Source organism: Notolabrus celidotus, chromosome 2 (genome assembly GCF_009762535.1).
Source record: "Notolabrus celidotus isolate fNotCel1 chromosome 2, fNotCel1.pri, whole genome shotgun sequence".
Classification (NCBI taxonomy): Eukaryota; Metazoa; Chordata; class Actinopteri; order Labriformes; family Labridae; genus Notolabrus; species Notolabrus celidotus.
Window position 1 is genome coordinate 5,500,066 of NC_048273.1, and position 112,751 is coordinate 5,612,816.

The following is a 112,751-nucleotide window of genomic DNA, read 5'->3' on the forward strand; positions in this document are numbered from 1 at the left end:
TTTCACTTTAGATGCCTGAGGTTGAATCCTTCATTAATAGTTGAGCCTGTTTTCGTCCATAATTTGCAGTTTTCTGAATCTGAATCAGCAGAAGTATGGTCAGTGAAAAACTAACTTTATATATTTATTGTCAAAGTACCAACAGGCTGAGGTTAACTTTGCTGTAGTCACACATTTGATTGTTTTACTGGAACTTTTGTGTGTTTTTTGCTTTGGGCCTCTAAAATCATGATTTCCTTTCATCGCTGCAACATTGCACGAGCCAACTGACTCACAGGCCCCAAAACCGTTAAGGGTGTGTGCTCATGCCAACATTTGCTGACTCACATTATCTCCCTAACCCTTTTGTCTACGTGTAAATAATCACACTGTGCCATCAAAACAACAGACACACACTCTGCTCTGTATTCAAACCCTGACAAAGCTGGACGAGCCTCTATCTGATTGGCTGCAGCCTGGAACTCTTCCCCTTGTTCTTGGCCTCTCTCCAGTACTTTCCTTCATGTCTTGTAAGCCTTCAGGGCCGCTTGGTACATTCCACAAGAGAAAAACACAGCAGAGGGAGGGAGGGAGGGAGGGAGAGAGGGAGGGAGGAACGGGAGGCAGACGCAGCCCGTCTCACACGTAACAGCAGCAGCACATGGTGCCAGAGTACAGTGGAGGGTTTGCAGGAAGTGACTCTGCTGGGAGGAGGTGCAGAGGAGGGACAATCCTGTAAGAGGATCAGGTTGCAGCAGGCAATGAGGTCATTTCACTGGTTGATGTTTTTGGGGCAGAAAGTTACATCATGCTGGTTTTTTCCCTTTGGTATCAGCATACCAAAATATCATGCTGAATAAAGGACAGACACGTATACTTTAGCTGTTAATAGACTGATCACAGATGCAGTTCAGAGGACTGACGGAAGAGTTTATTTGAATGATTCATCGTTCCATTACCTCCTTATAGGGGCGAATAAAACCGATTAGATATCAGCACATTCTTAATAAGTGGACATTGAGCTCTAGGTCGTTCTGTACATTTGTGTTTCTTTATCTATGTTTATTTGGCTCAGTAATTTCAAGCCCACTAATGTGTGTTATTTTCATGTACTTGTATTTCTGTGAGACAAATTACCTTAAATAATATTAACTGGTGTGATTCTACTTCTCAACACGTTGGTGAGGAAATATCTGTCTGTGTCTGTTTTCTACATTTATCTGCATCTCTTAAAAATAAGAAGTCCCCATAAGGGATCTTCATGGTTCTTAATCCATAGGTTTATTGAGCATTCATAAGATGCTAGCACACAGTAAATAAAGAGGGTGACAGATTTGATGTGTGCCAAACAGTGAGCTCACATTAATGCATTACTGTGTTATCTCTGACAGACAGAGTTTACGTTTGTCGGCTTCATCAGATATTCCTTTGTTTGTATGAAGACCATTGAAATAAAAGAAACCCAAAGTCATGGCTCCTTGGAGTCTAGCATTAACAGAGCAGGATGTTATTCTTTGTAGATACTCCTCCAAGATAAGCATCCATTTCGATTTGTCGAGCATCTTCCCAGGCCGCTTTATGTTGGATGAGGAGTTGACAAGTTTACTCAAAAAGATGTTGACAAAAACAGAAACAAACTCTTAGCTTCCTTTTTAACTTAATTGTAAATATATTTTGTAGTAAATACTTGAAAATGTGAGATTTAGGCAGAACTTTGAATGTAAAGAGTCAAATGAGACAAAATGTTTGTTTACATAGGAATTCTTTTGAAATTCTCCACTTTCTAAATGTCGCTTTTATAAAGGATGAAGAAAAGGTTGTGGAGCGAATCTATCGTATTTCATTTATCAGATTTTATTTTTCTGATTTGATTTTATTGATTTTATTGTAAAGATTTATTTTAACTTTTCTGGTTTCATCTGATTTTATCTTATTTTTCTGATATTTATCTGATTGTATTCTAATTATTTTATTGCTAATTTTCTGATATTATTCTGATTTGATTTTATTGATTTGATTTTATGATGATATTGTGTTTTTCTGAATTTTTTTATTTGTAATGATTTTATTTTATTTTTGATATACATCTGCTTTTATTTTATTTATTTTATTGTAATGATTTAATTTTACTTTTCTGTTTTTATCTGATTTTATTTAATTCATTTAATTTGATTTTTCGGATATTTATCTGATTATATTGTAATTATTTTATCTTAATTATCTGTTAATTTTCTGATTTTATTTTATAGATTTTATTTTGTGATGATATTGTATTTTTCTGGAACCTTTCTGATTGTATTTATTTTATTAATTTGTAATGATTTGATTTTATTTCTGATATACATCTGATTTTATTTTATTGATTGTATTTGATTTTTTTATAACTCATATCACTTGCCTTTATCTTGTTTTAGCCTTGTATCATTTTACTTATTGCAGATATTTTCTCTCTGATCTTTTGTGAAGCACTTTGGGCTGCATGCTTGAATGTATAAAAGGTGCTTTATAAATAGAGATGAGTTGAACTGAGAATTGAAGTGCTTGGCGGCTCACAAAATGTTCTGATTTGAGTCCAGATTTTCTGTTCATTGGACAGAATATATACTCCTCTTTAGGGTCTGTGGAAGAACTGTGTGTTGAAAATAGAAATACAGGAAGAGAGGTTGGTTTGTTTCTGATCAGTCATACACTTCCATCTGGGACAACACATGTTGATAACTTCTTACATCGAATTCACCTCATGCATCTTTTACCCTGTAGGAAATGTTCCTGATTCATTAGTGAGACGGATGAGTAGTAGGCCGTGATTGTTTAAGTTTTAGGAGTGCAGGATTTGAGATTTGAGATTTGACTTCATCCATCCATCCTTTCTCTTTCACTTATCCAGGGTCAGGTCCAGGAGGCAGCAGTCCAAGCAGGTCGACTCAGACATCCCTCTCCTCAGCAACATTTTCCAGCTCCTTCTCGGGGAATCCCAAGGTGTTCCCAGACCAGCATCCAAAATTAGATGCAAAATATGTATGAAAAAGATAAGCTGCAACTTTTAAATGATATTCAAAGTGTCAGGTCAGCTCAGGGGTAATACTCAGCATCATAAAGCTTCTCTTATTTTCTTAATAGACTTACTGACTGACTTATTTCATTGATAGTTCTTTTATTCTTTCATTAAAGCTCCAATGAGGAACTTTCTTTGTGTTGATTTTGGTGCCCTTCAGCATGCTTTCCTTTAACAGTAGAGAGTATAATTTAAATCTAAAACAGTGAACAGAGGATGTTTCTTCAGCGTGCTCGTCTGAAGCCTCCTCCTCTCAGCGGTCACAAGCATTAAAAATGTGAATAGTCTTGTTGCCGGTGGTCTTGTTTGCTTTTGTAGGCCATAAAGAGGCATCACTGTTAATTCAAGTCTGTTTCATTGCTGGCTAAAAGCTCTTCACAGGGGCTTTAGGTTCAATGCAACCCTTTTACTTTTACACAACATATCTCATTATTGACTTCAGAACACGTCTTACAACACAGTCGATAATAACCTCCTGCTACAAAAAGAAAATGTCCTGTTCTGTCTGATCTCCTGAATAAGTCTAGAGAAGTGTTTGTTGTGTGAGATTGCCGCTCATTGGTCACGTAATCGAACTGTTACGACCGATAACTGCCTCCAAATCTGACCAACAATGTTTTTTCTCAAGCCCATTCATGACCACTGCTGACCCAATCAAACAAAGCCGGTCAGATTGCATACAAACCCTCCCTCTGTATTCATCACAGAACAGTCTGGCCTGTTTCTTATATAACCGGCTTATTCGAATCATTAACCCGAATCAAGTCTAGAAAGGCTGGGCTCCCTCCCTGCATCACTTCTATAACTGGGACAGTGTACAGACTGCAGCAGAGCCACAACATCAACTCAACCGGTTCAGTGTCCAGCAGCACTGATGGGTTTTGGTGTGTGTCGCCACCTAGTGGACGGGTTTGTACCTGCTCTTTTGAACAGGTGCCGCCACCTCAGACCTGTCATGTGAGGTGTGAGTCTCGTGTGACCTTCATTTGCTAACAGTATCTGCAACAAACACCTGCGGGGGTTTGACATCTGAGAACCTGCCCGGTGGCTCGAGGCCCAACGTGTGCAACGACACAAACCTGATAACGTCTGACCCCACAACTAACGCCAAATGGATTAAGTACATTTCCAAATGTGTTTTAAAAGATATGAATGAATGTCACAGTGACCCAGTTCCATCTGAAACACCATATGCAGTCATTAAAACACAAAGACAACACTACAGTGCAAAAAAAAAACATGTTTTCTGAGTGTGACGGACGATTTTGTGTGTTGTGCTTTCTTGTTGCAGCAAAGAAATGTTAATATTAACAACAATAGCTTTAAAGAGAACAATGAGCCAAACACCAGAGTCAGATTATCACAGAGTAAAGAATCTTTTAATGTAACAACATAGTGATTTTATAGACGTACAGTAAGAAATCGTACTAATTTAAGATCTTTTTTTAGATTGACAGAAAGTCAGACGCCTCCTGGAATGATTGAGATTCAAATAAAATAGAAAAACATCAACACAAACATACACCTCTTAATACTGTGCTCTGATAAAAGGTCTGAAAACTTTTTTTTTTAAAAAGGAACAGAAAGCCTCACGTAACAAAGTTCTTGCATTAAAACCTACAGTATGTGGCTAAAATAGATTACAGTACTTAAATATAAAAATAGACTCTTTCTGGAATTTGTTCTTATAGTCCTCCGCTGCAGTCGTCTAGGTGGACGGATGTGTTGGTCCGGTGTGTGTCAACAGGTTCAGCGCTCCCTCAGTGACACATCCGAGAGGTCATCTCTTTCTGCACACACACACACACACACACACACAGAGAGAGGGTACAGTGAGTTAGAGCAGGGAAGGAAACACTAGAACTCCTGTAAGTGTTCACCTATTTAGGAGGTTGGAAACTGTTTCTTTACACAAAGTTGATATTTGAGAAAAGAGTTACAGCGATGCAAATAAATCCTGAAGCATTTAGTGGAGTATGAGAAATCTCTGAAAACATGGTTCACAGGATGAGGAGCTTCTCTGGAGCTTCTCTGTAACACAGATCTAAACATTTGCACTCTATTGCAACACATTTAGTTTACGGTGCAGACCCATGGTCACAGAGAGAAGAGGGATCAATGATTAATAACTATCTGCACACAATCAGTCGTTACGTAACTCAGTTTGGAGATGTAGTAATTCAGAGTGATGAATTGTGAACAATCATTTCTAGAGTTCCTGAAAACATGTGTGTTGTAATGTTCACAGAGACAGGGGAGAACTTGTTACAGTTCGCATTATGTAGGCAACAAATGATTATTATTATCATTATTTTTAAATTATCATGACTTTCAAATTTTTAAGTTTGAAGTCCTGTAGTACTTGTGCATCCTCATGTATGTGCACATGTTGCTTTTTATGATTAAGATAAGATAATACTCCATTATCTTGCTTTGTGTGTGTGTGTGTGTGTGTGTGTGTGTGTGTGTGTGTGTGTGTGTGTGTGTGTGTGTGTGTGTTATTTTACAGGTTTAATGTATGTATTTTTACTTGTGTGATATTCTAATATGTTGGTCCAGGTTTATTTGGTCCATCTCCGGACATATCGCTGGATTATGCTGAACAGCACTTTAATGCGCTAACTTGTACTTCTGTATAACTTACTGTATGTGCTCTTGTGATGTATTGTTGTTTTCTTTGTCATGCTATCATGATGTTTCCATGAACTCTGTTTTGACCTGCCGGGGACTACGGACAAAAAGTAGTCTTATGGCTAACTCTGGCATATTTACTTTGATGCTGAAATTAATATGCACTGTCCCTTTAAATAAATAAATAAATAAATAAATAAATAAATAAATAAATACCCAGTAGGGAGATTTAGCAACACAGACAAGGTAGCATGAGAAGTAAAAGAACAATGGAGCACAAATAGAGAAAAAAATTTATATATTAAAAATAAAAATACATTTAAATTTAAAGGTTTGTACAAAGATTAGTTAAATGTCTTTAAATTATCACTAGTGCTACTGACATATTAAAAGAACTGTTTTATTTATTCTATTTTAAATATTTATGTTATTATTATTTATTTTAATTTCTTATTGTATTTCTTATTGTTAGATTAAGGAGTGGATGCAAGCTGGTTTAGTTCTTTATGTCTTGTCTTATTGTACCTGAGATTGATTGTGTGTGTGTGTGTGTGTGTGTGTGTGTGTGTGTGTGTGTGTGTGTGTGTGTGTGTGTGTGTGTGTGTGTGTGTGTGTGTGTGTGTGTGTTCTGTATTGCATTTATGCACAGAGACGTGAAGATATATGTGTATGGATGTATACAGGTCTACTGGTCAGCGGCCTCTTGAGGTCCCTAAGACCAGGCTGAAAACCAGGGATGGCCGTGCCTTCTCGGCAGTGGCCCCCAAACTGTGGAACAAGCTGCCCCCCCATGTGAGATTGTCCCCAACATTAACGACTTTTAAATCCTGTCTTAAAACGTATTTTGACTCCTTGGCTTTTAACCCAGCGTGAGAGTTGTGTGCTCTCTGTCTCTGTCTGTTCTTTTATTGGATTTTTATTTGCTCTTACAGTGTTTTCATTTTTTATTATTTATTTTACTTTTTTGTGTGTTCTTTAAACTATTTTTTAAAGTGTTTTATTGTGATTCTTTTATTTCATTCTATTTTTTAAATTCTATTTTAACTTATTTTACCTCACTGATCATCACTTTGCTAAACTTGATTGTTCTTTTAAATGTGCTATATAAATAAAATGGATTGATACAAATGTAAAAGTCTAAAGTTGTTGTGAAAATCAATAAAAACAATGTGAGGAAAAATAAAAAAAGATCACATGTAAAATTACTCTCACTGAATTTCATGCCCGTTCTCAGCCCTGTGTCTGCATGTTTTTATCTCCCCTGGCAGAGTCAAACAAACTCACATCTGGCCTAGTTAAGGGCAGGCCATGCAGGAATGTTTGTTTACTTTGGGGCACGCTGAAGCTCAGTCGACAGAAACTAAGACGCCCTCTGCTGATGATAAACATTTGCACAAAGATTTGGATTTTGGAACTCGCTGTGTGGTCTGTAATAACAGGTTTTAGTGAGTGTCTGATGGTAAATCTGATACACTGACAACTTTCAGACTTTAACTTCTCTATTTCTGCTTTTGGTATGTTATATAAACTATTATTAACAATCACTAATGACAATTTGACTATCTGTATTGGGTTACAGCATTTTACATGGTGTGTCAACAAGGGGGTGCTAAAGCTTCTCAACTGGGACACAACTATGAATGAAAATTCAACATTAAGTGACAAGTTATACACTTAGTGGCTTTTTAATCACTCAAATATCAAAATCACACAACTAAATATTTTATTTCACAATCCTAAATGTTACATTTATTTAATTTAACCCTCCTAAATATTGTATTTCTTTTATTTTACAATCCTAAATACATTTTTTAAACCATGTTTTTATTAATTAAATATTTATTTTGATTTTATTTCACACTCCTAAATATCTTATTTATTTCATTTCACACTTCAATATATTTTAGGTATTTTATTTCACTCTAAATATTCTATCTAATTTATTTCTCATTCCTAAATATGTTATTTATTTTATTACACACTCCTGAATATTTTACCTATTTTATTGAAGAAGTAAAAATTCTCTCATTTACCTTTAGCAGACTAGACTACTGTAACGGGGTCTTCACAGGACTCCCTAAAAAGTCCATCAGACGGCTGCAGCTCATACAGAATGCTGCTGCTCGAGTCCTAACAAGGACCAAAAAAGTAGACCACATCACTCCAGTTCTTAGATCTCTACACTGGCTTCCTGTCAGAGAATAGACTTTAAAATCCTGCTGATGGTTTATAAAGCACTGAATGGTTTAGGCCCAAAATACATTGCTGATCTGCTACTACTTTATGAACCACCTCGACCTCTGAGGTCATCAGGTACTGGTCTGCTTTCAGTCCCAAGAGTCAGAAGGAAACATGGTGAAGCAGCGTTTAGTTATTATGCACCACATATCTGGAACACACTCCCTGAAAGCTGCAGGTCTGCTCCAACTCTCACTTCTTTTAAATCAAAGACTAAGACTTTCTTATTTGCCTCTGCCTTCCTATCTTAGATTATTTTAACCCATTTTAAATTAAAATTTTAATGTAATTTTTAATATATTTCTAATTTTCCTTTTCTTTTCTGTTTTATCACATTTGTCATTTTAATTGTGTTCTTTTATGCCTGTCTGAATGTTTCCAATGCTTTTAATGTTTTAATGTAAAGCACATTGAGTTGCCCTTGTGTATGAAATGCGCTATACAAATAAAGCTGCCTTGCCTTGCCTGGCCTTCATGTCTGATTTTGCTTCAGCCATGCTTTAACACTTTTCTTAAAACTCTTTATATCTTGTGTTGATTTATTTATCCACTGTAGAGCCTTTTATAAAAAACACTATTTTATAATTGCCACTAGTCGTGCTCTTGTTGTTCTGAACACTATTTTGCCTGATGACAGACTTTCCTTAAATCTCTGTTCCTTTTTAAATGTTTTGCAAACATTTAAAAACTAGTTTCAGGAGAAAGAATTTAATAAAATAATCAAAAGTGAGCAAATGATGCTGCTTCAGTTTGTGTCAGTGATGTCATTAGTAGTGCATTAGTAATGCAGTACCACAGTCTGGGGGATTTATGTGACTTAAATACACACGTCAGTTTGAGACAGCTGTTAATGTCTGGTGAGCTAGTTTCTTCAGAAAAAGATGATATAAACCCTTAATGTGTTAGGAGTGAGTGTTTGGAATTAAAGTGAAGTGATTTTATTTTTATGTTTGTCTGGAGCTCCCTCCCTCCCTCCCTCCCTCCCTCCCTCCCTCCCTCCCTCCCTCCCTCCGTCTCTTTGACTCACCAGAGGCTCCAGCTCTTTGCTGTCCGTCAGGTTGAACTCAGTAACAAAGTAATAGAAATGCTTGTAGCAGGTATTCACGTGAGCCTCGGCCCCCATCTGGCTCACGCGGTCAAAGTGGTGAATGTAGACGTGGACAAACACCCGGAACAGACGCGACAAAATCTTCTTAGCCACCTGCATGAAGGTCTTAGGGAAGGGAGTACCTGGGAGTCAAACAGATGGACACAGAAGAGCAACACAGTCAATCCAGCGTGACCTTTCACCGAGAGCTGCAGAGAATGCTTTAAAACACGTCTGTGTTTAAATGAAGTTGTCACAGACTATTTTAATCAACCTTTAATATCTTAACCCTTTCTGTCCTCAGGCTGGGTGCAAGCATAATTAGGGAATCCGCCTCACTTATTCTGTGATGGAAAATCAACACAGCTCTGTCTGAGGGATAAGCCCGGGTTCTGACTGAGTGATTTATTCACTGTGTCGTTTTGCTTTGACTAATTCAATGATATTTCAGGAATCTGTTCCAGGGGACAGACGCGTCAGAGGTCGTTTCTATTCTTGGCCAGCTGTGCATTGTGTGACCCATTTTTAAATCCACCGCTCGGATGCTTCTGTAGTAAGTCAGATGGCGATCTGCGGCATGGGGCCCACACGCACGCACAGATAAAAGAAAACCCAGAATGCCGCCGCAGCAGACGATAAGCTGATAGTGTTTGAAATGTGCACCACTGCTGATAATGTAATACATGTAGCCTTGCAGATTGCATCATGAAATCCTCTTTTAGATTATCTCTTTTTTTTTTAAACAATGGCCTCTGATGTGAAATGCCTTCACTCTGCAGGAAATTATCTAGAACTAATCTTCATTTGCTTTTGTGTTCATTTCATGTTAATCATTAAAGAGGCTTTGTCAAATCTGTAATGGGACCAGAGCTCCGTCGGTTACTCCAGTGAGAGAACAATTCATCATTTAGAACATTTATTGCATCAAAATACTAAATATTTCCCATTACAGCAGCTTTTCTCAGGCTCTGTGGCTTGTGAACTCTTAGCCAACAACTTACCTTTTAGTGTTACATTGGTTTCTTTTTGTATTGATTTTAAAGGGGACATATCACGCTTTTTTCATCAATATATATTGGTCTAAGAGGTCCCCAAAACATGTCTTTAAAGTTTATGCTCAAAAAAACACTTAGAAATCAGATTTTGGCATGCCTGAAAAGTCCTCTTCTTCATTCCTCATCAGAACACTCTGTTTTCTCTCTGACCACGCCCCCTCCGGAAGTGGATGTGCCTCGGCTCTCCAGCACGTTGATCTAATGTTTACATGTTGGCTGAATATACACGGCTGCTCAGAGATCGCGTTACTTTAACCCTCTGAATCTGATCCTGACAGAGAGGCGCCTGTAGCAGGACCTTTCTGAACGATTGGTCACAGATTTAGTGTTTCTTGTTGTTTTATTTATCAGTATGTCGACGTGTGTCTTGGTACACAGCTACGAACATATAGCTATGTGGCTATGCTAACTAGCGCTAGCACTTATCCATGATAAATAAAAATCATCCACTAGATCTTCAAATCTGCAGACGTGGGGAGTAAAACCGACCTTTGTGTTTATTAAGACAGCCTGCAACTAGCATGCCTCCCTCCTAAGCTCCTTGTTCGCACACATTTGTGCAGGGAATGAAAAACGGAGGAGGGATTCAGTATTATTTTATACAGTCTATGGGCTGAACAAGCTCCGAGCTCTGACTCCGTGACAGACCGGATATTGTTGTTACGTAACAAAAACACGGAAGTCTGAAACGGCTCGTTTCACACACATTTACAGAAAGGTGGAGAAATCAAAACAGGGGCAGAATGGATTTTTTTCATTCTCGGGGGGTTTGTAGACATGCCAGGGAAACATATTTCAGGTAAAGAACCATTAAAAAGTCAATTTTGCATGATATGTCACCTTTAAAATTATTTTACTAGTTTTTAAGGCTCTGCATGGCCTCGCACCAGACTACATCTCAGAGATGCTTTTAGTGTATAAACCAGGACGATCTCTCAGATCCTCCGGCTCCTCTCTTTTAGCTGTTCCTCAGAGGAGAACAGAAACTTTTGGTGACGCTGCTTTCAGCCACGACGCTCCTAAACTATGGAACAATGTCATACCTGTCAGATCAATACTCTCTGTAAATAAACATGTAAATATACAATGCAACAATTCTCCAAGCAGAATTCACATATTTATATTTATCTTATTATTTAACTATCACCTACATATACTTTTTTTTAATGTAAAACTACCTCTGCTACTCACCACTGCACTAGTATCATATTATTTTAGCCTGTACATATCAGTAATGCCTATTTGTTGTTCTTTTGTATTTATGGTTGATGTTCTTATTATTATATTTATATTTTTATTTTTATTCTTATTTGCATGTCTTATTCTTATGCCTTGTACAAAGAGAGCACAGTTTACCAATGTCATATTCCTTGTGTGTTCAAGCATACCTGGTCAATAAAGCTGATTCTGATTCTGATTCTGAACAGCCTGCTGGAGGATCTGAGAGGAGCTGATAGAGATATTGAGACTTTTAAACGTAAACTAAAAACAGATTTATTCAGTCTGCCTTTTATGTAGAGTTTAACAATTTTATTACTTACTTTTCACTATTAAATTGATTTAAATGTTGCTTTATTATTTTACTATTTTAAACTGTTTATCTTATTTTTATTTATTTGTTCATTCATTTATTTATCTACTCAGTTTTATTGACATTTTTAGCCTTAGTTTTATTTTCAACTCTTATCCTTACCCTTTTAAAATTTATTTATTTTAACTATTTGTACTCTCATTATTAATTTGATGCTTTAACTTATTTTAATTACACATATTTGATTGTTGTTGGTGTGCATTAGTCTCTATTTTAAAATCCATTTTTATTTTTTTTAATATGTCTTACCATCATTTAATTTCTGCTTCTTTCTTGTTTTCAGTCGCTGTAAAGCACGCTGGGTTGCATTTGATTCGTATGAAAGGTGCTATATAAATAAAGCTTGATTGATTGATTGATGATTACCAACCATAGACTGTATGAAATATGGACGTAGTATCCGTGACGTCACCCATCTGTTTCTGAAGAGCTGTTTTGAGACCAATCGGCTGCGGCAGCCATATTGCTTCTGTCGAGCCAGTGTGACGTAAAGAGGCGGGCTTTGAGCCTCCTAGCCAACAGCTGCGGTGTTCCCACAGGCAGCTGAGCCTCTCATTGGAAGACTGGTAATCTCAATATCTTCGAAATTGCCGAATTAGAAAAAAATTCACCGCCCTCACAGTGAGAGAACATCGAGAAATTAGCTATTCAGACTACACTCATCTTTTGTACCAGGCTGTAAACATGTTTATTAATGCTGCAAAGATCGTCTTTTTCCCATTCATGTGTATGTGACTTCCGGTACTTCCGGAGCCAGCCTCAAGCGGATCCTCGATGAACTGCAGCTTTTAACACTTCCGCATTGACTCATATTTTTAGACCGGAGGTTGCCGCTTGTTACCAACACATTTAACAAAGATAGATTAAAAAATAATAGAAACAACACTAAAAAACTCCTATCAAAACATTTAAAATCATTTAATAAATGTCATCTGAGGGAAAAAAAACGTCCCTGTGTTGTATAAAAAAGAATAAGTGTAAGCACTGTGAGGAACTCTGAGTCCACTGCAGCTGCATGTCCTTTCCCTATCAGTCACAGATGGCCCACTCCCCCTTGTGTTAATATTACTTGTTCATTCTCTGTGATCTGACCCCTTTTAAGATTAATTCATGGCCTCTTTATATTTCTCCTTCTGTTAGATTTGACGGCTTTAGAGAAACAGGATGTATGAGGAGAAGAGGGTCGGGTAGACATGCATCAAAGGGTCGTGGTTACGAGTTAAACCAGCAACCGATGCATCAATAAAGCTTCTATAGACGAGGGCGCCGACTCTACCAAGTGAGCTGAACTGAAACTTTGAATAAAGGACCAAAGAATACAACGAACCCAGAACTTTAAAATGTAGTGTTTTCATAAGTCTGTTATATCCAAAGAAGAATGTACTCGTCATGAGGGGATTATATCTTTTGATGAATTGATGAAGATTGTTGTGTTGGAACAAAATGAACTTCAAATCAAAAATATTACTGGATTCATAAAGATTAAAGTACTTTGACATTTTTTAAGAGCTTAAAGGTGCAGTCTGTAGAAATGGGAATAATTAGCTTTAAGTTAGATTTCAGATTAAAATGCTCCCCTGCTCACCCTCCCGTCAGTGAAGCCACGGTGTCCTTTGAGGACAAGAAGCTCCTCTGTTAATCCTCTGTTTAGTTTTAACTTTCAAAAACTCTTACTAATAAAAAATATTTTGCAGACTACCACCACTCTTTTCTTTATCATCTTGCTTTTTTAGCGGCCACTCACTAAATACAAAAAAGGAGTATTATCTGTACAAGTTTGTCCGTTCTCTGCTCCTGTAGAAACATGGCCGCCTTCGTGGACGGGGATTTGCTCGTGTAGATATTAAAGGTTCATTCTGAGTGAACAAAAACAAGATGACTTCTATATTCAGAGGATTTTACACTCGTTTTCAAATACTTATGATTATGATATTCCTTTTCTACAAAGTCTGATCTTCTAATCTGTGTCCTCATGCAATATACCGATTATCTCAACTGTTTTTCATTTTTCATAGATATGTAGGGGAGAACGGGGTTGGTTGTCACACAGGTTGGTTGGCACACTCGTTATATCTCGCCACCAGAGGGCGCTGTCTCTCAAATTGGGGTATGGACATTTCCAGAATTAGGATCAGAGCTCACCTACATAGTCTTCTCTGGAGTAAGACAGCTGAACTTGAGGTGAGAGGACTTTTTGTGTTTTTCATGTCGAATTGTAAATATTCAGCTTCTCAGTATTTTTCTTCTAGGCTTTTAAACGATGGGTTTATAACAAAACAAGTATAACCCTTACAAAGTGTGAGGGGAAAGCTATAGTTTAGATTTTTATTAGCTAGCTAACTAGTTGTTAGATGGTTGTTAGCCTTGATGCTAGCAAAAGAATCCAGTTGGGGTTGGTCGTCACATTCTCTTTGGGCTTGGTTGTTACATGTGACAACCAACCCCTATGTTGGCCAAATCATGCATGGTGAAATGAGTTGGAGTGTGCAGACCCTACATTTGCCATCACTGTAACTCAGACAGTGACTGCATGTAGCCTAGTTGAGTCGGCCATTATTGTTAGGCCTATTTGTTTTGTTCTTTATGTTGTTATATAGGCTGGCCTAAAGATGTGTTTCCTCTTCATGTTCCTCATTTTATGTTAAAATGCATTAAGTTATGTAGGCCTATCACTTCTCAGTGCAATTAAACTTTCAAATTTAGTTCTGCCTTCTTGCCTTTTTAAAAAAAAAATGTCCCATTAAAATACCATTGTAACAACCAACCCCATAGTGTGTGACAACCAACCCCATAGTGTGTGATAACCAACCCCATAGTGTGTGACAACCAACCCCATAGTGTGTAACAACCAACCCCATAGTGTGTAACCCCATAGTGTGTAACAACCAACCCCATAGTTTGTGACAACCAACCCCATAGTGTGTGACAACCAACCCCATAGTGTGTGACAACCAACCCCATAGTGTGTGACAACCATCCCCATGATGGGGTTGGTTGTCACAATGTGTCAGAGTGTCTTTGATAGTTAATTGCCTCTTTGTTACAATGAGTTGGAAAATGACAGGGATACACATTTCAAACCAACACCTTAAGCTTCAATTTAATGTAGGAATGACTGAAAGATGTTTTGATGATGAGCAATCATCAAAACAGTAAACAGTGTGACAACCAACCCCGTTCTCCCCTTTGTGTACACATTTGTGTACTCGTATATATGCTTAATAATTCATTTGTTTGCCTTTTGTATTATTGTTGTTATTATGGTTAATTCAGTTATAATAATAATAATAATTATTGATCATTATTGTTATTATTATAAAAAATTAATTGTTTTTTGTTTTGTTTCATTATTTATTTATTTTTGAAATGTATTTATTAATGTATTTTATTTTTTTATCATTTAAGGGTTTTATTGTCTTATTGTTATACAACACTGTTAATTACAAGTGTTGAACACAACTCTCAAATTATGTCAATAAAGTTCTAATAAAGAAAGTGAATTCAAAAATAAAAGTCTGATCTTCTTAATGTGCCAATTACGACACACTGTACCTTTAACAGGGGGCCAGTTTAGCGATTAGGGTGAATGCTGAGGATACATTTGCAGCACACCGCCCCCTCCGCTCTGCAGCTCTACTGTCTAATAAAAGACGGAAAAGGCTCCAAATAAGAGCTTCACTTCCTGTAACGTATGTGTGTTCCTCTGTGCTCTTTTTCATCTTGGACTTCCTCACACTTTAATCTTCCTGACACTGTTTTAAACTGATCTGAGCATCTCATGAGAATCTTCTTTACCTGTGTGGTTGTGTATTATTAGAATTAATCAGACATGAGTGCAGGTTTGAATGTTGTTCAGAAAAGAACAATACATTTATGGTTTGGGATTGGCGCTGATCATTACGTAATGCTGCTTATTGAGCAGGTACTGAATGTACTGACAAAGAGAGTGGTGACGTTAAAGGTGATTACTGTCTGTGAATGGGTGGAGGCTTGAGATGTCTCAGCATGACTCAGGGAAGATGAGATTTTGTACAAAGGGAAAGTCTCTGATACTGAAGACACTCTTCTAAAAGTCTGTATCTAAATCTGGGCATGAGCAGAGACTCTAAGGAACCAAAGTCTTCACACACCATCTGTGTCTAATCCAACACTTACCAACATTGGTGGGGAAGATGTTCTCGTTGTTGATTTGTACCTCGATCCAGTCCATGAGCAGACTCATGTATTTGGGGGCCGACAACGCCGTCGGTCTCTTGTACTTGTGATCGTCCTGCCAGCGATATTCGTACTTGGGCCCCCCGGACATGACGGGGCAGGTCTCATCGGTGCAGGAGTCACTGACGGTGCCGTAGATGAGGTTGATGCGGTTGAAGAAGTCGACCACGTGGACGGCCACCCAGTCGTTGAGGTCCTCGCCGTGGGGCAGCTGAACGGCCTGCTTCAGGTCCAGCCCCGCGTTCAGAGACGCCTGGGCCTTCTTGTGCAGATCGAAGCGCTGTGTCCCGGGCTCAAACTTGCGCTTTGGCCGGAATGTCTTGTCTTTGTTGAAGACTTGTTTCAGGACCAAGGCCATGGTTGCATGTGGTGGTAGCAGGCGATTGGTTTGAATGCTTCAGGTGAATTATTTACTGTTGAAATGAAGGCAGTCAAAAGGTTGTTGAGTCAACAACCAGCACAGAGTGGATGTTGTGATTCAGTCTTCTGTCTGCTCTGCTGGTGATCCTGCGTGTGATAGAAGGAGGGAGGAGAAAAAGCAAAGAGGAGTTTGATTAACAGATTAGAGTTTTCACTTTTCTATTGAGCCTGAGGACGGAGTCCTGAGGAAATGCTACATTCAAATTCATGCTAGTTTTCTGTGACTACCAACCCTAGCATTAATAAAAAACATATGCTCCTTTTAAAGCTGATGCCAACAACATGTTTCAAAAAAGTTGGGAAATGGACAACGAAAAGTGGTCGACAGATATCGGCTTTTCGATGGCTGTCGATAATTAGAGAGCAGTTCGGCCGATCACTAACATATCAGGCTGATATTATGTTGTTATATATTATTATCTCATGCACATAACAATCTAAAACACGTGGTTATCCTAGTCAGTAACATGTAGAAGTAGAAAAATGTATTCGATTATGCTACAGATGTCAGATTATGACAGATATTTATATCAGAAGGAACATTAGACTGCATCAAAACAGAATTTATATGAAGCACCAGCCAATCACTGTTTTATTTTTGATTTAGGAAGGGGAATATGTGTTATAATTTAGGGGGATGTTACCATTGCAGCCACACTGACATCATTACTTGTTTATTTTTAAGAGGCATCAGCCCATGACGATTATCTCAAAACGCCATTAATCTGCCCGATTCATTATCTCTACAACAAAACACTGAAAAAGTTTCAGAAAGCAAAACAAAAACACCCCGAGGAACATCTCCCGACTAATTAGGATCATTTATATATAGGTTAGTAACATGACGGTGTATAAAGAGGGCACTCCAGAGAGGCTCAGAGTTAAGATAATAAATATATTAGAATAATGTTCCTCAAATTAAAATTGCAAAAAACTCTGGGATTTATTCATCTTAAGTACATTACATCACTCAGAGTATCAGGAGAAATCTCTGGCTGTTATTAGCCCTCAGGCTGCACTGCATTGAAAACAGACCTGACTCTGTAGTGGAAAGCACTGCATGGGCTTGTTGACATGTTTACAGCCTGGTACAAAAGACGAGTGTAGTCTGGATAGCTCATTTATCGATCGGCACACACTGTATGGGGGGTGAATTTTTTTATAATGCGGCAATTTCATAGATATTAAGACTATGACTTTTCCATTATGAGAGGCACAGCTGACTTGACTGACAGGCGGGAACACTGTAGCTGTTGGCAAGGAGGCTCAAAGCCCGCCTCTTTACCTCACACCACCCCGACAGCAGTTAGTTTGAGTTCAGTATTTCCAATATGGCTGCTGCAGACGATTGGCCTCAAAACAGAGCTTCAGAAACAGATGGGTGACATCACGGATACTACGTGCATTATTTATACAGTCTATGTCCAGGACCACGGTTGAACTAGGAACACTATCCTATTGTCTCTCAGATCAAAACTTGACATTCCTTTTGGAAATCATGGACACTGTGTCCTCCGTTCGAAAGAGAGGGACCATCGGCGCACAGCTCAAAAGCCAGCATCTGTGGTGGTAAGGAAATGCATTAAGGCCCATAGGAAGCTTAGCCTACACATCTTAAGAGGAACCATTAATGCTAAACAATACAAAAAAAATGATGCTGCCGTTCAGACGATGCCTCTTTCATGGAAGACCTTGCATATTTTAGCAAGATGTTGTCAAACCACATTCTGCACGCATGAAGGCACGTCTCTCTGGCTGTGGCTGAGATCAAGAACTGTTTTCATTGTTGATTCATTTTCAAACTAATTCACTGATTTTAAATGAAACTATCTGACATGTAAAACAGAAGAAATACACAAAATCATCAACGCATTATCAATTAATCTGTCAATCATTATTTGGAAACAATGAAATGACAGAAAAATGAGGAAACGCCAAAACATGATGAGTTTACTGTCGTTTGAAAGAACCAGAAAATATGCACATGTCATATTAACTTCTCCCTTCATGGAGTCATCTGTTCAGCTCTCTTTCAGGCCCTTATTAAACATGTAATACGTGAGAGCGTGGCTGGGAAATTACACAACAATAGCACTTGTGTCCCACTTTCTGTTTTATCTTGGGCCTCGTGTTGCATTCAAAGACGTAGGAAAGTCCCACACTTACCGCCTTCTCAAAGTGAGGTCTCAAAATGATTTGTACACTTTTGTTGGCACTAAAAATCAGAGGTGGAGAGTGACAAAGTACATTTACTTGAGTGTTATTTTTTGGGGGAACTTGTGACTTTTACTCCACTACATTTGAAAGACAATTATCACACTTTAGACTCCTCTGCATTTCTATCAGTGCTCTAGTTACTCACTACTTTTGCTTTGAAGTCAGCTGATGAGTTTGTGTGCTTGTGTTTGGTTTGTCTCAGTGGTGTAGCCGTACCTCGGTTGAGCGTAGATCAAACGTTATTCAGATCAGTGCGTTCATTTAGTCGTGGTGATGATGGCTCTGGTCGAGAAGGATGATGATTCTCTACCTGAGCACCATGGCCATATTTTAAATCCACATTTGAGGTTTTGAAATAAAGAATGATTGTTTGTATTGTTGTAAATCTCTGATCTGTTTACCACACAAACAAACCATCAGCATCTAACCTGAGAAAGCATGTGGAGGTCTGGAGCTAACACACTGCTTTGATTCCAGATGAAGATTTGAAACTTGTCTGTGCTTGTAGTAACTTAGTTTATATTTCATGGTAGACTTTTCAGATTTGAAATCATGTTTTCTAGATAAACAGAACATAGCAGAATGTACACCCATGCATTCCCACAGGGATGGGCATTTCAAGCCCTAAATACTATTCGATAATCATTGGCATCTATTCGACAATTATTCAAATGTTTTGGTTAGTGTTGACGTTACAGTCTACTAGTTAAGATCATAGACTGTATAAAATATGAACGAAGTATCCGTGACGTCACCCATCAGTTTCTGAAGCGCTGTTTTGAGGCCAATCGTCAGGGGCAGCCATATTGCTGCTGTCGAGCGATTGTGACGTAAATAGGCGGGCTTTGAGCCTCCTAGCCAACAGCTACAGTGTTCCCGCCTGTCAATCAAGTCAGCTGTGTCTCTCATTGGAAGACTCGTAATCTCAATATCTACGAAATTGCCGCATTAGAAAATAATTCACCCCCCGTACAGTGTGTGCCGATTAAGAAATGAGCTATCCAGACTACACTCGTCTTTTGTACCAGGCTGTAAACATGTTTATTTCTGCTGTAAAGATCGGCTTTTTTGAATTGGTGTGTATGTGGTTTCCGGTACTTCCGGACCCAACCTCAAGGGGACACTCAAGGAACTGCAGTTTTTAGCACTTCAGCATTGGACTCCTATGTTTAGACCAAGCAGCAACCTCCGGTCTGAAACTATGAAGCCCATGTGGAAGTGTTATAAACTGCAATACATCGAGAATCCGCTTGAGGCTGGCTGCAGAAATCACAGAGACAATTCAAAAAAGACGATCTTTGCAGCATTAATAAACATGTTTACAGCCTGGTTCAAAAAACGGCTTGGCCCTACAAAGCTAATCTCTCTATCGGCACACACTGAACGGTGGGTGATTTTTTTTCTAACGTGACGGTTCAGAAGATATTAAGATTACGAGTTTTTGCTCAAATAAGGACATGACTGACTGGACTCCTGGTCGGGAACACATAGCTGTTGGCTCGGAGGCTCAAACTCTGCCTCTTTACGTCACACTATGTCTGGTTGAGTTCAGCACTTCCAATATGGCTGCCGCCACCGATTGGCTTCAAAACGGCTCTCAGGAACAGATGGGTGACGTCCCGGATACTACGTCCATATTTTATACAGTCTATGGTTAGACCGGAGGTTGCCCTTTGGTTAAGATGAACCTTACATCTCCATGGTGAAACCAAACAATGACACAAATTGAGTAACAAACTTATATTTTCAATGTATGGTTTAGTGTGGACTTTACACCCTCACTTAGGACACAACTTACACACAGCTTGTGCAACAGGCTGCAGGACTTTAACTCAAGTGATGATTTGACTGAACAACTTGTATTGGAGTAATGTTTGACCAGGAGGATCTATACCTGGGGTGTCCAAACTTTTTTCAAAGAGGGCCACATTTCATGTTGTCAGAATACCTCAGGGCCAGTGGCTCCTACTGTGACTTAGGAATCATAAAAGTTATATATGAAATCTCTATAACAGTTATTTTAATTTTTTTCTCAATAAAACAGTAACAAGGAGGTCCTCAGTTCTCCACAAGCCATGTAAACATTAGCAAACTTTATCTTCTTCTGGAGGAAAATGTTTTCATTCGTGTCGGGCAATGTGGGAGAAATATTGTATCATTATTCTCCAATGGCAGGATCACGATCTGGATTTCATCACACTTCTTTTTCATGTTGTTTTTAAGACTTTTCTGACCAGCAGACATTTTACACCAAAGAATTATTTTCCTGCGTTCTGAACAATTTTTATGCACCAAGTTTTGCCTTTTCTGTAAGCTTTCGTAACTTTGATCTTGTCTTGTGTCCTCTTTTGTGTCTTCTGAACTTTTAGTGTTCATCAAGAACATTTTCACATCATGATGAAAAGCTTTAAGAGTTCTTGTGTTTCTTCTTTATTGTCGTCTTGCAGAATTTCCAGTGTTTTGGCTTTAGACAGGTAGTCCATATGAAGCTTTTTGAGATGTTTCTGGATTGACTTTAGTTTTGTTTGTGCGCTTGAATGAAACTGCAAATGTACAGATGATTCAGAAGGTGATTAATTTCTGTGCTGTTAATAACACAATTTAAGATGGAAGCTTGGGGCCATAAATAAATGGATTTTGGGCCGCGATTGGCCCCCGGACCATACTTTGGACATGCCTGATCTATTCTTTGACTTTAGTAATGAAAAGGTGTACTTTGTCCACCACTGCTAAAAATGGAGGTAATGTAAATGTACATAATAAACTTTAGTTCTAAGGTTTGCTTGTATGTTGAAGTGAAGTGATGAGGCCTGAACCCCTCGGGTCAGAGAGTCTGCACGGTGACAGCTGAAGTTACATCAAAGATGAAACTTCAACATGACTCACTTCCGGTGTCAGACACTAATTGAAGAATGTGCGGAATGACAATAAAACCCCGTGAAACCGGTTAACAGAGATAACGGGACCCTGCCGGGTTAATGTCCCCCTCTCCTTTAAACACCAGAACCCCCTCTGTATCACGGCTCCGTGGACTTTGTCTCGTTTTAAGCCCACTCTTCGAGATAAAAGCTGGAGATTAAACAGCAGGGCACATGACGAGAAGTTTATTCGTGACGTGACCAGTTAAGTCGCTCGGACTTGTTGCTTTGTGAAACAGCTAAAGAAGAACAGAAGTGATCCTAAAAAAAAACACATTAATGATATTTAAACACACACAGGCTTCTTTAACTCGAGTGGAATCATCATTCTCTCAGACAGACGATCAAACGGGCCGTTCAAAGACTCTTCCCCGACCCTAACTTACTTGTTCCGCCTTCCTGTTCCGTCAGTTTCCTTCGATCTTTAGTGGATAACTTTCAGCTCAGGGATCGATCCACGTTCACGTCCACGACACGCACAGACTACATGATGTATACATGGTTCAAAAGGAGAGAGATTTACTGATAATTCAATAAACATGTCACGTTAAAGACCAAACTGTCGTCTGACTCCTCCCTGCGAAACGAAAAGTACAGCAGCGTCAGGCTAGAGACCATGGGGGCCACTTCCGGTACGGATTTTCAAAATAAGATACTTCCTGGATGATTTAATATAAGTGACTGATATTCTGAGTTTTCGATTGTACGCACTGCCTAAAAAGAAAAGAAACAGCCTGTGACCGGAGGTGCCAAAAGTATTCACATTCATTACTCAAGTAGAAGTATAAATGTACGTCGCTTTGGATAAAAGCATCTGCTAAATGACATTGTAACATTGTAAATGCTTTGTTTTAGAGTTTTAAAAATACTTCTGTAGAACATAACAGTGTCATACCTGTTGGATCTATACTCTCTGTAAATATACATGTAAGTATACAATGCAACAATTCTCCAAGCAGAATTCCATATTTCTATTTATTTCATTATTTAACTACTATTTTTTTTTATGTAAAAACTACCTCTGCTACTCACCACTGCACTATTATCATATTATTTTAGCCTGTGCATATTAGTCATGCCTACTTGTTGTTCTTTTTGTATTTATATCTGATGTTATTGTTATTATATTTTTATTTGTATGTCTTATTCTTATGCCTTGTACAAAGAGAGCACAGTTTACCAAAGTCAAATTCCTTGTGTGTTCAAGCATACCTGGCCAATAAAGCTGATTCTGATTCTATGAAGTGGAAGTATCAGCTCAAGCTTTTTACTCAAGTAAAAGTATAAAAGTACTGGTTTCAAAACTACTTAAAGTATAAAGTAAAAGTAATGTAAGGGGGAAAAAATGCCATTAAGGACAAAAGCTTAAGCTGCGCCACAGGGGCCTATAGTGCACTACCCCACCTCCCCCAAAAAAAAACATTTTTCTAAAGGCCATAATGACTATAATGTTATATTAATATGTTAATGTATCATGTTTATACTTCTCATCCAACCACAATCAAATTCACTCTATCTGGATGGTGCGATTTATCGGGATAGGTTTTTGTTTTTTTAAACGATGACAAGCCGGAATGAAAACAAGCTGAAATGAAATATGAGAAACGACGCTATTTTTAAAATGTAAGGAGTAGAAAGTACAGATACTTGCATGAAAATGTAAGGAGTAATATAATAACATAAAAACGAATTACTCCAGTAAAGTATAGATACCCAAAATTTCTACTTAAGTAAGGTAACAAAGTATTTGTACTTCGTTACTTGACACCTCTGTCTATGACCTCTTCCAATCATATCCTAAAAAATAGAAAAAGGAAGCCACAAAAACCGTATGCACCTTAATCGACTATGTCTTGTATTTATTTTGAATCAATTTCCTCACCCTTGCTATTAAAAACAAATAGGGTACATATTAGGTTTAGAGAAAAGGACATAATACCCATCGGTACTCATCGGTAAGTGGAGAAATTTGAGACTATTGACAAATCTCTGCATTTTCCAATGCCTTTGTATCAAGCAATGTTATTATTCCCCTTGTCCCCGTTATGACGGACCAATCACAGCTAATCTCCAATCCTCTGTCCTGATTGGTTAAGGGGCGGCCCCTACTACGTCCTCCAAGTGGTTATGAGTCCAGCACTATCATGACTGCACACGCCGATCTGTGTTGGGGGGCTAAGAGGATACCTGGTTTGGAGGGATAGTGTTGACATTCGAAGTCCCTCTCTCTGAACAGATGTTTACTCTGTGACTACCAACAGCAGCTTTAACCCCATCCCAAATATACTGTAGGTACAAGCTGTTTTTTTGTTTATGAATGTAAAGTTAAAATGTTAGAACTTGCTAGTGGGAGGGACAAACATGACCTCAACAACCAGACGTTGATTGTATATAAAATGGACAGCACAAAAATAAAAATAGTAATAATAATACAAATAAATACAAATACAAATAATAAAAAATAGTTTAAAAAAAATAAAAAAATAAAAAATTGAATTGTTCAAAATGATTACAAAAAATATAGGTCTCAAAATTCAACTCCTGCATGTTAAAAGATGAAACATGGGTCAAACTTGAAAATAAAAATACTGATTCAGAAGCATTTTTCTAAAGCATGCTTTCTGCCACAGCAGTTATCATGCTAGTTTAAGAAAACATAATGAAAGACGTCAGAGAAAAAGTAACAAGCTCTGACCCAAGAGTCATTGAAATTCACAGAACAGTGAGTATAAACTGACACAGGCATGTGTTTTGGTTAGTGGAAGGGGTGTGACGACCTCTCTGCCAGCCAGATGTCTCTACCAGTGACTGTCAAAGGGGAAATTTGGCCTCACATCTCAGAGAGGGCAGAAATGAAGGCCCTTTGCCCTTTCTTTATACTGTCAGTGGACTGTACAAGTGGACATGCCATCATTTGATTTCAGACTTCTAAATTATTTCAGTTGTCTGGAAATAAATCTGTTTTTGTACCTTTGAGGGACTTAAAAACACTTATTCTAATTGTCAATGTCAATTCATCCGTATGTATCTGCATGTTTCCACTATTCTAACTGAGTACTATTTTCTAAAAGTTTTTAAAACATTCTGATCCTAAACTCAAAATATATTGTAAAATAATTTTGGTATACTCACATGATTTAAGACCTCTTCCATCACAGCAACAAAAAGTGTGACCACACTACTTCATGCTGTTAAAACCTGTCCGCCTTTATTTTGAAGAGTAATTCAGCTGTTTCCGGTCAGTGTTGCCTGGGAGCTCAGAAATGTTTCCTGTGATTCAGTCTGTTGTGAGTGACCAGACTGGCTGACCACATTTATTTTATAACACTGGATGTCATAATAAACCAAATTACATCATGATTGGATTTCTGACAGGAAAAACTGCATTAAAACATTAAAATAATTCAACTTTTAAGACCTTAAATATTTTCATAGTCTCAACAAACTGTATTTCAACGCCCCCTTTAAGCTGCTTGGATGTAGGTTGCTGATAATTTATTTACTACTGACTAGAAAAGAAACAAAAACATAAAAAAACTTCTTGAATAAGTGGAAATCTGCTAATATTTCACTTTATGCTTCTTTGGGGTGTACAACTTTAATATTTGTTCAAGTTTTGCATTTCATTTTCACACCTTTTAAATGCAGCAGTGAGGATTTAAATGGTATGGTCTACAGACATGTACATAGCATGTATATAGGGTGCAATAAATCAACAGTAGGAGTAATTAATGACTCTATAATCTGCATTAAATATAGTTTATACTTTAAGAAAGCATGTTTCAGTACATGGACACATATAATGATTTTAATTAAAATTCATAACACAAAGTGTGTGATCAGTTAATAAACGGATGAACATTTATTTGAAAATAAAAAGAAATACTGACTTTGAATGATTCTTCTTATATATATATAGTTTGGCAAAAAGACAAAGAATGAACTACTCTTGTGTGTTGGTATGTATGCTGAAATATATAAACATGCACATGCTCTTCATACTCTCATTGTGCTCCTAAATACCAGAATACTAAATAAGATGTTCATCAATGAAAAGACGTCACCAACGTCGACATTCAGACCTCGACAGACGGACGGACACAGACTCTCCTCACATGGCTGACCCACTGAAGTCCAATTTACAAATGCACATTTATTGTCTCTGAGGCCTGTTCAGCCGTTTTGGTTCTGTAGTTTGAAGCTGGTCAGTTTGCAGCGTTCATAAAAAGCTCTTTGTTTTGCTTGTTTAATGGCCGCTTGAAAGGATGCTTTGTGCAGCACTGGGACAGAAAGTGCCTTGTTTTCTGTCTATTACACGGGCCCAGCAGCGGCTGCAGCTTCCTCAGGCTTGGCCTTGCTCGATATGGAGTAATGGTAAGACCTCATGGACTCTTCAACCTTCTTGAAGTCAGGACGATCCTCGTGTCTGAGGAGAGAGGAGGGAGGGGAGTGGAGGGTCAGATCAGATTTATGGAAGCTAATTGATCATATTTACACATCAGCACTGATCTCTGACGTCGGATAGCTCAAACACTTGTAATGTTGTAAAGCTACAGGTGCAGAGGTCCCCCCCTCTTATTGCTTGTGCCTCAGTATATTTAAATGCACTCTGCACTGTGGGTATCAGGGGTTTGAAAAGCTACTCTGCATCTGTAACCTCAAGGCGACATACTGCCTCACATTTTACCAGCCCACTCTTATTTTTGACAGACTAGATCTGGGTTAACCTTCTGATTACAGAATGCCCAAGAGAGACACAAAACCAAGGAACATAAAAAATGGTCTCCAAAATTAGAGGCAGAACTTTCTTTTCATTTTAATGGCACCAGCCCCTCAAACAGCCCGAGCATGCCACTGTCCAGGTGGGTAATAACATTTAACAAACATGTACGGGACATAAACAGTTTCTTACTTGTAAGTCCAGCATTCTTTCATCACTGTATACATCCTCTCTGGACATGCCGATGGACAATCCAAGCGGTTCCCTTCTTTGATAAAGCTCATAACTTCATTCCCTTTCATTTTCTAAATCAAAGAAAGAAGGACAGAAACAGAGCTGTAGTAACTTTTCATACTGAGGGTCAAATCATGAAGTTGATCTGCAGAAACGCTCAGCACCTTGTAAGGTTTCCCGCCAAAGGAAAAGGCCTCCCACATGGTGACACCGAAACTCCACACGTCACTTTTACTGGAGAATTTGTGGAAGTCGATGCATTCTGGAGCGTACCACTTCAGCGGCCATTTACCTGAAGAACGAGCCTGCACGAAACAGAAGCGATGATAACATCATGTTTATGATTCATTCAACAAAGGCAGCCATCAGTTTAAACTGGAGCCAGAACACTAGTACACATTCATTGTTTCCATTTGAACCCTTTCAGTACTTACAAGAATAAAACCTCTGTGTTCACATTACTTTTATTTATTACCCGGCTTTCTCACTCATCTTCCGGTTGTGTAAGAAGCTTGATTCTGATTGGTCAAAACCCCTAGACAACCCTCTGACAGCGGTTATTAACATTCACTAACATGAACTAACAGCCTGTCACAGCCTGAGGGACACACTGTCCCATAATATTTGATTTTAATTGAAGGTTTTATGAGCATACCGCATCAAGTGAGGACATTGAGATGCAATGCTGCATGGGTGACACCACTGTTTATTAATGCATATAAAATATGTAATGTATATAATATGCAATTTATATAATATGTAATGTATATGTGTATGAATCTTATGTGCTTTGGCAACAACATATCTGTGTTCATGCCAATAAAGCAAATTGAATTGAATTGAAAAAATTGAGCATGAGCAACACCAGAGTCAAACTGATTGAATGCATTCATGTCAAAACAATCCACTGAAAAGAGTTTCGTCACGTTTAACAGGCAGAGAAGAATCCATCACCATGGAATGCTAACTGACGTGGAATCACTGGGATTCACGTTGGTGTCTTGTCTCACCCTGTCGGGATTCTTTTTCCCATAACAACCTGCTAACCATACACTATCCCTTACTTATATGTATAGAGGGTGTTCTGTGCAAAAATGTTCATCCACAAATAAAAGTCTGGGTGAGTTAAACAGGTTGTTTCATCTGTAGGGGTCCAGGTTTAAAGATCTATTCTAAGTCAGGGATTCCTGGGGCTTTCTTGCACCACATGTAGGTCACTAAACCAGTATAAAGGAAATCAATGGAGTGTTTACTTAAGGTTCAGAGCAAGCGACACCTTGGATTACAATTTGTGCAGGAGATCAATAATTCTTAGAAAAGAGATCAGTTTACTGTCTAACCCCCTTTATTCTGCATTGTGGTAACTTCAGAAAACACTTGTAGTATATCTGCCTGCCTGTGTGTGTGTGAGTGTGTGTGTGTGTGTGTGTGTGTGTGTGTGTGTGTGTGTGTGTGTGTGTGTGTGTGTGTGTGTGTGTGTGTGTGTGTGTGTGTGTGTTTGTGTGTGTGTGTACTTTGTAATAGTTGTCATCTGCTCCCAGCGCCTTGGACAGCCCGAAGTCACTGATCTTGGCGAACTGTTGGCTGACCAGCAGGACGTTACGAGCCGCCAAGTCTCTGTGCACAAAGTTCTTCTCCTCCAGATACTTCATCCCCAGTGACACCTGGTGCATCAGGTTGACAATGTTCTCCACAGTTAAGGTACTCCTGAGGAGACAGAATGCTGTAAGTCACTGATTCAAACTGCACTTAGTAAGGAGCTTTGCTGCAATGAAGAAGTAAAAGTCCTTACTACTTCCTGTTGAATATCTTGTGAACCAGTTGAACTCACTTGTTGGCGAAGAGGTATTTGTTGAGAGGTCCAGCAGAGGCCATCTCCATGACCAGCATCAGGCTCTCTGCGTTACACAGACCCAGCATGCGGACGATATAAGGGTTACTGAGCTGGTACATGATCTCTGCCTCCCTCATCATCTCCTCCTTCACTGCCGTATCATTCTCACTCTTCAGCACTTTGACAGCAACATCTATCTGGCCCCTGAGAGGAAACAAACCAAAACCTTTAGGATTCTTAAACACAGTCGGGTACAGGGCGGTGGGGAAAGATAGATGGTTTTATAAAGTTCCAGTCCTCACTTTTCAGTCTTGAGCACGCCTTTCTTCACAAGGCCAAAGTTCCCCGAGCCGAGCTCCACCTCATCGATCAGCAGCTGGTTCCTCTTTATGTTAAACTTCCTCACTTCATTGGGATTGTGATACGGGTTGAATCCACTGCAGTCCATTGGCAGAACCTCTCGGTCTGTTGGTATACTGACTTGAGTGGTGAGAGCTGCAATGAGTGAGAAACAAAGGTGACAAAAACATAAAGTAAAAATCTATTTCTGAATGTGTCTGTAATGGTTTATTGATTGATATTTAAAGCCTAACTACTTATCAATAAATCAAGTTTTAATTATTTCATTAATGCATCCTCGAATAGGAACAACTCAAGACTTGGTGATTTTTCTGTTTGTATGCCTCTAAACTCTGAACTCTGTGGACATCTACATGGCGATCTCTCTGTGTGTTTTTAAAAGTAAACTTAAGACTTACCTTTTAAATAAAAAAAGTAAATGAATGAAGAATGTGTTTGTTGGAAAGTGGAGCCATGCCTTGACTTTGTTGGTGAAGTAAAGTGCCCTTTTTTCTTTCATTTATATATTTACTTTTTTTATTTTTCTCTTATTTCCTTTTTCTATTATTTCTATATGTATGTATAACTTAATATTATTTGTTATTTTTATGTTTTGTTTATTGTTATAATATATCTTATGAAACTATATATCAACAGATACAGTAAAGATGTATAAATGACTGTTATTACTGTTTAAGTTGCCTAAACTGAAATAAAAACTAAGTAAAAGATAAAGGTAAAACAATAATAAAGTACAGTAAAATCCCTAAAATAAGTAAGGATAGAAAGCAAAATTAAAAATCAGTAAAAGTTAAAAAGATGAGATAAGTACAATAAATAAATGTTAAAACAATGATAATAATAATGTAGTCCAGAGCTAAAAAATAAATGACAGTCAGATTAGGCTTTTTATTTTTTTTTCATTTTTAGATTTATTTATTTATGTAGTACTCTAATTATTTATTGTATTTATCTCACATTTTTTACTTTAACTGAGTTTTAAAGGTACTTTCTACCCTTACTTATTTTATTTACTTTAGTGCTTTTATTTTATTTAATTTTTAGATATTTTCTATGATTGTCTTTTATGATTTTACCCATTTCTGTTGTTTCCTGTCTCTGTTCTTTTTTCACTTTGGGCTGCATGCTTGTATGTCTGAAAGGTGCTTTATAAATAGAGTTGAGTTTTAATTAGTAGTTGCTTGTCAAGTACAGTGACCCAGATTCATTTAAACTGTAATTATCAATAACCCTTAACATGCTGTGCATACAAGAATATCAGCAAACACCCCAAAATATGTAATAATAATAATAATAATAATAATAATAAAAATATATAAATAAATAAAATAATAATAATAATAATTATTATTATTATTATTATTATTATTATTATTATTATTATTATTATTATTATTATTATTATTATTATTATTATTTTAAATAAAGGACTGTTACTTCTCATGGGGTATTTTTTAACTCTTATATTGCTGTTACATTTCTTTAATGTATCCATGTGTGAGTTGTCTGTATGTCTTTTTTTCAAAGGCTAATCAGGCATTATAAAGTAGCTTTCTGTGTTTTGTATTGATTCAGATGTTCCCTATCACAGTGAGTCATTTTGCTGCAGGTACAGATAATATAGGAGCCATAACTGTAGAGCTGCTTGAGTGTATTGCACTTCAGGAGACTGACCTTGGGGTGGCGGTGTGTATCCATTTTGCCGCCTCTGTAATAGACACACAAAAATGAATCTCTTAGAAACAAAATCAGACGAAGTTAACCTTCAGGATGAGAGTAATACTCACTGTGGCAGGAGGAGCAGGTTTCTCTGAAAGATTAAAACACAAGAAAAGGAGATTTATCAAAAATTTGAGTGCTAACAAGATTAACATTTAGAAATAACCTCTAAAATATATTCAGCAGCAGATTCATAATGTTTATAAAATTTATAAAAGAAAACAAAGTGTTCAGTACTTTCTTCAGCAGCCTTTCCGTTAACACAAGGCTCCCCGAGAGCAGTCACCAGGCCATCAGATTTCATCTTCAGGTACTCCACCAGCTACAGAGGACAGGAGACACATTAGAGCAGGAATAACAATCAGATGAAGGGAACTGAACTTCAACTTTGTCTTTAGTTGCTTTTGGTTGATGTTGAATTTTCCTGGTTTGGTACTCCTCTGTCATTTCCTGTGTAATCTGTACTTTTTTTGTAAGTCATGTCTTTTGTGTTTCTCTTAGTTAATCTAGTTTTAATATCCCAGTGTTCTCATCTCAGTTGTCATTTCTCTTGTTGAATTATAGTTCTTGTACTTCTTGCGTGTAGCATTTCCTGTTTTATTGTGAAGTTCTTGCTCCTCGTATTTCATGAGTCATGAAAGTTGATGTTCAGTTTAGTATTTCCTTGTGTTTCTTGCCTTGGTTCCTCCCTGTGTGTTCTGTATTAGTGATCCTTTGTCTCCCTCTTGTGTGTTCAGTGATCCATGTCTCTTAATGTATTTTCTTGTGTTTCTTAGTCTTGTCTTGTGTTTCCTGTTTTATGTTGTAGTTCCTGATCACCTGTGGTTTTAAATTTACTTCCTGAACCTTGTGTGTTTCCCTCCCTTTTTGATAAACCTGATTAGTTTCACCTGTGTCCCGTGTTCACACCCGTGTTAATTACTCTGTGTGTTTAGTTCCTCTGTTTCCCTGTCCTGTGTTGGATCATTGTTCATCTCTCCTGTGTTCTGTGTTCCTGTGTTTTCCCAGCGTTTCCTTTTGGATTAAGTTTTTGGACATTTAAGTAAGGTTTTTATTTTTATTTTTTACCTTTTATTCTTTTGTTGATTAAAACCTTTTTATTTTAAATCTGCACTTGGATCCTCCTTAATCTTTCCCACAACGTGACAATGCCTTGTTTCTCTATCTTTTCTGATTTTAGTTAATCTTGTTTTAGTTTTCCCAGTGTTGTTATTCAGTTGTCATTCATTGAGTTGTATTGTCATTCATTACTTGTGTGTTCTTGTACTTCTTGCATGTGCAGCATTTCCAGTTTTACTTTGAAATTCTTGCTCCTTGAATTTCAAGTCTTGTTTCTCTCTTTTCTGATTTTAGTTAATCTTGTTTTGGTATCCCCAGTGTTGTTGTTCAGTTGTCATTTCTTGTATTCATTCGTTACTTTTGTGTTCTTGTACTTCTTGCATGTGCAGCATTTCCAGTTTTATTTTGAAATTCTTGCTCCTTGAATTTCAAGTCTTGTTTCTCTCTTTTCTGATTTTAGTTAATCTTGTTTCAGTTTTCCAAGTGTTGTTGTTCAGTTGTAATTTCTCGTATTCATTCGTTACTTTTTTGGTTCTTGTACTTCTTGCATGTGCAGCATTTACGGTTTTATTTTGAAATTCTTGCTTCTTGAATTTCATGCCTTTTTTCACTTCCTGCACCCAATTAGTTTCACCTGTGTTCACACCTGTTGCTCATTAGGTCTTACGTATACCCTGCCTCTTTTGTCTCAAGTGTCTTGTGCTCCCCATGGTTCCCTTATGTTTTCTGTTGGACCTTTTTTTTTAATTTAGTCCTCTTTCTTTGACATTTTTAAGTAAGTTGAATCTTTTGTTAGTAAATCTAATGTGTGCGCGTGGGTCCTCCACCCTTTGTTTCTCACCCAACATGACACTTTTTAAAAACATTTTTAAACCCATCAATAACACATTATTGAAATGTATGAAGTTGCTCTGGGAGTAAAGTTTAGAAACAGTCTCAGTTTTATAATGTAGATGTGTTTCACATGTTCATCTGAGGCTTGTAGTCTCAGCCCATTGAAGTACCAAATAACTCTCTGCTGGTCCACAGCCATAAAACATTGTGTTATCAATCTGAAAATAGGATTTATATTTTAAAATATCTTTTTTGAAAAAGAAGACAGTCACTACAGCAAGGTAGGCTGCGTTAGCTAAAGGTTGCTACTTGTGCCAGGTGCTGTGGGCCTCAGGGTAATGCTAGTTACAGCTGCTAGCTAGCTGGAGTTGTGTTACTTTTTCCATTAAAGGTTTAGATGCTGCAGTCTTCTGATATAATTTTCAATACCTCGGGTACCTTTTAGTTGATTTGGATCTTGTTATGTACATTTGAGTTAAACGCCTGAAATATTTGAGTCTCCATACGCTGCAGTCATATTATTCATTAACGGGTGTTTTGACCCAAAATCCAAACACCTTCCAACAATCCAGCTCCACCAAAGCTCCACACATCCTCAATTCCCTTCCTGATGAATATTTCTAATGATCGAGGGTCCCACCTGCCAGATTGTGTCAAACTTGGTTCCTTCTGGCATGGAGTACTTCCCTGATTTGTCTTGAAGGATCTGATAGTGGTACACAGTTTTTCCATACATCATGGAGAGAGCATAAGTACCAGACTCATCTCTGTCTCTCACTCTGAAAAACACACAAATAAAAACAGTGCTGATCAAGACTTAAGACCAAACGAAGAAGAAATGACAAACAAATAAAGGAAACATCAGAATGAGTAACTCACAGAAACTTGCCGTCTGGTTGTGCTCCACAGTAAAGTCTCCTCTCACCTTCCTGGCGGGTGATTTTTCGGTGATACCAGGACATCTTCTCGTGGGCTGTTGTGGCGATGAGTTTCTCCAGCTGAGGAGCCTGGCTGATGATGGCCTGCTCCATGGCCTCTCCCTGAGCAAAGAAAAATACAGAGACACTGATGATGACAGGACACAATACTTCCCTCCGTTAAATGTTTTGTTCGTCATGAAAAGAGGTGTTTTTTGGTGGGTCAGATGCCAAAAATGTATGAAAACATTGGTTTAATCTAGGGATGCTCCAAAGAGACAGATTTCCTAATGATTTAAATGAGGTGACATTTTGACTGGCTAGTTTAGGGGTAGGAAAACACTGAAAACAGTCCAAACTGAGCTCAGACTTTGCTGCTAATGATGTCAAAGTGGTCTGCTGAGTGTGGCTAACAGGTTAGGGTTATGATTAGGGTTAGGGTTAGGATTAGGATTAGGGTTAGGGTTAGGGTTAGGATTAGGGTTAGGGTTAGGATTAGCGTTAGGGTTAGGATTAGGGTTAGGATTAGGGTTAGGGTTAGGATTAGGGTTAGGATTAGGGTTAGGGTTAGGATTAGGGTTAGGGTTAGGATTAGGGTTAGGGTTAGGGTTAGGGTTAGGGTTGTGATTAGGGTTAGGGTTAGGATTAGGGTTAGGGTTAGGATCAGGATTAGGGTTATGATTAGTGTTAGGGTTAGGGTTATGATTAGGGTTAGGATTAGGGTTAAGATTAGGGTTAGGGTTAAGATTAGGGTTAGGGTTAGGATTAGGGTTATGATTAGGGTAAGGGTTAAGATTAGGGTTAGGGTTAGGATTAGGGTTAGGGTTAGGGTTAGGGTTAGGATTAGGGTTAGGATTAGGGTTAGGGTTAGGGTTAGGGTTAGGATTAGGGTTAAGATTAGGGTTAGGGTTAGGGTTAGGATTAGGGTTAGGGTTATGGTTAGGGTTAGGATTAGGGTTAGGGTTAGGGTTAGGGTTAGGATTGGGGTTAGGGTTAAGATTAGGGTTAGGGTTAGGATTAGGGTTAGGGTTAGGGTTAGGATTAGGGTTAGGGTTAGGATTAGGGTTAGGGTTAGGATTAGGGTTAGGATTAGGGTTAGGATTAGGGTTAGGGTTAGGGTTGTGATTAGGGTTAGGGTTAGGATTAGGGTTAGGGTTAGGATTAGGGTTATGATTAGGGTTATGATTAGGGTTAGGGTTAGGGTTAGGATTAGGGTTAGGGTTAGGATCAGGATTGGGGTTATGATTAGGGTTAGGGTTAGGGTTATGATTAGGGTTAGGGTTAAGATTAGGGTTATGATTAGGATTAGGGTTAAGATTAGGGTTAGGGTTAGGATTAGGGTTATGATTAGGGTAAGGGTTAAGATTAGGGTTAGGATTAGGGTTAGGATTAGGGTTAGGGTTAGGGTTAGGATTAGGGTTAGGGTTAGGGTTAGGGTTAGGGTTAAGATTAGGGTTAGGGTTAGGGTTAGGGTTAGGGTTAGGATTAGGGTTAAGATTAGGGTTAGGGTTAGGATTAGGGTTAGGGTTAGGGTTAGGGTTAGGGTTAGGGTTAAGATTAGGGTTAGGGTTAGGATTAGGGTTAGGATTAGGGTTAGGGTTAGGATTAGGGTTATGATTAGGGTTAGGATTAGGGTTAGGGTTAGGGTTAGGGTTAGGATTAGGGTTAGGGTTAGGGTTAGGGTTAGGATTAGGGTTAGGGTTAGGGTTAGGGTTAGGGTTAAGATTAGGGTTAGGATTAGGGTTAGGATTAGGGTTAGGGTTAGGATTAGGGTTATGATTAGGGTTAGGGTTAGGGTTAGGGTTAGGATTAGGGTTAGGGTTAAGATTAGGGTTAGGGTTAAGATTAGGGTTAGGATTACGGTTAGGGTTAGGGTTTGGATTAGGGTTAGGGTTAAGATTAGGGTTAGGGTTAGAAGTAGGGTTAGAATTAGGGTTAGGTTTAGGGTTAGGATTAGGGTTAGGGTTAGGATTGGGTTTAGGGTTAGGATTATGATTAGGGTTAGGGACCGGGTTAGGGTTAGGGTTAGGGTTAGGGTTAGGATTGGGGTTAGGGTTACGATTGGGTTTAGGGTTAGGATTAGGGTTAGGATTATGATTAGGGTTAGGGTTAGGGTTTGGATTAGGGTTAGGGTTAAGATTAGGGTTAGGGTTAGGGTTTGGATTAGGGTTAGGATTAGGGTTAGGGTTTGGATTAGGGTTAGGGTTAGGGTTTGGATTAGGGTTAGGATTAGGGTTTGGATTAGGGTTAGGATTAGGGTTAGGGTTAGGGTTAAGATTAGGGTTAGGGTTAGGATTAGGGTTAGGGACCGGGTTAGGGTTAGGTACCGGGTTAGGGTTATGATTAAGGTAAGGGTTAGGGTTAGAACCAGAACTAAACTTTAGAAAACAGAACCAGAACCAAATTCAAAAACAGAACCAGTACCGAACCAGAACCGAACCGAACCAAACAGGAACTGAACCAGAACCAGAACCAGAACCAGTACCAGAACCAGAACCAGAACCGAACCATAACCAAACTCAAAGCAAACAGAACTTGAACCGAACCAGAACCGAACCAGAACTGAAGTAGAACCGAACCAGTACCGAACCAGAACCGAACCGAACCGGAACTTAACCAGAACCAAACCAGAACCAAACTCAAAGCAAACAGAACCAGAACCGAACAAGAACCGAACAAGAACCGAACCGAACCAGAACCGCAACCAGAACCGAACCGAACCGAACCAGGACCGAACCAGAACCGAACCAGAACCGAACCAGCACCGAACCAGAACCGAACCGAACCAGAACCGAACCGAACCAGAACCGAACCAGAACCGAACCAGAACCGAACCAGAACCGAACCAGAACCAAAACCGAACCGAACCGAACCAGGACCGAACTCAAGCAATCAGAATCAGAACCAACTCAAGCAAACAGAACCAGAACCAAACTCTAGCAAACAGAACCAGAACCAGAACCAACTCAAGCAAACTGAACCAGAACCTGAACCAACTCAAGCAAACATTATTAATGTCCTCAGGTTGGCATTGATAAAAATCCGATTCCTCAGCTTGGATGGGCTGATCTGATTTCTCCTCTCAGTGAGTATTTGCCCGGTCTTTGAGAAGAACCCTAACCCTAACCCTCTCAGAAGGAACAGATATAGCCACGATACACAGCCTCCCCTCCATCACCTGTATCCTATATCCTCACATGTGATTGGCCACATGGCCGCCATGCTGACCAATCAAAACAAAGTTCTGCTTTGAGCAGAGCTGGGGCTGAACACTGAGAGAGCTAAGCAGTGAAAGGAAAAAACTGGGAGCCGGCTCTCTCTTGATGCGAGCCGGCTCTTCTGATCCACTATAAAGCATCGGCTCTCAGAGCCACAGCTTTTGATCATGACAAATCACTACTTTAGTTGTCTCAACAAGAAGAATCCTCCATACTTTACTATATTTAGAAGTAAAACTGAATTCTTGAACTCATCTTTCTTCTTATTTTTTGAGCAGTGTTCTCTACTGTACTTCCAGAGAACAGCAGCCTAAGACTTGAACAGGACGAGTTAGTTCCTGATTTAAATGTAACAAACAGCTCGGATCTTTCTTAACTTTTTCTTTCATTGACTTTCACAGATTGCAGCCTGAAAGTTGAAGGTACTGATCTTCAGAAGCAGCAGACCTCACCTCCAGATTCCAGGTCTGTCTCACGTACTCCCTCAGCATGTTGTCTCTGAGGTTGTCAAACACACCGGGCCGTATCGGGGTGTCCGGGGAGCGTAGACATGGTTTCTTCAGGGTGCACACCAGCCCGTCTGGGTCTTTGCTGTAAAACTCACAGAGCTCTGCCGGCCCGCAGTGAGGCTTCCCTCCTGTGATGCAGTACGTCCCGTTGAGCTGCTTCTCTATGGGGTAATGGTGGAACTCCAGGTTCCACACCACAGACAGAACGTAGCCTCCGAGACTGCGCAGACACTGTCGCAGTAAGAAGAGGCCGTCAGACATCCCGGCCAGCTTCAGATGCTGCTCGGCGTCTGAGCGGCTGATGCTGCCGTAGAAGAAAGGCAGCTCGATAGCCGGGTCGGTGGACATGGTGGGACCAGGGAGTGGGAAGCTGGATTTATGTTTGGAGACCTGTTATTAAAGTGGAAGAGACAGAAAACATGAATCACAAATCAGGAGAACATTTCAGAACCTTCGCTGATTCAAACCCAGTCTGTGACCTCTGACCTTCCAGCATTATCACCCTCCAATCTCTGCTCAATTCAAATGATTCATCTACAAAACAGTTTCATTAAGGACAATAAAACTCTAAGTTTGCTTCTTTTTAAACGTAAAGAACTGATCACCCTGAGAACCTTACCTTACAGAGAGTTTGTAGTTTTAAAGAGCAAGTTTTCCCTGCTCTACACGGGCAAGCTATACGCTGCTGTATGTCTAGATGAGAGATTTAGCAAGAAGCACCCACACTTTGTGTCTACATGTGTGCAGATTAACAACTGGAGACAACAAAGCCACAACAGGAAGTCACAATCCGCCCTCACAGCCTCCTTTCTTCCAGAGTCTTGCTCTTCCGTTGAACAGGTGCTGCTGTTCAGTTCTAGATCATTCCTAGCTGCGTGTGAAATTTAAGTTTTTACATTTCCCTTTTACTTGAGAGGAATTTTTTTTTAAGGGGAATTTACTGGACAGTTTGGTTAAAACAATTTCTGTGCCCAAAATGTAGATTAAGTGGGGAGTTTTAGTTTAGAGAAAAGTGTTTGAACTGAAGTGAGGATGCTGGATGAGATTAAAGTAATCAGATTTAGGCTTTAGCTTGAAACGGTTATGTGATGACAGGTGGAAAATGCCTGTAGGAGTTCAGAACAGACATTGAGGGTGAATCATAACAACAGAACAAGCAGAGGGGAGATCAAAGTACAAAGAAATAAAAATAAGATTCCATAAATGTCAGTCTTGACCCGGTCTTCTTGTTAGATTGTATGTTGAAGGTCAAACATTTTACATTATGGTTAACAAACTTAAATCAAAGAAAAAAGAATGGAAACCTCAGCTTCCTGGCTACATACCTGTGTCTCTGCCCACATCCACAGTGGACAACTGAGCAAAAACACACAGTGGCCACAACAAAACAAAGACTTCCCCGTGGTCTGACCCCCATCGAACCAAAACACAGACAGTACTATGTGGACAAACCAACACAACACCTATAGGGACAAGCTATGATACAGCTGTCTGTTCAGGATGTTTACATGAAAGTTAAAGACTGGATGTTCTCTGTTACTTCCGTATAAAACTTCAAGCACTCAAGTTACCCCAGACAGAAATAATGAACATCTTTATTTGAAGTTTAAAGCTACTTTATAAAACAAGTTTAGGTCTACAGGATTTTTAATGTGCTCATGAAAGACAACATAATATATCAGTTTTTAATAAAATTGGAAAAAAGCACTGAAATGCTTTATTTTGCGTGACAAGGTGATTTAATGCTTTCCATATTTTAAAAACAAATAGATGTTAAAATGTTGGATGTTAAATCTTTAAGTGGGCAAATTTTCATACAGTGTAATGTGTTGGAGTAATCCCAGAAAGATATTACAGGCTGCTCCAAATGTCAGGTTCAAAAAGTCACACGAGAACCAATCTATAGGGACACAAGACGTGCTCAACTTGTGACATCACAGATTGGGGATTTTCTTGTTGCTCCTTTCTCAAACTTTCGGGGTCAGAGTCAGGGACTAAAGCATACGGTCACATTTAATTATTTAATACATTTTTTAGATATAGATACACCAGGTTACTTGCGACTTTGTAACATGGTAACAGTGGAGGAGACTTCTGGAAAACTGGCCAATCAGAAGGAAGGCGGCAAGTAGGAAATGGGGGGCCTTAAAGGGGCAGTAGGTAAAATGAAGCAGTTTTCGAAACCACCTACTATACTAGCAGTGTAACTGATTTGGCCAATATTCAGTATGTAGTATGTGAACAAGAGCAAAATCTGCAGTACGCCAAAACTCCCTCTACTGATTCAGGAAAATTTCTCAGTATGCAGCGGTCCTGTACATTAGTGTTTTCAGACAAAAAATCCTCTTGCTGTCTTTTGGCAGTGTGAATAAAACTGCTGTGGAAAGTGTAAAAAAAGGCTTTCTTAAACATGCTGTCAGTCATCTTGTCTGACACCTACTCCCTCACAGTGGTTACAGGCATCAAATCGCAAAATGTAAATATGGTTGATCTAGTCTTGTTTGCCTTTTCAGGTCATAACGAGGCATCACTGCTAATTTCAGTCTGCTTGGTAACCCGTTAGATATATATATCAGAGGAGCTTTTATTGGCTGAAACTACTTTTTTAGAGGACTTCTTCATGTAACTGAGTGTTTGTGTATTCCAGTGTTACTATTTCAACTGGAGTCACCACTTGAACATGGCCTGACTCATAACTGACTGATAATGTGAATATATTTAAATCAGTTCTGACGCAGCAGAATCTGTCAGGTTTCTTTTTTTATTCAAAATTTCTAACAAATCTGATTTTTGATTTTGGGTTTGGCCAAACAAGCAAAAAGCAAAGTTCTTGGAAAACATTTCACCTCACAGTGAATCAATGAATCATTCCAGGTTTAAGAGACCATCTGCTTCAGTTAAGAGACTTTAAAGAGTTGCAATTAATTACCCGTTTAACATATTTTGTCTTCAGTTCAAATTCCCTGAGGGCAACATTGATTGTTTTCCAACAAGACATAAAATGTTAAATACAGACAGCAGCCAAGTCTTTGCTCAGCTTGTGCTCTTATTAAAATATGTCTTTTATTGCTTTCTCTTTTAAGTTGAAAGTTTAGGGCTGAAAAAAGATGCTTTGGAAAAAACGAAACAGCTGAATGGGGTGTATAATTACGCTGTGCATCTCCACACTTCAGCAAACGAGGTGTTGCAGTGTAAGCAGATAGTGAAACAGTCCTCTGAGTCACTCTGAAAGCCCATCACTGACAGAGGCCCAAAACAACCATCCTGACAGACTGTTCCCCTCACAGAGGAACATGATGTAGGTCATTAGGTACAAAGCACGTGCAGATTATTACTAAACTAAAATTCTGACTGTGTTTGTTGTCTCTTTAAAATACTGGAGAGACGTTGACTTGATGTCAGTGATGTGGAGGTTTTGTCGATTACGAAGAGAGGAACTAAAAACAAGTGCTGAAAAAAATATTTCAAATGTTCAAAAAAATATGTTCTCAAATTTCAACAAAAGCTCAACCACCTCTCTTCTTTTAGCTGATGGTAACTGTGAGGGTGTATGGAGGACAAAGCATTATTAATATCTAATCATGTCAGAAGAAAACCAGCAAACTGTAACTGGCCGACTGGAAACTCTCTGTCCTTGCAACAAATCTATCAACCACAATTGACTGTGTGCATGCTAACATGTCCACCACAATCACCATCTTTTTTAAATGTGTAGCATTCTTAATACCACTAATCAGCATTAAAAATAGATTTCACCCTAATGAGGACATTATGAGCGTAGGGAGGTTTGATGATCGCATGTGTTAATATTTAACGCCTGAGCACCAGAGGGAAGTTTGGGGAAAGTTTTGACATTTCCATCTACGGGTTCTGTGAATATATTTTCCCCCAAACTTGCACTAATCTGTCCCGTTAAGTATCTTATCTGATGTAATCGTAAGAGCCCTGTGACCTGCTGGGTGGAACAGGCCTTTAAAGTCTGCAGGGTTCATCCTCGAGCGAGATGATGCACGACATTTCATGGAAGGAAAAAGGCCAAGTTATGATTTTCGATTTATTTCAATACTAAAATCTCTTTGTTGTTAAGAATGAGTGTAGCATAAATTCATCGTGTGATAAACCACTCTTTGAACTACTTCTCTTGTCTTGAAAGAAATGTCAAATAAACAACAACACCGCCCTTTTGCGAATTTAATCTTGTTCTTAAAGCGAGAGACTCTTTCAATTCTGTGAGAGTGAGCGAAAGCCATACAAGATCTATAAGCTTTTGTGGGTGTTAAACTTCTGCTGGTTATGTTGCACTTGGGTTTTGTATTTGTGATTGTTGTGTATTGTGCTTCAAGTTTAATGTCAAACACTTCTTAAAAGGTGTTTTAGTCTTTAGTGGTGTTAGAAAAACATCATCGGCCTTTAAATAAATATATTGTGTCTGTGCCTATTCACCGTAATCCAAACATCTAACCTTTTTCTACCCGAGACTTCATTAATATGCTACGTTAATGTCAGGTTGTGGCGATGTGTTGAGTGATCAATCATTGTCTGATTGATAAGGTTAAAGACTTATAACTCATCCAACAGCTTCTTGTTCTCTTCTGAAGCATACATGTAAAAAGCAACACAGGGTCAATGACTCCACTCACTTCTTGAGCTATTAAAAGTTTTGTTTTCTGTAGATTAAGTGTCTCAAATTAAATCAGGAACATTCCAGTGATAGCTGCTCAGTTATTACAGTTATTTCAGGTCATGATTATTTATATTGTTCTATCAGGAAGTCTGCTCGGGGTGATGTAAGTTGAAGAACTCTCAACATTTGAGATCATGTCTGCATCCAACAATAGATATTGTGTCTCTTAACACTAGAACATAAATAACTTTTTGCCTCTGCACTTCTTCGTCTTTGTTTTTGATTAGAGGCTGATCTACATATCAGATCAGGAGCAGAAATGCCCCTCAGCAGAGAATCATTTCCAGCATCAATGGAAACAATTGACATTTGCATAAACGGCCGGGCTGTGTTTCTTCACCATGATTTACATTGTGTGTGTTTCCAAAACAAAATGTGGCGATCAAGATCTCCCAGAATGAAGTTCACGCCACTTTTTGTAAGCACTAATGTTCTTTATAAAACCAAGGTAACACAAGCAGAATTAACTGTTTCTAATGATAAGAAAATCACCTGCACTGAGCAGTTTGTGAGACTAATCTGAAACTAAATATAAAGTTCAAATTGCCTGTAAACATTTAAGAAACCACATGCTGCAGATAAAATCCTATTTCTGCTGCGCTGGCTGATATCGTCTGACAATGGCAGGAACATTTTACAGATACGCTTCAGTCCTGGAACAAAAATACATCCAGTAATTTCAGGGAAATCGATAAAAACACACACACACGCTCAGAACAACCCATTTTTGGTTTTCTATTCCAAGGCACAATAAAAACAGCTATTTATATTTCTGCACATGTAATCTCTACTTTTGTGAACCAGACCAGAGCAACAATGCCTCAGCCAAACTTTGGGTCACACACACACACACACACACACACAGACACACACACACACACACACACACACACACACACACACACACACACACACACACACACACACACACACGCACACGCACACGCACACACACTCATTTCCTTTCTAAGGCAGCAGCTCTGGAAATAAGAAACCTAATTTATACCAAGAGTTTCTGCGTAAAATGTAGATAATACATTTGCACCTATACATGGAATCACGTCATCAATATGGATTAAATTAAATAACCAAAGTTTTAGTTGAGGCAGGATTCCAGTTTGACTTTATAGGCTGTGAATAAGTGAAGCAAAATGTCAAACACACTTAGTTTATACACACTCATAGTTTCGAGACCATTGTTCTTCTAAGATAAAATTAGATTTCACTCCACACTCTACTTTTTCATCCTCACAGCCTGTTGTATTACTTCAGTTCAGATGCTCCTCAAGCATAAATATGTGTCTGCTGTTGAATCAGATAAAGCAACTGAATGTACTTACGCTTCCCCGCAGAGCAGAGCTATGTTGTTACCTCAAACTCAAAGATGTATCTGCTGATGTGACAGCAGCGTGAGGTGCTTTGAACAAGTGGGAGTAGGAGAGGATGACACACACCCTCAGACACAACGGCTAATGCACACACACACACACACACACACACACACACACACACAGACACAGACACACAGACACACAGACACGACTTTGAAGCTTGTTGCTCATCAAGTTCTTCTTTTAACTTCTTAAAATCAAAATTGTCTTCAGCTGCTAAAAACAGTAGTACACTTTGTCAAAGAAACATCAAAGAAAAGAGTCCAAAAATGAGCAAGACGGTTAGCATAGCAGAAACAATGGATTACAGCTAGCTTAAAGATGCACACAAACTCACTATGCATCATTTAGTTCATTGAAACATCCATGTTTGAAGAAATATGATGAATTACAGTGTTAGTAGGCTTTAAAGACAAGCTATCACTGGCCAAGTCAAAGCTGTTTCCTCCTGTATTTATGTCAAGCTATGTTTATCAACCCTCTCATGAAAAGGCTGGAGAGGACATGCATCCATACATTTTTATTTACTCTGTTTTAGGTTTGTAGGTTCCTCTGAGTCTCTGTGGTAGACGGCCTACGGCTGTGGACGTTTCCAGACTCCAGCTGCTACTGCTACTACTACTACTATCTATCATCCCTCTCTCTTAATCTCCCTGTATCCCTCTCTCCAACTCAGTCTAAGCAGATGTGTGTCTAACATGAGTCTGGTCCTGCTGGAGGTTTCTGCCTGTTAAAGGAAGTTTGTCCTTGCCACTGTAACTTGCTAAATGCTGCAAAGTGCTCTGCTCATGGTGGATTAAGATGAGATCAGACTGAGTCCTGTCTGTAAGATGGGACTGGATCTTATCCTGTCTTGATGTTGGGTCTTTGTTGATAATAGAACATAGAGTACGGTCTAGACCTGCTCTGTTTGGAAAGAGTCTTCAGGTAATGTTTGTTGTGATTTGGTTCTATATAAATAAAGATTGATTGATTGTTTTCCTAAGATAACAAATTAATTTGTTAAATCTGTTATTATGGGAAAACCAGCGTTGAGACCTCATCATAACATTCTGTAATTACTTGTTATCATAGGAATATTTGAGTTTATAAAATATATGTGTGTCCAATCAGGGCTTCCACAGTTATTCTAAAAATGTTGAAGTACTTTGTTGTTAAATGTGATATAAGGGCTTAATTAGCAAACTTCAGAGGCGTCAGTAGGCAAGTAATATAACATTTCAATGCAGCTAGGCTAGTTGTAGTCCTGTTTCCAGTCCTAAAGCTAAGCTAAGCTAATTATTTTGCTAATTAAATCATGGTTCGCTTTTAAAACAGTGACCTTAAAAAGTATTTTCATTCTTTCTACATTAACTAAGTTATACTTTTCATCACAAAATAATAATTTTATCACACACAGATATGCTCAAACACCTGTCTGATTAACACAGGCAGCATAGGAAGAGTAAACCCTCAACAAACCCCACAACCCCCACGAACCCCCACCTAACCAGCTGCAGCTGCTACTTTAGAGTCCAGAGAATCAGACAGGATCTTGCTAAATCAAGACGGGCAAAACACAGACACAACAAACCGGAAAGGAGGCTGTGTGCCTTCAAAATACTAAAATAAACTTTGTCATTATATTCCAATTACTGAAGATGTTGACATTGCAGATGCAGGAGAACCACGCCTGAACAAGTGAGGCCTGCAAAGCCTCACAGTGAGCCGGTTTCAGGTTCCGATCCCAGGCAGGGTTTGCAAAGCTATAATGGTCTGGCAACCTATCATTGCAGCTTTGACTGTCAGTTTGAATCATCCTAGTTTACTTGAAAACAGATTAACCGCAGTGGTACAATCATCATCCCTGCTGAACCTCAAGTCAAGAAGGCTCCAGGTTCAAATCCCAGGAAAGGGCCCAGTTGTGTGTGATGTAATGTTCTTGCCTTTCTTCACCTTTTGTGGACCAAGAGTGTTCTGGCTCTAGGTTTTGATATACCAGCATGCACATGAGACTCAGTAAACCTGAATGAGTGTCTTTGCTAAGTTATGCATTGGTGTGATGGTTAGCACTGCTGCCTCCTAGCAAACTGGTACAGGGTGTGATTCCAGGCTCAGGCTGGAGCTGGAGAGTAGATTATGTGTTTAAACTCTATTGATGAAGTGAGCGATAGCAGTGACAGGCATCATTAAGACTTCTGCTTCATAGTAATAATAAGGATGTTGGTTTAAAGCTGGTGCTGGCCAACTGGTGCATGCGGTGGTTGCAGAGACCAGGAAGGGAGAGGAGGGAAGTGAAAAGTATGCAATAGGAAGCTCTCCGGGTTCTTCCATTCATCCTTCAATAACGCTCAAAATAATAATTCTGTCAGGAGTTTGAGACAAGTTTAGAAGAGGCTATTTTCCTACAAATGAAACTGAGTATTCTTCTCCATACCTCATTGCACATACTGTATGTTCATGTGTGAATTGCTTTGCTTGTGTACAAATAAGAATGACTGGGGTAGTGGGGCCCAATGTATTACCTTTTCATTAGGCCCAGAATTCCTTGTGACGTACCTCCATGTCCCCCCAAAGAAAGCCAATGCCCCAGTTTGGCCACCCCGGTGAAAAAAGTCTGGACATGTTCCTGGTTGGATCTTTGAAAACTAGCATTGAAGCTTAGAAAAATAATCCAAAGTAATCCAAATCCAATTGTGTGGTGAATAGTATTAGTGCAGCTTTAAAAAAACTGAATGTGAGAACTGCCGTATGTTTGGCCTGTACTTACACAGTCCTTTTACACTTCATGTCACATTCACTCATTCATACACTGATGGCAGAGGCTGCTGTTGAAGGGAACTATCAGTGTTTCCTAATCCCAGTCATACACATTCACACTGACTGATAATGGGCTGGGATCAAACCACTAATCTTATGTTTGAGACAACCAACTCTACCACTTGGCCGCAGATGCACAGCATTTATTGGTATTCTTGTAAAAGACGATGGGCAGAAATGCTTTTGAGTTTTGGTCTCCACATCTGTGAAGGAGTTTTTTAAAGTTGCATGAGGAAACTTACATAAATGTATTTTTAGCCCTTTATGAAAGAGCAAAGAATGATGTAATGAAAATAGCAATAAATAACAATTAAAGCTGCAGTTTGTAGGATTGGGGTAAAACAACGGTATTTATTTTGTGCTGTGTTTGGGAAAAAAGTCATAACACTCATCAACAGCCATCATTAAATGAGGTATTCTGAGATTATGGCGAGACCTCTGTGTTTTCCTATGCCTCTGTATTCAGCAATCTATAAATTCCAAATTGCTCCCGTCAACTCTGACCAATCAGAGCCACTCTCCTGATTAGTCCTCCTACATCGTCCTGATTGAGCGTGCACCACATTGTGTTTGTGGGCGGGGCTTACAGGAGCAGAGAGGGGTGTAGTGAGAGGGAAATCTGGTATGGAGGGGTAGTTGTGTTATTCCAGGACTACCAACAGCATCTTTAATTGGCCAGTAATAGTTAATAATGGAGAAGGGGTGAGATTTAATACGTTTTGCTTCTTCAGACTCTTTTTTGGATATGTACACTACCAGTCAAAAGTTTGGACACACCTTCTCATTCAATGGTTTTTATTTATTTTAATTATTTTCAACATTGTAGATTAATACTGAATCTGGTTTTGCCATAATCTGGATTACAACAATAGTTAATAGGGCTATCCATTGTGTACTAACCCTACCTCTGAACAACACAACTGATGGTCTCAAACACATTAAGAAGGCAAGTCATTCTACAAATGAACTCTTGACAAGGCTCATGTTAATTAGAAACCATTCCAGGAGACCACTTCATGAAGCGGACTGAGAGAATACCAAGAGTGTGCAAAGCTGTCATGAAGGAAAAAGGGGGCTACTTTACAGAATCTAAAATATAAAACATATTCTGCTTTGTTTAACACTTTTTAAAAAATGTAATAATTCCATATATGTTCTTTCATAGTTTTGATGTCTTTGGTATTAATCTACAGTGTTTACAATAATTAAAATAAATATAAACCCTTGAATGAGAAGGTGTTTCCAAACATTTGACTGGTAGTGTAAATATAATTCATATTAATGTTGATACAATTTATTATTGTCATTATTATGTACATTGAATGTAAAGTTTTTTGTTTCTGTTTTTTGGTTTATTGTCACATGAGATTATTATAAGTAATTTTACATTTTTTATACAAACTCTATCAATCAAATCAAATCAAAATATTAATGACTTTGAAGGATAAAGGTGAATTTTAAGATGAAACCTCCATGATTGTATTTATTTATTTTTCATTTGAAAGGAAGATGCATATTAATTAACACTTCAGTAAATATTCCAGAATTAGCCAAAAGGCTAGTTTACATCCGTAGTCCCTTGACAGATGTTAAAAAAACAACCTTAAAATGATCAAGATTAAACAAAAACAAAAAATAAAATAAAGTAAAGTAAAATCAAATCAAAATAAGAAGGGAGAGGAGAAACCAAAATACAAAGAAAAATAAACAAATAAAGAAAATAAAAGAAGAAAAAAAAAAAAAAGTAAAACCTCCATGATCACATCACTTAACCCACAATAACCCAATTTTTTTTAAGCTGTTATACAAAACTTTACAATTAAGCCTTTTATTCTGAAAGTTGCAACCGGAAGTAGACTCTCTTCAGTGCTGTGAGCATGACGTCAGTGTGAGGTGCTCCGGCTCTGGAGGTGGAAGCAGTTGAGTCTCCTCAGTCAGCCGCCGGCGCCGCCTCCTCTCCGCTGCGGAGGACAGAGGACAGACCCTCAGCTGCACCGGGACTCAAGGTAGGTCCAGGATCCTGGTCTCAGACTCTATCTTACTTTGTGTGCACATTACTGCAGGAAATCTACTTTGACACATGATGCTGGCAGGAGGCTGTCCCCTGTTTCAATGCGCTCACTTGTTTGGGACTAAGTCTGCAAGTTTAGATAGTCTCTCCTGCTCAGTCTTTCACCTTCTTCTCTGCACTGTCACAGTTTCATGCACCTTCATGGAGTCAGTGCTGTCTTTGGTTTGTGTTCCTCCTGAATCCACCTTTGGATTGGTGAACCCTGAAGGGATCTTAGTCATGGCTGGGATCTCCATTGGCCGATGACAGGGCAGTCAGAGTGTGTGTGTGTATATGTGTGTGTTGAGTGTGTGTGTGTGTGTGTTGGACGGGAGATGATGTGGCCGACAGCAGACATCAGGTTCAGAAGTGAAGGGTGGCATTGTGTCGCTCACCGGCTGGGGGAGCAACCTGCAGCTTCTCACTGTGTCACATCTCAGAGGCACTGATAACACTTCTATGATATCAACTCTTCCTTTATTAACATACACAGCTGTAACACATTATGTCATTAGCAGCAGGTCTTGTTTGCACATGCAGGAACATATTGGGTTCTTCATTGAACATCACTGATGATGAGTGAGTCATTTCAGCAGCTGATGTGGAGAAATGTAGAGCAGCCCATGGACCTCAGCAGGATTTTGCTGTGGTTGTTTTTAGCAGACGTGTTATATTTGAAGTAGAGTTGCATCATTTGATCATTTTATTGCTGAACTGAATTATTATATTATGAAATGAGAGCTGCTGACATCCTTTCTTGAATACCTGTATTTAAAGGATGAGGCGGCATGTTACTTCACAAACTGTACTAATAGACATCACTGATTTACCTTCATGTCATCAAACATTTCTAATGATATTTAAAGTTATGTTTTATCTGACTTACCGTCTTCTTCTGCGTGTGATTCTATTTGTGTGAAATCCAAATAACTCCCCAAGAGGTGCAGGTAGAGTACCTTGCTTTCTTCTTTAATCTCCCCCAACATGCAGTAGTTGCCACACACAAGTATGCAGTACATACTTCATACTACACACTGTGTTTGAAGGTAGTCTGTAGTATGACTGTTGGATCTGGTCTGCAGGATGCTGGGTCAGGTGTAGCTGGATTTCCGGTTTCAGAAAGCTGAAGTAAACAACGGCCAAGCTGAGAGAGAAACTGCTTCTTTAGCATCACTTGTGATTTAAAAAGTTACAAAGTGGTTTCTATGGAATTTTATAAATTTCACAGCCCCTAAAAACTGAGTACCCCCCATTAAATACGTGAAAAAAAGTGCATTGTTAGCGCTGTGCATTGTGGGAAACAGTACGTGAGGGAGGCTGGTCCGCTGCATACTGAGACATTTTCCTGAATCAGCATGACATCCAGGTAGTTTTGGCATACTGCAGATTTTGCTCTTGTTCACATACTACATACTGAATTTTGGCCAAACCAGTATGAATTATAGTATGTTAGGCAGTTTCAAAAACAGCCTGCGTTAAATGCTAGCTAGCTAGTTACTGAGTCGTCTTCTTCTGCTGCTTCTTCATTTTACTTCCATTTGATGGCGGGTAGGAACAAGATAAAGAATCACTATCGCCCCCTACTGTAAACTAATAACTTTAAAGGCGTTTTTCGTCTTTACCCTGGAACTAGTGCGTTTTGACCGGTGGACCCAGGGTCTAAATTTAGTTCAGGGGTAGATAATCTCCCCCCTAAAAAGCCCCTTCTAGGGGGGTAGTACTTTTCAAAAGTCCCAGGACTTTCGGGGGGCGGCACCTACAATGCTGAACGTGTCTGATTGGTAGATTAACCGCAGTGTTTTTATTCCGCCCGCCGTCCACAATAACATCACACACATCTGTGATTCACTTGATTTCTCTTTGAGTTAAAAATGATTTTAAAGCCGTGTTGAAACGTCTTTGATACTTGCGCTTATCTCCTCTCACGTGTTGATTCAGTGAATCCATCTGTGATGAAATATAGCACCATCTAAAACAGCGCCAGCTGAGTCTCTTCATGCTAACAGGCTAACTGTTGTGTTGCTCATAATGATACCTGCCTGTCCGTCTGCTTCTATGGTGTCATCTGTGATGAATGGCATTTGTCTTTGTTTTACTGCCCTCTACTGGTCTGGTGGTGTAGTGCATCTACTTTTTTTCCCCTCCATACGTCACTGGACTGATTTGCACAATCTGTACCCGGGACTTCAGCCCGTGGTCGAAACGCAGACAACAATGGGGGCACAGGAACCTTTTAGTTCCAGGTAAAGTAGTTCTGGTGGATAAAAGACCCTGGAACTCTTGGTTGAAATGCACCTTTACTCAGTATTACTGTGTTCTTATTTTTAGCACAATACAATTGTAATTTTTTTTTTAAAGACAGTTATTGTTGATATCAGAATATTGTGACACCAACAAATAAAAACTATGTACTGTGTAATGTGATGACCACTTCCATAAAATAACTTCAGTAGAACTTGAAATCCTGATCAGGTCAGATCATAACAGGTTGATGTACTGTATCGTCCTTTTTAATGCAGTGAATGCTCTTTTTGCATCCAAAGCTGGGTTAAAAAATGTTATACTTGATGAGAAACTTAAACATAAGAGCAGCCCATAGTACTTATTTAATCAATCTTTATATTAACTTATTTGCAGCTTTTTTTTTTCATCATGTAAGACGTTTTAAAGCACTAAAATACCAGGCATGCATGGTTTCATCATCCACACCAGGAGTTGCTGCTTTACTCAGTTTTTTGTGACACTCAGCTGATCAAAACTGCAGAAAATGACATAAAGAAGAAGAAGAAGAAAGAGAAAACCTTCCTCTACCATCTGTGCTGTTTCCAGTGTTGCTGCTGCTGCTGGCTGACTCACTTCATGTCGAGTCAGCTCTCTCGCTCTCCCTCTCTCTCTCTCCCTCTCTCCGGCTCTCTCTCACTAAATATTGTTTCAGACTCAAGAGGCACATTTTCAGAGCGAGGGGAGCACATCCGAGGTTCTCCGGCCTGTTTATGTTCCCACTTTTCATCTGCACTCTGTTTATTTGGGGGAAATTGAGAAAGGAATGCCTGCCTCTTTCTCTTTCTGTCTTTGTAGCAGACGGGGAGTATTAGAGTTTAGTCTGAGAAGTATCCCCCTAGTTCTTTGGATTATTATGATCACCTGTTCAGGGTTTCATGTGGAGTCTTTTGTGAATCTGGACTTTGATTTTTTTTTTTTTCCACTGAAGGAGTAATTGCCACTGAAGCAGTCTGAAAATGCAGCGTCTGACTTGTGACATTAGTCTTATGGGCTATTTGATCCCAGAGCCTCATGCTCTTATTAGAAAAGAGAAGCAGCAGCAGCAGCAGTGCCGCTTTAATGAAATAATAAACTGAACCTAAAGCTGATTCATGAGCTACACGCTGATCAAAGTGGAAACAGTGTGTTTGTGTGTACTGTATGTGTACGAGTGTGTGTGTGAGAGAGAGAGGGAGTGGGGGAGTGCTAGACTCGAAGCTAAGCTGAGGGACACTTAGCATCTGTTCGCTCTGCACAGACCCTGAGCCGGTCATATGGCTTTGATTAGTGTGCTAGTTTTCGGATAGCTCCACTCTCCCTGGCAATACTTAAAGACAAGGACAGCATAGTTAGCTGCAGACACAAAAACTTACTGTACATCCCTCATACCGCGTTAAAAAGCTCAGTCAGTGCTCACATGTTGATGACAAGATCAAAAATAACATGTAAAGAGGATCCTCGGTGTGCCGGCTTGATTATTCTACAGATCTGGCCCAAATTTAAATTCCCACCTAATTATTCTGAGTGGTTCTGTCTCTTGTTAACAACGACTCCTTTCTTCTCCCTCATTCTTTCCTCTTTTTGTAAATTGTGATTGCGTTTCCAATAGGTTGGCCTGTCTGCCTGCTGCAGCTCAGACCACTTTCTCTCTTGGCCGTGATCGTGCCTGTATATGCTCGATACCCGTAGAGTAATCCAAGCAAAACACTGAGTCAAGAGTCGGCGTATGTGCTCACTTGGCCAGCTGACAAACATACGCTTTTTATTTCGCCAAAAGTGATACAGCCCAGAGGGAAGGTTTTTGCACAACAGACCGCAGAAGATGTACGACACCGTCACCTCAGAGAGACAGCTCGCTCTTAATTTAGCTGTGTTTCTGCACTTTATAACGAAGTGATAATTTACTAAGAAGGCAGTGCATGCATGTTGACGAGAGGACCCCGAAGGCTGACTACAAATCTTTTTTTAAGCAGCTCTGCTTAAAAAGCACCCAGGGATAGCTCTGGTGGGGGTCCAGTTTCTCCCTCCTTCTCTTGTTAAAATAAACAAGGGGAGAGTTAGTGGTAATGAAAAGCACTTGATATCAAGCTGCAAGTTTAATAACCCTACAATAAATCGAGAGCGAGACTAGAAGAAGTAATGAAAATGGAGGGCAGTTTGGCCTGTGCAGGAAATGACTGGGAGAAAGCCTGAGGGAGGGGAAGAGAGAAGGACTTTCAGTTGTTCCACGTATGAGGGAAGCTGCAACAGTACAAAGACCCCTCAGTGTTTTTTAAGCAAGCTCTCCTTTTACTGTACCTTCCCCGTGCTCTTCAAACTGAACTGAGAGGCACATTAGGGCTCTTTTCACCCCATTCCTTCACACTCAGTTTCAGGGTATTAACACTCAAGAATGGCTCTCCCAGCTGGCTCAAACAGCTTACACTCTGCTGTCCCTCTTTCATTGCCTTTGGGCTTTGCTCTCATTTTTTTTTACTCTTTTTTTTTTTTTTCAGGAGGCAACTTGTTCCCCCTTGCTCTCGTCACCAAAAGGTTTCCCATCTGCTTCCGATTACCTTTGGCTGCAGTTGGTTAGCCGCCAGCCATCTGGGCCAGTGTGGCGTCTCTCCTCGCTCTTCTCTTTCCCCAGACGGCACTGAGGGAGGGATGGATGGGAGGGGACTGGGGGGGAAGGAGGGAGAGAGGGAGGGCGGCTGGGGCTAGAGTGGATTGGGTGGGCAGACTTTTACAGGAGAATAGCAAAGGTTTGGTTTTTAGCTGACGCTGCAATCCACAGCTCAAGTCAAAGAGGAGGGCACGCATGAGAATTTGATCTGGCCCTTTTTTAAGTAATGGGCACTCTGGGTCTGAGGAAGTCATTTTCCAGTTTTCTATAAACCAGACTTGCTCTATGTTGGTCTATGAGCAAAAACAACACATTTAAAAGGACTGGTGCTCAAGTAAAAAGGGAGCCTGGGGTTTATGTTTTGAAAAGGACGGCTAAATTACCCGAGTAGAAAACGACCGTGTAGCACAAAGTTTTAATCTTTGTCTGGCTGAGCTGTTACCTCCACTGATCATCAGGTGAGCCAAACAAGCTGCAGTTTCTATTCAGCTGTTAAAAAATGAAATAACATCCATTCTGTGTTAGTCCTGGCACTAAGAGACATGAATTAAAGTCTGAAGATGAAGAAAAGCATTGAATTCCTCTGGCAAGGTGAAGTGATATGCAGATGACATGCAGCTGTATGTTTGGATAAGGCCAGGTCCTCTAAGTGTCCTGCATTATGTCTTGCTTTTCTGATGCAGACAACTGGAGCAGTCTGTTTACTAAACCAAAGAGAAGCTTCTGGTTTATTTAAAGATTATTTTTAGGGCTTTTTATGCCTTTACTGAGAGATAGGACTGTAGAGTAAGAAGCACAGGGCTGCAGGTTGGATTTGAACCAGGACTACCAACTCTGAAGAACATAGCCTCTAAACATGGAGCGAATGGTTTAACTACTACATTAAAAAAGCGTCTTTGAAGCTTCTAGTCATGGCATAAATGTTCTCTTTGAACTGTCAGGACTCGGATGATAAAAAATAAGACATTGTATGGATCGCTTCTTTGTTTACATAGAGGTTTGAATGCTTCTACTACTATCCGTCTCGCCACTATCATCCTCTCTCCCTCTATCCCTCTTTCCAACCCCAACACGGTCTCAGCAGATGTGTGTCTAACATGAGTCTGGTCCTGCTGGAGGTTTCTGCCTGTTAAAGGAAGTTTGTCCTTGCCACTGTAACTTGCTAAATGCTGCAAAGTGCTCTGCTCATGGTGGATTAAGATGAGATCAGACTGAGTCCTGTGTGTAAAATGGGTCTGGATCTTATCCGGTCTTGATGTTGGGTCTTTGTTAATAATACAACATAGAGTACGGTCTAGACCTGCTCTGTTTGGAAAGAGTCTTCAGATAACGTGTGTTGTGATTTGGCGCTTTATAAATAAAGATTGATTGCAAAGCATTTAGTTAGGGCTGGCTCAGGTTTGGACCAGCTCTTAGTTATGCTGCTATAGGCTTAGACTGCCGGGGGAACTGACACACTGGGATCCTATCCCACCCCCCTATCACTTACTTTAACCTTCCCTGTCCCATCCATCCATCCATCCATCTTCCTCCACTTATCCGGGCCCTCCCTGTCACATTAAAGTTACTAACCATAGACATTTCTGGAGTCCCTGAGCTCCCTTGTCTCGTAGGTTCCTCTGGATCTCTGCCAGACGGCCTGCTGCTGTGGACGTTCCAGACTCCAGTTAATACAGCTACTACTATCTGTCTCACCACTATCATCTCCCTCTATCCTTCTCTCCAACACGGTCTCAGCAGATGTGTGTCTAACATGAGTCTGGTCCTGCTGGAGGTTTCTGCCTGTTAAATGGAGTTTGGATGTAAACAAGCTTCATATAGGCAGTTATACCAACCGTCTCCCAGCCAGGACGACAGCCAATTAGTAAGCTGTACAGTCAGGAAGCCTGCCAGCAAATCACTCAGCCATACAACCAGCCACCTCAGTCAGCCAGCGTAGCAGTGATGGCATCCTGCTGCTCCTCTCAAATTGGCTCATTTTACCCCCAGAGCCTCTGACATAATACCCACTTCAAGCCCTGTTTGGGCATTAAGTGAAGCTTTTTACAACATCAATGGCTTCCTTTGTGTTTGAACTCTTTCCGGTGGGCAGGCAGCTTGAAGCCCAGGGGCCTCAGGGGCCCTGGGTTGGGACCTGCTGTTGTCTTTGGTCATCAGAGTGAAAGACAGGGTGTTTGCCCTTCCCCAAAGCCAAGATTGATTAGCTGAAGGAACAAAGCTGGACTGGGAAGACCTTCACTGGATGCTGAAAGTAGACTTGGTACATTTTTCTTGTTAGACGGGGGACTGCATGGGTCAGTGGGATCTCAAGCTCTCTCTCTCTCTCTCTCTCTCTCTCTCTCTCTCTCTCTCTCTCTCTCTCTCTCTCTCTCTCTCTCTGGACTGTGTTTTACTTGTTCCACCCTCCTTTTTGAGCCTAAATCAGTCTCTACCCTCCCTTTTCACTCCCTTTCCTGGCCTTCCTCTTCCTCACTGAATGATTTCTCTTTAACAGGGCCAAAGAGAGCGGAGTCTCCACCCGCCACTGCTGCTGCTGCTGCTGAGCCCATTTGGGAGATCCGTCCAGGCCTTTTTTCTTCTTCTGTGTGGACCGTCCAGGACTTATCACCACTTGCTGATCTACACACAGCCGAGGTCGCTATGTCTGTCTGAAGTCCTGTATCTTCCTGCAGCCATGATGGTCCAACAAAGCGCGGAGCTGTCCCACTGCTAGGCGACGGGGCATCCGAGAGGACAGAAGACATGTTGGGACAGACGCCCGGGGACCACTGCACTGAGTTCTGTTACTATAGCAAATACTGTAGTAACCATGGAAATGCTATGGAGGACTGGTCTGGTCTGCAGTGTCGTCATCGTCATGGTTGCTACAGAGGTCACAGGAGGTCATAGAGATGAGTTCGCTGAGTCACAAGGTGAGAGCAGAGATTATGATGGAGCTGCATGATGAATTTAAGTGTCTGGAAAGATAAGTTCAAGTTCCTGTGAGCGGGGATGTGTCGACAGGGGTGGCACTGAAATCTGTTTAACCCCTGCTACCCCAAAATCCTTAACTACATCTGCATTCACACATGTACTAAACTGCTGAAAACTTCACATTGTTTTTATGGTATGGGCTGCATGTGTAAACAAACAGGTGAAAATTTTCACCCCAACTTTACCCAGAATTATAATTTCTGCCTGTAAAAAGTTGAGTTGAGATAATGTAATGACATAACATCGTGCAACAGTTGCGAAGAGTGATGGGTAATGAGATGCATACACATATCTGAGGTTTAAAAGGGAGAACCATCAAGACAAGGACAGCAAGTATTTCTGCACATCTCTCCGTTCTGCATGAAACATTCATACTGTAAATGTAAAAATAGGTCTCTCTAGCGTTGTCCGTCATAATGTTGTTGCAGCCTGCTTTTGATGTCATGTCCTGGCACCTGAGACGCCTACCCACCAGCCCCCTGGTCTAACAGGGAAGACTTCAGGCTGTCAGTACATTTTCATGCACAGTAGAGCTACGGTTATAGATCAATTACACAATTACTGTCCTTGTCCTGGTATAAAAGCACCAAGTCAAGTCAAGTCAACTTTATTTATATAGCACATTTAAAAACAGCCAATGTTGGCCAAAGTGCTTTACAAGGTAAAAAGTAAAAATACATGAAGACAACAATAAACAACAACATATCAGGGTATTAATGTCCTCCTCATGAGGGGAAGGCCAAAGAGAAGAGATGTGTCTTCAACAAAGATTTAAAACATTCAACAGTGGGGGCCGATCGTTATTGGAGTGGCAAGCCATTCCAGAGCTTGGGGGCCGCTGCTGCAAAGGCTCGATCGCCCCAGGTTTTAAGCCGAGTTTTAGGCACAACCAGGAGCAGCTGGTTTGTTGACCTCAGTGCTCGAACTGGACTGTGAACATGAAGAAGATCACATCAAGTAGGATGGTGCCAATCCATTTAGGGCCTTGTACATTAAAAGTGCAATTTTAAAATCAATCCTGTGACGGGACGTATCACAAGACAGGATTGGATCTATCGAAGAAAAGTATGTCCACTTTGGTAGGTTTTGATACGCCACCCTTTCAGCTAGTAACTATTGAACCGTCTCACAAAATAATCAGCAGACTGGTTGCATATCTTACTGTGAAAACACGGATAGCTTTAAAGCTCTTTGCCCCTCAGTACACACAATATGATAGCTTTGCCTTGTTTACTTCCATTCTTCTTCCTCAGTTGAGGTTTTGTTTACTACTCAGCTTCCTTCTACTCATTCAAGCTGTTTGACTTCAGGGTTAAAAGTCAGCCTGCAAACGGTGGAGCATGTGCAGAACGCCTAGGCCAGTTTGGGTCCAATTGAGGTGAATGCATGCAAAAGAAAATGTATCCCCAACCACAGACATCGAGAAATTTAGCTTAGTGAGATTTCAAAGGGACAAACATTTATACACATATTTTTAAAGTCCAGTTTTAGTCAGTCTAATTAAAATCTTTTTTACTTTCAGAGCCAGAGCTTCTGGAAATGTATAGAAACTTTCAGGAGTGCAGATGTGAAAGAGGCTTGTGATTGCCTTAATCAGAGGTGCAACTTATGGTTGAATCAACTATCATGACATTAAATAATGCAGCATATTTCCTTTTGTTCATACTTAAAATTGTTGCTCTGAAACACCTTTTTCTTAATTCTTGAAGATTTAAATGTTGTCACTTTGTTTAAAGTTGAATTATATACAGACATAATGTGTCTAATACTATATACTAACATCTGTGTGATACTCTAAAGATTGTAGTGTAAGTCCATGTTATAATACCAACAGAGGACAGTATTCGTGTAGGTCTTATTAAATAGTGGGAAACATCATTGTTTATTGCCTGTGATCCCAGCTTTACAATGCGGATTGCTCTAATGATTTTCAGTCTTTGAGAACAAGAGGACTTTGATATTTTTTACAATCCAGGCTCCCAGAGTGCAATCTGTTTTTCATTTCACTAAAAAGAAAGGACCACATCAGGGGTACATATGTTTAGAAATCCTAATAATTACACTTTTTTCTTTGTATTTAATTCCTGTCTGATTTTAACGAGTGATTGGAGTTTGAATATTGCTTAACGTGTTTTATCACATCTTATTTGTATGGTCACACCTCAAGCTTGCAGGTCTGAAGAGATGAACTTGAACTCAGCTTCTACAAATCATGTTGCTGTGCCATCGCCACGTGCCCAACTTCACCTTTCACCACAGTCTCTCTGCCTTCAAGGGATTTAAGTCCCTTCAGGTTCAGTGTGTGTGAGAGAGAGCGAGGCAAAGACATAAAACATGTCTTGTCACCCAGAACGAGGCTGCGATTGTCTGTTTCCTAAACTTCACCTCTGACCCCTCACAGCCATTTGTCTCCGATAGTCTGCCCCTCTACCAATACCCTTAGGGACTTCATTTTGCACAGGTACACACAGTTTAGTCTGCAATAACTACTATTTTTAGGATTGATTGACTTTTTGTAGTGAAAAGGTGAACACAAATCATCACCCCGTCTGACGTTCTCCCAGGCTTCCTTCATCAATCTTATTAGCACCCTCAGCAAACAGATGTTTTATTCTACTGCTAAACACGGCATGCACAACAACAAACAGCAGATGGAAAAAGTTTGTGAGTAGCTGTTAAACAAAGTGGATCATTCAGCTGCTTAGGAGGCAGATAGGCTGTGGATAGAGGAAGACAGACTCAGGGAGAGAGACTGAACCAGTGTGGGAGAGGTTGTTTTGATGTAGATAGCCTCATTTGATTTGTAAGTAGACTTTCACGACTAGGCAGATCAACCTTTGACCTGAGGTACAATGAAGGTGGGTCAGAGATGGAGGGAGGGACGGTTTTCCATCCAGAGTACTTCCTTCCACTATTTTCATTGGTGATAACAGAAACCAGGGTGATGCCCCGCTTATGGGTGGACGCCTGTAATTATCAGCAACTCTTTTAGCCAAGGAGTGTCTGCTGTTATAATTAGCATACTGCCTTTCCACAGTTAGCGTCCTCATTACATTTTGATGTTATTTGCCCATGACAGATACATTTTCAAATATGCAGATTATGCTCTCAGGCAGTAAAAACTGGTCCTCATCTTTGTTAAAGTTATGTTTTTTGGGCATTTCACCCTTAATGGATAGGACAGCTGAAGAGAGACAGGAAGTGTGGAGGCAGAGAGTGGGGGGAGGACATGCAGCAAATGGTCGAGGCTGGAATCAAACCTGCAACCTCTGCGATGAGGGCCATAGCCTCTGTATATGGGGTGCGTGCTTAGACCGCTAGGCCAACGGCACCCGACTCATCTTTGTTATTGAACTGGATGTCAGCAAAGTAAAAGAAACATGATTGCTGTGGTGAGGTGAGATTATTTTTAATATTCAAGAGGCTATTATAAATTAACTTGGAGCGCTGTTGGGTTAGCGGTCTAAGCGTGCGCCCTATATACAGAGGCTAAAGTCCTCGTCGCAGCAGTGGCAGGTTCAGGTTACTGCATGTCTTCCCCCATTCTCTGCTCCCCACATTTCCTGTCTCTCTCCAGCTTTCCTACACAATAAAGGCAAAAACGCCCCAAAACACAACTTTAAATTAACTTAACCATAATTGTTAGTATTGTCCTCCATGGTTCTCAACCTTAAAGACTTAAATACAGTTTGTTTTATGTTAAAGAACAACAATAATTATGTTCTTGTATCTGATGAGTGTCCAGAAACAGTTGCACAAAAGCAATTTATAGTCTTCTTTTACCTTGTTTGTCAGATGAAAGAGGCACATTGATGGAATTGTCTGCATTTTTTGAAGCTGGATTGTGTAAGACACATGGTTTGTGATTTCCTAGTAGCATCAGCACAGCTCTTGTTTGGGCACACACTGAAACTAGGTTCTGCTGTAGACCGGGTTTAGAGACAAATGTAAGTTCTAAAGTTATATTTGTGGAGCTTTTTTGCCTTTATTTGATAGGATAGCTGAAGAGAGACATGTGAGGAGCAGAGAGCTGGGGGAAGACATGCAGCATGCAGACATGTTTATGGTCGTGGCCGGGAGTCGAACCGGCGACCTCTACGAGGACTGTAACCTCTGTGGGGGCGCTTAGACTTCTAGGCCACCAGCGCCCCAAATGTAAGTTTTGAGCCAAAAATAATTAAAGGTTTGACTTTTGTTTGAATACTTTGAAATAAACAAATGATTCACTTTGATAAACTTGGAGTTAAAGGGGGCAGTTTGAAAGCAAGGTCAGCTGATGCAAATATTCAATAGTAAAGAGTATAGAGTCTGTAAAACTATGAAGGTTGGACTTTTTGTGTTTGCTTCACCAAACAGGGGCCGTGCTGCCAACAATCTTCTGTATGAGAAGCTCTGTATGTTACAGGTACCTCACACAACCCCACTTCCAAAAAGAAGAATTATCAAGGCCTTTATGTGTTTTTTTCTCTCGTGGGATTTTCTCTAGCCATTGTTGGACAACCCCCCGGAGAGGCAGCTTCAGAAGGTTTTGAAAGAACACTTCCTCCTAAGCCTTTACTTCAAACTACATTTTTATTTGTTTTCATGGTTTTCATTAGTGCACGGTTTATTCTGTGTGGGGTCTCATTTATTTCTTCCTTGCAGGCGACTTTTATATCAACCTCCCTTCTTTTTTTCTCTCCAGGAGCTTTTCCTGTGTTTCAAAGGTAATTGTGATACCACCTACCTGATTACTCTCTGTGGTTTGACAAGGATGGATTCACCGTGGGGAACAGCACAGATCCCTCAGGAGGATTAACTCTACTTTCGAAACATAGTTTAAGAATAAGACGTATTTGATGAACATTTGAAGCAGCCATTGTTGTGATATCTGTATAACTGAATATGTTTGGATAGCTGCAGAGGTGTGAAATGTGTAGTTTGCTCATCAGTAGCTCTGTTAAAGCATAAACAAATCCCTAGCTTGACCTTTTACAAACAATTTCCCATGATTCTATTTTCATTAAAAATACAGATAACTTATTAGATGATAATAATAACTATGCTAATGTTACCTATCTAGTCCTGAAAGACCATTAATTGATGCGACAGACGCTAATATGCGTGCATCAGTTTGCTAAACTATTGTATGTATGTTGAGCGTGGTGCATCAAAAAGGGGAAACTAAATACACCACTGAAATAGCTTTGAAGAGTGTTACAGGATATTAAGCGACTATCGGGCTGCTGTTACTGTTACTATCCCACAAACTGTAGCAGTTATAGTCGATATTCAGTGTAGTTTTTTAATTACAAAGGCAAGCTGATGATTTTTTGGCATTTAATAAGCTATTTAAATATGAGAATGAATTTGTGAACCTGTTTAAAAGCTCCGTGAAGGCGAGGACTCAAACGCACCACTAACACATCGATCGGATAACCAAAAAAGTCAGCGCCTTAAATTTGTCTTGTATTCTGTTTTTACAACAGGCAACCAAATCTGTAAGACATTGATTACTTTGAAGAAATAAAGGCTAGCACACTAGAACTGATATTGCACTATGGATTTAAAAGTTGTATGTAGGGCAGTGATTTGGGGAATAGGAAGGAGGTGTTCAGGTGGGTAGAGAGGTCAGGTATTTTGGATATGCAGGGAAACGCTGCTGGACAGTGAGGGAATTGCATTTTCTGAAGTTGCATGGGAGTTATAGATACACTTGGGGCAAAAAAGTGTGAACTACACCAGGGGTTCCCAAACTTTTCTGGGGACGACCCCCAAAATATAGGTGCCAAAAACTCACAACTCCAACTGTCCCTCCAAGGGATTTAATGTGGCTTAATTTAGCTGGTCTACAGAAAGTTAGCCTACCTATATGAGCATGTGGCTGTGTTTCCTTTGTTGTTATGAATGAACCTGCTGCTACTGATGCTTTTGATAATTAACTGTTCACTAACCCTAAACTCAGGAGTCATCTGGCAAAAAGAAATGTACTATTTTTGGATCACTTAAAAAGAAAACATTCTGGAAGACATCTCACGACCCCCGCCATTTGTGTCTCACGACCCCCCTGGAGGTCCCGACCCACACTTTGGGAACCCCTGAACTATATGTCTCTATTTGCGTCTTTATTTGTAACCATTGCCATAGTATCGTCAGTGTTTTTCCTCTACTCTATTTTCATAGTTTCACCAATATTTATTCCAACTAAAGCTTCACAGACTCTTCAGTCCTCTGGAACCTGTATGTGTAGTGTGTTTTGCTACAAAGTGACAGAGCATTATTAAACATGTAATTATAATCCCAAAAAAAATGCTGACTCATCCATCATTGTGGAAAGGAGAACAAAGACAGTCAATTTTGGTTCTCATGAGCGAAACCACTTGAATGGCGGGCATATTTTGCACTTAACTTCTCATGTCAGAAATACAGTACAACCTCACGAGTTCCATGTGAAGGCTGCATTTATAATTGTGCCTGCTGTTTATTCAAGCCAGACCTATCTACTGCTTACATAGTGGTTCTTTTTTTTTTCCCCGGTACAGAGCTCTCCAAGTCTGTACCAGGGACCTCTGATCTCTGGGTATTTACTCTGTGTGGGAAGGGGGCTGCTTCTCCACCAGCTGGGGCCAAAGGTTTGATGAAAACTTGGATCATTTGCTGGTGACCTTTCCCCGTTAGTTAGCTGACGTTAGCTGTTTGGAGCTGTGTGTGTTTGGACAATAAATCTCCACCAGTCCCCAGCACAGACTGGGACAGACAGGAAGTATACAGTTTCAGTGTAACCATGGCAAAATCCCTTTGGCTACAAGTGGAAAGGGGGGTCCGTGGAGTGGAGGGATCTTGTCAGTAAGTGGCCAAAGAAGGTTTTCAAAGTTTCCCTTCGCCAACTGGGTTACTCTCTCCATAAAAAGCCAAAAGCTTTATTCTAAGTAAGCAACATCCAAAGCCTCAAGTGTTTTTAATTTGAGTAAATTCGATAAGTTAAACTCTGGTCTTGGTTTATGCCTTCTCTGTTTCTCTCCAGCTGCCTTTCTCACCAGCCTTGGCCAGTATGAGATTGCCATCCCAGTACGTGTTGGACCGAATGGAGAAACTCTGGATACAGAAACGTCCCAACACCGTAGAAGAGGGCGACGCAGCACTGAAGACAGGCTGCCTGACTCTGTACAACTCTTTATTATCTTACATTAAAACATGTCTTTAAAGAATCCTCTACAAATCATTTCATACCAAACTTTCTTTTTCCATCTCTTAGCTCTTCTACCAGCTCTCCACATCACGAAACAACTTCCTGCTGAACCTGACGCTGCAGGGAGGCCTCCTGTCTCAGCAGTTCAGGGTGGAGTACTGGAAGAGAGGAAGATTAGCCTGGAGTCATCCCTACTCTCCTCACTGCCATTATGTGGGACACCTCCAAGACCAGCCTACCTCCAGCAAAGTGGCCTTGAGCAACTGTAATGGCCTGGTAAGACTAAAACCCTGCACGCCTAATCCACATCTAATTCACTGAGCGAGGTCAGCAGAAGCAGCGCTGGCTCAGCAAATAAGGGATCAGCGATGCTTGATTCAGACTTCAAAGCATGAAATTTTAACAAACCTGGAGCGCCGAAGCCAGCTTTAATCTTCGTCCAAACCTTGCAGTGTGGTCCTCAGAGACTGAAATGACCTGTAATGAAACTTCAGCCCAGCCTGACCTTTCTTTCTAAGAAGAGTGAACTTTGCCTTCTTTTTACTCTTACAGATAGTGGACCAAAAACATGCAAACAGAACGATTAAATCCAGCGCTACAGCGTCAGACTACAAAGTGGCTCCAAAATGAAACAGTGGCAATTCCCCAACATTACTGAAACAGTTGCGAAATAACTACGCCTTTGTACTTCAAAACAGCGTAATATTAGGGTCCCAGTGTGTGATTACTCATTACGTTGTGCAAGAGGTACACTCAGCAGCAGCAGCGCCACAAACACACACTCAGACATGCACAAATACACAATGCTGTTCAGCTCCTAAGCTACAACTTCTTCCCCCAAATTCCACCTCTACTACTACCTCTAAGGATCAGAGGCGGAGCAACTTTTCCCCACCATTGCACCCTCTATGCGTTACATCCCAAACTCAGTCTCAGCAGATGTGTGTTTAACATGAGTCTGGTCCTGCTGGAGGTTTCTGCCTGTTAAAGGAAGTTTGTCCTTGCCACTGTAACTTGCTAAATGCTGCAAAGTGCTCTGCTCATGGTGGATTAAGATGAGATCAGACTGAGTCCTGTCTGTAAGATGGGACTGGATCTGATCCGGTCTTGATGTTGGGTCTTTGTTAGTAATAGAACATAGAGTACGGTCTAGACCTGCTAAATTGACTGATTGAGTGATGTCGCAGAAGAGGCGTAACAGGGGCTTAATATCCCACCGCTTCAGGAGTTTGCACCACATTAATGCAGCTTTTAATAGGATGGACGGTAGAGCTGACCATGTGACTGAATTATTGTCAAAGCAGAGTATACAATCATTCTTAAACTACATTTTTAAACTTTATTAAAGTTATTACTTTTGGCAGTTCAGTTATTTCCCTGTTTTTTTTAACATCCCAGATTTTTGGACAAGTTCATGACCAATTAAAAATCACTCCAACAACATGAACAACTTCAAATGCAGGACTCGATGCATGTTCAAAATTTAGTTTCCCACATGGCATGTGCAAAGTAGTGCAAGTGCAAATAAACGACAGATAAACAATACACTGACAACAACAGAACAACAGAATATAAAACAAGACAAAACAACAACATGAGGACAGACTAGACAGGGCTGACTATATGAGTTAAACTAAACTAGACTAATTATGGATAATGGAGTGAACAGATAAATAGATACAACAGTAAGTGAGGTAGTGCAGGGTGCAAATGTTGCAATAGATATATATATATCTATATATATAATACATAGAACAGCTAAACTATTGAATTGAAATAAATAGGCAGTAATAAATAGTTATTAAAACACAGAAGGCACAGTGGTGGTCATTTTCAGTATAAAGTGGCATACTGATGAGATATGAGATATAGGAGCATATGAATGATTGCATTGATGGGCATTTATGATGTTTCAATCAGATGTGCATGAAAAATATTTGTAGAAAGAATAAAGAGTGGTTTAGAGAGAAATGCAAACACAGCTTGGGCAAACCCAACTCGAAGTAGGTGTGATTTTCGGTTTCAGAAAGGCACAAAACATGTCTAAAGGAAGAGTGTAGAGATCTGACAGTTCAACTTTCAATCCCTTTAAAGCTAAATGTGAAAGGTTTCTGAAATGCTCTCTAGGGGCTGATTATTAGATAAACTACAGGAAGTGGAGAGACATTATCAGAGCGAGACACCTTTTGGATCATCTTTGACACATTTTCTTGTTTACTCAGAAAAGCATCACTTCCTGTTACGTATTCTTCGTTCATCAATGCCCCAGCCTCAGAGATTGAGAGTTTACTCCTTCTTCTGAATCACCTGACCGAATCACTGAAGTGTTGTGCAGCATTTTGTTTCCTGAAATAACTTCTGCGTCGTGTATCCGTGTATCCTCTTACCACAAACAGCAGGCTCCACAGTCACAGTTGTATACACAGCTGAGGATTAGATGTGTCCACAAAGCGTTAATAAAGCGCACACGTAATTACTGTTGGTCAGACCCGCGTGAGCACATTCAGCAGCGAGCGGGGCCGTGTGTCCAGAGGAGCATCACTAACTTTATTATGGGATTAAAGGCACTTTGAAAGCAGCCGCGGTGAGACACTCCCTCTGACTGACACATCTGAGCAGAATCAAAGGAAGTGTTAGTGTATCGCTCTCTGTCTCACTCGCTCATTTTTCTCGCTCTCATTCACCCTTTCATGCTCTCACGTGTGTTTGTCTGTGTGTGTGTATGTGTGTGTGTGTTGTTCTGTGTGGTCCTGATCCTCAGTCCACCAACAGAGGACCCTGTGAGAGGAGACTGTTCACTCTGATCACAAAACAATACGATGATCTGTTCTGCATGAAATTACAAAGCTATGAGTTTAAAGTTGTTGTTGATGATGATGTGACACCTTCTGCTCTCTCCTCTCTTCTCAAATAATCTAATGGAGACTCTTTTCATCCCCATACATGGTGTCTTTAATCCCTGGAACTGTTATCTCTTTCTGTTTTTGAGTTTCTATCTTCCTCAAGCAGGTCGAGGATATCCCAGATTTTACTTTTGACGTCAGCCACTACAGTGTCTTTGTGTCTTTCTGTGAAACTTCCTGTTTTATTCATTTGTCTGTTTAGTTATCACCCAAAATAAATCACCAACTTTTGCTTCTGTGGAATAAAAGCTTTTTAAAAAGAGCCTCTGTTCCATGTCAGATGTGCACTTTCGTCTTAACCCCTCTCTAATCATGATGCACTTTGATGAAGACAGCACATAGTTTTCTAAGATTATGATCCTTTGTGTGAGCATTTAAAGACTAGAGGTTATTCCCTTGGTCCATCAGAGAGCCTCTAACTCACCCCAGCTTTACCTTAACTCACCCGTCTTATTTTGTGACCCACTCTTCTGCTAATATCAAGAGAACATGTGAATGACTTCAGTTTAATTTTTGATGAATTGATGAGTTTTATTGTGTTCATGTTCTGGTAAAGATCCAGAGCACCTGTGTGATGTGAAACTTGTGATTTGTGCATCAAGCAAACAATGATCCTTGTGGTTTTACCTTTTTCTGCTCTATTCTATGTATGTGTCTCTGCAGCAGGGGGTGATAGTTACAGGGGGAGAGGAGTACCTGATTGAACCCCTTGTCTCACCAGATAATCAGACCAGGACGGAGAAGGGGGAGAGAGCAGAGGGGCGCCCCCATGTGGTTTACAAGCGGTCATCGCTCCGCCATCAGTACAAGGGCCAATCCTGTGGAGTCATTGGTGAGAGGAGACATATTCTGGTGTTTTTTGGGAGCAGCTGGTCAGTCTAGACTGGAGGAGTAAACGGTCTCAGGCTGATTTGCATTGCAGCCAGTGGCAGAGGATTGTGGTTGTGTCTGTGTTCCAGAAGAGATTGGGTGTGACGGTCTGTTGTTGAGGGTGTTGCTGAAAAAGTATGCTTACAAAATCAGCTTTTGGCAAATGAAAGCTTATAAAACCATTTACTGGTGTCCTGCTGCTCTGAATTCCCTGAAAGTATGTCAGGGAATCAAACTATTTGGAAAACCTTTCAGATGATCATCGATCTATAGGCTGTTTAGTCATATATATGAGGCTGAGCAGTGTGTGTGACTTCTTTAAAACCTGCGTGTGTGTGTGTGTGTGTGTGTGTGATCTTCCCCAGACGAGAAGCCGATGAAAACGGCGTCATGGTGGCAGCGGACTCTAAAAACACCTCCCCATCACGTCGGACGCGGCCAGCTGCCTCTGAAGCGCTCGGTCAGCCGGGAGCGCTACGTGGAGACGCTGGTGGTAGCTGACAAGATGATGGTGGGCTACCATGGCCGCAGAGACATCGAGCAGTACATCCTGGCTGTCATGAATATTGTAAGTTTCACAACACAAAAGATGTTGAATGCATTCGAATGCTCCAATCAACAGGGTCACAGGAGTGAGAGGAGAACAAGGGTGTAGATCAGGATGAGAGTTCATGTCAAAGATCATGTTTTTAGGAAGCATCAGTAACAACTCAAGAGCCAATCAAACCTTTGATAGTTTGGTATCTCATGATACACTATTAAAATGAAAAAGCTGTGGAAACTCAAAATGTCAAGGCAGCTGTCTGCACTAGATTTTTGAGTTTTGAGGTGAACTAGAAATCTTACATTTGAGCCCACTGATTAATTTTTGTTGAGATAACTTATCACTCATATGTAGTGTAACTTAAAGTTTTGAGTTCTACATACTAAGAAATGAAAGTTGTGCCAACTTATTATTGTTTGTTCAGAAAATGTCCCTTTGTTACTGCACGTTACTGCACCGTTTTCCCACTCGCAACGTAGCTAGCTAATGTTCAAGGCGGCTAACTATTGGTAATGACCATGCCTTATTAAACTAATTTACTAAACAAATTAAAGTTACATTAGGCGGCTGTGGCTCAGTGGGTAGAGTCGGTCGTCTATCAATTGGAAGGTTGGCGGTTCGATCCCAGCTCCTGCAGTCACACGCCGAAGTGTCCTTGAGAAGACACTGAACCCTGAATTGCTCCCTCTGTTGTTCAGAGGTGTGTGAATGTGAACTAATGAGATAAGCTAATACTGATGGTCCCTCACTACATAGCAGCCTCTACCATCAGTGAGTGAATGGGTATGAATGGGTGAACGTGACGAGTAGTGTAAAAGTGCTTGAATAAGTACAAGTCCATTTACCATTTACCGGTAATCAACTCACCATCAATTGACCAACTGTGAAGTTAGAGTTTCAATGCAATACTCAAACAAACACCTTTAGGGCGATAAAATCCACACAGGACAGGAGAGATGGCGCCACATGTTGGAGATTGAAAGTGCAGAAGACCCCTGTAGATTTGAGTTGGAGACCCTGTTCTTTGCCTGAAGCATACTCAAATAATATAGTCTAGCCTCAAACCCATAATCTCAAGTTCTGCCAACCTAACTTATGAAATGAGACCAACTTTACACAACACACTTAATACAGGTAGTTGAGATAACTACTTTGATGTAGTTTGCAACAAAATGGAACATGTTTTGATTGACTTAAAGCTGGGGTTGGTAGTCGTGATATAAACATCCGTTCAGAGAGAGATTTCGAATGTCAACGCTACACCTCCTCACCAGATTTCCTCTCTACTTTTCGTGCGTGTTCTATGAGGAAGTAGTGCCGGCTTCCCAGCAAATCAGGACGACCTAGTAGGGGCCACCACTCGACCAATCAGGACAGAGGGTCGGAGAGTAGCTCTGATTGGTCCGTGATAACGGGAACGAGGGGAATAATAACATTGCTTGATACGAAGGCATTGGAAAACACAGAGATTTCGCCATAATCTCAAATTACTTCAATGACTGATGAGCATAGACATATAAAGAGTAGACGCCGCATTGGCTGCTGGGGCGCAAGAAATACAGCCGCCATCTTGGTCCGGTCATCCTACCCATGATCCTACCTGTAAACGTAAACTGAAGCAGCAGAGACTTCAAGATGCCAGATCATACATCACATATCAGAATATTCTATTACTGTTAAGCCCACTATGAATATTAAAATATGCTGAACCATGTGTCCTGTATCATACCTACATGTATGACGTTTGCAGAAAAAAAACCCTGCATGAAAATCAGTTTAGTATTCAGCGAGTTATGATTGATTAAATGCGCTGACACTGAATTGCGCCTGCCAAACAGATTTCACTGAGTGGAGCGGGTGACCGGACCAAGATGGCGGCCCCACGGCTCGTCAGCGCCAATAGGTAGTAGCGGTCGATGCGGCGTCTACTCTTTATTATATCTATGCTGATGAGTACCGATGGGCTTTAAGACTTTTTTTCCAAACCCAGCACAAAAAAAGTTTAGTTTTTACCCCATTCCTACCAACTGCACCTTTAAACAAAAAATAATTTTCAGGCCAACAATTTTAAGTTTTCATTTTTACAGTGTAGAGTCAACTGAGACATACTGTAGTCTTTAACAGAGATGACAATAATAAAAAACATGAGAGAATTAAAAGTGCATTCACTTTCTTGTCCAAAATGTGTCCAAAAAACAAAGTTCTTGTGAAATCGATGACGTTTCAGGTTATTTTGGGTTGCATGAATAATGCTTAGTGACGGAGAAGAACAAATCTATTGACCTACTTTGATTTCTCCGGGGGGAGGACACATGTTTCAGTCACCTGGGCTTAGCTTGTGTGTCATCATCTGCACTATTTCTGTCACTGGGGATCTCTCTGCACACTGTTTTAATCACTTCAAAAGCCATGCACGCACGTGTTAGGAATGTATTTAATGACGGGTTGGTCAGCTGCCATTGTTACAAAAGCAGGTTGAATGTGTGAGTGTTATAGAATTGCAGAAACCAGCAGCATCTGTTCGGCGGTGCAGAGCAAAGTAGGCCCTAATTACGCCAGACAGCAGTAATGACAAGTGTCTGAGAGCGAGTGGTGGCTTTTAGTCTCGTCTGTTGTACTTCAGTTGGTGCTTTAACTCTTTAATAATGATTTCTACCTCTGGTGACTGTACAAGGCGATCAGAGCAGTCTGTGTCATATGTTAAGAGTTTGGGTAAAGCTGCAGATTGATTGGTAGAGGCATGACATGAATGCTTTCTCCAGGAGTGTTTTGAAGTGGATGAGTTGCTCTTTTGTCTGTTTACAGTGTCGTCTCAGCTCAAGTGTCTACGTGCTTCTGCTGTTTTTTTAAGACTGGTCTTTTCTTGTTTCCCTGGAGGTCAGGTTGCCAAACTGTTCCAGGATTCTAGCCTGGGGAACGCAGTCAACATCGTGGTGACACGGCTCATCCTGCTCATGGAGGACCAGGTAAATCAAGCACCGATAGAAGTTGTACAAACCATCTCCTCTGTGTAGGTCCATCTGTTCTTGTTCTCATTACCTGCACACAACTCTTCTCTGACCAGCATCTATGAGCTCCTTGTGTGTGTTAAATTATTGGCTTTCGGGTCTTTTCCTCTGCCGTTCCCAGTACAGTCTGGGAGTTTAAGTGGGTCTTGGCTATAATGAAAGGGATACGAACGATGTAAGGCGGAGAGGAAGAGAGAGATTGGTGAGGAAAGACGGAAAAGTCAGGAAATGAGGGGGGGTTTGTACCTGTCAGACAGAGCTGCTTTGTGGCTGTCCTGCTCCTGAACAGGGACTGACTGTCGCTGTGACGCACGTCCAGGGTGGAGAAAGGTACAAAGTTAGATTTAGATGCTGATGTTGAAAACTTAAGTGTGTTAATCTGTTTCATGATTCACTAATCGACATGTGTCGGGTTTAAGCCACAATCAAAAACAGGGATGGTAAACACTCACCAGATTCAAAGAGGTCATATGTCTGGACTAAATTTAGATAAACAGATTTATGGATAGCAAAATGAGTTAGTCATGAAATATGGCAGACACATTCATGTGAAGAATATATTTTTATTAGGTCATGCTTTTTGAATTATAAGCAAATACATGTAAAGGATAATGTATGGTTAGCAGGTGGTTAATTAAGGGAAACAGAATCCCAACAGGGTGAGACAAGACCCCGACATGTATTACACGGCTACTTATTTATTTATTTATTTATTTATTATTTAAAAGGACCATACATATTAATTAACACTTCTGTAAATATGCCAGAGTTAGCCAAAAGGCTAGTTCACATCCGTAGTCCCTTGCCAGATGTTAAAAAGGCTCCATAAAAAGATCAAGATTAAACAAAGATCAAATAGAGTAAAATAAAATCAAAATAAGAAAGTAGAGGAGAAACCAAAACACAAACAAACAAACAAACAAATAAACAAACAAAAAAGAGAAGAAAAGAAAAGTACAAATAGCACCATATGATTCAAAATGACTAAAAGCTATATAAGGACATGATATGACTTTGAGAAAGTGTCCATGGAGCAAGACAATCAGGAAGCAGCAATGAGGAAATGTTAAAGAAGACACATGCAGACACAACAGGACAACAGTTAACAGTGCTGTACATATTTGCATCAGGCAGTGACTACCAATCATTAAACTAGCTGCATGCAATTCAAATGAGGCAACGTATAGACTGAGCAACAGATGAACACAACGAATACACAACACAAGCAAGCAACAGTAAGTTAAAAAACACATACTGACTCAAGATACAAATACGTTGGCAAAAACCTGAATTAAAAGTTTATTTTATTGATCTATGTGTACAGTTTTTAAAAAATAGTCCCATTGAATCCACGTCAGTTATCATTCCATGGTGATGGATTCTTCTCTGCCTGTTTCGGTGGATTGAACATGAACCTGTCCTCATTCAGCTCTCCTTCTTCTCTAAGCTCTGCGTTTCACACACCTTTAAAAATAAACTAATGTCTCAACTTTGAACCCTGCTGCTATCATCACCACCGCTCATGGTTTAAGTTTCTTTGTAGAGATCGCTAACCTAAAGTTTCTCTCACCTGCTCCTCTCCTTGATCATATTGCTGAACGGGATCCAATATGAAAATGTCCGTAGCGTTCTAGCCACATTGTTTTGATGCAAATGGAAGCTAACGGTTTTACCTCACCTTACCGTAGGGCTGTACGATAAATTGATTAAATAGATTAATTCACATTTTTGGTTTCAGGCAATTTAAAAAAAAAAGGAAATCTAGATTTTCTCCATTTGTCAAGTTTTTACCATCAAAAAAAGACTATCAGTGCAATGAATATTGTTTCCCATTCCTACCAAGCCTGTTCTGTCAATATGTACTGCATGCTGTACCTTTAAGGGGAAATTCAGTTTGCCTTTGTCAAATTTGATTGATATAATTAAATCAAAACTTGTTGTTAGTCATTTGTAGTTTTCTTTTTTCAGGAGAAAAAACACAAAATCGATTAAAATTGTAAATTTAGTTTTTTGTTAAAAAATTGGGGATTTTATTCCTAGGCCATATCGCCCAGCCCTACCTTACGGTCTATGGTGTCAACAAGCAGAAGCAAAATGTGCCAGAACTCTTTTCCCCGGATTGATTTGACATGACGTGTGATCAGTTTGACTCTGGCGCTGCTCATGTTAGTGAAAGTTAATAACCATTGTCAAGGGGTTTTGACCAATCAGAATCAGCCGGAGGATCAGTAAGAAAGCCAGGTAGTAAACTGGGTTAGAATCTCTTCTTCGTTTGATTTAAGTGAGGAGGGTAGGGGTGGCTGGGTAGTGCAGGGAGAAGGAGGAGTTGTAGTGATATTAACACAGAAGCAGGAAAGAGATTATTTTATTGATTTATGTATGAAGTTTCTAAAAAAACCAGTCCCAGTGACGTTGAACGGTTTTACCTCACCTTACGGTCTATGGTGTCAACAAGCAGAAGCTAAATGTGCTGGAACTCTTTTCTGCGGATTAATTTGACATGACGTGTGATCAGTTTACCTCTGGTGTTGCTCATGTTAGTGAAAGTTAATAACCATTGTCAAGGGGTTTTGACCAATCAGAGTCAAGCATCTCACACAGCCGGACGATCACTAAGAAAGCCGGGTAATAAACTGGGTTAGACTCTCTTCTTCGTTTGATTTAATTGAGGAGGGTTAGGGTGGCTGGGTAGTGCAAGGAGGAGGAAGAGTTGTAGTGATATTACTCACTTAATATACTGATAACTGAGGCGAGCAGTGGGATGCCGTCATCACCCGACCAATCACAATGTCATGAACATTCATGTGCATTCCATGCCTGAAAGGGGCGTGGGAAGGCTGACATGGGAAACAGTGAACCTACTAAACATCAGCATTCAAGCATTGTCCCTGTAGGAATGTTTGCATTCGTCTCAAAGCGTCGCTGTGTTCAGCCTCACAGAGCGGCTAGCTTGGCTGCAGACTCTCCTTTTACATTTTGAGTAACTAAGCAGAGGGTAGAAGGGGCACAGATTTAAAATCCACAGCCGACCACAGAGCAGGCGTTCAGTTCATAAAAAGTGCTTGACCTCCGTATAGCCCAGGAGATGACTGGGCCATCTGTAACTGACCTTATTAGCAGCCTGTGGTGAGACACTGCGGTCGACCTCATAGTAATCGTGACCCTCTGACAGTCTGACGGATGAATCATTCTGCATTTAAAGACAGGACGGCTTTGAGGTTTCCTCCGTCGCTGTCTTATTAGGGAACATTTATGATTCATACTTTTAATACTGCACCAAAATAAGCTCTGAATTTACTGCTCGGATGTGTTCTCCGCCTGACAGCGTAAAGAGGTAAATGTTAGGATCATTAGCGGTGGGCAGCATTAGTGTTGTTATTCTTTCTCCACGGTCCGTCGAGGCTGAGGTTGGGACAGGATTGAGAGTAGTCTTGGCCAGCGGTTCTGCTGCTGGTTTCCAGGTCTGAAAACAGCAAAACTGTCCCTGGAAAATAAGGAATAAAAAAAAAAATCAGGCCAGCAGTGGACCCAGAAATGAGGGACTGCGGGATGAGACAATTACTAGTTATGTCACCACATGCATTCCAGGGTTACGAGTTCTCGCCAGCTGTGGCCAGCAGAGCACTCCCTCCTCCCCGTCTCCTCTCTGCGCTCTCATAATACGAGAAAGCACCTTCGCTCTGATCCGGCCTCAAACAAAGCCGCTCTCCGCTGAAGCATGTGCCTGCATATTTGCTGATATTGAGTTTTTTAAGATAGTGTCACAAAACTAACATACCAGAGTGGAAAAATAGCCTCGAACACACAATACAGGAAGACTGGAAGTAGGTTATCATAGCATTGTTGAGCCTATCACATGATAGCTGAAATCTCTCATTTGTTTACCCTAGAATAACCTTTTATTGTAACGTATCGTTGTGAAGCTTTATTCAGGAGTTTTAATGTTGACAGATCACTTTTATTCATCTTTTATGGAGTCTATTTTAACTTTTACAATGATCTCTTGGTTTGGTACTAATCTTAATAATCTTGGCCATCTCTATCAAGTGAGAGCCACTCAGAAGGCAAAGGCCATCCTTGAAGACCCTCACCACCCCATTTTTTCAGAGTTTAGACTTTTGCCAACAGGGAGGAGGTTCACTTAAACTAGGAGGGCAAGATCGAACTGATACCTTAGATCATCTGTGCCCTCAGCTGTTGGGCTTTTAAACAAGCTGTAGGACCTTACCTTGGTCTCATGCACAGGAAGAATGATGTCATCCACGGGGGTTAAGTTAAATGAAGATGCACTTTAATTGATTTGTGAACTTGTGTTTGTTGTTGTGTGTATTGCTTGTATGTATAGGATGTGTGGACTGCTGTTGCAACACAAATTGCCCCTTGGGGACAATAAAGATTTTCTAATCTAATCTAATCTAATAACTCTCATCATCGTTGGGTTTTAAGACTTTTATTTACTTCAGTTTCTTTCTCAATTTGACTTTATGCTTCCTTTCCTGTTCGTCCTCCAGCCAACACTAGAGATCAACCACCACGCTGGGAAGTCTTTAGACAGCTTCTGCAAGTGGCAGAAAACCATCCAGCACCGGAGCAGCTACGGCAACGCCATACCAGACAACGGGATCGCTCACCATGACACAGCTGTGCTTATCACCAGGTGAGAAACACAAACCTGTCTCACACACACACTACCGGTCAAAAGTTTTAGAACACCCCAATTCTTCCACTTTTTTTTATTAAAATCCAAGCAGTTCACGTCCATTGAATAGCTTGAAGTGATACAAAAGTAAGTGGGGAACTGCCAGAGGTAAACACAAAAAAAGGGTAAGATCACCCAAAAGTGAAAAAATAATGTACATTTCAGATTTATATGAAAAGGCCTTTTTCAGTGAACAAGAACTGGGTCAAGCCTTGAAAGTTGGTGATTCCAATTCTTACAGGTGTCCCAGCTTTCCATGATTACTTACAACCTCCTTTGTCTGCATAAAAGTAGTGTTGGAACACACTGTGGTACCATACCGTCGTGAGCAATATTTGAACAGTCTTGTAATGCAGAAAGTAATGTGCTGCTTAATGAGTGGCCAGAATAAAGGTGCCAAAGGTGGCTACTTTGATGAGTCAAAAGTTTTGAATACATTTTGGTTTATGAATTGATTCCATGATTTATTTTTGAAATTCAAATGTTTATTTGTGCACATTTTCATTTCAGAGCACAATAAGACATTGAACTTCATTATTTTCAATAAAAAACTTGAAAAATGGGGGTGTTCTAAAACTTTTGACCTGTAGTGTATATCTAGTACAGACTGTCTCTGGAGTTGTGGAGTATGTACAACAACAAACCTCTCCTCCTGTCACTTTTTTCAAAACGCATGAATATGTGAAGTTTGTTTTTCGGTATTCTGTCCATAAGGGTTAAATCTGTGCTTCCTCAGTGCAGGATTCTCACATTCCCAGCCCCTGTCTTCATACGTTTTCATCAAGCCAAGTCAGAGAGAGTTAGACTGTATCTTGTCCTGTCTGGTGACGATAGCTGGGGCCGCTCTGCCCGGCTCAGCATCTGGAGAGAAAATGTAAAAGAGAGATATGAGGAGGGAGTGGACAGATTTAGTTTATTGAAGAAAGCAGCCCAGAAGAGACACGCTAAGAGGACGAGAAAGAGAAGAGAAATCAAAGCAAGTCTCAGTTTTGAGTAATATTCGTATTGCTCCCTCGGTTGCTGAAACCGCTGGGTGAAAAAAAAAAAGCAGACAACAGAGGAAGATGCATGTTAAGCACACAAAACACTGATGCTATTGACTGAGGAATGTGCGCCTGCAAACAACACAAGCATGGTTTGGTCAGAGTCGTCTGAATACCTCGAATGCTTTCCCGTTCTGTCTCACAGAATTCGCTATGAGCTTATATAAGAGAAGGAGTGAAAACATGCACAGATGGATGAGTGTCTGCTCAGTGAGACGTGGTCATGGTCGTGGTCGTGGTCGTGGTTGTGGGAACACTTTGGTTTAGGGACAGGTTTTATCAAGCAGAGGATGGAAACGGTCCAGACAGATGACACTAAAGTGACTGAACATGACTTCCTGCTATTGTCTTAATCTGTCTGCTATCACTGTGTGAGCACGTCTGTCATCAGCTGTGAATGTACAGCAGATCCATGTCAAGAGCATCATATCTGTCTGTTTGAATGTGGGAGAGTGATTAGTATATGATGGGTTTATTGGAAGATGCTGCTTCTGATTTATTCATTTTATTTATTGTATTTATTACAAACATAGGAGGTCTAGACCACTCTGTGTCAAATTATGAACAGACCCAACTTCAAGACGGTAATACTGTCTGACCCCATCTTAATCCACCATGAGCATTGCACATTGCAGTATTTAGCTAGTTACAGCGGCGAGGAAAAACTTCCTTTAACAGGCAGAAACCTCCAGCAGGACCAGACTCATGTTAGACAGCCATCTGCTGAGACCAAGTTGGGTCTGGAAAGACGGATAGAGGAGAATAAGAGAGAGAGGGAGCGGTGATAGTGATGAGACGAGTAGTAGTAGCTGTTGCCTCTGGAGTCCAGCACGTCCATATCAACGTCCACTGTCTTACGGCAGCTCAGAGGAACCTACGAGACAAGGGAGCTCAGGGACTCCAGAAAGGTCTATGGTTAGTAACTTTCAATGGGATAGGAAGAGTTAAAGTAAGTGATGAAGGGGTTGGGGGGAAGGGGGTAAGATAGGATCCCAGTGTGTCAGTGCGCCAGTTCCCCCGGCAGTCTAAGCCTATAGCAGCATATCTAAGAGCTGGTCCAAGCCTGAGCCAGCTCTAACTATAAGCTTCATCAAAAAGGAAAGTTTGAAGCCTACTCTTAAAAGTATTCACCTGATTGTTTCCTTCCTATATCCAGATATGACATCTGCATCCAGAAGAACAAGCCCTGTGAAACCTTAGGTAATACACACACACACACACAAACATAAAACCTAAAACACAAGCACTAAACCGAACTGACACATAACCATACGACCTGTTAAACCAAGTCTTAACCCGTGTGTGTGCGACAGGTCTGGCTCCTGTGGGAGGGATGTGTGAGCCAGAGAGGAGCTGCAGCATCAACGAGGATATCGGCCTTGGAACAGCTTTCACAATCGCCCATGAGATAGGCCACACGTGAGTGACACACACACACACAAACACACACACACATACACACACACACATACACACACACTCTAAAAGTTTTTGGACCTGTTTGTCTTTTTATAAATCCAGCACAAATCTTTTTAAATCTTAGATAATGGGATTCCAATCCAGCGACTTTCCGGGTTGCTATTTTACAAATAAATATGGATGTAACTCCTGGTTGGGTTAGCAGTGTTTTACTGCCAATGGCCGTCGTTCAAAAGTGATTCACCTGCTTATTAAAGAATACTCCTTTTGTTTTACAACCACTACCCTGTTCTGGTTTCTGGTGTGCAGACTGCAGCTGCACATGACATCTCTGTCTGTCCACGTCTGACTGCATTCTTACCCATGAGAAAACTGTCCATTTTACCAGTTAAGTTGTAATAGCTGTTTGTCTGCATGTTAGGGTTATTAACTCAGAGAAAGAGGATTTTGGTCCCATTACCATGAAAAATTACAGCTTTGGTTCGGTGACAGCAACACCAGAAGTCATGGCTGTGAGGTATCATGGGGAGGGAATTCATGTTCCTTCATGTAAGATGTATTTATGTATTTACTTTATTTTATTTTATTTTTGGGCTTTTACACCTTTATTTAGACAGGAGAGGAAACTGGATGAGAGAGTGGGGGGAAAGGGTCTGCAGGCTGGAATTGAGCACGAGCTACATGGGCGCACGACTTCATAGGCCAAGCCCGTGCCCCATATTTTAGATTTAAAAAGTGTAGTGGTACCAAGCCATAACCTCCGGCCACGAGAAATGAATCCATGTCGGAAGTGCTTAAATCTGCAGTTCCTCGTGTGTCCACTTGGGGCCGACTCAAGAAGTACCGGAAACCACATACACACCCATTCAAAAAAGCTGATCTTTACAGCAGAAATAAACATGTTTACAGCCAAGTTAAAAAATGATTTAAGTCTGGATAGCTAATTTCTCTATCAGCACACACTGTTCAGGAGATAAATTTTTTCATAACGTGAATGCTTAGAACAGGGGTTCCCAAAGTATGGGTCGGGACCAAGCGGCAACCTCCGGTCTAAAAATATGAGTCAATGCGGAAGTGTTAAAAGCTGCAGTTCATCGAGGATCCGCTAGAGGCTGGCTCTGGAAGTACCGGAAGTCACATACACATGAATGGGAAAAAGACGATCTTTGCAGCATTAATAAACATGTTTACAGCCTGGTACAAAAGATGAGTGTAGTCTGGATAGCTCATTTCTCGATGTCCTCTCACTGTGAGGGGGGTGAATTTTTTTCTAATTCGGCAATTTCGAAGATATTGAGATTACTAGTCCTCCAATCAGAGGCACAGCTGCCCGCAGGAACACTGCAGCTGTTGGCTAGGAGGCTCAAAGCCTGCCTCTTTACGTCACACTGGCTCGACAGAAGCAATATGGCTGCCGCAGCCGATTGGCTTCAAAACAGCTCTTCAGAAACAGATGGGTGACGTCACGGATACTAAGTCCATAATTTTTACAGTCTATGGTCGGGACACCCTGGGGAGTCGTGAGAACAAATAGGGTGTCGTGAGATGTCTTCCAGAATGTTTTTTCTTAATTTAAATAATCTAAAAATAGTACATCTTATCCATTTATAGTAAAAAAATATCAACAAAAATAGTAGCTAAACTTGTCATAAAACCTTAGAAATGTAAAATGTAATGAGTTTTCTGCTTTTCTTTTTGCCAGATGACTCCTAAGTTGAGGGTTAGTGAACAGTTAATTATCAAAAGCATCAGTAGCAGTAGGTTCATTCATAACGGCACAGGAAACAGCTACATGCTTATAGAGGTAGGCTAATTTTTTGCAGACCAGCTAAATGAAGCCATATTAAATCATCTTGGGGGACACTGGGGGTTGCGTGTCTTTGGCACCATTATTTTGGGGGTCGCAGGCTGAGAAGTTTGGGAACCCCTAGTTTAGAAGATATTAAGATTACAAGTTTTCAATAATTAGAGGAACAGGTGTTTCGACTGACAGGCGGGAACACTGTAGCTGTTAGCGAAGACGCTCAAAGCCCGCCTCTTTACCTCACACTAGCTCGACAGAAGTTAGGTTGAGTTCAGCATTTCCAATATGGCACCCGCCAACGATTGGCTTCAAAACAGGGCTTCAGAAACAGATGTCTATTTGGCGTTTTGGAGACACACTGTAGCAGTTCGAGTCTCTTCCACTGAGTCACTTCTCTCATAGTTTGTCACCACAAACACGGCTGTGTTTAATCTGCACCATGATGTCAAACATTTCACAAAGCCATTAAAAGGAATTGTCGACCGTGTTGAGGCAAAGAAAGAATTATACACTTATCAATACAAAGACCTACGACACTGATCAGCACACTGTGTCCAGTCACTAAGAAACCTTGTGGTCCAGGTGCTTAAAGTCTTCCTGTGCTCGTCATCAGGACACTGAAGGATCAACCATCTGTATAAATACCTCTCAGGTCTGTGTCGGACACAATGCAATGGGACACTCAATTACTTTGAGCAAGTCCTGTGCTCCCTGAGTGCTCATTACAGGGATAAAATCAGTGACCTCTCTTGATTTACTGGATTCATGACAGATATACGGCCTTCAGGAAGACAAACTGCTTGTTGCTAAGTGAGTAAAACAGTTTCTGGAGCTTCCAGGAGGTCCAGATAGATATAAAAAGCAGGAGCATCACCAGGTGCTGCACCAGCCCCTCAATAAACTAATTCAACACATAACTAGAGCAATGGAAAGAAAATATACAACTATTAACACGTTCTCAACAGATGGAAATGACTCATGGAGATCGAGATTACATAAAATCTCTCCGGAGATCTGGAGATGTAATCTGAGGAGGGAGGGATCATCTCAAAACAAAACACATGAAAAGACATATGAGACACCTCAGGGAGTCCTTCAGGGACATTTTGTGTTTCAGCCTCAGTTAAAGAGCAAATCAGCCACGATCGATCTGGATCTGGGATTCAGACCAGGGTTATTAAATTCTCCTCTACAGTCTCAGAGTCACCGCTTCATATGCATGACCGCTGTTGATCCCTGACACGTGTGTGAGGACATGAAAGAGGGAGAATAGCCAGTGCAAATATAATACCTGCTGTTATCTATCTGGCATGAAACGTATGCATGTACATTTTATTGAGATTTATTAAATTGACAGTCGTTGCTTCTCTTAAAAGCCCTCAAACCTCAAGTTTCTGTTTAAGGTGTCATGTGCCTCATCTTACAAAAGCCTAACCAGGGACAAGGACTGCGAATTCCTCCTACATACCTGCATCAGCTGCACTTTAATTAACTTCAGCAATGCCTACTGGTGTTGTCAAATATACGGTTGAATAAATAAATAGTCAGCAGGTTTATGATTCGCTGTTAAGCTCATTTATCCTCATCTAATGAATTCTGTCAGACAAACTTCTGAACCATCATCCCGCTCCTGCCAACCAAACCACAGCATGTCTGCTTTTTCAGAGTGAGGTTATCCACAGTGATCTCTTTTCCTGCGGTCTCTCTGCAGGAAGAATTAACAGTCCACACAGCCTCTAAATGTTGTCACTGTTTCATCACGGGCCTTAGGTTTGGGATGAACCATGACGGGATGGGGAATGCCTGTGGTCCTCGCAGCCAGGAGACCGCCAAGCTGATGGCTGACCACATCACCATGAAGACAAACCCCTTCATCTGGTCGCCCTGCAGCCGGGATTACATCACCAGCTTCCTGGAGTGAGTCAGCTGATCAGATAACTGCTACACCACAAATAAGTTGGTAATTAGAGGTTAGAGATAGAGCCATTCACGCGGAAGTCATAGTAACATTTTTGATGGTCAGAGGAACACTCGATGAACAGATGGATCTCAGATTAAATGTGAGCCTGTTGACAGTTTGAAGGAAAAATTCTTTTCATTTCATTTCAAACTTTACTTTTCTGGGATGTTGAGGTTTCTCTTATTTTGTCGAGATTACAAGAACATTAAAAAAAACAATCTAATCAATCACAAAAACAATAAATCAGTTTAAACAATCACAATTTGAAACACTAACCCGTACTGTCAGAACAAACAAAGTAAGTAGAACATGAGTTCATGTGGTGTACATTAGTCTCAGAGGATTTATAAGTTATGCAACAACCCATGATGTTTTTACTTGTTTCACTATAAGTTTGTTGTGTTTGATTTAGAACATGTGTGAGATGTTGATTGGTTTCATTGGAAATGTGCTTTGTTTACATGTTGTTTGTTTCTATTGTTCTCATTTATTTGAGCTTGCAGCTTAATTAATGCAGCACTTGAGTCTCATAAAATTTCCCCAGGGGTAAAATAAAATGTATGTTATTGTATGGTATGGTATGGTATGGTATCGTACTTATCGTACTGATCGTATCATATCATATTGTAGCGTATCGTACTGATTGCACTAATCATATCGTAACGTAGTGTATCGTACAATATCTTACTGATCGTGTCATATCGTACTGATCATATATTACTGATGGTATCGTATCACATTGATCATATCAAACTGATCGTATCGCACTGATCGTATCGTACAGATCATATCAAACTGAACGTATCGTACTGATCGCATCGCCCTGATTATATCGTACTGACCATATCGTATCGTATCCTACTGATTGTACTGATCGTATCTTATCGTTCTGATCGTATCTTATCGTACTGATCGTATCTTATCGTACTGATCATATCATACTGATTGTATCGTATCGTACTGATCGTGTCTTTCGTCCTGATTATATCGTATTGTACTGATCGTATCGTATCGTACTGATTGTATCGTACTGATCGTATCGTATTGATCGTATCGTATTGTACTGATCGTATCTTATCATACTTATTATATCCTACTGATCGTATCGTAATGATCGTATCGTATCGTATTGTACTGATCGTATCGTACTGATCGTATCGTATTGTACTGATCGTATTGTATTGTACTGATCGTATCTTATCATACTTATTATATCCTACTGATCATATCGTACTGATCGTATCGTATTGTACTGATCGTATCGTATCGTACTGATCGTATCGTATTGTACTGATCGTATCGTACTGATCGTATCTTATTGTACTGATCATATCGTACTGATCGTATCGTACTGTACTGATCATATCGTATTGTACTGATCATATCGTATCGTACTGATCGTATCGTATTGTACTGATCGTATCGTATCGACCTGATCGTATTGTACTGATCATATCGTACTGATCATATCGTATCGTACTGATCGTATCGTATTGTACTGATCGTATCGTACTGATCGTATCGTATTGTACTGATCATATTGTACTGATCATATCGTATCGTACTGATCGTATCGTATTGTACTGATCGTATCGTACTGATCTTATCGTATCGACCTGATCGTATCGTACTGATCATATCGTATCGTACTGATCGTATCGTATTGTACTGATCATATCGTATTGTACTGATCGTATCGTATTGTACTGATCATATCGTATTGTACTGATCGTATCGTATTGTACTGATCATATCGTATCGTACTGATCGTATCGTATTGTACTGATCGTATCGTACTGATCGTATCGTATTGTACTGATCATATTGTACTGATCATATCGTATCGTACTGATCGTATCGTATTGTACTGATCGTATCGTACTGATCTTATCGTATCGACCTGATCGTATCGTACTGATCGTATCGTATCGACCTGATCGTATCGTACTGATCGTATCGTATCGTACTGATCATATCGTCTCATATCGTACTTATTGTACTGATCATATCGTACTGATCATATCGTACTTATTGTACTGATCGTATCGTACTGATCATATCGTCTCGTATCATACTTTTTGTACTGATCATATTGTACTGATCGTATCGTACTGATTGTATCGTACTGATCATATCGTCTCATATCATACTTATTGTACTGATCATATCATGTATAAATACCTCTCTTCTTCTTGTGTCCTACAGCTCAGGTATGGGTTCCTGCCTGAACAACATCCCCCCTAAGCAGGAGTTTGTGTACCCGACCACAGCCCCGGGTCAGGCCTACGATGCAGACGAACAGTGCCGCTTTCAGTACGGCGTCAGATCTCGACAGTGTAAATATGCGGTGAGTTCTCTTGTCTACACTTTTTATCCCACTGTGTTCTAAGGTGTGACCTAAAAGCCTCAGTGCTTGTAATTTGATTTAACAATATTATGAATTCACATATTAGAACTTTGATAGAAGGTCAAATGAAAGCATTACCTTTTAGACGTGTCTGTTTTTGGATCATAAAGGCCTTTTTCTAGCAGTTCTGCTAACTTCCTTGAGCTAATATGCTTTGAAGACCCTGCTAACACTCAGGTAGACTATCATCACCGAACACTGTCCAGGATTGTGATTTTTTATAGGGGTTTCAAATTGCCTGCTATGTCCAAATACACCAAGGAAAAGCTTACACTGAATTATTCCCACATTATTCTGTTTTATGTGATGTCATATAATCATGCTGTCTATCCGAGACTCTGGTCTTCCTGTAAATTGCATTCTGCAGAAGTATAATCCCAGTTTAAAGTTTCAGAGTCACAGTGTTTGAGGTTTCTCAAGTTCTCCCTAAATATTTGTCATGTTTTTGAGGTAGTATACCTTTAATGTTTTAAATTTATACAGGTATCCAAACCTCTAGATTTGAATCAGTACAGATTCCCAGCCGTCTTTGTAAGGCGTTCTCAACTGTGCACCATTTCATTACTCCTCTGTCTGTTTAGACTGACTTAATCTCCGTCATTTATCTCACTCTTTCTTTATTCCCCCTCTGGCTCTCTCCTTCATATCAGCTTCTCCCACAGTGAGGAACATCTTGCAATACCTTTGCCAAAGAGCATCCACTTTACTGCATGGTCAACTTTTATTGTACCGGGTTCAGAGGGAATGTACATCTGGAACAGCACACTGCTTTATAGACTCATTACGATCCCTACTATATGGTCACAACATATGTACACAATAAAACATAACCACCATGTGTTGGAGGCATCGCTGTAGAGGGAACAGAGGGGAGGGGAACAAGTGTGTCTGCTCTCATATCGTAACACTGATCTTATATCTTCTGATATACGGCTGTCGTTCTCAATGCTTTGTTCTCCTCTTTCTTTTCTCTCTCCCTCTCTGCTGTTTTTATTCATGTAGTTTAAAAGTGTCTTTATCCTTATTAGTTCAGCTTTTTCTGTGCGGGGAGAAACGAGTAAAACTCAAACTGGATCCAAAGTTGAGACATTTGCCTCGTTTATTTTTAAAGGTGTGAGAACCGCAGAGCTCAGAGAAGAAGGAGAGATGTATGAGGACAGTTTCATGTTAAATCGACTGCAACAGGCAGATAAGAATCCATCACCATGATACGATAACTGACATGGAATCACTGGGACTATTAAAATAAAAAAAACTGTTTACATAAATAATTTTAGATTGATAAAATAATCTTTAATCAATGTTTTTTGCCAACGTATCTGGAGTTAGTAGCCAGGTAGTCACCCTATCGGGGTGAGATACATAACATGCATTTCTTATTTATTCTTGTTAAGTTCTTATATTTAGTTCTTAATATTTTAAATGAAGCCTAATTCTGTTTTGTTTTTCCGCCTCTTCAGTATTTGTTGTTGACTTTTATGTAGCTGGAATGCCATCTAAGGACAAGCTTTGCAAATTAGGTTAGGCCGTGAATGCTGTGTTGTGTGGCATCAGTTTACATGCTACATACTTGTCTCATTACAAACTCACAGAAAGTAACCAAGTCAGTATTCCTCTTTACACGCTCACACAGGAAGTCTGCAGCGAACTTTGGTGCATGAGCAAGAGCAACCGTTGCATCACCAGCAGCATTCCTGCTGCAGAGGGAACCATCTGTCAGACCAACACCATAGAGAAAGGGGTAACTCATCATTTCACTGTCTGCTGTTTGACTTCTCACAGGTTGTTCTGCTGGTTTAGCATGTTTTATAATAAATATCAATATGGATAGACCTTTCCAGAGAAGTAAAGTCACCCTTAAGCCTTGTTTCATTGTTTTGACATTTCATTACATTGTGATAAACAAACCTAAGAATTCTCAGGGCGTCTTTTCATAAATTGTTTACATGCATGTGTGTTTGTGCTGCAGTGGTGCTACAAGAGGATGTGTGTGGTGTACGGGACTCGTCCGGAGGGCATAGATGGGGGCTGGGGTCACTGGTCTCCCTGGGAGGAGTGCAGCAGGACCTGCGGAGGAGGAGTCTCTTCTTCTATCCGACATTGTGACAGTCCCAGGTACAGCATGGTTCTCTACTGTCAGGGTCTCAAATGCATCAGAAACTCTACCTTATAGACAAGACTGTAATAAATACTTTGGATGTTTTAATTAATAAGCTTTAATGATAGTTTCAGTTTGTTTGGCTTATTTCATCCCACACAATAGCACAATCACATCAGGGGAGCTCATACTTTCACATCTGGTCTGAGCACATCCTACAAGATGGGCAACAAAATCCACACTTCATGTTTCTCTGAATAAAACGTCTGTAGTGTTATGTAGCTTTGTCTTTGCAGTAACCTGGTGTGCACACATCTTCAGGTACTCAGGAAAGAGAACGTCCTCAATATAAATAAATGTGTAATTTTTTTCTGAGTGTATTTTTAAGATATCAAGTTAAAGATGTTAAATCAGACAAAATAGGCTTCATATTAGCTTAAGCTGAGCTATAAGATGTGTGTATGCACAGATAGAGGTCGTAGGTTTGATCCCACTCCCTATGTTGCTCTTATGTAGCTGCTAAAGGAATGAATAAAGTATCCTTAGACAATTAAATGACCCTCAACTTGGTTTCCTTATCAGAATATTTACTTTTAGCATCAAAACTTCAACACAAAGATCCTGTACACTTATAGAAAACTGTCTTTTTACATATAAAGTTATGCTAACAGGATTTATTCTCTATATTTTTTTTGAAATCTTTTTATTTAACTTTTTTCTCCACATTTAATTCACACATCACAACATGTATCAACCACAAGATCGACAAACGCCTGCACCACGTGGAAGCGTACATTTCATGTTTGTTGTGGAACTCCCTGCCCATGCAGCCACCTCAGGACCCCACCGACCGTGGATGCTTTTCAGAAACACTTAAAGACCTTCTTCTTTAAAGAGGCTTTTAACTTACTTTAATTTAAGTACTGCTTTTTTTTTTTTTATTCAAGTTTGTTCCCTTCCTTTTTACTGTGTGCCTGTAGCACTTTGAGATTTCCTGAAATTAAAAGTGTGTTATAAATAAAATGTATTATTATTATTATTATTATTATTATTATTATTATTATTATTATTATTATTAAACACAATTTAACAAGACAATCCAAGCCCAATATTCTAACAGATGTACAACTAAAATATACAAATACAACAACATATGTATTTAAAGCAAAGCAAAGCAAGACAGGACAATCTTTTAGAATAGATTTTATTTTTTATTGGTTTTTAAAGCTCTTAATGGTCTTGGGCCTTCTTATTTATCAGATTTGCTTTTATCATATGAGCCAGTGAGAGCCCTCAGATCTTCAGGTAGTGGACTTTTAATTGTACCAAACGTAAAAACTAAGACCCAGCTTTTTATTATCACGGCCCACGCCTGTGGAACACCCTGCCTGAGGATCTGAGGGCTGCACAGAGCATAAACATTTTTAAAAGCAAACTCAAGACCTACCTTTTTAGTCTTGCTTTTAATTAAGTTTTATTTTTATTCTTAACAGTTTTATTTATTATCTATTTCAAATGTAGTCACTTTTATTCTACTTTATTTATTTATTTACTTATTTATTTATTTTAAGTCTAGCATCTTATTTTCTTTTAATGGTTTAATATTTTAGTCTTTTATTATCTTAGAAATGTATTTTACTTTGGTGATTTTAATTTCCTGTTTTGAGTTTTAACATCTTATTTTACCTCAAGTGTTTCCTCATTAAGATAACATGAGAGCGTTTCCTCAGTTCGTTCAGCAAATTATTTAGATTTTTTTATTTATTTATTTTTATTTATTTTATTGTTTTTATTACTTTTGTTGCATATTGTGTTGTTAACCTTAGGATTGTGGGGTGGGTTTGGGGTCCGGGCTGGGGCTGGGATCTTTTTCTTAATTTATTCTATTTTAAGTTGTTTTTCTTGTACAGCACTTTGTGTTACAATGTCATTGTATGAAAAGCGCTTTATAAATAAAGTCTGATTGATTGATTGACTGAAAACAAGACCGCAAAATTAATAAATAAATACAAGAAAAAGAGGGGGGCGGGTTTTGCAGACACCCTGAGGTTGGGAGTAGAGGTCCAGGGAACCCAGATAGAATGTTCACTGTTTAGAAGCTAAAAGTAAAAGAGGAAAGAGATTAAGAGAGGAAGGGTTTCCAGACTTTAAAAATTGTGTGTACTGAGCCCTTAATAGAGTCTTTCAAGCTTGAGATGGGCAATTACGCTCGCTGCCCACTAAAAGTCGAGCTAATAGTGACAGAAAGGTGAAAGGCATCACACTGTGTTCCTGGAGCTGGGGGCAACTCCAAATAATGCAATAATTAGGTCAGGCTGTATCTCCTAACTACAAATAGTGGAGAATGTTTCAAAGATGGCCGACCAGTAATTGAACTCTATATATGTTCAGATTCTGACTCTGTTAAATGAGAAGAAGTGACTGATCTGGATAAAAATAAATCTATAGGTATGCTGTTATTTTAAAACAAAGGGAAGTTAGTTTGATGCAACACAACACACAGATAGAAGTCAGTTCACAGCAGTGTAGTGTATTACATGGGAAAGTTTGTATCAGCAAACAAGATGTCCATTGGTTAACTTATGAGAGTCTTCCCTTTCTGCAGGCAGCAGCAGCACTAAGGTTTATACCGTGTTTAAGATATTTCAAATAAGAGTCTGAATCATCACCAAACAACTCGCAGACTGAGGTTTGAATCTCAGGGCACCAGATCCCTCATCTTGAAATGATTAAACTTAGAATGAATTGACCCAAATCTGAGGCCAACTGTTTTCCTGTGTTTCATTTCTGAGCATTGTTTCTCTCTTTTCCTCCTTTGGCCGTTCTGTTAAATGTTTGGCAGAAGCAGCCGTTTGTCTGTGGCCGACCGGCTTTATTCTCCACAAATGTCGAGGTGTTGTTGTGACAATAAAGCAATGAAGGGAGACACAGAGGTAGAAACACACTGATGGAGGCAGACAGAGCAGAGATCAGGAGCTGGTGTTGTGTTATGAGATGTGATTAAATCTGGTTAAAGTGTATTCAGATGTGACTGAGTGGACTGACTGTCGCTGTGTTCTCTTGTAGGCCAACCATCGGTGGAAAGTACTGTCTGGGGGAGAGGAAGCGCTTCAGGTCCTGTAATATTGATGTGAGTAAATCACCTGTTATCATAATTCATATTATTTCACACTGACTGGTCATTATCTGATTAAAGTGGATGGCAAAAATCAATAACAACTCTGAAATGTTAGAGATAAAAATAGAACACAATAAAACTGTGATTCAGAAATCATTGATTTTGGGTTGCTGCTTGAACTCAGTAGTTACAGAGACTATAGTCCTCAAAGCAGGCGGCCCTAGTTTCAGATTTAAATTCGGATCACTTCCAGATTACCATTAAAAACTGATGTATTCCAGGTGAGGTGGGCACCTGTTGCTTCATTTCTTGATTTGTGATATACATCATTTTTTTATTTTGTTTAAACTATTTATTTATTTATTTTATTTAAGTTTATTGTACTTTTTTATTAATTTCATTTTTTAGAATTATATTTATTTTTAATATGTATTTTTTTATTTTGTAGTATTTCATTTTTATATATTTTTTAATTTATTTTTCTTTAAAGTTTATTGTATCTATTTCCATTAATTTATTTTATTATTCTAATTATTATTATTTTTGATTATATTTATGTATTTATTTATTTTGTATTATTATTTTTTTTTATATATTTGTTTATTTATTTTGTCTGTATTTATTAATTTTAAATTTTATCCTTACTTTTCTGCACTTGTTTATTTAATTTATTTTAATTTAATATTTGTGCATAAGATCTGCCTCTGAGTCTAACGGATGCGTTGTTGTTTTTTTGTTGCGATGGCTGAGTCTAATAAAAAGAAGTGAAAAAAAAAATATATTTTTTTTTTAATTCAACCTTCAATCTGACACCCTTTGCAGAAAGTCATTCCCCATCCTCTTCCCAGTTTCCTACTCAATCCATCGTCTTATCATGTGAATAAAAGCACAAAATGCCCCAAAATAATCTTTAAAATAGAAATCATCAATTTCGGTGTTTCAGTTTTGGAGCCCAGTAGACTCCAGCATGGTTCGATTGTATCACATAAGATCTCTTCAGATCTTAAACAACGTGGAAAAAGTATTTGACAGAGATCACCTAAATATGCAGCCATTGTATGTGACTTGTTTGTGTAGTGTGTGTGTGTACTGCATATTAATGCGCTTGTATTTTCTGTATGTATATGTGTGTGTTTCAGGAGTGTGCTCCAGGCTCCCGGGATTTCCGAGAGATTCAGTGCTCTAATTTTGACAGCGTTTCTTTCCGTGGAAAGTTTTACACCTGGAGGCCGTACAGAGGGGGTGAGTGAGTCACTGATCTCTGCGTAACTTCATTTGTTTTAAATCTTCTTTCAGTAGGGATCTCATCTGAAGGTTGTGTCCTTGCCCTGAACACCACTGTCAGCTCGTGTTTGATGGGGAGTTGGTTGACTCTACTCAGGGGCTACTCTGTAGTGGCCTACGTCATCGTGAGCCCTACATACTCTCGTCCGTTACAGCGCTGCAATACTCCGCCTAAATGTGATTCCTGTGCTAGTCAAATCAGCAGAGTCCAGTCCTGCTGTGTTCTCTGCTGCTTATGCAAAGGAAACAATGATGACTGAATCTGAGTGTATCATGTTGGAGTTAGAGCGAATACATTTATTAGCTGCCCTGCAATTATTGCAAAGAAGAAAAGAGAGAAGACAGAAAGTACTGCTGCTGATTCAGTTTTTGCAGAAGACCGTAAATGTTGAAAATGCAGGAGATATAATGCTACCCAGTGGACCAATCACAGGGCTTGCAGTCTGCGTTTCAACATGTAGAAGCATTTTTTGAGGAGATGCACATCAGGATACGTACGTCAGCTTCTATGTAGGTACAGGGTGGCGTGTGCCACGGTGTAGATTCAACATAGAAGTATTCATCAGGCTTCAGGGATGAGAAATTAACAGGACGAGGATGTTAAGCTGCTGTTTGCATTCAAAGAACAGAGGTTTAAGTACAGCAAATATGGACATACGTTGACTTTTAAAATAAAAGTAGATCAGTAAAATAGGGGAGGAGGAGAATGATAATAAAGGTGAACAGATGAAAGTAGACAGGAAGATGTCGGCCAACAATTGAAGACAGGAGACGAACAGAAGTCAGGAGTATGAGCGGTGTGTGTGCATGTTTGTGTGCAGAGAGAGAGAGACACAGGAGAAAGTGAATTGAAGCTGCAGACTCTCCCTTGTCTGGCCCACAGATGCTGGCTGCAGAGAGCCATGCATCCCAGAATGCCTTGCGAGAATTCCTCGCTCCTGATGAGCACTACACTAGACGCAAAAGATAAATACTTTCAACGACATAACTGCCTTTAATCTAGCCCTCCAAAAACATAATGGCTAACAGAGATGGCTGGCCAGCTGAGTCCAACTTCAGGCAACAAGTGCTCCTTTCATCAAGTCAGCTGATTTTACAATGGAAATCCCTTGCAGCTGTTAAAATAGGAACAGTGCCATAGACTCTGCCCCGTGTTGGGGCCAGATCACACCGCCAAGCCCCTTCCCTGTCCTCTGCAGGCCTCTCTCTCTCCCTCTCTCTCTCCCTCTCTCTCTCTCCCTCTCTCTCTCTCTCTCTCTCTCTCTCTCTCTCTCTCTCTCCTCAAACTCTCATTTCAGCTTTCCTGCTTTCTCTTTCAGTCCTCCTGCTCAGCTTTCTCTTTCGTTGTCCTCTCTGCACTCTTCTTCGTGTTATTCTCCACTTCTTACACTTCATTTAGTTTAAAATTATGCAATCTGTGTCTCGTATCTGTCCTGACAGAAAGAAAGGAATGAAAGGAACCAGAACTTTCCTCTCAGCTCAGGCAGCCAAAGACAGTTTGTTAAGAGAGGTGATATTTGTAGCTTTTAAACAAGCTGCTCCAACACCCTTCACATTTGTATAGCTGCAAGCCATGACTACCTTGCCAATGCTCGGCACCATGGGAATTGTAGTTTTCCATAGTCTATGTATTTTCTTTTAATCTGTTAGCCATGCCAGCACGTACCCTCTCTCTCTCTCTCTCTCTCTCTCTCTCTCTCTCTCTCTCTCTCTCTCTCTCTCTCTCTCTCCCTCCTCTCTCTCTCTCTCTCTCTCTCTCTCTCTCTCTCTCTCTCTCTCTCTCTCTCTCTCTCTCTCTCTCTCTCTCTCTCTCTCTCTCTCTCTCTCTCTCTCTCTCTCTCTCTCTCTCTCTCTCTCTCTCTCTCAGCACATACTGTACCTGCTTCAGCTCTGCCAGCACAAACAAACACAGAACCAGACTGATGTCAACAGCCACTCAAAAAGTGGAGCTGCTGGCGAGCAGCACAGATGAATGAAGGATATATACCACTTGGCTGGCTTGGGGAAGACCTCTGGCAACTGTGTGTGTACGTGTGTGTGTACGTGTGTGTGTACGTGTGTGTGTACGTGTGTGTGTGTTCCGGTAGTGAAAGGCAAAGATGGAAAATAGAGTGAAAGGAGTTGGGTTTATTCATGCAACTGCACAACGTATTGTACTTTGTGTGTGTTTACAGGTGTCTAGTGACATTAAGGCTGCTCTCCTCCTTTATAACTGAAGGAACATGGGTCAAACTACCAAATTAGAATACATGCATGATCATTTTCTTTCTAACATGGTGTGTCATGCTGGTAATATATGTGTAAAGTTTGAAGTTTGCTTTTAATTAGCAGAGATGAGATGATTAGCCGAGTTGAGAAGGAACTTCAGAGTCACTGAACTTTCCAAAACTGAGTGTTCTCTTAAGCCAGTATAATAAACTGTTACTCTGTAGACTCTGCTGCTTAGATAGCAAGCAAATACAGTTCCTCGAGGGTCCACATAAGGCTGACTCCAGAAACACCAGAAACCACATACACACCCATTCAAAGAAGATGATCTTTACAGCAGAAATCAACATGTTTACAGCCTGGTTCAAAAGGTGGTTTGGGTCTGAGTAGCTCATTTCTCTTTCGGCACACACTGTACAGGGGGTGAATTTTTTCATAATTCAGCATTTTAGAACAGGGATTCCCAAACTTTTCAGCCCGCAACCCCCAAAATAAAGGTGCAAAAAACTCACAACCCCCTCTGTTCCTCAGTGATTTAATGTGGCTTCATTTAGCTGGTCTGCAGAAAATGACCCTACCTATATGAGCATGTGTCTGTGTTTCCTGTGCCGTTATGAATGAACCTGCTGCTACTGATGCTTTTGATAATTAACTGCTCACTAACCCTAAACTTAGGAGTCATCTGGCAACAAAGAAAGGCAGAAAACTCATTACCTTTTCTATTTTCAAGGTTTAATTTCAAGTTTAGCTACTATTTTTGTCAGTATTTTTTACTATAATGGGTAAAATGTACTAATTTTAGATAAAAAAAACATTCTGGAAGACAACTCACGACCCCCCATTTGTGTCACGGGACTCACCAGGGGGTCCCGACCCACACTTTGGGAACCCCTGGTTTAAAAGATACCAAGATTATGAGTTTGCATTTTTAGAGGCACAGCTAACTTGACTGACAGGCAGGAACACTGTAGCTGTAAGTGAGAAGGCCTAAGAGCTCGCCTCAACTCCACCGAAGTTAGGGTTGAGTCAGCATTTCCAATATGGCAACAGCCGACGATTGGCATCAAATCTCAGCTTCAGGAACAAATGGGTGACGTCACAGAGACTACGTCCTCTCACCAGCACAATATGAAGGTCCCCATTGAGGTAGTATTTTGCCTTTTACAGTGAGAGAAGATGGAGGCATGTCATACATATTTATATACATTAAATGATAGAGACTCAAAATTTATTTTGAATCCGAAACTCGTGGATTTTGACTGGAAGTAAACTTTTGTTGCTTGTTTGGATTCAGTGTAATGTCCATATTTCATATATCTTAACGTGTCGTAAGAACCTGTCCACAAACCCTGTTGGTATCAGCTTCTCGATAGGCCCATCCTCAGTGCAGTGCATCTGTGAATGCACGTATTGCAGTAGCATTCAGCGATAGCTTCCCCTGTATGTGTACGAGTGAAGCCTAATCACAGTCAGCTGCTTGTTCTCTGGTTGTCAACACTTACAAAATGAATCCCACTCCCCTGCAGATGCTTTTTCTCTCTCATCCTCCTCTGTCTCTCTGCACTCTGTGAAAGCATGTGAACATGTGCTAAGGACGTGCAACAAGTCACGCATGTAAAAATGACACATCATACTATAAACTACTCGAGTGTTACAGCTTGTGTTGCAGAGCTCAGTTTAATACAGACGAAAAACAGAAACAGATCTGACGCCGTGTTGTTTTCTGTCAACATAGTAATGTTTTTAAGGATCTTCATGTCAGGGGTCAAAGGTCAGGCAGCTTGATGCTGAAGTTAGGTTCTATAATTCAGCTGTTCTGCAGGAACCCAGACTCAAACAATTATATAATTTAGGATGTTTGCTTTAGCTATGACTGCAGAATAAGGATGGGACTAGATTTTTGAATCCTTGAATATTCCCTCACTTATTAAAAATCAGTTATCTCATTTTAAAAGTAACATTTTTCACCGTTTTCACCGGTGCCTGTTTGTAATACGGTATTCCTGCCAGACAGTGGCTAAAGAGCGTCTTAAAGCTGTTTGCTAACCGCATTACGTAACAGAAGAAGAAGAAAGCTAACTGCATTAAATAGCAGTACGTATGATTGCTGAATAGATGCCAGTGATTATCAAATACTATTTGGGCTTGAAATGATACCAATAATCTGGACAATGATATGTTTGTTATTATCTGATGAGAACTATTGGGTTATGATTTTCTCTTAAATCAAATCAGGTAAAGAAGTCATCAAAACAGTCTGACACAAAGTCTAATGTAAATCTGTGTGTGCCTGTGTGTTACATCCCTCACTGTTGTGTCTATAAAGCCATTTCTATACTCATCTGACCACTCAAAGCACTTTTAAATTACAAGTAACATTCACACCAGCTCCAATAACAAACTGTAGCACCCCACCCATATGGATGTATTTGTATGTATGCAATATTGTATTGTTTGTTCGTCTGTGTGAAGCCAGAGTACATTTTTGAGTCCATTGAGAGACAAATGCTCTACCCCTGAGCCTCATTTGACCATTTGATGTGTGTGATGTGTGAATGCAGGTCTGCTGCAATGAGACGAAAGAGTTTTTGTCACTGTGGGTTATTGTTTTGATCTGTTAAACTGAAGATGTGTCTGTCATTGTGTGTGTGTGTGTGTAGGTGGTGTAAAGCCCTGCTCTCTGAACTGCCTGGCTGAAGGATACAACTTCTACACCGAGCGTGCTCCAGCTGTGGTGGACGGCACACCTTGCCGTGACGACTCTCTGGATGTGTGTGTCAACGGAGAGTGCAAGGTGAGATAGACCTCTCTGTTTACATGCGTGTGTTAGTGTGTGTGTGTGTGTGTGTTTGATTGGAGTACTTCCTGTGAGCTGCTGCATGTGAGCGGACAGCTGAAGCCGAAAACATCAGAAGAGACGGAGATTAAATCTGAGATGTGTTGTTTGACCTCGCTCTCTGGACTCTGGATGACCGCCACTGTTTACACTCTGACTGCTGACGGTCAGAACAATCAGCTCCTCAAACAAACACACACCTTAACTCGTTTTTTTCCTCTTGATCTGAAAACCTGTAACTGCTCCTCATACTGATGCAGCAGAGACCACATGAAGCAGCAGCAGCAGGTCCTCAGAATCTATGTTGACACCCATATTTTTAAAAAAAGCTCTGAAAAAAACTTCAAGCCAAGAGCGTGCAGCGTACTCGGTTTCTGTAGCTCTGCAGTTATTTCCACTTCTTGTTTGTTTTGGATGAAGCTCCTCTCCAAAAAGAAAGTCGAGGTTTTGGATGTTGGGAAAAATGTGTGAGGGCAGAGGGAAGAAGACCTCAAACTCTCCATCTTCAGGATATCCAGCTTGTAGTTCTGTGGTTTGCTTGTTGGTGTCGTGCCAACATATTTCATTTTTTTAGCTCTTGCCCCCGATGATCCAGCTTTATTTTGAGTGTCTCAGAGATTAAAGGGATGGCCAGAGTCCCTGACTTATTTAAAAAAAGGATTTTGTTTATCAACATCATCGGTCTCTCTGTTCTCTCCTCCTCCTCTCTCTTTTCTCCTCCTCTGCTTGACTCAGTTTTGCTCTGGAGGAACTCAGTGACCCCCCAACTCAGCTGTTAGTCTGACTGTCTGCACTGCAGGCAGGCTTTCATTCACTCCAGTCTTATTATCTCGCTCTCTCTCTTCCTTTTCTGACATTCATTCTGCTCATTTCTCTCACTCATGTTTTTTTCCTCCCTTAATGCTTTCCAGTCTGCAATCCAGCGTCTCTCTCTCTCTCTCTCCTTCAGCCCTATCATCTTACCTCTCTCAGATTTTATGTACACCTTAAACTTCAAACACACTGTGGAGACATCTATGTCTGCAGTCTGTAGCCTCACGCTGGCTCCAGAACCAAAGTCGGGGTCTGACCGTGAGTGGAGGGCTGACGGAGAGGGAGAGGAGTCAGGGAATTAGAAGAAGGACCTGGGAACAGATGGTGTAGTTGGACACAACATGCCGCTGCAGACACAAAGCACGACTGCCAGAGCTCCCTTTTCCCGGATCTGTTGGACAAATAATAGAGGACCAGATTTACTTAAAAAATGGTGTTGAGTTTTGGTATTCAGCGCCTGATTTACTGAGTCAGCAGTTCATTACGCAGCCAGCTCCTGGACTGGGCCTCATATTAAACCTGAAAAACAGACACCCATCTGAGTATTAATACAGCAGGAGACAGTAAACATGTGTATGTTAAAAAAACAAGATCAAGTGGAGAACAAAACAACAAGTGGAGCAGTTTAAAATATTGATGATATGGATGTTAATGCTGTCAAATTCAAAAAAATGTCTTCATGAAACAAAGACGTGTAGAAGGATGGTTCAGGATCCACTCCTTATTAGTCTTTGTATTTAATACACATCACTTTTCTCACTACTGTCACCCTGGAGACTCTGTAAGATCCACTCTGTGCTAAGTTTGAACCTCCTGCAGACAGTTTTCTCACTAAATTGACCGTAGAATACCCTGTTACTTCTTCAAATTCAGCAGAATACATAATGAACCAATTTGAAAACATTCCCTATTATTTGCATGATCATCCCCAATATGCATCAATGGAGACGAGTGTTCCCTGCAGTCACAGCACAAATAAAATGAGTGCATCTGCAAGGTAATCCAGCAAACGTATGGAGGGACAGAGGGTTGCATCTTTGCTTAAACAACATGCAGTAAACTGATTGATATCGTACGTCACTTAAACAACGTTTGGCTTTATGTGACATGAAACTTACCAGGTAGATCCAGGTGAAGCTGAGCTAGCTACACGTTTGGAGGATGGATGGTTCAACTGTTGAGGCCTAGTCTTAGTTTACACGAGAGCAGCCCCAGTCAAAATGGAAGTCTTGGGGCTCCGTGGCGATAGTCCTAATCGCAGAGGTTGCAGGTTCAGCTCCTGGCTTCAACCATTTGTTGCATGTCTTTTCCCCCGCTCTCTACTCCCCACATTCCCTGTCTCTCTTCAGATGTACTATCAATAAAGGTAAAATGCCAAAAAAAACATAACTTTAAAAAATGGAAGTCTTTCCTTTCATAACATGACAACACAAAAATGACTGAAAGCTCTGGAGAATGCGTGCTGTTATAGTAGTTGTTGGTGGATGTGCTTCTGTTTTTGTGCTTTTAACTTTGTAATGAAACATCAGCAAGCACAACACACCTGCACATAAAGCCTTCCTTTAACTGAGGTGAGCGTGCTTGAAAAGCATTAACTTTGTCTGGAGAAGCATTAATACACTAATAGTCGACTCATAGCTGAGATTGGGATCGGGATATTACTGCTGTTATCAGTTACATTCTTTCTGCTTAGTTGTTCTATCGGTGATACTGTCTGTATGAAGAAACAAGACGCCTCCATCCTTCTTAAATTCACAACTTAAACAAATCCAACAGACAAGCATTGAGCAAATCCAACTGAAGCAAATGCAGAAGTGTTAAAAACTGCAGTTCCTCGAGTGTCCACTTGAGGCCAGCTCCCGAAGTACTGGAAACCACATACACACCTATTCAAAAAAGTCGATCTTTACAGCAAAATATTTGAGATACAGCTGATTTAATAGACAGGTGGGAACACTGTAGCTGTCATTGAGGAGGCTCAAAGCCAGCCTCTTTACCTCACTCCACAGAAGTTAGGTTCAGTATTTCTAATATGGCACCCGCCGACGACAGGCTTCATAACAGGACTTCAAAAACAGATGGGGGACATCACGGATACTACGTCCCTTATTATACAGTCTATGGGTGAATCACAGATTTAGCTCTGATCTGTGATATAATCCATGTGATACTAAAAATAAACCAAAGCTTCATTATCCCACTTCACAGTAAACAACTGTCATATGAACACATGAGAATGAGAGCAGTCGCTGTTTATTCTCTAAACTTTTGTTTAGGTTTGTTTCACTGTTAAAGAGTTTGAGTCAAACCACCTGCTCTGCTCATCATGAGAGTTATTCATGTCGACAGCTCTGAGTTTAGCAACCTAAGAGCATTATGTCTGCTCAGGATCACAAATCACATCTGGACTTACCATCTGATCTTTCTGTGTTTTGTGAAAGACGTCTGGAAGACATTAGAGGTAATCCCTCAGCCCGGCCTCTGACACCTCTCCACTTACTGACTGTGCCCCTTCACCCATGACCCCGAGTGACCCTGCTGCTCACTCCTTTCTCCCTTCTCGCAGCACGTAGGCTGTGACCGTATCCTCGCCTCAGACGTTCGCGAGGACCGCTGTCGGATCTGCGGGGGTGACGGGAGCAGCTGTGTGTCTGTGGAGGGACTCTTCAACGACTCGCTGCCAGAAGGAGGTACAGAACAAAAACACACAACCCGTCTCATTCCTTTTGGTGCAGCAGAGGTTTCTGCTCACATAGATGAATATTCTGTCTTTAGTTTATTGGCCCGGGGTTGAGGTGATTTAAAGTGGATTTGGAGCTGACTCTACTCTCATGAGAGTCAGATTACTTTAACATGAGGCATTTACCATGAGAGGTTATGTAACATAATTGTTCTGTAGTTTGAAAAATGTGCACATGCAACATTTGGATTCTGAAACTCTGGATTGGAAAGCTGCCTCGCTATGTGAGTTAAGATACCCCAGACATTTAAAATATATCCATAATCGTCTGTTGACATGCAAACACTGTTCACAGCAGCATACTTTTACAGTTTTGTTTTACTGGAGCCAACAAAGCTTCCTAAATCGGCGAGAAGTAATTTATTCCAGCACCTGCTGTACTTTGGGTATTTCTGAATGTGTTAAGATGAATAATGATTATTATTATATACAGCAGTTAAAGGTCCCATGCAATGAAAAACAAGATATTTCTTGATTATACATGTATAGAAATAAAATGAAGTCACCCAGCTTTGCAACCCTGGAAACAAAGCTTCTAAGATAAGATAAGATACTCCTTTATTCGTCCCACAACGGGGAAATTCCTAGAGTTACAGCAGCAAACAAGAAAGTGTACAGTACAAGAATTTCAACAAGAATATATATAGAATAGAAATGTTCATCAGAGACGACAGCTTGGCCATAATTCTCGTGTCAGCCACCACCTCCACAGGGTCCAGGACTGAGCTGGCCTTCTTCACCAGTTAGTTCAGTCTTGCTCTCCTGTATCCTGTCCGCTCACAGCAGGTGAAATCCTTCCAATGTGGCGTTCACGTTCGGTGTTAGCTCTGTTAGCATGATGCTACTCTGCCAGTATTCCCTCTGGTGCTGGGTTAGCTCGTCCACCTAATCGTAGATAGATCTCACATTCCTCACAACGGTGGGTGGAAGGACAGGTCGATGTCGTCTATTTTTAGCTTGCAGTACAAGCACGTCATCCTTGCCTACTTCTCCTCAGCTCACAGGGAACATTGGACCTAGCATCGTTTAGCATCGACATGCTACGGGCTGCTAACAGCTGATCTCCCACACAGGAACAAAAATAGCAAAAACCCCACTGCAAACGTAGCCAGTTTGGTGTCTATGGCCAACAAATGAGTCATTAAAAGTCCTGACAGGCTCCAAATACAAAGAGAACTAAACAGATATGAAAATAAGTCGAAAAAAGAACAACAAAGAGAGAGCTGCTGCAACAAGCAGCCACTCGAGCGGCGCTAAGCAACGGAAAAGGTTATTCTACAAGGTGATTCAAGTTTCCTCCTGTGGTGATGTAACAACAGGAGTGATTTGCATTGGCCGGCATACGAAACCACTCCCACTCCATAAGCTTCCAGTTTCATCCTACGCTGTTGTGGTTTTGCTTCAGTGTTCCAGACTCAAGATGTCTAAGGTCGGAGTAAGACACGCCAACTGCTCTATTGTTGTGTCTACATTCAGTCCCAGCACTGGAGACCAAAAGGAAACTGTGGATGTGTTTTATTTTAACAACAATGTGCCGGCCCACAGATGGTGCTAATTTGTCTGTTTGTGCCAACCGCTTCATCTCAGACTGTTGCAACAACAAAGGGTCGACCACATAAATTTACTAACAAAAGAAAAATAGGAATAACACTCATATTTCAGTATACCGCACAGAGACATGCTGTTTGAAGTGTTGCAGCTGCTGTTGTAAAAGAAGGGCACATGAACGGACCAGTGTGAGCAATTTGACTCACAACAAACATGAACAAGTCTGCCGCCAGTGCATCTTCATATTTTACTAACTGTGATATTAGAGAAATATGAAGTTAAACACAGAATCCCTGCGTCTGCAAAATGAAAGAAAAGCTGGCAGATGAGAATAAAATGCAGAATAAATGCCCGTCATCATAACTGCCGATAGATCTGACTAAAATAACTCCTGTTTATTCCTTGACCTTGGTTTTCTTCTCTGATTTATTCCTGTTGCTTGTTTGACAGTTTTAGATGAGATATTTCATCTGCAGCCCAGACAGCATCAAACGGAGTAGTTTGGCATTAATAAAAACAAGTATGAAAACATGTTTAAAGGCAATGACCGGCACCATTTTACAACTAATCAATCAAAGACCCAACATCAAGACAGGATCAGATCCAGTCCCATTTTACAGACAGGACTCAGTCTGATCTCATCTTAATCCACCATGAGCAGAGCACTTTGCAGCATTTAGCAAGTTACAGTGGCAAGGACAAACTTCCTTTAACAGGCAGAAACCTCCAGCAGGACCAGACTCATGTTAGACACACATCTGCTGAGACCGTGTTGGAGAGAGATGATAGAGGGAGATGAAGAGAGAGAGAGATGATAGTGGTGAGATGGATAGAAGTAGTTGTAGCAGCTGGAGTCTGACACGTCCACAGCAGCAGAGATCCAGAGGAACCTACGAGACAAGGGAGCTCAGAGACTCCAGAAAGGTCTATGGTTATAACTTTAATGGGAAAGGAAGAGTTAAAGTAAGTGACAGGCAGACAGAGGAGAGACAGGATCCCAGTGTGTTAGTTCCCCCGGCAGTCTAAGCATATAGCAGCATAACTAAGAGCTGGTCCAAGCCCGAGCTAGCTCTAACTATAAGCTTTATCAAAAAGGAAAGTTTGAAGCCTACTCTTATAAGTAGAGAGGGTTTCTGCCTCCCGGACCCTGACTGGTAGATGATTCCAAAGGAGAGGTATGCCTGATAGCTACAACAGCTTAAAGGCTCTGTTGTAGTATGATGTCAAGAAAGCAAGTGCAAGTCAGCAGTGTCCTACCAGTCTCTTCCTCCTCCCCTGGCCTTCAGTTCACAGAGCTCCACAATCAAGCTAATTGATTTGTAAAGTGTTGAGGCAAATAAGAAAAGAGGAAGAATCAAACATGTCATGGAAGCTGCAGAAGTTTTAAAGACTCAATGCTTCCTTCGTCACAAGCAGCTTGGCCAACGCACTTTTCTATAAGGGTGGTCTAGCATCTAGAGGTTACACATACTCATACTCATGCTCACAAACCCAATATGGTGCACACAATATAAAATGGAAGATGTATGTCAAGGAATTATAGAGTAAACGACAACATTGATTTCTTTTGGGACAAATTAACACAGACAAAAGAAGAGGGCCTGTAACAGAGCCTTGAGGAACACCTCAAGACAGAAATAATAATGTTGGACAGAGGTCTGAAACCACTGAAGACGAGTTCACTTTATCTAATTTGATATATAAATCATGAAGTGCATGAAGCATCAAGTAAGTATATAAATGAATAGATATTTCTAAATATTATATACAGATTCACAACATCAGCTTTTCTTGAGCCAACCCGAGATTTTAAAGAGAGCAAAAGAAGCCTCTCAGCTCTCTGCAGTCAAATATAAGTATACACATATACATACCATACACTGTACACACATGCATATATTTATCCTCCAGCCACCCACGGACACGTGGCAGATAGATTTAGTTGAGGTCCAACCAGTGTGGCTTGAGGTCCGCCTGCTTTTGAAACTATTCTGGGTCACATTTCTCCCCACAACACCAACTTAAGAGTTTCTCACCCAACTGTCAACACCGCTCACCCCCCTCTAGGATTCCTCAGAGGGGACGCACCCTGAGCAGGCAGCTGTGCCGGGACCACAATGACCAGGCCGGTCTGTCAACCAAGCTGAGCTCTCAACTACCCTTGAAATATCGGACATTAGCGCTGGCTTAAGAAAACTCATTAGTGGGGCTAAAGTTGTAGCGCTGGTCGTTAGGTTGTGTGTGTTTGGTGATTTGGCGATGGTATCCATGGTCACTGCTATTATAAGACAATGTCCCTTCAGTGTTCTGCTTATACAGATCTTGCAGGGATGAAATCCAGAACCACAGAAGCCTTTTTGCATCAGTCCTTGAAGGCGACAAGGTTATCCAGAACTGGTCTTCATGCATAAAAACTTTGAAATGCTCCTTTAAAGAGTTATTGCTTTTTATCTCACACAAACACTGAATTATAGGAGCTGCATCTCTTTGATTTAGGCAGCAGAATGAGCACAGTGTGGTCAGCCGCTGGTGGACACCAAACTTCACACCCTGATGTGATTGTTAAACACCTCATTCTAAAACCAAGAGTATATAACTGCTGCTATAACGACTTCATTGTTTGACGGGACGTGCTCCTTTTCAACCCTGAGAGCACGGGGTAAGGCCGGTCACTGATGTTTGCTGGTTACTTTTGGACATATTTAGTTTTTTGGCATTTATTTCCTAAATGCCAAAAAAAATCCCTAAAAGTCCAAACTCAGTTGACGTCAGCTGTTGTAAAGTTTGGTCTAATCTGTAGCCAACTGAAACCCAGGGGTTAGATTAGAGGCTTACTCAGAACATTTTATGACTCTTAGAATAACTCCGTCATGTCTACAAAAAGATTCGTCAATCAATCAATCTTTATTTATAAAGCGCCAAATCACAACAAACAATATTTAAAGACTGTTTCCAAACAGAGCAGGTCTAGACCGTACTCTATGTTCTATTATTAATAAAGACCCAACATCAAGACATCATCTGCAGTCAGGCTAAGCAGGTTGGCTTGGATGTCGCTCTCCTAAGCAACATCTTCCAGCTTCTCCTGGAGACCCCAAAGTGTTCCCAGGGCAGATGAGATACCAATGTGTAGTCCCGCTGTGTGCTCTGGGTCTGCCCTCGGGTCTCCTCCCAGTTGGACGTGCCTGGAAATCCTCCAAAAGCAGACCCCCTGGGAGGCATCTTCTTTATTTACATAGTGCCAAATCACAACAAATGTTATCCTCAGACTCTTTCCAAACAGAGCAGGTCTAGACCGTACTCTATGTTCTATTATTAACAAAGACCCAACATCAAGACAGGATCAGATCCAGTCCCATCTTACAGACAGGACTCAGTCTGATCTCATCTTAATCCACCATGAGCAGAGCACTTTGCAGCATTTAGCAAGTTACAGTGGCAAGGACAAACTTCCTTTAACAGGCAGAAACCTCCAGCAGGACCAGACTCATGTTAGACACACATCTGCTGAGACCGTGTTGGAGAGAGGGATAGAGGGAGATGAAGAGAGAGAGAGAGATGATAGTGAAGAGATGGATAGTAGTAGTTGTAGCAGCTGGAGTCTGGCACGTCCACAGCAGCAGAGATCCAGAGGAACCTACGAGACAAGGGAGCTCAGGGACTCCAGAAAGGTCTATGGTTAGTAACTTTAATGGGACAGGGAGAGTTAAAGTAAGTGACAGGCAGACAGAGGGGAGAGACAGGATCCCAGTGTGTCAGTCTAAGCCTATAGCAGCATAACTAAGAGCTAGTCCAAGCCTGATCCAGCTCTAACTATGAGCTTTATCAAAAAGGAAAGCTTGAAGCCAACTCTTAAAAGTAGAGAGGGTGTCTGCCTCCTGGACCCTGACCATTAGATGATTCCAAAGGAGAGGTATGCCTGATAACTGAAGGCTCGACCTCCCATACTACTAGATGTACAGTAACAGTTGATAGTGGTGAGAGTTGTAGAAGCTGGGGTTGGGCACTTCCACAGCAGCAGGTCAGAGCAAACCTACGAGACAAGGGAGCTCAGGGACTCCAGAAAGGTCAATGGTTAGTAACTTTAAAGGGACAGGGAGAGTTAAAGTAAGTGATAGGCAGAGAGAGGAGAGAGATAGGATTCAGTTCCCCCAGCAGTCTAAGTCTATAGCAGCATAACTAAGAGCTGGTCCAAGCCTGAGCCAGCTCTAACTATAAGCTTTATCAAAAAGGAAAGTTGTCAGTCTGCTCTATTTGTGATCTCTCTGAACCCTTCAACCCTTTAGCCGGAGCTTCACCTCTCTGATTTAAATAAGCTATTAAATGATCAAATCTACATTGTAAAAACAGACGTGCATGACTAATGGAGTTCCTTGCTGGGTGACTTCATTCTTACTCTGTGCCCTCTGCTTGGACCCAGTAATGTCCCTTTAAGTGTCTTTCCATCTGTGTCTCTGGTGAGCAGTGAAGGGTTACTGAAGAGTCAGAGGTTTGCAGCTCTCCTTCTCTCTCTGTTCACCCCACACGTCCTTTATTGTCAACAAAAGAACACAATTTTCTCGCTCTCTTTATTTCCCTCTCTATCTGCTATGGTGGCCAAAACCCTCAAACTCTGTCCCTCTAATCTTCCACGCCTCCATCTAGAAGCCCCGAGCCAGGTCAGTCACTCCTCTAAGAGCTGCACGCAGAGGTCAGGAGCCAAGCCTCTCCTTTCCTCTTGCGGTGAGAGCGCTGGAAGGAATTGTTTCATTCCTTCATATTTTTTCAATTCCTTCTTCCTCTAGTGGGGCTGAAGTTATTTCCAGGGCTGCAGTGGCTGGTCCGCTGGCAGGACAGCCGACCAGAGCTGAGTAAAAACAGAGCGAGGAAGAGGTGAGATGAGCGTAAAAAGAAAAAGGGAGAAACGGCCAAAACAGATGGAGGGAGAGGAGAGGAGGAGAAGAGGAGAGGAGTATAGCCGGGCGGCTCTTGGCCTATTTCTCGCTCTCTAGCAAAGAGCAGAGCGGGGCAGCTGAGCGGGGCTGCCCAGGAATGCAGCTGGAATCTGAAGCCTCTGCTTAGTCCATTGACGTCCCACAGAGATTAACACTACTTATGCATCAGCCCCTCTGACCCCCTGACCCCGGACGAATAAACCTCCTTCACTCTTCCTTCACTTTTGTTGACTTTGTGTTGATCTGTTTGTGTCGCAGGTTATGAAGAAGTGGTCAGGATCCCTAAAGGCTCCGTTTTCATCCACATACAAGAACTCAACATCTCCTTAAACTATCTGGGTAAGGTTTGTGATGACATGTGTTTGGTTTAATTGCTTGTCAAAGTACATAATTAAGAAAGATGAGCTCTATGACAGGAACCACAAAACACTACCGCACACTGACGGCTTGATTATTTATTTTAATGAGTTTTGAAGCTTTAAGGTGTGCCCCATTTTTAAGACAGTATGTGTCAGCTGTTTTCACTCCAAACTTTAGATTTTAATTAATGAGAGCTGGATGCCACTTAGGTGCTTAGTTCCAGTGTAATACATTTTTTTCTTAAGTTATATTTTTGGCCCTTTTGCCTTTATTTGATAGGACAGCTGAAGGGAGACAGAAAATGTGGGGAGTAGAGAGCGGGGGAAGACATGCAGGAAATGGTCGACCGGCTGGGAATCAAACCGTTGACCCCTGCAACGAGGACTGTAGCCTCTGTATTTCATTTTTTATGTATTAGTTTATTTGACAGGGGCCATGCAAAACAAAAACTGTTAAGCCAGAGTTAGCTATAAGCCAATTTTCATCTGTGGTCCCTGGGCAGGAAGATGTTAACAAATGTACAATACAAACGATAAAAAAAACATACTAGCATTTAAAACAATACATAGACTACTCAACACAGTCCATCACTAATAACAACACATTTAAAATTAAATTTCATTGTCTCTAATTTGATGCATTCAGATGAGCACATGATTGTTTTTCCTTGAGCCATAATTTTAGTTTACTTTTATATGTATCTATGTATGTGGGGCGCTTAGACCGCGAGGCCACCAGCGCCCCGTAATACTATTTTTAATTCAGGCAAAATGGTACAAAGGAATCCATCGTTGAGTCAGATTACACTTAGACCTTTCTACCTGTTAGAGCTGACCTGACCTTTTTAGATTTTTGGGAATGAATAAGATGAAAAAAGATGAAAAAATAGTTGGGGTAGTGTTTTCTGATCTTTTTACTTCACTAGATTAAGTGATAAGTTATTAAGTTCCTACTTTACACTTTTAATTTACTGTTAACCTTCTGTTTTTGTTTATTCCAATTGTTTAATTTACTTTGTTTTTGCTTGATTGCTTGTCTTTTATAGTTGTGATTCTTAGAATTAGTTAGCCACACCATTTCTAAGTTGTTCTGCCTGATTGAGGTCCAGTATCGAAACGTTTCCATTCAAATTTTCATTTGCAAGTTGGACAGTGTGCAGGATTCTTGCAATTACAAATGGCTATCATAAAATGTCACAAAGTATAAGGTCCAGGCTCTATAAATTATCACCAGACCAGATGCTGATAGTTTATTTATTAAGGTAATCAAGACCTGCCATCTCATTTTCAGGAGGGTCCTGAAAAATCTTGTTGTGGCCTGTTCTAATATTGCAATACTTCCAAATGTAATTAAGTCTGGGGTTAATCTTCTTGCTTCATGCACGAGACAAGCAATACAAGTCAAGTCAAGTCAACTTTATTTATATAGCACATTTAAAAACAACCAGTGTTGGCCAAAGTGCTTTACAAGGTAAAAAAGTAAAAAGCACTTGAAGACAACAATAAACAACAACATATCAGGATATTAATGTCCTCTTCACGAGGAGAAGGCCGAAGAGAAGAGATGTGTCTTCAACAAAGATTTAAAACATTTAACAGTGGGGGGGCGATCTTAATTGGAGTGGCAAGCCATCCCAGAGCTTGGAGGCCGCTGCTGCAAAGGCTCAGTCCCCCTGGGTTTTAAGGCGACTTTTAGGCACATCCAGGAGCAGCTGGTTAATACATTATGAAGGCAGTAGTTCTAGCTCTTATAAAATGCAATAACCAAACGTTATAGCTGTCTGGTGTTGCAAAACCTGTCATTAAAATGTTTAGGAATCAACAATAGGACGTATTTTAAGGAGCAGGCATCATCAGCTGGGTTGGATGTAGGCCTTTTGCTTGAGCTGCTACTTTGCAGAACTTCCTGAGACAAGACTAATGTTGCTCATCTTAATGCGACCAATCACAAACTGATATTTCCTGAAGGAGCAGACCTCAGGAAGAATCAAACTACTTCTCCTTATTTCACTCTTTGATTACTGCTTGTGTTTCTTCCCCTCACCTCACCTTCCTCTCCTCTGTGATCCAGTGCTGAAGAGTAAAGGAGACCAATACTTCATCAATGGGAAGCTGACCATTGACACACCACGCAGGTTCGACGTCGCAGGGACCGTCTTCCATTACAGGCGGCCCACTGATGGACCAGAAACTCTGGAGGCTCTGGGGCCAACAAACATGACCCTGATTGTCATGGTGAGACTGAGACGACCTCTCAAAACAACAGAAATGTCCAAGATGTTCCATCACTGTGTGTTTAATGTGTGTGTGTTTGTGTGTGTGTGAAGGTGCTGGTGAGGGAGGAGAACCCAGGGATCCATTATCGCTTCAACCCCCCACTGAGCAGGGACCCTCAAAACGGCTTTGCCTGGCACTACACATCCTGGTCCCGCTGCTCAGCTCTCTGTGCTGGAGGTACACACACATCACACACAACACACACATCACACACATCACACACAACACATCACTGAGGTGGATGTTACTTTTATTACCTTCAAGAAAAAGCTGAACCCTTAATCTAACGGTTAACCTCATTTTGTCCCCAGACTACGTGGTTAGTCTTCATGATGCGATTGCCTGAGAAGGTTTATGTCCCTGTAATAAGATTCAGTCCACAAAGTGAAGTCTTTCCTCCAGGCCAGTAAACTGCCTGGCATAAAACTTGTGTGTAATACTAACAAGTTGTGGTCCAACCACATCTGTCACTCCGTATAAATCCCTGCTTCAAATTTAGTTTGGTCCATGGAGGTCCTCAAAGTGGAGTATTTGTGGAGTCCATGTTCAGGCCACAGCCTCTGACGTACAAACAGTTACAGGGTTTGTTCTGCTGGTTAACATAAAGACAAACTCTTACACTTCCTGCTCAGTTTTTGTGGACACTTATTCTTGAATATACAATCTTATTACCCGGCTGTCTTACTTTTCTTCTGGCTGTGTAAGATGCTTGATTCTGATTGGTCAAAACCCCTTTGACAACGGTTATTAACTTTCACTAACATGAGCAACGCCAGAGGCAAACTGATCACACGTCATGTCAAATCAATCAGCGCAAAAGAGTTCCAGCACATTTTGCTTCTGCTTGTGGACACCACAGACCGTAAGGTGAGGTACAACCATTAGCTAGCTAGTTAGTATCCAGGTAACAAGTGTTGTGGTAGTTAACCATACATTGTCCCTTGCATAACTTACTCATTTTGATCTCAGTGATACGGGAGGATCCAAACCTGAAAAGGGACAAAGCATCCAAACAATGAAGACTAAATGCAGCTGTCTTATTTGTGTGTTCGTTTCTCCTCTCTGCTCAGGTGTGCAGATTCAGCAGGTGGTGTGCAGGAAGCAAGGAGATCACTCGATCGTCTACAACCACTTCTGTGATAAGAAGAACAAACCCAAAGAGAAGAGACGAACCTGTAACACTGAGCCATGCTCCCCTACGTGAGTAATGGAGAGCATCTGTGAAGTAACTCACTTTCCTCGTCAGCTTTGCTTTAAATGTTGTCTAGATATCCTGTTTTCCCTCACTGAATTATGTGATACTGATTAACAACAAACAAACTGTCTTCAGCTGGTGGACAGGAGAGTGGTCGGAGTGCAGCCGCAGCTGTAACGGCGGCCTGCGGACTCGGGAGGTTTTATGTAAAAGGAGGATCTCCACGGCCGAGGAGAAGGTCCTGGATGACTCCGCCTGCTCCTCCCTGCGCCCGTCTCTCACTGAGCCCTGCAGCAACCACAGCTGCCCCCCTGAGTGGCTGGCCCTGGACTGGTCAGAGGTAGTTAGCTGTGTTTCCATTATTCATGAACTCCTGCAGTGCTTAGTTGTAAACTCATGGCTGAATTTGAACCGTTACACAAGTTTTCTGCAGGATTCCTCTCAGATGAAGAAATAGTTTATTTTCCACTTGAACCTGAGAAACCTGCCGACCGGCCAAGAGTTGTGATCGTACCTCAATCGTGAAATACACAACAGAGGCACAGAGCAGACAGATACACAATGAACACAGTGTTACAGCTGAGAGTACTTCAGGGAATCCCCAAACTACTTGTATTTACCTGATGACCTTTAGCTGATTTATTTCCTTTTTCTTTTTAATGCATCAACAACAGTACGCCTGAAAAGTCCCCCTTCTCTGATTCCTCTTTGTCCTGAAGCCAGACTGTTTTTTAAAGTTCAGGATGAGTTGAAAAAGATCAAATGTGGTTATTAAAAAGTGCTTCATGCTACATTTTTCAGGAATAAAGTCCAAGTGCTTTTCAGGAACAAACCATGCTGCTGACTGTGTTTCTCTCGCAGACACTGCCCTCTGCTGAACAGAGAGAGAACATCTCTCTCTGCTTTCTTATGACCGCAGTGACCCCCTGCTGCACCCTCCCTCCTGATTTTTTTCCCTTTTTTCTCCCTCTTTTTTTTTTCCATCTCCCGCTCTGCCCTCAGTGCACGCCCAGCTGTGGTCCTGGCTACAGGCACCGTGTGGTCTTGTGTAAGAGCGGAGAGAGTGGGGAGACGCTGCCAGAGTCCAAGTGCCCCAAACACGGCCGGCCCACCTCCAGGGTGCGCTGCAACCTCCAGCGCTGCCCTCCCCCTCAGTGGGTGACTGGTCACTGGGGAGAGGTGAGCCATGCTTTTGGTTTATGGTCACAGCAGAGCATCTTAATCCATTTAAGTGTACATTTGAATGTGACTAAAACACCCAGTTCAAATGTTTGTGTCACTTTGTGTGTTTTAGTGTTCGGCCAAGTGTGGTCTGGGTCAGCAGATGCGCTCGGTGCAGTGTCTAACCCACGTCGGCCAGCCGTCCAATGAGTGTCTGGAACATCAGCGGCCAGCAGCCATGCAGCAGTGCAAGAGCAAATGTGACCTCAGTCTGCCCGTCAATACTGACAACCCTGAAGGTCAGAGGTCAAAGTTCACACACGAAAGTCTTTCTAGCTAAGGTGTTTCATTTGGAGTCTGTCACACATTTGGTGAGCTGGATACAGTGAAGACAAATTTCAAAGTTACAATGTTACAATGTCATTTAGCAGACGCTTTTATCCAAAGCAACGTACATACAAGCAGAAGAACACAAGCAAAGATCTAGACATGAGGAAACAAGATCAGTAAGACTAACAAAGTGCTTCAAGTCCATTTGGGTGCAGGTACTGCCAAGCAGTGTAAAGGCAATCTACAATGAAGCAACCAAACAATTTAAGACCTTCCATTATCATCATCAACAATTAACATCACCACAATAATGACCAAAGTACCAAGTGCTGGGTCACTCCAGACCTGAACACAGACTTCCAGAGTAGATCAGGACAGTGTGAGTCAACTGTAGCTGGAAGACATGATCTGCCACTGGGGACAACAGTGGAGAACAGTCTAGCTAAGTGCATAGTGCTTCCTAAAGAGCTGGGTCTTTAGCTGTCTTTTGAAAGTAGAGAGGGACTCTGCAGATCGAATGGAGTTGGCCAATTCATTCCACCATTTAGGGGCAACAGAAGAAAAGAGTCCAGCTAGTCTGCTAAAGTCTGTACATGAAGTTTCTGAGTTACCTCTCTGATCAGATTTCAAGATTCGATCAATAATTTCCATTGCTTACAGAAATAAAGATAAAAAAAGTTTATTTTTATGCAAAAATTAATGTTTTCCAACACTTTAAACAAGACTCTAAAGGATTGCAGCACATTTGCACCATTTTTTGTTAGTAACAGACATTAAAAAGAGATATAGAATAATAACATGTGCATCTACTTTCATCTCCAGTTATAGTCTGCGTATCTAGAACTACTTATTTCTAGTTATTCTTGCATGCATTAAATCAGAATCTGTCTTTAAACAATTAAAAAATGACGATGTTTTAATATTCTGAATGAAATCCTGCACATTTTGAAACACTGAGCTGTAATAATCAGTCAGTATGAGTGCAGTATTTCAGCTGTTCTTCGTCTCTCATCCCACAGAGTGTAAAGATGTGAACACTGTGGCCTACTGCCCCATGGTGCTCAGGTTCAAGTTCTGCAGCCGTCCGTATTTCAGGCAAATGTGCTGCAAGACGTGCCAGGGACACTGACCACACGGACACACAGCCTGCCTCTCTGGGGTCACGCACACACACTCACTCACAGTAAACCTGAAAACCCTCCCACTGAGCCTTTTACAGCAGCCCTCACACTGCCTCCGTCAGAGGAGGGTTAACCGGGACGCTGTCAGACTGACACCCGGTCCCGTTACTGGACCTTTTTCTAGCCCGAGCCAGTCTCCTCTCTGGTGCCGGGCTGAGTTTTACATTCCACTGGAGGGGAGGGCTGCTGAAACCTGGAGAGACATCGTTTCTCTAAGGATGAACTCTCTGTCTCTCAAAACGATCCCTCTGTTGTAATATTTTGGTGCTACTATATTTCAGTTTGGCCGCAGGGTTGGTCTCCGTACTCTCTCACACCTGGATGTCAACAGGTGATACTTGTTTAGTCATGAATTTAAGAAATCCACTTTGTAAAGAAAATGATTTTCCAGATATCTTCGTCCATAAAAAGGAACATCATACGTTATAAATGAAAGGTTTGTTTTTGTTATCTAATAGTTCTTACTTGACCACGATGTTTTTATGCCTTTGTTTCGTATCAGACGTATTCATTGAGTCCTCCTCGCTGTTACTCGGCTGAAGTATGAGCAGAGTTTGAATTGCACAAAGTGTCAGCAGTTGGAGGACTTGTGTGTGTTTTATGTTTGTGTTGATGTGATTTGACTTGATTTCTCTGTGGAAGCTATAAATGAGTCGCTGCAGTGAAGCCGCCATCGTCTTGCCATTTTGGTTCGTTCGCTAAAATGCTATCAGCTCTACAGAAACACGGGACACACAGTGACACGGTCAGCGTGTGTAAAACCAGTGCTAACTCACAGGGACATTTTCACATAGGAGCCGTGTCCACTAAGGCGTTTTGTTTTTGTGCTGGGAGCGCCCACGACCTCAATTTCAGAGCCCTTCTCACCAGTGTACAGTCACAAAAGTAGTCCCACGGCACTTCAGTTTTTTAAGCAGTGTTTCTAATGCTATGTGTGCTTCATACTTGCTTTCATTCAAGGGCATTTCATCAAGAAACTGTAAAAACTGTTGATAGAAATCATGTCAGAGCATTAGCAGCATCTCTAAACTTTGAAATTGTACCTTCATATAACAAACTTTTCTCAGGCTGTTTTTGAAACGGCCTGCTGCATACTACCTACTAATGTAGTATTCAGTAGGTACTGCCTACTACATACTGCGTTTGAATTTAGTATGTCGTATGACTGTTCTGTTGGATCTTTGTTGCAGCATGCTGGGTCAGACGTCACTGGATTTCCAGTTTATGAAAGCGGAAGTAAACAACGGCCAAGCTGACAGAGGAACTGCTT

At 40.6% G+C, this 112,751-nt stretch overlaps 3 protein-coding genes and 1 long non-coding RNA gene across 5 annotated transcripts; 2 read left to right on the forward strand and 2 right to left on the reverse strand.

Annotated features, from left to right (window-relative positions):
* Nucleotides 1-4,386: 4,386 nt before the first annotated feature.
* mob3a (MOB kinase activator 3A) lies at nt 4,387-22,034 on the reverse strand. Its single transcript, XM_034676022.1, has 4 exons — nt 21,793-22,034; nt 15,792-16,358; nt 8,931-9,133; nt 4,387-4,824 (listed from the first exon to the last, which is right to left on the reverse strand). Exons 2-4 carry the CDS (start codon nt 16,207-16,209, stop codon nt 4,795-4,797), a joined length of 651 nt encoding a protein of 216 aa, XP_034531913.1. The 5' UTR covers nt 16,210-16,358; nt 21,793-22,034; the 3' UTR covers nt 4,387-4,794.
* A 2,655-nt stretch (nt 22,035-24,689) lies between these two features.
* Nucleotides 24,690-42,878, reverse strand: LOC117824285 (tyrosine-protein kinase ZAP-70). Its single transcript, XM_034699745.1, has 13 exons — nt 42,835-42,878; nt 36,754-37,200; nt 33,046-33,206; nt 32,807-32,945; nt 30,511-30,595; nt 30,342-30,364; nt 30,229-30,262; nt 28,497-28,701; nt 28,192-28,398; nt 27,875-28,067; nt 26,525-26,665; nt 26,319-26,431; nt 24,690-25,832 (listed from the first exon to the last, which is right to left on the reverse strand). Exons 2-13 carry the CDS (start codon nt 37,156-37,158, stop codon nt 25,718-25,720), a joined length of 1,821 nt encoding a protein of 606 aa, XP_034555636.1. The 5' UTR covers nt 37,159-37,200; nt 42,835-42,878; the 3' UTR covers nt 24,690-25,717.
* On the forward strand, nt 31,205-38,811 carry LOC117824293. Of its 2 annotated transcripts, XR_004633553.1 has the most exons (3): nt 31,205-31,315; nt 33,076-33,301; nt 36,703-38,811. It is a non-coding gene; the product is annotated as an uncharacterized LOC117824293 (long non-coding RNA). The 2 variants fall into 2 exon arrangements; XR_004633554.1 differs by lacking the exon at nt 36,703-38,811 and having other exon boundaries at nt 33,076-33,362.
* Nucleotides 42,879-47,466: 4,588 nt separating the features above from the next.
* Nucleotides 47,467-112,327, forward strand: adamts10 (ADAM metallopeptidase with thrombospondin type 1 motif, 10). Its single transcript, XM_034700245.1, has 26 exons — nt 47,467-47,690; nt 55,096-55,513; nt 62,578-62,717; nt 62,809-63,018; nt 66,309-66,477; nt 66,881-67,083; nt 69,942-70,025; nt 74,579-74,724; nt 76,966-77,009; nt 77,123-77,228; nt 80,803-80,949; nt 83,198-83,339; nt 85,033-85,140; nt 85,369-85,514; nt 88,564-88,627; nt 89,755-89,857; nt 94,768-94,901; nt 98,323-98,446; nt 105,237-105,317; nt 107,409-107,572; nt 107,665-107,791; nt 108,685-108,814; nt 108,945-109,149; nt 109,812-109,988; nt 110,104-110,269; nt 111,320-112,327. The coding sequence occupies exons 2-26, from the start codon at nt 55,411-55,413 to the stop codon at nt 111,427-111,429; spliced, it is 3,333 nt and encodes a 1,110-aa protein (XP_034556136.1). The 5' UTR covers nt 47,467-47,690; nt 55,096-55,410; the 3' UTR covers nt 111,430-112,327.
* Nucleotides 112,328-112,751: the final 424 nt, after the last annotated feature.

Bases quoted from the DNA above. Each gene is read 5' to 3' on its own strand.
- mob3a (XM_034676022.1), bottom strand. From the start codon at position 16,209: ATGGCCTTGGTCCTGAAACAAGTCTTCAACAAAGACAAGACATTCCGG. The intron at 9,134-15,791 runs GTAAGTGTTGGA...TTTGACTCCCAG, and splicing joins CATCTTCCCCACCAATGTTG to GTACTCCCTTCCCTAAGACC. The intron at 4,825-8,930 runs GTGAGTCAAAGA...GTGTGTGTGCAG, and splicing joins GCAAAGAGCTGGAGCCTCTG to AAAGAGATGACCTCTCGGAT.
- LOC117824285 (XM_034699745.1), bottom strand. From the start codon at position 37,158: ATGTCCACCGACCCGGCTATCGAGCTGCCTTTCTTCTACGGCAGCATC. The intron at 30,596-32,806 runs GTGGGACCCTCG...TGTCCTCTGTAG, and splicing joins AGTTTGACACAATCTGGCAG to CTGGTGGAGTACCTGAAGAT. The intron at 25,833-26,318 runs GTAAGAAACTGT...CTCTCTCCTCAG, and splicing joins AAAGAATGCTGGACTTACAA to ACACGAGGATCGTCCTGACT.
- adamts10 (XM_034700245.1), top strand. From the start codon at position 55,411: ATGGAAATGCTATGGAGGACTGGTCTGGTCTGCAGTGTCGTCATCGTC. The intron at 62,718-62,808 runs GTACAACTCTTT...TCCATCTCTTAG, and splicing joins AAGACAGGCTGCCTGACTCT to CTCTTCTACCAGCTCTCCAC. The intron at 94,902-98,322 runs GTGAGATAGACC...CCCTTCTCGCAG, and splicing joins GTGTCAACGGAGAGTGCAAG to CACGTAGGCTGTGACCGTAT.